Raw genomic sequence first — 143,536 nt, forward strand, 5'->3', positions numbered from 1 at the left:
CAACAAGAATATATAATACTGTAATGACAACCTATTGTAAGAAGACATTGTTGATATGTCTCCACCAGGTAAATGGATGGGATATGACCATGGTGACACACGACCAGGCACGCAAACGGCTGACGAAGAAGAATGAAGACATTGTGCGGCTACTGGTGACCAGGAAATCGCTGGAGCAGGCTGTCAGACATTCTATGATGTAATGACTCAAACGCTAGTCTTTTAGTGCAGACAGAGTTTGCTATCAGACGTGAGACAATGCCAGTGACCGAGAGCATAGTATTTCAAATCTTTTATCACATACTGTAAGTTTGGGGTGAATTCCACATCAATTCTGTCAATTCAGGAGATGTAATGAAATTGAAAAGTGCAATTTATTTCATGAAGGATTCCTGAGTTGAATTGCAAAGGAATTGATTATGGCTGTACTCACATATTCCCAAACAGGGTACACTCCATTTATACCATGTCTCTACAATTCATCAGTGTGATTCTAGTTATTGGGATCATTAACGCCTTTAACTAGCTGACTTGTGTATTACTTTTTCAGTTATTAGTACATTTCATGATCTCAGTCATAATTTGATTTAATCTACATTTTATATCTATGTTTTCGAGTCCATGTCTGTACAAGCCAAAAGAAAACATTTTAAAAAAAAACTATAGACTAATAAATGTAACTACGTCATGTGGTGTAACTTCCACATATTTTGCATGAGCAGTTTTGTAGTGGGGATAGAGGTTGTTATGCAAACATATGTGTACAAAGCACATATGGTAATTTCCAGCATTAATCTGCAACACTAATTTGTATGTCTTCCATAGAGTTGTCCTCTTTATATTGTGTTTTTGAGTTTAATATATGGCTTTAATAACAATTTAACACTTAAGTGATTAACAACGCCATGTCATCTGGAAAATGTATGAATATTCATCATCAGGCTTGGATTATATATTTTTTAATCTTTTTATTTTGGTATCATCCATGTTGTGCATCTACCAAAGTAACAAGCACAGCTGAACTGCATACTTTATATTTCATTTTACAATATTGTACTTTATGTCTACCAAATACTGTAATATTCATTTGAGGATTTTAGTTTTGTATGTCATGCAGGAAAACAGTTACTTCTCAACCATCTGGATATAGTTAATCTGGTGTTGCATCCTTGACTTGAAATCAAGACTAGGGTATAGTCAACCTTTTTATAAGTGCCTTCTTTCTCACGTTCATATAGAGAAAGTGGCATTTTGGATTGTTCATTAGGTCACTTGCTGGTTGATCTTAGACAGCTAGTTGCACACTGGAATAGTTTGGACCAAGGTTGATGGATCTAATGAATTGAGAGAGATGTTTGATACACAACAGCCTTAAATGAAACTAGTGATTGTACCACTAAATTGTGATGGTGCGAAATAGTGTTTTTTGTATTCAAGCCCTTTTCCATTCCTATTGTTCAATGATATGTAAGCTTTATCACTGCCTCAGCTGTACAATAAACAGCAAGGCCTCAGTGATTTAATCCAATCTTCTCAGTTCCTATTAAAATGGATCAAAGATAAAGGAATGTTGTAATGCATATTCCAATGGTACCTAATATACTGTACATACATCCTAGTATGTTCTACTAATTTAGTATTTGATATGGCTTTGTTTTTGTTAGAATTTTATTTATTTATTTGGAGATTATAATTATATATAAACTAGGTGGTTTGAGCCCTGAATGCTGATTGGCTGACCGCTGTGGTATATCAGACCATATTCCACAGGTATGACAAAACATGTATTTTCATACTCTATTTACGTTGGTAGCCAGTTTATAATAGCAGTAAGGCACCTTGGGGGTTTGGGGTATATCGGCAATATACCACGGCTAAGGGCTGTCTCCAGGCACTCCGCGTTGCGCATAAGAACAGCCCTTAGTCGTAGTTTATTGGCCATATACCACACCACCTCGGGCCTTATTGCTTAAATATCAATGGCAGAGTGACACATCTAACTCCACACCCAACTTTTAAAAGAATAAACACTTCAAAAGACTGACCAACCTTTTGGTAAATGTAGCCTTGTATGAACATTTTCTATGAGGTCGATTTCTATCTACATGTCAACTGTTAAACTATCTATTTCATTTGTTGTCCATAAGTACTCAGGGTATATGGGGAAAACCTTTGAATTTACCATTTTGGCATATGATTGTATACTTTATACTTCGAATGTTCTTTAACATAAATCAAAATCAACTGAAAGAATGCATCCTTTTTTGGTATTATGTGTTTGTCAGGCACTTTGCAAAATTGACTTGTCACCGAGCGGTGACACTCTCTGACAAAACAGGGAATATGTGGTTCTGTGACATGAGCAGGGATAATATTTTCTCTGTGTGCAGTGTATGTTGGAAGAAGTAGCCTATGCCAAGACAAGCAAATTTGATGAAAAAATTAATGATGAAAAGCAGCTGTTCTTCACAGATCCACAGCTGCTAATTAAATGGTGTTTGTTAGCTGTTAGCATTAGAAAGATGGGGGGAAGGTGTGAATTTTAGATTTGAGAAGCTGTTGGAGCATCCCGGTGTGTGCATAGATTCATGGTGTGTGTGGGCAGTTGCACAGCTTATCATCACCCTGTCATTAACCATTGTATGAAGCATATTAATCAATAGAAATACAGATGTGGGTATATATGCGATACAGTATTTCCATAGGTTGACTTGTATTATTGACATATTGATAGATTAGATATTGCATCATACTGTATTTGGTCCAATTGTCTTGATCTTTGGCCTTTATCACTACCATTGGCTTTAGATATCTTCATGTTACCAACTTGAAAGTAATCAGATGACATTTCAAAGCAGTGAATCTATTACCTGACCTTTCCCTGTGTACTCAGGCATTTTATATGAGCAGTTTCTCCACTTTCATCTCTTAATATTGCCACTCATCTAAAAACAAACAGTCCTCTTTTAACTGCAGGTGTGGAGACAACACCCGATGCACCACCCAGTTAGCAACCTGGCCCATCCTCATCCTCTCCCCAATCTCTTCCTTTTAACAATAGCAGCACATTCCTGAATCAATTTATCAGCTTTTATCCAATTCAGCATATTTTTATTCATGGCTGTCATTATCAAAGAAATACATGGCACAGTTTTTAACTTACTAATAATATTGCTAATGTCATACCCACATGGGTTATGCTGTTCCCAGAATCAGGGGAAGGGGGCCTGATCGATTCAGTGTGAGGCTTAGCTAAAATCCCCTTTGAGAAATAATTGATGAAGTGTGTATGTGTATCTGTGTGTGCTTTCTCAGTATGAGAGAGTGAGTCTGTTGACATGAAGACATCAGTAAGAGTATTGTTTGTCTCATAGGGACTTAGCTACATACATTATTTTGGTTCCATTCCACTTGCCTAAACACTACCCAGGGAGATATTACGTGGGGCTACAGTGAATGTGGTTGAGGACACATTTTCCACAAAGAAATCACACCAGTAATCCATTAGAACGGTCTGTGTTCTCACTAATACGATCCAATCGTGCCATATTGTCCACAATATTATCACATTGCTTGTTGCTAGGTAACTGAATTTATAATGAGAGAACCACCTCCATCTCAATAAATAACAATACTACAGTACTGTATACAGTACTACCCATCCTAATAATGGGTTGAGGTAATCAGTTCATTGAATTAGAAACTCAAACCAAAACGATGCCAAAACAATTACCTCCAAATATTACTATTACTATACATTTCAGTGTTGTGATCCCCAAATCCTAGCAAAATGTATAGTGCATAATATTGAAAAGGTATTGTTGGATATTATTAATCCAAATCAGACAGGTTTTGAACATGGACAATACATTGGAGATAATATAAGACAAGTACTGTAAACAATAGAACACTATGAAAATATGGTATTCATAGCTGACTTTTGATAAAGTACAACTGGAATTTATATATGCATGTCTGTATTATTACAATTTTGGAGAATCTCATACAATGGGATAAAGTTATGCATATTAACCCCAGGTGTAAAATAATAAATGAATCCTACAGACGAAGAACCATATATGTGACAATTTTTCCATTTTAAGATAATCAGTTATTTTTATATTATTAATTGTGTGTACCACGTTAGGTGTTTTATGGTTGACAAATAATTCACCATACCCATATCTTCCAACAACAATTTATATTTTTTTGTTATTTCAAAAAATACTTTTTTTATTGCCGTTTTAATTTTAAGAATGTGGAAGAACAGTATATCTCCAGTGATGATTTCAGTTTGTGGAAGAACAGTATATCTCCAGTGATGATTTCAGTTTGTGGAAGAACAGTATATGTGACATTTTGCATGACTCTTGTAAGATGTCCTTTTTTAACACTGATATGATGTTTTAAGTACTTTCAAGTACAGATGCCCTTCATGTAAATAACTTAAATGCAATATGTAGTTAATTCATTTGTATGGAGGTTCATTTAAAGGTGGTCTATCAACTTTAGCAATGATGACTTTTCTTAAAAGTTGAGTCATGAAATCTTAGTCTCATTTAAAATGAAGTCCTCAATGTGAACATACCATAGAACTATAAAACACTCCCAATCTATACACATAACGAGTTTGTATTGCACCATTGTGTAACACAGCACTTTTAGAGTTAACGTTAATGTACGTATCATTACTGTCAAAGTTAAACTATGCACGTGTTCAATATAGCTATTATAATAATAGGCGTTTTGTCTTATTTCTAACCTGTTCTAAGCCGGAGAGAATCAACGCTTGTTGTTTCTCGTATGGGACAGTGTAGAAACTGTTGAACAGATACAGCTTGCGCTCATCAGTCACTTTCCACACTCCTTTCTGCACGTCGTGGAACACGCTCTTCCCTGCAGGATACAGTGTAACTAGCTAGCTACTGTAGCCATGTCGAATCATCCGGTGGATGGAGAAAAAGTAGCCACCTATGTTTCTTCTATAATCTAGCAATAACATTTGTAACGATAATGTATGAGTTATTAGCCAACGAACTTTAGCTAATATGTTTTCTCTATAGTTACAAATTAGACAACCCACAACATACATGTTAGTTACTGTACTCTATAGCTAGCTAGCTTGATTGTTTGATATACGGTTCTTCCACATACCTCTTTTGGACAGCTTTTCCCAGTTTTTTCTTGACCCTTACGATTTGTATAGGGTTTTCCCGCATCCCGTAAGATCTTCCTTTGCCTGTCTTTCCATTCTTTTAGTTTTGTTTTACGTTTCTTTCCCACATTTCTGCGATTTTCATCAGCAACAGAAAGGTTGTGCGCTTGTCCGTCCATTCTGAGTGGTGCACATAAACGGTTATTCCACGAGAGCCTATCTTTAAATTTAAATTTATTGTTAATTAGCGCATAGAAAAATGGTGTCCAATAATGATTTTTCATGTATATCTCTTTTTTCTTTTAAATGTCACATATATGGTTCTTCGTCTGTAGGATTCAAATAATGGCTACTCCTCAGAAAGTATTAAATTGTCAAGAGTTGTTCGATAGGGTTCAAGTCCGGTCTCTGGCTGGGCCACTCAAGGACATTGAGACTTGTCCTGAAGCCACTCCTGTGTTGTATTGGCTGCATGCTTAGGGTCATTGTCCTTTTGAATGGTGAACCTTCGCCCCAGTCTGAGGTCCTGGGCTCTTTGGAGCAAGTTTTCATTAAGGATCTCTCTGTACTTTGCTCCGTTCATCTTTCCCTTGATCCTGACTAGTATCCCAGTTCCTGCCGCTGAAAACACCCTAACATCCAACTTTGATGTAATGTCCTTAAAACAAGTCAAAATGAGGCTCAGTAGTGTGTTTGGCCTCCACGTGCCTGTATGACCTCCCTACAACGCCTGGGCATGCTCCTGATGAGGTGGCGGATGGTCTCCTGAGGGATCTCCTCCCAGACCTGGACTAAAGCATCCGCCAACTCCTGGACAGTCTGTGGTGCAACAGGAGTCTGTTGGTGGATGGAGCGAGACATGATGTCCCAGATGTGCTCAATTGGATTCAGGTCTGGGGAACGGGCGGGCCAGTCCATAGCATCAATGCCTTCCTCTTGCAGGAACTGCTGACACACTCCAGCCACATGAGGTCTAGCATTGTCTTGCATTAGGAGGAACCCAGGGCCAACCGCACCAGCATATGGTCTCACAAGGGGTCTGAGGATCTCATCTCGGTACCTAATGGCAGTCAGGCTACCTCTGGCGAGCACATGGAGGGCTGTGCGGCCCCCCAAAGAAATGCCACCCCACACCATGACTGACCCACCGCCAAACCGGTCATGCTGGAGGATGTTGCAGGCAGCAGAACGTTCTCCACGGCGCCGCCAGACTGTCACGTCTGTCATGTGCTCAGTGTGAACCTGCTTCTGTGCATCTGTGAAGAGCACAGGGCACCAGTGGCGAATTTGCCAATCTTGGTGTTCTCTGGCAAATGAAAAACGTCCTGTAAGCACAACCCCCACCTGTGGATGTTGGGCCCTCATACCACCCTCATGGAGTCTGTTTCTGACCGTTTGAGCAGACACATGCACATTTGTGGCCTGCTGGAGGTCATTTTGCAGGGCTCTGGCAGTGCTCCTCCTTCTCCTCCTTGCACAAAGGCGGAGGAGCGGTCCTGCTGCTGGGTTGTTGCCCTCCTACGGCCTCCTCCACGTCTCCTGATGTACTGGCCTGTCTCCTGGTAGCGCCTCCATGCTCTGGACACTACGCTGACAGACACAGCAAACCTTCTTACCACAGCTCGCATTGATGTTCCCATCCTGGATGAGCTGCACTACCTGAGCCACTTGTGTGGGTTGTAGACTCCGTCTCATGCTACCACTAGAGTGAAAGCACCGCTAGCATTCAAAAGTGACCAAAACATCAGCCAGGAAGCATAGGAACTGAGAAGTGGTCTGTGGTCCCCACCTGCAGAACCACTCCTTTATTGGGGGTGTCTTGCTAATTGCATATAATTTCCACCTGTTGTCTATTCCAGTGGCACAACAGCATGTGAAATTTATTGTCAATCAGTGTTGCTTCCTAAGTGGACAGTTTGATTTCACAGAAGTGTGATTGACTTGGAGTTACATTGTGTTGTTTAAGTGTTCCCTTTATTTTTTTGAGCAGTGTATATGGGGGATTGGAAATGATGCAGACAATTACATTGATAGAAGCCTATCTATCTGCAATATTAAAGCTGATCTACCCCCTAAAAATATATATTACTATTGTGAAAGTATTCATACAGATATTCTACTAATAATGCTAACTAATCAACTGGCCTCTTGTCAATATCAATTTCCGTTGGCTTGGAGAAGGCAAAATATAGTATTGAAGACCTTAAAGGGAAATTTTACAATGTGAATTTAACCAATTAGTAGACAATGGCTACTCATAATTGGTTGAAATCACATGAAGCACACCAGATGGTGCGGTGGAAAAACATATCTTCCTCTATCTTTTTGACTACAAAACATAGAAATGTGCCATTTTCACATATGTTGATGTTGGGGTAGTGCTGGAGATGATGAATATGAATTAGAACATATTTGACATTTTCCTTTAATTACTTTTTTGTTATCTGCATTCATTTTAATCGGCTCAATCAACCATTTCACACTTGAGGAAAACACGTCGATTTAATTAAGAAATCAGATTTCATGCAAGACAATGAAGCCATAATCTATTACACATAGTATCCTGCAAATGATGTGTTACTTTCTTCAGGGAAGTGCATAATTATCTGGCTAAATGTGGATCATACACGGGCCACACCTCTCACGCTGAGGCAGGGTAATTGTGTTTCCATAGTGATGCAATCTGCTTCCATCACTTTGGAGACACCAGATTGGAATCATGTGATCATGGAACCATAGCTTCCAATCTCTGCTTCTTCTGAGGGAAAATGATTTTCAAGCCATTCCTTATGATGATGGTTTACCACTTAGTTAAGACAGTGAAATAATGCAGCGCACAATGTATTCATAGCTGTTGGTCAATTCCAGTCTTCACCATTTGAGTGGGGGAAAAAATGTAGATTAAGAGCATTGCTCATACTCACTCAGTACTAGGGATTAGGAAATACATTACATTGTGATTAAACAGAAGCACACAATTTGGAGGGTTTAAGTGGAAGATGTCCAAATATTGCCTTTAATAACTCTCTTGGCTTGAACTTTGTCTCTCATTAGGAAAAATATTGCATACTATTGGAGATCAGATGGTATTCACGTGTCTACGCCTGATTTATTTCTGAGGCCACCTGGGACAGTTTGGTTAACCTTTTGTTAAAAACAATGTCAAATTCACCTATTTTCTATTGTTTTCTACCTGGGGCGGCAAGTAGCCTAGTGGTTAGAGCATTGGACTAGTAACCGCAAGATCGAATCCCCGAGCTGACAAGGTAAAAATCTGCAGTTATGCCCCTGAACAAGGCAGTTAACCCACTGATCCTAGGCCGGCATTGAAAATAAGAATTTGTTCTTACAGTTTTTTCCAATCGCTAACACACTAAAATGACATGCACAGCACAATTATTTAAACTGACATACAGTGAGCAAAACCTCTTCTCAAGTCTCCAAAAGTCTGAACATATTTTCTGCTTTACACACATTTTGCAATTCAAAATGGCACTTTTAAATGCACTGCACACGGTTCTCTGCATAAGACACAACAATCTGACATAAAGTCACATGTTTGCAATTTCAAAACACTGCCATTCAAAATGACACTACATGAGCTAATTGGCCAATACATGTGCCAACTGGCCAAACACCTCAATGGTTAAATGTTACCACTTTAATCAGGAAGTAAGCACTATGAAAAGACCACAGGTGAGCACCTTTTGTTTTACAACAAAAACGGAAGCCGTTGCAGAGAGAGGAAGAGGGAGGGGGGGAATGAGAGGGGGAGGAAGAGTGAGAAGTAGGGGTAGAGCTGGTAGAGGAGTTCATGGCCAAAGAAGACAACAACCACCATTTCTCGTGCAATATCTCCCACCATGCTCACCATTTCTGAACCCCATAGAAGAGCTATTTTCGGCACGGCGGTGGAAGGTGTACGACCAGCAGCCCTTTGTGCGCAGGCCTCTTGTGCAGGCTATGAAAGAGGCATGTGATGAGATTGCTGTGGGTGCGATTCAGGGATGGATAAGGCACTCAAGGCGCTTCTTCCCTCAATGTCTGGCAAGGGAAGATATTGCCTGTGATGTGAACGAGGCGTTGTGGCCAGACCCAGCTGTGCGGCAAGATGCTGCCTAATTATTTTTCTTGCCTCTTGCCTTTTTTTCTATATATTTTTTTCTGCAAGTTTATTTTTCAGTTTACTTTTTTTTTGTGAGCATATTTTTGTTCAGTCCAATGTAAATATATCTGCTGTGCATATGTTGCACTGACTTGTTTGGTGAAAAATAAAAAATAAAATGTTTCAACAGCATGTGTGTGTATCTGCAAATATTTCTGTGCATCTGAATTTTTTTCTACAATATGAACTATTTTAGTATTATGTCAAAGCATACTAAAGATGAGAATGCTTTTCATTATGCCACACACTGTTGTGTAGTTGGTTAGACAAAAATCTGGTAATATGAATGAAGTGTGTGCCATTTGGTGCAAATGTTTGATTTTGATAGTGCTATATGTAGTTTTGGTTGCAGTGCTTCATTTTGCAGGATATATGAGGTATTTTGCAGTTTGGGTGTGTGATTTTGTGAATTGTGTTAAGTATTTTGATAAAACCAGTCTAGTTTGCAAAATTGTGTTTTAGCAATTGGGAAAAACTGTAACTGACTTGCTGTCACGTTCTGACCTCTATTTCTGTTGTTTTGTATTTATTTAGTATGGTCAGGGCGTGAGTTGGGTGGGCAGTCTATGTTTGTTTTTCTATGTTTTGGGGCATTTCTATGTTTTCGGCCTAGTATGGTTCTCAATCAGAGGCAGGTGTCATTAGTTGTCTCTGATTGAGAATCATACTTAGGTAGCCTGGGTTTCACTGTGTGTTTGTGGGTGATTGTTCCTGTCACTGTGTTTGTTGTCACAGGATAGGCTGTATAGGTTTTCACATTCCGTTTGTTGTTTTGTAGATTTGAGTTATTTCATGTATCGTTCAGTTTTCCATTAAAGAACATGAATAACCACCACGCTGCTTTTTGGTCCGCTTCTCCTCCTACAGACGAACGTCGTTACACTTGCCTAGTTAAATAAAGGTAAACAATTAAATAAACAGGACTGAGTATTGCATGACCTCACCCACATTACAGCTCCAATACTAAGCATTATTTTACTACTTTGGAGAATTTAATTGTGTTATATCAGTGAAAATACTTATGTCAATGGCATGATGATGAGGAGCCAATGCATTCTGAACATGGAGTTCTTTGTAGCCCCCTGTAAAGTTCTAGAATATCCACATTGAAGTAATGATTGTATACACAGAGGGCCTAAAACAATATGTGTGAGCAGGAGTGTGGGTAGGAGTTAAAGGTTATACATATACAACATGGTTCCCTTTAGCTGCTAAGGCCAGACCCTGAGCAGGTGCTGGAAGGCCGGTTGTCATGGAAATAAGAGCAGCATTTATGTATGTATCTTCACCTCTCTCTCAAAGTTCACAATATCCAAGGAGAAAACAAAACTATTAAAACATTTGGGAACAAACGTCTCAATACAAATCAAATTCTCAATCATGTCAACCTCACAATCATCCCTATAATGACGGCAAATTGATTAAGCTTTTAACTGGTAGAGCATTTAGGATATTTTTAGGCAGCAAATCTCTCATCATTACTGCCATAACCACTCTACCACCCACAAATATTGGGACTACGCGAGCTCCGCCGATTCGTATGAGCAGCAGGTAGCTTTCCTTCACGCCAGAAGAATCGTTAAAACCTCTTCCCTCCCACGCAGACCTCTGCTCGATATCGAGGCGTTTTTCTGTCGCGTAGGAGGGCTGGAGAAAAGCTCAAACTCATGTAATTTAGGGAAATTAACTGTAGATGTGAATGTGTGCTACTTTGGGCTACTTCAGTTATGTGAGCGGAAGGCAAGCAAAGGAATTAACCATTCCGTGCAAGGACCGTCTTGAGGGAAGGTATGAAAATACAACTTTTTTGTATTTTATTAATTTTAAATTGACGGTTAATTATAACATGCAAAACATGTAATTCACTCTCACTTAACAGCTAGATACATTATTTCATGTCTATCAAAGATACCAACTTTGATAACTTGTACACAAATTATAATATTGTAATTTTTAATAAGCATATTTTATGATTATGCCACCAGTTGAAGACGTTCCACCCAGACCAGAGGAGCTCTCCATGACTGTATCGTATTCCGTGAAGAGAAAAAACATCGTAAACAGGGTATCTTTTTCTTTGCAGATTTTTTTTTAGCAGTTATTAAAAAGGGTACACATTTAAAAGTGACAATGAATTTGACAGTAATAACTGAAATATTGTCCTGATTTGCTGTCAGTGTTTGGAGAAAAAAGGAACAACAGCTAATATCCTCCAGCATTGAAAAGGAAAAAGGGAGCTCCCAGAGCTGACACTGACAGCTCACTTGTTGATGCTCAGTTAGTATGTGTCTTAACCATTTATTGGGATTAGGGCTAGTAATGATTCTGCTCTGCTAGGTTTATCACAGCCCCATGGTAGAATAGTGGCAGTGGTGGTGATGTAATGTCCACCAACAAAAAGAGCATTGGTTTTATATGAATGGTACAAATAAAGGACCAATTAAAAAAAATTGAAGTTGCATTGTCATGTATTGCTATTTCTAGCCCTGGAACTGCTGGGGAGACTAATGTTGGCTAGGACAGTGGGGCATGGGTGGAACAGGTGGGGGGTTAGACTGTACCTGCTGTTGTCCCAGGGCTTTGTAGTTGTGTGTGTGCTGGTGGGTGGGTAGGGCAGAGCATGCATAAGAAGGTTAGGTCAGATGAGATGACAGACCTTTTCATGTCTGTCCGCGTATGAAATCAGCAAACCGTCACCTCCAGTCAATTTGCCCCTGACAGTACGGGTAGACTGCGTCTGTTGTATCTCTAGGCTTTGGACTGTTGGGAAAAGAAGCCCTGAACTAAACCATGAGTGGTGAGTATGCTATGCTTATAGAGTATCCCACTGGGCACAGATGGCAGTTCAACATCTAGTTTTGATTTACATTTGGTTGAGTTGTCAGCTAACGTGAATTCAACATGAAATCATAAACAAAAATCACCATGTTATTGGATTTAGGTGAAAAGTTGGATAAAAAAATACTAAATTCCCTTACATTGACAACTTTTTGCAAATCCAGTCAGTTTTCCACATCATTTTTTTGTGGAAATGATGTGGAAACAATCTTGCCCAGTGGGATATTACAGGTAAGGCAGATTGAGTCAGTTTGAAAAAAAAGTGGGAGTTTAAGAGACCAGTTGAAATTTTCAGCATATTTTCCCCTGTTGTTTGATTTTTGCTTCTTTGTTTACAAAACTTGTTCCATAGAAAAGCTGTGATTTGCTTCTGGCTTTTACGTGTTAGAATCATACTGTAGTGTTGGTACTCTGTGTTCCTGCATATTTTAGCAGGGTAGTTTGAAGACGCTCAAGGCTTTCTTGTAAGTTAGGTATGAAAAACCATCACCTTTTTAAGCCAACTTCTCCATACATACCGTGGCAAAGTCCCTGGATGTCCCCACCCAGGGCATAGGTTACTTGTCCAGTAAGAAATGCATGCAATTTTAATTTCAACCTGCAGCTTGCCAGCCTGCCAGGGTGTACACAGGGCATGTTCATTATGGTGAAACATTAGGGTGAAACAGATATAAATATAATGTTGCCTATAGAGCTGCCAATGTCTATCAACCCCTACAAAAATGTCCATTAATTATAACCCACATAATAATTTACATTTCCTGTTTTTGCAGGATTATTTTTCCTGCTGTAGCTAACTGGCTCAAATTAAGATCCTACATCTGTAGTATGTACTGTAGTTGAATCGTCATTCGTTTCAAAATAATGCCTGTATGCACCCCTTTGGGAGTAAAATCAACATCAAATCAAATTGTATTTGTCACATGTGCCGAATATAACAATACAAGACCTTACCATGAAATTCTTACTTGAAAAAGCCCTTAACCAACAATAGAGTTAATAAAATATTTACTAAATATAATAAAGTTTAAAAAAAATCTAAACGATCAAATAGTAACACAAATGTACATAACAATACAGAGTCAATGTATGGGGGTACAGGTTTGTCAAGGTAATTTGTAAAGTGACAATGCATAGATAATAAACAGCGAGTAGCTGTGGTGTAAAAAAAGGGGGGGGGGTGTAAATAGTCCAGGTGACCATTTGATTAGTTGTTCAGCAGTCTTATGGCTTGGGGGTAGAAACTGTTAAGGAGCCTTTAGGTCCTAGACTTGGCGCTCTGGTACCGCTTCCCGTGTGGTAGCAGAGAGGACAGTCTATGACTTGGGTGACTAGAGTCTTTGACAATTCTGTGGGCCTTCCTCTGACACCGCCTAGTATATAGGTCTTGGATGTCAGGAAGCTTGGCCCCAGTGATGTACTGGGCCGTACGCACTACCCTCTGTAGCACCTTATGGTCAGATGCCGAGCAGTTACCATACCAGGCGGTGACGCAACTTTTTGAGGATCTGGGGACCCATGCCAAATCTTTTCAGTCTCCTGAGGGGGAAAAGGTATTATCGTGTCCTTTTCACGACTGTCTTGGTGTGTTTGGACCATGATAGTTTGTTGGTGATGTGGACACCAAGGAACTTGAAACTCTCGACCCGGTCCACTTCAGTCCCGTCAATGTTAATGGGGGCCTGTTCGGCACTCCTTTTCCAACAATCCACGATCATGTCCTTTGTCTTGCTCACATTGAGAGAGAGGTTGTTGTCCTGGCACCACACTGCCAGGTCTCTGACCTCTTCCCTATAGGCTGTTGTCGATGATCAGGCCTACCACTGTTGTGTCATCGGCAAACTTAATGATGATTTTGGAGTCGTGCTTGGATGAACAGGGAGTACAGGAGGGGACTAAGCATGCACCCCCGAGGGGCTCCATTGTTGAGAATCAGTGTGGCAGAAGTGTTGCTGCCTACCCTTACCACCTGGGGCGGCCCGTCAGGATCCAGTTGCAGAGGGAGGTGTTTAGTCCCAGGGTCCTTAGCTTAGTGATGAGCTGTGTGGGAACTATTTTGTTTAACACTGAGCTGTAGTCAATGAACAGCATTCTCACATAGGTGTTCCTTTTGTCCAGGTGTGAAAGGGCAGTGTGGAGTGCGATTGAGATTGCATCTGTGAATCTGTTGGGGCGGTATGCGAACTGGAGTGGGTCTTGGGTTTCTGGCATGATGGTGTTGATGTGAGCCATGACCAACCTTTCAAAGCACTTTATGGCTCGCGTCACTGGGCAGCTCGCGGCTTGGTTTCCCTTTCTAGTCCATAATATGTTTCAAGCCCTGCCACATCCAATGAGCCTCGGAGCCGGTTTAGTACTATTATATCTTAGTCCTGTATTGGTGCTCCTTGAAAGCGGAAGCTCTAGCCTTTAGCTCGGTGTGGATGTTGCCTGTATTCCATGGCTTCTGGATGGGAAATGTACGTATGGTCACTGTGGGGACAGCGTCGTCAATGCACTTATTGATGAACCCGGTGACTGAGGTGGTACACTCCTCAATGCCATTGGATGAATCCCGGAACATATTCCAGTCTGTGCAAGCAAAACAGTCATGTTGCATAGTATCCGCGTCATCTGACCACTTCCATATTGAGCGAGTCACTGTACTTCCTGCTTTAGTTTTTGCTTGTAAGCAGGAATCAGGAGGATAGAATTATGGTCACATTTGCCAAATGGATGGCAAGGGAGAGATTTGTATGCATCTTTGTGTGGAGTAAAGGTGGTCTAGAGTATGTTTTTGTCCTCTGGTTGCACGTGACATGCTGGTAGAAATGATGTAAAACGGATTTAAGTTTACCTGTATTAAAGCCCCTGGCCCCTAGGAATGCAGCATCTGGATGAGCATTTCTTCTTTTCTTGTTACAAGGACATATTAGGTGAATTTCCTGGGATTAGTTATATGATATGGCTTAGAACAGGCCCTTACCATACTGGAAGGAGCATTGAGGGAATCAGATACACTGCTTCTTGTAGGATTGCCTTGGACCAGGTAGGATGATAGGATCATCATTCAGAAAATAACTCATATTTAAATGCAGAGCTGTGATACTGCACTGTGTGTGTTTGTTATGCATTTCATCAACGCTCATCCAGTACTGTTTGAGTATTAGCAACAACCATCAGGTTCTTGAGTGCTCTTTTGCAATCCATTTTAATAATTTTCTGACTTCAGTGTTGCTGAATTGATATTAATATGTCCAACCAACTCTTCTATCAAGCAGTCATGTACACTTCATATACATTTTTCCTTCACTGCATTATAACAGAATGCTTATGGTCTCCTCCATCTCCTCTCCTCCAGTTTCACAGGAAACCTGCCTCCTGGACCAGGTGCTGGAGCTGATTATGAATGAGAAGCCCGCCAACACCGCCAGCCTTTTCCTGAACGAGGACGTCGACAAGCCCTCCCTCCCTGAACGAGGCCTCTGGCGGTGGCTACATAGGGCCATGCAGAAGAGAGCGGCCAGTGCCAAGGACACGATGAGCTCCATAACTAAGGAGAGTGTCAAGGGCTTCCTGAGATGCAACCTCTTTGTCCTCCTCACCATCGCAGCAGTGGCTCTGGGCAAGTGGACAAAATACTTTGTTACTGTCTTATTGGGGTTAGGGTTAAGGTGATGTTAAGAGCTAAGGTTATGGTTAGTTTGTTGATTGTTTGTTTATAGTTAATACAATATTAATTTAAAAAAAAACTAAAGTAATTGCAGTGTTATTACACAGGCCTGTGAGCTGCAGCCCCCAGGTGTAGACTCCTGTGTCAAGAAGACTTGAAATAGATAGAGTATTCTTCATCAATGATATCATGTCTCCTGTGTGTGTATCCAGGTGTCATGCTGGGTTTCGCCCTGCGGCCCCACAACCTGACCCTCAGGAAGATCAAATACTTTGCCTTCCCTGGAGAGCTGCTGATGAGGATGCTGCAGATGCTGGTTCTGCCTCTCATCATCTCCAGCCTGGTCACAGGTAGCTGGTCACAGGAGTTCTGCTTCCTTAGCATCATTATAATTATTTGCAATTACAGTATCTATTGCTTTTGTCAAACTCAAAGTGATTTACATTTCATGTAGATTTCTCACCCCTTCTGCATGTTATTATTCTACATTTTTCATACTTCTTGCTATTTTGAGTTCAAAGTTAGTTGGTACAGTAATAGTCTTGTGTTAGTAACTAGAGTATTAATGAGAAAATTATGAACTTTGTCTTGTCTTGCAGGTATTTCCTCTCTGGACAGCAAAGCGTCTGGGAAGATGGGAATGCGGGCTGTGGTTTATTACATGGTGACCACCCTCATCGCGGTCTTCATTGGCATCGTCATTGTGCTTGTCATAAAACCAGGGAAAGGCCATAGGGACAGTCCAGTGGCCTCTAGCGGTACCATAGAGCCGGTACAAGCAGCTGACGCCTTCCTGGATCTCATCAGGTGAGGAACTATTGTAGGATCCCAGTGACAGTAAGTCAATAGAAGATATTAATAATTGGTTGTCCTTTATTCACTGTGATAATAGTTCTGCATTTTTCAGGAACATGTTCCCACCAAATTTGGTGGAAGCCTGTTTCAAGCAGGTAAGGAAATTCACTTGCCAATTGATCAAGCAGCTATTCTTCAATACACTGTGTTAAAATACTTACTCACCAAATAAATTGTTAAGGACTGATACTCTTTACTTATACAATACATACAGTGGGGAGAACAAGTATTTGATACACTGCTGATTTTGCAGGTATTCCTACTTACAAAGCATGTAGATGTCTGTAATTTTTTATTATATGTACACTTCAACTGTGAGAGGGAATCTAAAACAAAAATCCAGAAAATCACATTGTATGATTTTTATGTAATTAATTTGCATTTTATTGCATGACATAAGTATTTGATACATCAGAAAAGCAGAACTTAAAATTTGGTACGGAAACCTTTGTTTGCAATTACAGAGATCATACGTTTCCTTTAGTTCTTGACCAGGGTTGCACACACTGCAGCAGGGATTTTGGCCCACTCCTCCATATAGACCTTCTCCAGATCCTTCAGGTTTCGGGGCTGTCGCTGGGCAATACAGACTTTCAGCTCTCCAAAGATTTTCTATTGGGTTCAGGTCTGGAGACTGGCTAGGCCACTCCAGGACCTTGAGATGCTTTTTACGGAGCCACTCCCTTAGTTGCCCTGGCTGTGTGTTTTGGGTCGTGGTCATGCTGGAAGACTGGAAGACCCAGCCACGACCCATCTTCAATGCTCTTACTGAGGGAAGGAGGTTGTTGGCCAAGATCCTTCCCCATCCATCCTCCCCTCAATACGGTGCAGTCGTCCTGTCCCCTTTGCAGAAAAGCATCCCCAAAGAATGTTTCCACCTCCATGCTTCACGGTTGGGATGGTGTTCTTAGGGTTGTACTCATCCTTCTTCTTCCTCCAAACACGGCGAGTGGAGTTTAAACCAAAAAGCTCTATTTTTGTCTCATCAGACCACATGACCATCTCCCATTCCTCCTCTGGATCATTCAGATGGTCATTGGCAAACTTCAGACGGGCCTGGACATGCGCTGGCTTGAGCAGGGGGACCTTGCGTGCCCTGCAGGATTTTAATCCATGACGGCGTAGTGTGTTACTAATGGTTTTCTTTGAGACTGTGGTCCCAGCTCTATCAGGTCATTGACCAGGTCCTGCCGTGTAGTTCTGGGCTGATCCCTCACCTTCCTCATGATCATTGATGCCCCACGAGGTGAGATCTTGCATGGAGCCCCAGACCGAGGGTGATTGACCGTCATCTTGAACTTCTTCCATATTCTAATAATTGCGCCAACAGTTGTTGCCTTCTCACCAAGCTGCTTGCCTATTGTCCTGTAGCCCATCCCAGCCATACGCAGGTCTACAATTTTATCCCTGATGTCCTTACACAGCTCCCTGGTCTTGGCCAATGTGGAGAGGTTGGAGTCTGTTTGATTGAGTGTGTGGACAGGTGTCTTTTATACCGGTAACGAGTTCAAACAGTTGCAGTTAATACAGGTAATGAGTGGAGAACAGGAGGGCTTCTTAAAGAAAAACTAACAGGTCTGTGAGAGCCGTAATTCTTACTGGTTGGTAGGTGATCAAATATTTATGTCATGCAATAAAATGCTCATTAATTACTTAAAAATCATACAATGTGATTTTCTGGATTTTTGTTTTAGATTCTGTCTCTCACAGTTGAAGTGTACTTATGATTAAAAAAAATTACAGACCTCTACATGCTTTGTAAGTAGGAAAACCTGCAAAATCGGTAGTGTATCAAATACTTGTTCTCCCCACTGTACATGTATTCAATGCCTGCACTGTTTCCACCAGTACAAAACAGTCTACAAGAAGACCATCTACACCAATAACGTGACCATTACCCTCAACCTGACTGACTCCCTAAACGCTACAGAGGCTGCCTTGGCTGCTAACATGAGCAGAGTCCTGCAGACCATCCAGGTGGGTGACACATTGGTGGTGGAGTGACTTACCCCAATGTAAAGTCCTTTGGGGGAACAAGTGCTATAGTTACTTTGGATAAGTGTAAATGTGATGTGATGTGAAGGGGCTGTTCTGCTCCAGGAGACAGTGGTGGAGACGATCCCAGTGTCTGGTTCCTCTAACGGGGTGAACGCCCTGGGTCTGGTGGTGTTCTCCATGTGCTTCGGCCTGGTCATCGGGAGCATGAAGCAGCAGGGACAGGCTCTCAGGGACTTCTTCGACTGCCTCAACGAAGCCATCATGCGCCTAGTGGCCATCATCATCTGGTTAGTAGTCAGATTAGTGGTTGCAAAGTAACATGTTAATGTACTTGTAAATGCCTTTACCATTACTTCTCACATACAATATATATCTCAAAACAGTTGCTTTCGGGGGAATTGTTGTGTTAGGTAGAGTGTGGGCTATCCTACAAATATCTCTGTCTTTTATCTCCATTCCTTCCTCTCTCCCCATCAGGTACGCTCCAGTGGGCATCCTGTTCCTGATAGCAGGTAAGATCGTGGAGATGAAGAATCTGGCTGAGGTGGGAGGTCAGCTGGGGATGTACACGGTGTCTGTCATCGTGGGTCTGCTCATCCACGGCCTCTTCGTCCTGCCCCTGTTCTACTTCCTGGTCACCAGGAAGAACCCCTACACCTTCATTGCTGGCATGCTGCAGGCCCTCATTACTGCCCTGGGGACGTCCTCTAGGTGGGTGTAGGAACAGATTCAGGGTCAGATGTAGCTAATTCATTGCCCTGGGGATATCCTCTAGTTCAGTGGTTATCCGGTCCTCCAGTAACCCAAACAGCGCACACTTTTGTTGTAGTCCCAGACGAACTCACCTGATCAACTCATTGAGGGCTTGACGATTGGTTGACAAGTGGAATCAGGTGTGCTTGTCCGACGCTACAACAAAAATGTGTGCTGTTGGGGGTACTTGAGGATTGGAGTTGGGAAACACATCTAGTTGTTGTTTGGAGCATTATGATCTCACAACGTCTTCTATTCTCTGCCACCCTGCCATAGCTCTGCCACCCTGCCCATCACCTTCCGCTGTCTGGAGGAGAACAACCATGTGGACAAGAGAGTGACACGCTTCATCCTGCCCGTGGGTGCCACCATCAACATGGATGGCACTGCCCTCTACGAGGCTGTGGCCGCCATCTTTATTGCTCAGGTCAATGACATGGAACTCAACTTTGGCCAAATCCTCACCATCAGGTGAGTGTTAAGACACCATTCATCTGATAAGCCACAATGCTATCAATGAGCTAGACCATCAACTATGAAGTTATTTTTAAGTATTAAGTTATTTATAACAATACATATTTTAAATCTCAACTTGGAAAGGATATACAAAAGCATATTAGCTAATTTTGTAACTACATTAAAGAGGAGACTCATAACTCATAACGAGTTTGTGGTTTTGATGAGATGAATTTTGTGGTCTCTGCCGAACTTCTCCATGCTGTTGACTTTCTATTGACTTCACAACCCAAGATGGATTACCTCTACCACAGAGTGTTGATTTAGCTCAGGGATGGGCAACTCCAGTCCTCGGAGGCCGGAGTGGTGCTTCGAATTAAACAGGCATAGACTAACAGGGAAATGCTTACTTATAGGTCCTGTTCTAACAATGCAGTTAAAGATATACAAAAAGTATTTTTATAGTCACAAAAAGGAATAAATACACAGTGAATAACAATAACGAGTAAAAATAACATGCTATATACACAGAGTACCAGTACCGAATCGATGTGCAGGGGTACAAAGTAATTGAGGTAGCTATGTACATATACTGTAGTAGGGGTAAAGGGACTAGGCAACAGGATAGATAGTAGACAGTAGCAGCAGCATACAGTGCCTTGCGAAAGTATTCGGCCCCCTTGAACTTTGCGACCTTTTGCCACATTTCAGGCTTCAAACATAAAGATATAAAACTGTATTTTTTTGTGAAGAATCAACAACAAGTGGGACACAATCATGAAGGGGAACGACATTTACTGGATATTTCAAACTTTTTTAACAAATCAAAAACTGAAAAATTGGGCGTGCAAAATTATTCAGCCCCCTTTAAGTTAATACTTTGTGGCGCCACCTTTTGCTGCGATTACAGCTGTAAGTCGCTTGGGGTATGTCTCTATCAGTTTTGCACATCGAGAGACTGAATTTTTTTTCCCATTCCTCCTTGCAAAACAGCTCGAGCTCAGTGAGGTTGGATGGAGAGCATTTGTGAACAGCAGTTTTCAGTTCTTTCCACAGATTCTCGATTGGATTCAGGTCTGGACTTTGACTTGGCCATTCTAACACCTGGATATGTTTATTATTGAACCATTCCATTGTAGATTTTGCTTTATGTTTTGGATCATTGTCTTGTTGGAAGACAAATCTCCGTCCCAGTCTCAGGTCTTTTGCAGACTCCATCAGGTTTTCTACCAGAATGGTCCTGTATTTGGCTCCATCCATCTTCCCATCAATTTTAACCATCTTCCCTGTCCCTGCTGAAGAAAAGCAGGCCCAAATCATGATGCTGCCACCACCATGTTTGACAGTGGGGATGGTGTGTTCAGGGTGATGAGCTGTGTTGCTTTTACGCCAAACATAACGTTTTGCATTGTTGCCAAAAAGTTCAATTTTGGTTTCATCTGACCAGAGCACCTTCTTCCACATGTTTGGTGTGTCTCCCAGGTGGCTTGTGGCAAACTTTAAACGACACTTTTTATGGATATCTTTAAGAAATGGCTTTCTTCTTGACACTCTTCCATAAAGGCCAGATTTGTGCAATATATGACTGATTGTTGTCTTATGGACAGAGTCTCCCACCTCAGCTGTAGATCTCTGCAGTTCATCCAGAGTGATCATGGGCCTCTTGGCTGCATCTCTGATCAGTCTTCTCCTTGTATGAGCTGAAAGTTTAGAGGGACGGCCAGGTCTTGGTAGATTTGCAGTGGTCTGATACTCCTTCCATTTCAATATTATCGCTTGCACAGTGCTCCTTGGGATGTTTAAAGCTTGGGAAATCTTTTTGTATCCAAATCCGGCTTTAAACTTCTTCACAACAGTATCTCGGACCTGCCTGGTGTGTTCCTTGTTCTTCATGATGCTCTCTGCGCTTTTAACGGACCTCTGAGACTATCACAGTGCAGGTGCATTTATACGGAGACTTGATTACACACAGGTGGATTGTATTTATCATCATTAGTCATTTAGGTCAACATTGGATCATTCAGAGATCCTCACTGAACTTCTGGAGAGAGTTTGCTGCACTGAAAGTAAAGGGGCTGAATAATTTTGCACGCCCAATTTTTCAGTTTTTGATTTGTTAAAAAAGTTTGAAATATCCAATAAATGTCGTTCCACTTCATGATTGTGTCCCACTTGTTGTTGATTCTTCACAAAAAAATACAGTTTTATATCTTTATGTTTGAAGCCTGAAATGTGGCAAAAGGTCGCAAAGTTCAAGGGGGCCGAATACTTTCGCAAGGCACTGTATGTGCAAGAATATGCTAATTTAAGAGATGGCTAGTCATTATTAGCAGATACATTATGGGACACAGGTCAAGTTATTGTCGGCGTGCAGCGGTTAGTCTATAACCATGTCTTCCTGGATCAGTATTTTTCACACGTCACTCACCACCGATTCCCTAATGCAACGTGTGTTTCTCTTTCTCCTTAAATGGTGCCATCCCTCCACAGTATCACAGCAACAGCTGCCAGCATTGGAGCAGCAGGCATCCCGCAGGCTGGTCTGGTTACCATGGTGATTGTATTGACATCGGTGGGACTGCCCACAGAGGACATAACGCTGATCATTGCTGTGGACTGGTTCCTGTAAGTCTGCCTAAATGTCACTGTAAGGCCGCCACACCACTATAACAGAGAACAGATCCCCCTGAAAGGTTGGCCATGCATTATGCACATCAGATTATTGAAGAACTGTTAACAACTAGCCCTCTCTAATGTTCTGGTGTTGTATACGCTTTTCTGCATGCCTCATGGTTGGATTTACACACAATGGTTGGAATTCTTTTTTTAATAACTTGTGGATGGATTGCATTGTGTTTTTGTGTGGCTGTGCATAGGTTGACACCCTAAGGGGGGGGGTGTGTGTGTGTGTGTGTGTGTGTGTGTGTGTGTGTGTGTGTGTGTGTGTGTGTGTGTGTGTGTGTGTGTGTGTGTGTGTGTGTGTGTGTGTGTGTGTGTGTGTGTGTGCGCGCTATATAATGTCTATGCTTTATAATGTATGTACTTGTGCAGGGACCGACTGAGGACCACTACCAACGTGCTGGGGGACTCTCTGGGGGCGGGCATCGTGGAGCACCTGTCACGCCAGGAGTTGCAGAGCCAGGATGTTGAGGTGGGCAACTCGGTGATTGAAGAGAACGAAAAACCCTACCAGCTCATCTGCCAGGAGAACGACTCAGTGAAGCACCACAACAGTGAGACCCCCATGTAGGGGTCAGGACAGGGGAATTTATAGGCCCAGTCTGAAAACAACCACTAGCCTCTACTGTACTTCTTCTTTTAGTCAACATTGCTTGATCTAATATTTATATATTTCTTAATTCCATTATTTTACTTTTAGATTAGTGTGTATTGTTGTCAGATACTACTGCACTGTTGGAGCTAGGAACACAAGCACTTCGCCACACCCATAATAACATCTGCTATGTGCATGTGACCAAAACAATTTGATTTGATTTTCAGTGTTTGTAGATATGGAAGAACTGGATACAGTAGATGTAAACAATATGGGGAAAGATATTGGATGCCTAGGTTGAGCTATCACCAAATTGCTAACACCTATCTGGTTAACTTCAGATCTGCAAACACTCTAGGGATAGTGGTTTGGCATTGTTTTGACACTCTTAACCATATCACCAACTCTTTTGGTCATTTCAGTCCAAATCTGAGTCCATGGATGCATTGTCCACTCTAGAGGACACTGATGAAAGAACTGGACAGGTGAAATCACATTTTCCATAGATATCTAGCTCCCATATTGATTTCACTTATCCCATGTTTTCATATCAGTAGAGAACACTTTAGACTGCTGTTGTGTACTCAGTATCGGATTCATTTACATGAATAAGAAAATAATTGCCATTCAATGACCTTTTAAAATATGTGAATAAATGGAAAATCCATTCCTATACTCACCATCACGTAGCTGGTTTTGTTGCATGGCTTGAATTTATTTGTATTATATTTTGACACTTTTAGCATCATTGACGTAATCAATTTGAGTTTATAGCAGCCTCAGTTGCACTTCTGTAGTTGGTGGTTGTTTATTGCGAATCTACCTCTACTATAATTCAAGTGTACATTATGCCAAACATTACCCAGAGGAAATGTTGTAGGCCTATCATATTATCCATGCTACCAACTTTGATAACCAGTTTTTCAACAGTTTTGAAAACAAACACTGAAGCATTGTCATCAGTTTTGATATAATGTACTTTGCTTAATCTCTGTCAATAGCATCAATGTGAATATATAGTATATATTTGTATGGATATCTGTAATAATATTTGACACTTGGGTGATTTCTATGTTACTTTTTGAGGTAAATTGGGGTTGTTAGACTTTTAAATTTTTTGAAAACAATATTGGTAACAAATATTTATTTTCAGTGTTAACTCTAGTGTTTCTTAACTGAACATATGTTGGTACTAGTGCCTTGTTATTTTAACACAAGTCACTCAAGCCTGAATTATGTGAAATGTTGATATCATTGGGGGTGTTGTATGTTGCTGTACATTGTAAAGATGGAGAAATATTGACAAAAGGATGTCGTATAGGCTACTGTATTACTTGATATGTTTTTCCCTAATGTTCCTGGTTGTTTGAGTGTTTTCAGACCATGTGAGAATTGAATGTACATTTGGTCCATTTGTAGAATATGAGCAGGGAGATCAGTAGATTTCTAGACTAAAATAACTAAAATGCTCACTAGATATTCCCTTTCCTTGATGCTGTAATCTTACATGTTAATTTCAATACAACATCCAGTGCTTTATGGATGCACGCACTACTGTTAATTTATGATTTTTTAACATTTTATTTGACTGTGGGGAAAAAGTGGACAAATGTTATTCCTACAGCAGTTACATGTATATACATAATTTAAAGGCAATTAAGTTCAATATTAGAGGCATTCCAGAAGATTTGAAAACAATCTAGTTATTATAAACCCTCTGCAGTCCTAACACTTTTACGTGGCATCATTTAGTGCACGAGATACACGCTCATTTATGTCATGTAGCCTAATTTGTGCCTCTTGTTATACGTATTAAATAGTTGATTTGTTTTCATGAGATGGTTTAAATTTGGATGGCTTTAGTATTTTTGATGGAAGAATATGAAAGTTGCAACAAATAAATGTCTCAGGAATTGACAACAATTGTGTGAGTCTGTAGGCTGTGATAAGTGTGGTCGAGAGAGACAGAAGCCTTGTTTGTACCTGGTGCTTTTGTGCTCACATTTGTAGACAGGTGTATAAACTCAAAACACACATTCTGATCTGATTGGTTTCAGATCTTCCTGACCACCAACGATGTAGTCAGGCACGCACTGTGTCTGGATATCTCACAGGTGTCGACAGATCTGGACAGTAAAACCGTTTAAAGCCTTATCCTTCCTTCTAAAATCATTGACAGCTGGCATCATTGACTTATGACATCAATATGTGTCTTAAAATTAATAAATATTATTTTGGAAGAATATCTGTCAAATAATTTGCATACAGGGAGGGACCAGGAAATCAGGTCACAATCCAAACACAGTGGAGGGATAAGAGACACTTTACTACCATGTGTAGAGACATATCTGAAAACGTGGGCACAATCAGAATGTGGACAAGATCAGGACCAAGGATGCATGTTAGCGTCAGGTATTAACGAGTCTATTCAGACAGCGAGAGATTCTCCAGGAGATTCCTGTTCTTTTGGTTGATCTGAGGAGATTGTGTAAAAGCATGGCTGTATTCTTAACGCACAGAAAATGGCTACCCCTGGTGGAGAATCTCCTGTTTTTGTCCCTGATTCACCATGGATTCTTACTCCAACCAGTCTAAACTGCAGTACTGAACACCTGCGGTGCATTCCAGCTGGCTTCACACTTACAGTACTGCCTCTCATTCAGTAAAGCCTCCACATTTTTGCCAGTTATGTGGTCTAAACCTCTAGGTAGTGATATGGTGTCAAACTGTCTTTGTTGAAATTAATAAACTGTCAAATGGAGTGCCAGAGCAGCTTTGGGCATCTCACACAGTGTTGAGTCAGAAGCTCAATGCTATGGGAAGCATTAATCACCTTTTATCTGGGGGTGAAGATGATTGGCACCTCAACATCAAACTGAGTGCATCCACCCAGACATAGTAAACAGAAGCAGCGTGTGGTTTCAGCCAGAGGGGAACCAATACGGCCTCTCTGGGAAACTCGGTTTGGTTCCAAACTATTAATACAGCAGTTATTCTGATTGTTTTATACCAGTACCTTTGAGAACTGTACCTATAAGAGAAATCATAGGGTAACCTACTTTAACCAATGTATACAAAACAATATCAATATTTAGGTGTTCCTAATGTTTGGTATAGTCAGTGTATATAAGGACACGAATACTCTCAGAGTAACCCACTGTGGCCTGTGTAGTCCAGCAGTTAAAGCCTCTGACCCCGGCACACATGTATGTCAGCATAGGTTAGAATCCGGCCCACTGCCCTTTGACCCCCCCCCCCCCCAGTCTTTACTATCTCTTCAATAAAGCAAAACAATTACAAAAATGTACCTTAAAAAAAGTAAAGAACCCACTGGCCTATAATATAGATTTTTGAAGAAAGAGCCTATGCGGCAATAAGACACAACGAGGAGGAAAATCGAACTCTTTCAGGTTAATTTATTTATAAAAGATCCACTGAAGATGTGTTTAAACATACAGTGCATTTTCTAAATAACATTGTGTTTCAGGCGAGAACAAGCCGTCTATGAAGTTGAACAGCCATACATAGATGGTGAAGACCGGTTTCTCGGAATAAAGAGTAATCAGAAATACTTGGCAAATACTTTGGCATAGTTAGCGACAGTGTGTAAAAGACATTTAGCTATATATCAAAACCTCTCAGGGACTCCGCAATGTATGGCGATGACAGCTCAGCCACTACACACTCCCAGCCAGATAGATAGTGACACGAGACGACTGGAGAGTCAGCAAGCTTGGCCGAGTTAGGATGAGAAGCCGCTGGAAGTTTACTTGGCCTGCAATGACAAGAGAGATAGTTCAGTTCAATACATCTTTATTGTCCCCAAAGGGCAATTTAAGTGCAGCATAAATGTCAGACACTAAGTTTATGCGGAGAAAATACAGTACAATATTGCTGGAGTAAAATGATAAACAGCTGTCACCTATGACAATAAATTTCCTTCTGTGGTAGCAACCTCACACTCATTCCACATGGAGGGCATCCCACCCATCCTTCTTATCCTGAGAGAGAAAAGTGTGGAAAATCATTGTCTATGGTGACATAATCAGGGAGAACAACTACAGCACAATTTTCAAGAATGCTAACATTTCCCCTCTCTCTAATAAAGCCATTTGGATGTACAGGCTGGATTTAATCTCTCCCACAATAGGAATGTTTATGTAGTATTTTAAAGTAGTATACGTAACTGCAATGTGCGTTAGATTAAATTGAGCCCTATGTGTATAAACAAGGTGCATATTTCCCACCTCTGACATGACTGGCAGGTTGCCATGGGGGTGGAGCCACATGGTCCTATGTGCTTTGGTCCTCTGCCTCTGGAGCAGCTTCCTCAGTAACCTCTTGACCCTTCTATCTCTGGGGTCAGCACACTTCACCGCCTTCTTGGTGTACAGTCTGCAGCCACAACAGATAAAGAACATTCACCAAGCCAACTTTGCAAATGAAACATACAGAACACACTATAGATATGGAGCATGGTTTCAAGAAAGCCTTCTCTGAACCAAAGCTTCAACAAAGTTGGCTAGCGAGGCATCTTTTCTTTATATGTCTTGTTATTCTCACATATTTCCTTCCTCACATCCCTGGCAATTATAGTAGAATCTGAGCCATAACAACATGACCTGGATAGATGACAATGTCTATGTCTGCAGGTTGCTTGGAGATAGTTGGAATACTTGCATGATGGCTTGTATGCTGCAGTCTGGCCCCTCCGTCTGCACTTCAAACCTCAGCACGTCTTTGGTGCGCACATTCCCCTGGGAGTACTGCATACAGCACTGAACGTCTCTCTGCATCTGTACCCCATCACCTGAGAGAGGGAGGAAGTGAGGGGGAGAGACATACCCTTATGTCAGACTCGTCAAAGCACACTTACAGTATATGAAGGCTGATTGCTATTGGCTCATAAGGAGAGTTGTTATGATAGATATGAGCTCAAATAGCAAATATTTTTGTAGGAATACAAGACATTTCATTGCACTGTTCTATACAGTATAGTTGGACTATGCAAGGTTAATATGTAATGGTTGCTCGTTGACAGGATATGTAATATTGTCAGGAGTATTGCACACCCCCTATACACACAAGAATGCCAGAGGAATTAGCTAGATCATCCCATGTTCCCCAACAATGTACTGTTATGCCAGTGGCACTGTGACTACATGACAAGCCTTTTCATCCAATCAGAGTGAGTAAACACAGTAACATTAGCCGAGATAACAGTTACCATATGCATGTCATATAAAAGCTGCTCTGAACCTTGTCATATATTATCATTGACATCATCGATCACTTTTTCCCATGAAAGTCTTGAGTTATTCAGTTAGCTTGTTATTAGCATTCAAGGTTTTGATGTGAAATCATTGTCTTCCTGCATTCTAGCCCTCTGTTTACATCCATGGCTCTCCCTGCTGCTGCTCCAGTATTGGCTCTATTCCCCTCTCCTCCCTCTCTCCTCTAGCTTCATCTCCTTCGCCATCACTTCCCTGCTAAACTGGCTCCCAGCAGGGTGCATACTGCTGACGGTCTAGTGTAGGTGTTATTGTGTCTTACCTTCCACTGCGTCCAGGAGAACGACAGTCAGAGAAATAACAGTCACAGTCTGCAGCAGAAACATGGTGAGCCTGACAGGGAAGTTCTCCGCTGTATTACCTTCCCCTCTATTGCCGTGTCTCTTATATTCCTCCCTCCCTCCTTTTCCCTCTCCCTCCTGCTCACACTCTCCCCCTCCCTCTCTCTCCCCTCCCTCATCCTCCAGTGCCCCACTAAGAGTGTTCATTTCTGTCTTTCCCACTCTTCAAAAGGTGCTTTCCAAAGATCTTAAAATAATTCTGATTTATGGCATTCTCTAAGGCGGTCATGAAAAGTGATCTACCTTGTTGTAGGTGTGACCCACTGCTAGAGCACAATACATCAGTGGGGGCTGCTGAGGGGAGGACGGCTCATAATAATGTCTGGATCGGAGCTAATGGAATGGCATCAAACACCTGGAAACCATGTGTTTGATATATTTGATACCATTCCACCTATTCCGCTCCAGTCATTACCACGAGCCCGTCCTCCCCAATTAAGGTGCCACCAAACTCCTGTGCAATACAGGGAACACCACACAGCCTGTGATATAAATAGTGTAAGACAAATGTTACAGTGTACTGCACAGGAGGTTGGTGGCTCCTTAATTGGGGAGGAGGGCTCGTGGTAGTGGCTGGAACAGAATCATATCAAACACATGGTTTCCATGTGTTATCTGCCATTCCATTTGTGCCGTTCCAGCCATTATTATGAGCCGTCCTCCCCTCATCAGCCTCCACTGGTGTCCTGTAATACATTCATGTGGTTTTTATCCATGTAAATGACTAAGGCATCAGTAATACCGACATGGTTCAAAATACAAGACAGTTACACGCAGCCTGTTTCCAAAACCAACCACCACCGTCCGCTTGAAGGCTTTAGCTTATCTGTGGTTCAAGCATCAACAATTCACATTATTAAAGAGTGAGTTGAACCAACAGCAGCAGGGTGTGATTACCAGGAGAAAACACAAGTATTAGGTGTGTCTGCTCCTGTTATGGTTTTCATTGAAACTAAACATGTTAAAAACAGATGTCAATAGTCAGACGATGACATAAAACGGCAACCAGCTCTCTACCATTAGACAGATCACAAGATGAGAAATATGATCTGCCAGACGAATGTACATTATAGCTTCGATATTTCATAGTCTCAACTGTGACAGACTTTGTATAGAAGCGATTCTCACATTCTCAATACAACACCTAACAACCTTGTCAAGAGGTTAGGACCTCTCTTGGTTTAATGGTAAAGGTCTTGGACTGACAAATGCAAGTCTCAGAAGGCTACCCCATGAATTTAGAACATTTGGTGTCAGAAATGGGCATCTAAAGTGTAATAGCAAAAGTTGGCAAGTGCATTACTTAATTGCCTTTGGGACCAGTGTGGGACAAGCCCCCAAATTCACAAATATAACTAAATAATAAAATGTCAAATATAAAATGGCTTATGTTAGAGGAAATGGATACAAAGTTAACGCTGGTTGGCGTTTGAGGATTGAATGACCTGGAGACCCAGAGTGGTGGCTTTGGGAAGAGGCTGTTTGCTTTGGCAGGTTGGGTGTCATTAGAACCCAGCTGATGCTCCCTACGATGTCAGAAACCTCCCTTCTAACAAAGCAATGAAACTATTGCAGAATTACAGCACGTTCTCTAATGCCTTTGGTATTCAATTAAATAAACGAGGTTGAAAAAGGAAGTGGAAGGAATGCTATAAAAATATTTTATACATAAAATATACACAAAGTTAAAACTGAACAAATGAAATAAAACCCTTGTCTGAAAAACAAACAAAAAACTGGAGGAAAAAAACAAGTTTTGGACAAGAAAGCCCAAATAACCTTTTGGACTGGAAAACCCAAATAACATTAGTCTTTTCATTTTGAGACTGAATACCTACTGTTTAATGTACCTTAGAATAAATGCTTCCAGTGAATACAAGGAAGTGTTAAGCTATTAACTACTGTAACGTTAAGACACTTAATTTCTTGTTTTGTATTTTACAGCAGTAGCTACTGGAAATGTATTGTTCTATATAATTATGTAGTTGTACAAAGGAATAATACACACCTGGAGAGAATCCCAAATTCAATGAATAGTCAACATGGTAAAACACACCGCCAATGAATACAGGACAAATGATGCTTTAAATCTCTGCTGAATGATGGGATTTAGGTAGTGGCATTTATTAAGATGACAAGGCAACAGTGTAATCCCTACTGTGTGCATACCTGAGCCCTGGAAGTGAAACTATGCAGTCTGTTGAGGGGTGTGGAGGGGGCAAGAATTCAACCCTTAAGAAATCAGGTTTGGAATATTTCAGCTGCAAAAACATACCTTCCCCATTACTCCAGTCTGCTCCTGAGCCAAACACATTTTATGCATATCTTTGGGGCGATTAATAGATCATTGTAAAAGTATTCAGAAGACCACAAGTGACTGTAAATCCACCTATGAAGTCATGGACTAAACCAGTGTTCCTCTGAGGAGGTAGAGAGCCGGAGGAGGGATAAGTACATCCTGGGGATGTTGTAGGGCAAGGATAACTATACCTGTGGTCCAGGCCAGGGCTGTTTAACCCAAAAGAGTGTTATTAACTAGGCAAGTCAGTTAAGAACAAATTCTTATTTACAATGGCGGCCTAGGAACAGTGGATTAACTGCCTTGTTCAGGGGCAGAACGACAGATTTTTACCTTGTCAGCTCGGGGACTCGATCTAGTGTTAAGTTAGGTTTCAGGGGGCATATCTTTGTCCAATTTTGAGATGCATAATTTATCAAGCACATAACATACAACTACAACATACAACAAATATAACAACTAGATGTTCTATGCTGCCTGGCATTCTTCCGGTGGGAGTAGACTGGAACCCTTTGAGGCAGTCCTCAAACTAACATCTATGGTTCACACAGGATTGTATTTATATACTGTAACACTAAACCTGAACGTGTTTGGTTAAACATAGAAATCAATTATTTAAAATCATTGCAACACTCAATGGTCTTGACAGTGCTCATGTGGGGAAACAGAACACTTTTCCAAAACGGATGTGTCCAACAAAAACTGCAAAAATAAAAACATGTCAAATTGAGAAGGTAGGGGACCTTGTAATAAATAATCCGCCCAATTTTACTGGTGCTAGGAAATAAATTACAATGACATTAAATGAGTGAAAGTTGTCAGAAATACTGAAAAGTAACCAAGGGATGAGTTACACCCATCAGATTTGATATATGTTTAATGAAGTGTGTGTGTGAAGTGTTCATTAGAAATCATTTGGGAATGAAATAGATTGTTCTGCAGCAATATAATGCATGGCAGGTGGGCTAAACTGCACTCAACCCACTACTCTGTTGATACACTAAAGCAGAACCTATTCAGGAATGCACAAGGAGCACCTAAGATGTTGTGTATTTTTTTTGTCCAGCCTTGATTTCCTCCAGATACATTTCAATTTGCCATAGCTCCAGACCACCAGCACAGCCACTTTCGCCCACATGTGTGTCTGTCCTGGCGTGAGCCATCGTAATCTTCAGAAAAGCTCATATTATGCTTTTTTGATTATGGACCTGTCCTGCAGCTCAAGTCCCTCTCTCTGGCCCGATAGTTTATAGAAACAGCAAAACAAACAGGATATAATGGTATGATACGTAAATATAGTCTCTAAGCTTGGAACCTGCAGACAGAGTAATAGATATTAGGAAAGGAAATGCCCAACGTCTTACCCCTTAGTCCGCAAAATATAGACCTGGTCATTTGCTAGACCCCCTGTAAAGCATTGTGTCTGCTAGAGGTTTTAAATGATTTTGGCTGGATAGAATTTGATGTATCGTACTTTCCATTTTATTAAAATGTTAAGTCTATATTTTCCTCACATTGGAAACTGGCACAGTGTAGTTGTTGCCTAAACAGCTGGACACTACGGAACACTAAATGAAGATGGATGCATTTCTTTTGAAAATAAATTACACTTCCCAATAAAGCTTTCTTGATTAAAACGACAATTTTTAGATTTACAAACATTTGTATGATTTATTTCAACACACCTCACATTACTTACAACAAAAAAAAGTCATCATCAATGATGTCAGTATATACTGTACATGTTCAGGAAGGGAACTCCTTGCAACCAGTACCAAAACCTTCTCAAATATGTAATTACCAACTCAGTGATGTCACTTCAAAAGCAAGACAGGTCAGTCTGGTTTCCAAATGCCTCTGATCTTTGAACTGCCTTCTTTCTTCTGAGAGTGTCTAGGCATCGAGAGTACCTTTAAAGAGAACATAGAAAAACTAAATATTGTCAACCATACTATACAAATCTATTATTAATATATACTACCGTTCAAAAGTTTGGGGTCACTTAGAAATGTCCTTGTTTTTGAAAGAAAAGCTATTTTTTTTACCATTAAAATAACATCAAATTGATCAGAAATACAGTGTAGACATTGTTAATGTTGTAAATTACTATTGTAGATGGAAAGGGCTGATTTTTAATAGAATATCTACATAAGCGTACGGAGTTCCATTATCAGCAACCATCACTCCTGTGTTCCAATGGCAAGTTGTGTTAGCTAATCCAAGTTTATCGTTTTAAAATGCTAATTGATCATCAGAAAACCCTTTTGCAATTATGTTAGCACAGCTGAAAACTGTTGTCCTGATTAAAGATGCAATAAAACTGGCCTTCTTCAGACTAGTTGAGTATCTGGAGCATCAGCATTTGTGGGTTCGATTACAGGCTCAAAACGGCCAGAAACAAAGAACTTCCTTCTGAAACTCGTCAGTCTATTCTTGTTCTGAGAAATGAAGGCTATTCCATGCGAGAAATTACCAAGAAACTGAAGATCTCGTACAATGCTCTGTACTACTCCCTTCACAGAACAGCACAAACTGGCTGTAAACAGAATTTAAAAAAAAGAGAAGTGGGAGGCCCCGGTGAACAACTGAGCAAGAGGACAAGTACATTAGTGTGTCTAGTTTGAGAAACAGATGCCTCACAAGTCCTCAACTGGCAGCTTCATTAAATAGTACCCACACAACACCAGTCTCAACGTCAACAGTGAAGATGCGACTCCGGGATGTAGGCCTTCTAGGCAGAGTTGCAAAGAAAAAGCCATATCTCAGACTGGCCAATAAACAGAAAAGATTAAGTTGGGCAAAAGAACACAGACATTCATGAGATGCAGAAAAAATGAAAAGATGCCGGAGGAGTGCTTGACACAAGCATGGTGGAGGCAATGTGATGGTCTGGGGGTGCTTTGGTGGTGGTAAAGTGGGAGATTTGTACAGGGTAAATGGGATCCTGAAGAAGGAAGGCTATAACTACATTTTGCAACGCCATGCCACACCCTGTGGACGGCGCTTAATTGGAGCCAATTTCCTCCTACTTTATTATTATTTATTTTTTCTTTCACCTTTATTTAACCCGGTGGGCCAGTTGAGAACAAGTTCTCATTTACAACTGCGACCTGGCCAAGATAAAGCAAAGCGACAACAACAACACAGAGTTAAACAAACGCACAGTCAATAACACAATATAGAAATCTATGTACAGTGTGAACAAATGTAGAAGATTAGGGAGGTAAGGCAATAAATAGGCCATTGAGGAGATATAACTACAATTTAGCATTAACACCGGAGTGTTAGATGTGCAGATAATGATGTGCAAGTAGAGATCCTGGAGTGCAAAAGAGCAAAAAGATAAATAACAATACGGGGTATATGAGGAAGTTGGATGTGCTATTTACAGATTTACTGTAAATAGCACACCTGTAAGCTGCTCTGACAGCTGATGCTTAAAGTTAGTGAGGGAGATATGTCTCCAGCTTCAGTGATTTTTGCAATTCGTTCCAGTCATTGGCAGCAGAGAACTGAAAGGAAAGGCGGCCAAAGGGGGTGTTGGCTTTAGGGATGACCAGTGAAATATACAGCAATCGGTTAAAGAGCATGCATTTAGTTTTACTAGGATTTAAAAGCAGTTGGAGGCCACAGAAGGAGTGTTGTATGGCATTGAAGCTCGTTTGGAGGTTTGTTAACAGTGTCCAAAGAAGGGCCAGAGGTATACAGAATGGTGTCATCTGCGTAGAGGTGGATCAGAGAATCACCAGCAGCAAGAGCAACATCAGTGATATATACAGAGAAAAGAGTCGGCCCGAGAATTGAACCCTGTAGCACCCCCATAGAGACTGCCAGAGGTCCGGACAACAGGCCCTCCGATTTGACACACTGAACTCTGAGAAGTAGTTGGTGAACCAGGCGAGGCAGTCATTTGAGAAACAAAGGCTATTGAGTCTGCCGATAAGAATGCAGTGATTGACAGAGTCAAAAGCCTTGGCCAGGTCGATGAAAGCGTCTGCACAGTACTGCCTTTTATCGATGGCGGTTATGATATCGTTTAGGACCTTGACCATGACCAGCTCGGAAACCAGATTGCATAGTGGAGAAGGTATGGTGGGATTCTAAATGGTTGGTGATCTGTTTGTTAACTTGGCTTTCGAAAATTTTAGAAAGGCAGGGCAGGATGGATATAGGTCTATAACAGTGTGGGTCTAGAGTGTCTCCCCCTTTAAAGAGGGGGATGACTGCGGTAGCGTTCCAATTTTTGGGGATCTCGGATGATACGAAATAGGTTGAACAGGGGTTGCAACCATTTCGGCAGACCATTTTAGAAAGAGAGGGTCCAGATTGTCTAGCCCAGCTGATTTGTAGAGATCCAGATTTTGCAGCAGGACAATGACCCAAAGCACCGCTCCAAACTATGCAAGAACTATTTAATTTCATTGTTATTTTCTCAACCATCTACACACAATACCCCATAATGTAACACAATATCAGGAAGGCATTCCTAATGTTTTGTACACAGTGTGATAGATACTGTCTGTGTGTGTGTGTCTATCACACCGTGTACAAAACATTGGGAACACATGCTCTTTCCATGACAAAGACTGACCAGGTGAAACCTATGATCCCTTATTGTAGATGAAGATGATGATTTAGCCTTGAGACATGGATTTTGTATGTGTGCCATTCGGAGGGTGAATGGACAAGACAAAAGATTTAGGTGTCTTTGAACAGGGTACGGTATTAGGTGCCAGGCACACTGGTTTGAGTGCTTCAAGAACTGCAACGCTCCTGGGTTTTTCACGCTCAACAGCTTCCCGTGTGTATCAAGAATGATTCACCACCCAATGACATCCAGCCAACTTGACAACTGTGGGAAGCATTGGCGTCAACATGGGCCAGCATCCCTGTGGAATGCTTTCGACACCTTGTAGAGTCCATGCCTGACGAATTGAGTTTGTTCTGAGGGCAAAAGGGGGTGCAACTTAATATTAAGGTATTCCAAATGTTTTATACACTCAGTGTAATATATATAAACTATATATTCACTTTGGATTGTTATTTCTTGATTTTATTATATGTATTTGCAAGATATTCTACTGCACCTTTGGAGCTAGTAGCATAAGTATTTTGCTGCACCTGCTACAACACCTGCATATACGTGTACGCGACCCATACACTTTTATTTGATTCATTACTGATTCAGTACAGCCACTGAATCAGGCAAATGCATCACAGCAGAATCATCCGATTAAAAAAAAATATCAATTTTATGAGGAAAAAACATGGTAGAGGTTTAGTAAAGAAGCATCCTTGGAAGAAAATGGAAGAGAACTTACCTTCCAGAAAAGCAAACTCATCTATGGCCTCGATTGCATTGTCTGTTAGTGGAAAAAACAAAAACAATAGTTAGGAACAACTAGTCAAAGGCTAGCCCAGGGGTAGGCAACCCTGTTCCTGGAGTGCCGCTGGTACTTTGATCAGTTTGGCGACTGCCTAAATTCAACACACCTGGTCTTCTAGGTTGGTTAAATCAAAAACTAGGGTTGCCTTCCCCTGGTCTAGCCTAAGTGGCCACCATTCCTGGTCCTGTAGAGTTAGGCCTATACCTGATTTAACTTACCAAGGTCTTAGTGGTGAGGAAGAACAAAAGCCTGCACACCAACTCAAATACAGTTTTGCTGTACACACTTTTGCTGTAGCCCTAGATAAACACCTGATTCCTCTTGTTAATGAATCATCAAGCCCTCAATGAGATGAGGTGTGTGTCCTACAATAAAAGTGTTTATTGTTGGTGGGAGTTGGTGTGCAGGCTTTTGTTCTACCTCAACACTAGGACCTAAATCAGTTGAAGCAGGTATAGGCCTAATACGTGTTTAGTACTGGGATGGAACTAAAGTCTGCAAACCCTGTGGCTCTCCAGAACCAGGGGTTGGTGACCATTACACTAAGCATATGGTATATAGGATCAATGTTTGGTCTACAACATGTCCACTTGACATTACTAACCTAAGTCTTTCCTCTGCAAAGTTTTCCTCTTTCCTTGCTGGGCATACACCAGGGCATCTTTGGCAATCATCTCAACAAAGAGTTCCTGGAAGACATGAACTGAAGTTTAGTATACAGTGAGTAACATCCAGGGATGTAGTGCTGCCGGAGCGCAAAGGAGTGGCGCTCTCTCACTTTTCAATTTTAGAATACATGGAGCTGGTAAAACTACTTCTGGAAAATTCATTCTAATGATTTCTAAATCAAATTATATTTAATTACCACTAAAATTCCATGAAAAATGATAGGATGACAAACCAAATAAATACAGTGCCTTGCGAAAGTATTCGGCCCCCTTGAACTTTGCGACCTTTTGCCACATTTCAGGCTTCAAACAAAGATATAAAACTATTTTTTTGTGAAGAATCAACAACAAGTGGGACACAATCATGAAGTGGAACGACATTTATTGGATATTTCAAACTTTTTTAACAAATCAAAAACTGAAAAATTGGGCGTGCAAAATTAGTCAGCCCCCTTAAGTTAATACTTTGTAGCGCCACCTTTTGCTGGGATTACAGCTGTAAGTCGCTTGGGGTATGTCTCTATCAGTTTTGCACATCGAGAGACGGGAAAAAAATGCAATTCCTCCTTGCAAAACAGCTCGAGCTCAGTGAGGTTGGATGGAGAGCATTTGTGAACAGCAGTTTTCAGTTCTTTCCACAGATTCTCGATTGGATTCAGGTCTGGACTTTGACTTGGTCATTCTAACACCTGGATATGTTTATTTTTGAACCATTCCATTGTAGATTTTGCTTTATGTTTTGGATCATTGTCTTGTTGGAAGACAAATCTCCGTCCCAGTCTCAGGTCTTTTGCAGACTCCATCAGGTTTTCTTCCAGAATGGTCCTGTATTTGGCTCCATCCATCTTCCCATCCATTTTAACCATCTTCCCTGTCCCTGCTGAAGAAAAGCAGGCCCAAACCATGATGCTGCCACCACCATGTTTGACAGTGGGGATGGTGTGTTCAGGGTGATGAGCTGTGTTGCTTTTACGCCAAACATAACGTTTTGCATTGTTGCCAAAAAGTTCCATTTTGGTTTCATCTGACCAGAGCACCTTCTTCCACATGTTTGGTGTGTCTCCCAGGTGGCTTGTGGCAAACTTTAAACGACACTTTTTATGGATATCTTTAAGAAATGGCTTTCTTCTTGACACTCTTCCATGAAGGCCAGATTTGTGCAATATATGACTGATTGTTGTCTTATGGACAGAGTCTCCCACCTCAGCTGTAGATCTCTGCAGTTCATCCAGAGTGATCATGGGCCTCTTGGCTGCATCTCTGATCAGTCTTCTCCTTGTATGAGCTGAAAGTTTAGAGGGACGGCCAGGTCTTGGTAGATTTGCAGTGGTCTGACACTCCTTCCATTTCAATATTATCGCTTGCACAGTGCTCCTTGGGATGTTTAAAGCTTGGGAAATCTTTTTGTATCCAAATCCGGCTTTAAACTTCTTCACAACAGTATCTCGGACCTGCCTGGTGTGTTCCTTGTTCTTCATGATGCTCTCTGCGCTTTTAACGGACCTCTGAGACTATCACAGTGCAGGTGCATTTATACGGAGACTTGATTACACACAGGTGGATTGTATTTATCATCATTAGTCATTTAGGTCAACATTGGATCATTCAGAGATCCTCACTGAACTTCTGGAGAGAGTTTGCTGCACTGAAAGTAAAGGCGCTGAATAATTTTGCACGCCCAATTTTTCAGTTTTTGATTTGTTAAAAAAGTTTGAAATATCCAATAAATGTCATTCCACTTCATGATTGTGTCCCACTTGTTGTTGATTCTTCACAAAAAAATACAGTTTTATATCTTTATGTTTGAAGCCTGAAATGTGGCAAAAGGTCGCAAAGTTCAAGGGGGCCGAATACTTTCGCAAGGCACTGTATGTATGGCAGCCTAGAGGTAAATGGTGGTTTCTTCCCTGTCTTATCTCTGGCAGTGGCTAGAATGATTAACTATAGGCTGTGTGTGTGCACTGCGGAGACCTGTAGGAGGCTTGACCACTTTGGCCAATTAGAACTCTGAAAAAAGTCAAGTCACTGTGTGTCTGCCTTGATGTTCATAAAACTCCACGAACCCCCTCTTGTGCAGTGGAACCCAGAACAATGTGTGATCACTTGTTTACAGAGACAGCGTCCTGCCGAGGACACCCAAACCAGTAGCCACCGCAAAGCTCAAGGAGCCTGACCCTCTCTGGAAGTTGCTGAATAATTGCTTGGCTATTGGTTGAGACGTAGGGCCCGTTCTAGCTTGGTATGTCAGGATGGGCAATTGGAAATGTGAATTGGGCCAAGTTGGAGGAAATAATGCAGTTACAGAAATACAGGGGGTGGAGATTGGGGTGCCTTGTGAGAATTGGGGGGTGTGAACAACGTCTAGTATTAAGGAAGTCTCAAGGTATTGCTCGCCTGAGGTAGAGTATCTCATGATAAGCTGTAGACCACACTTCTACCGAGAGTTTTCATCTACATTATTCATAGCGGTCTATTTACCACCTCAAACCAAAGCTGGCACTAAGACTGCACTCAACAAGCTGTATAAGGCCATAAGCAAACAAGAAAATGCTCATCCAGAAGCGGCGCTCCTATTGGCCGGGGACTTTAATGCAGGGAAACTTAAATCCGTCATTTCCATCAGCATGTCACATGTGCAACCAGAGGGGAGAAGGGAAAAAAGATTCTAGACCACCTTTACTCCACACACACACAGAGATGCATACAAAGCTCTCCCTCGCCCTCCATTTGGCAAATCTGACCATAATTCTATCCTCCCGATTCCTGCTTAGGAGCAAAAAACTAAAGCAGGAAGTACCAGTGTCTCGCTCAATACGGAAGTGGTCAGATGACACGGATGCTACACTACAGGACTGTTTTGCTAGCACTGACTGAAATATGTATACTTATTTTCCACCATAATTTGCAAATAAATTCATAAAAAATCCTACAATGTGATTTTCTGGATTTTCCTCATTTTGTCTGTCATAGTTGAAGTGTACCTATGATGAAAATTACAGGCCTCTCTCATCTTTTTAAGTGGGAGAACTTGCACAATTGGTGGCTGACTAAATACTTTTTTGCCCCACTGTATATACTAGGCAGTGTCAGAGGAAGGCCCAAACATGCATTTCACACTAAGGTGAATATCTGTTATATGCAGCACGTGACAAATAAAATTTGATTTGAAGTAGACAAGGATGGGAAAAGGGTGAGGAATCCTGGGAGGATTCCAGGGAGTAGTTGATTTGTGCCAGCACATAGTGATAGGCCAACAAGTTATTTATGCATTAGTAAGGTTGGCTTCTTAGCGTTCATAGCAATAGTTATCAACTGTACCACAGTTATTGAATGTAAATCACAGAAAATAGATGTTGTGGTGGCAGCTGGAGACATGTATTTGGGTATAAGAGATTTGACATCAAAATAGTTACAAGGTTTGTTGAGAGGTGGTGTTCCATCCTCCCAGGACCTTAGCATGGTGCAGGAGCAGATGGGGTCAAAGTAGTGGAATTGGATAGTGTATATTTAATGAGTAAAGGTGGTGTTGTCTAGGGCTATATTTCACATTCTTAGAGGAACAGGACAAATGAAGAGAATTTAATGTAGGTAGGTCGTGACTGGCCTCACACTCCAGTACAATAGGTGGCGGTGTATGCACCTAAAAGTTGAATGCGATCCACCATCCAAATCCCAAAGAAGGACTGACTTCAGCACCCAAAGACTAGCCCGTAATTACTGTCGGCTAAAGAGCCCCACAGTGGAGGGGTTGGGTTAATGCAGAAGACACATTTCAGTTGAAAGCATTCAGTTGTACAACTGACTAGCTGTCCCCTTTTCATGATACCAATAAAACCATGCAGTCCACCATTTTTCCCATAGGGGATTTTAGAAACACTTCAAATAAGGGCTGTGTTTCATGACCAGCTGGCTAGAGCGTTTACAGACAGAGGTCGACCGATTGTGATTTTTCAACTCCGATACCGATTATTGGATGACCAAAAAAAGCCGATACCGATTAATCAGCCAATTTAATTTTTGAAAATTTGTAATAATGACAATTACAACAATACTGAATTAACACTTATTTTAACTTAATTTAATACATTAATAAAACCAATTTATCCTCAAATAAATAATGAAACATGTTCAATTTGGTTTTAATAATGCATCAACAAAGTGTTGGAGAAGAAAGTAAAAGTGCAATATGTGCCATGTAAGAAAGCTAACGTTTAAACTCCTTGCTCAGAAAATGAGAACATGAAAGCTGGTGGTTCCTTTTAACATGAGTCTTCAATATTCCCAGGTAAGAAGTTTTAGGTTGTAGTTATTATAGGAATTATAGGACTATTTCCCTCTATACCATTTGTATTTCATTAACCTTTCACTATTGGATGTTCTTATAGGCACTTTAGTATTGCCAGTGTAACAGTATAGCTTCCGTCCCTCTCCTCGCTCCTACCTGGGCTCTAACCAGGAACACAACGACAACAGCCACCCTCGAAGCAGCGTTACACATGCAGAGCATGGGGAACAACCACTTCAAGTCTCAGAGCGAGTGACGTATCAAACGCCATTAGCGAGCACACCGCTAACTAGCTAGCCATTTCACATCAGTTACACCAGCCTAATCTCAGGAGTTGATAGGCTTGAAGCCATAAACAGCTGCTGGCAAACGCACGAAAGTGCTGTTTGAATGAATGCTTACGAGCCTGCTGCTGCCTACCACCGCTCAGTCAGACTGCTCTATCAAATCATAGACTTAGTTATAACATGATAACACACAGAAATACGAGCCTTAGGTCATTAATATGGTCAAATCCGGAAACTATCATCTCGAAAACAAGACGTTTATTCTTTCAGTGAAATATCGAACCGTTCCATATTTTATCTAACAGGTGGCATCCATAAGTCTAAATATTCCTGTTACATTGCACAACCTTCAATGTTATGTCATAATTACGTAAAATTCTGGCAAATTAGGCGGCCCAAACTGTTGCATATACACTGCCTCTGAGTGCAATGAACGCAAGAGAAGTGACAATTTCACCTTGTTAATATTGCCCGCAAACCTGGATTTCTTTTAGCTAAATATGCAGGTTTAAAAATATTTACTTCTGTGTATTGATTTTAAGAAAAGGCATTGATGTTTATGGTTAGGGACACATTGGAGCAACGATATGCACCGCATCGATTATATGCAACGCAGGACACGCTAGATAAACTAGTAATATCATCAACCACTTGTAGTTAACTAGTGATTATGATTGATTGATTGTTTTTTATAAGATAAGTTTAATGCTAGCTAGCAACTTACCTTGGCTTACTGCATTCGCGTAACAGGCAGTCTCCTCATGGAGTGCAATGAGAGGCAGGTGGTTCGAGCGTTGGACTAGTTAACTGTAAGGTTGCAAGATTGAATCCCCCGAGCTGACAAGGTAAAAATCTGTCGTTCTGCCCCTGAACAAGGCAGTTAACCCACCGTTACTAGGCCGTCATTGAAAATAAGAATGTGTTCTTAACTAACTTGCCTAGTTAAATAAAGATTAAATAAAAGGTGTTAAAAAAACATTTAAAAAAATAAAAAAATAACTTGCCAAATCGGTGTCCAAAAATACAGCCATTCCGATTAATCGGTCGACCTCTAACAGACATATTCAATCTCTCCCTATCCCAGTCTGCTGTCCCCACTTGCTTCAAGATGTCCACTATTGTTCCTGTACCCGAGAAAGCAAAAGTAAATATAAGGGTGTTCTTGAGCGGCTAAATGTTCTTTACCATTCGGCCATCAGATTTGCCACCAATGCTCCTTATAGGACACATCACTGCACTCTATACTCCTCTGTAAACTGGTCATCTCTGTATACCCGTCACAAGACCCACTGGTTGATGCTTGTTTATAAAACCCTCTTAGGCCTCACCCCCCCTATCTGAGATATCTACTGCAGCCCTCATCCTCCACATACTTGACCCGTTCTGCCAGTCACATTCTGTTAAAGGTCCCCAAAGCACACACATCCCTGGGTCGCTCCCCTTTTCAGTTCGCTGCAGCTAGTGACTGGAACAACCTGCAACAAATACTCAAACTGGACAGTATTCTCAATCTCTTCATTCAAAGACACTCTTACTGACAGTTGTGGCGGCTTTGCGTGATGTATTGTTGTCTTTCTACCTTCTTGCCCTTTGTGCTGTTGTCTGTGCCCAATAATGTTTGTACCATGTTTTGTGCTGCTACCATGTTGTGTTGCTACCATGCTGTGTTGTCATGTGTTGCTGCCTTGCTATGTTGTCGTCTTAGGTCTCTCTTTATGTAGTGTTGTCATGATGTGTGTTTTGTCCTATATTTATATTTTATTTTTAATCCCAGCCCCTGTAGGAGGCCTTTTGGTAGACCGTCATTGTAAATAAGAATTTGTTCTTAACTGACTTGCCTAGTTAAATAAAAAAATTAACTATATTACTATCGCCACATAGCACTCACTTCTGTAATCATGAAGTGCTTTGAGAGGCTAGTTAAGTATAATATCACCTCCACCCACTTGAATTTACATACCGTCCCAATAGATCCAGACTACGCAATAGACATCACACTGAACACTGCCCTAAGAGGAATGTCTATGTAAGAATAATGTCATTGACTACAGCTCAGCCTTCAACACCATAGTACCTTCAAAGCTCATCATTAAGCTCGGAAGCCTGGGTCTGAACACCGCCCTGTGCAACTGGGTCCTGGACTTCCTGACGAGCCGCCCCCAGGTGGTGAAGGTAGGAAACAACACCTCTACTACGCTGATCCTCAACACAGGGGCCCCACAAGGGTGCATGCTCAACCCCCTCCTGTACTCCCTGTTCACCCATGACTATGTGGCCATGCACGCCTCCAATTCAATCATTAAGTTTGCAGATGACAACAGTAGTAGGCCTGATTACCAACAACGATGAGACAGCCTACAGGGAGAGGTATAGGCCCTGGGGGAGTGGTGCCAGAAAAATTACCTCTCCCTCAATAAAACCAAGGAGCTGATGGTGGATTCAGGAGACCGCAGAGGGAGCACGCTCCCATCCACGAGACCACAGTAAAGAAGGTGAAAAGCTTCAAGTTCCTCAACGTCAATGACAATCTGAAATGGTCCACCCACACAGAAATTTGGCTTGGTCCCTAAGACCCTCACAAACTTTCACAGATGCACCATTGAGCACAGCCTGCACACTGGGCTCTCCAGATGGTGGTGCGGTCTGCCCAACATATCACCAGGGGCACACTGCCTGCCGTCCAGGACACCCGCAGCACCTGATGTCACAGTAAGGCCAAAAAGATCAAGGACATCAACCACCTGCCTGTTCACCCTGATATCATCCAGAAATAGAGGTTAGTAAAGGTGCATCAAAGCTGCGACTGAGAGACTGAAAAACAGCTTCTATCTCAAGGCCATCAGACTGTTAAATAGCCATCACTAGCAGGCCTCCACCCAGTATCCTGCACTGAACTTAATCACTGTCACTAGCCGGCTACCACCCAGTTACTCAACCCTGCACCTTAGAGGCTGCTGCACTAAGTACATAGACATGGAATCACTGGTCACTTGAATAAATGTTTACATACCGTTTTACTAATTTAATATGTATATACTGTTTTCTAGTCAATGCCAATTTGACATTGCTCACCCTAATATTGATATATTTCTTAATTCCATTATTTTCTTTAATGTGTGTGTATTGTTGTGAATTGTTAGATACTACTACACTGTTGGAGCCATGTACAAAGAATAATTTCGCTACACCCGCAATAACAACTGCTAAATACAGTGGGGCAAAAAAGTATTTAGTCAGCCACCAATTGTGCAAGTTCTCCCACTTAAAAAGATGAGAGGCCTGTAATTTTCATCATAGGTACACTTCAACTATGACAGACAAAATGAGAAAAAAAATCCAGAAAATCACATTGTAGGATTTTTAATGAATTTATTTGCAAATTGTGGAAAATAAGTATTTGGTCAATAACAACAGTTTATCGCAATACTTTGTTATATACCCTTTGTTGGCAATGACAGAGGTCAAACGTTTTCTGTAAGTCTTCACAAGGTTTTCACACACTGTTGCTGGTATTTTGGCCCATTCCTACATGCAGATCTCCTCTAGAGCAATGATGTTTTGGGGCTGTTGCTGGGCAACACGGACTTTCAACTCCTTCCAAAGATTTTCTATGGGGTTGAGATCTGGAGACTGGCTAGGCCACTCCAGGACCTTGAAATGCTTCTTACGAAGCCACTCCTTCGTTGCCCGGGCGGTGTGTTTGGGATCATTGTCATGCTGAAAGACCCAGTCACGTTTCATCTTCAATGCCCTTGCTGATGGAAGGAGGTGTTCACTCAAAATCTCACAATACATGGCCACATTCATTCTTTCCTTTATACGGATCAGTCGCCCTGGTCCCTTTGCAGAAAAACAGCCCCAAAGCATGATGTTTCCACCCCCATTCTTCACAGTAGGTATGGTGTTCTTTGGATGCAACTCAGCATTCTTTGTCCTCCAAACACGACGAGCTGAGTTTTTACCAAAAAGTTATATTTTGGTTTCATCTGACCATATGACATTCTCCCAATCTTCTTTTGGATCATCCAAATGCTCTCTAGCAAACTTCAGACGGGCCTGGACATGTACTGGCTTAAGCAGGGGGACACGTCGGGCACTGCAGGATTTGAGTCCCTGGCGGCGTAGTGTGTTACTGATGGTAGGCTTTGTTACTTTGGTCCCAGCTCTCTGCAGGTCATTCACTAGGTCCCCCCGTGTGGTTCTGGGATTTTTGCTCACCGTTCTTGTGATCATTTTGACCCCACGGGGTGAGATCTTGCGTGGAGCCCCAGATTGAGGGAGATTATTAGTTGTCTTGTATGTCTTTCCTTTCCTAATAATTGCTCCCACAGTTGATTTCTTCAAACCAAGCTGCTTACCTATTGCAGATTCAGTCTTCCCAGCCTGTTGCAGGTCTTCAATTTTGTTTCTGGTGTCCTTTGACAGCTCTTTGGTCTTGGCCATAGTGGAGTTTGGAGTGTGACTGTTTGAGGTTGTGGACAGGTGTCTTTTATACTGATAACAAGTTCAAACAGGTGCCATTAATACAGGTAACGAGTGGAGGACAGAGGAGCATCTTAAAGAAGAAGTTACAGGTCTGTGAGAGCCAGAAATCTTGCTTGTTTGTAGGTGACCAAATACTTATTTTTCACCATAATTTGCAAATAAATTCATTAAAAATCCTACAATGTGATTTTCTTTCTCATTTTGTCTGTCATAGTTGAAGTGTACCTATGATGAAAATTACAGGGCTCTCATCTTTTTAAGTAGGAGAACTTGCACAATTGGTGGCTGACTAAATACTTTTTTGCCCCACTGTATATGTATGTATGTATGTGACCAATAAAATTTGATTTGATGTAGGCTTACCCTGGCGTGACATTTTGATAACTATGTAAATCTCTCTCGGATAAGGTGACGTATCAATATATTCGGCTCTATTTACGCTCAGATTCAAAACTGCTAATTAGCATCAAAATAGACATCATGCAAAAATACAAATCCATGCAAGCTCCACCACGTCATCGCTAACTGATCCCTTTGCTAACAGGTATTGTGTCAATTAAAAAAAAAATGTGCAGAAGACAGTTCACAGAATTGTCCATTTAAAGAAATGTTGCATATCTATTCCTACATCTAGCTAAGATCATAGTTAATCCAGAGAATCTTAGTTTTACCTCAATTTGGCAGTCTTGTCCAAATTAACATTGCAGTTGTAGTTCCTTATGATAGCCACATTAGCAGCCAATTAGCATTTAATTTTTGGGAGGGTAAATACATGCAAATATATTTGTTAGGAGAGATTTACACAGCTATGAAAACGTCGCGCCAGGGTAAGCCTACACGAAACACAGCCCATATTTTAAGTGTTTCCAAAATCCCCTATGGGAAAAATGAAAGGTGGAAAAACGATAGGAACCATTTCCCCGTTTGACCTCTAGGTTTTATGGGTATTATGACATCCTGTGGTACTCAATTAACTAACTACAACAAGGACCATAAATCAGCTGGCTAGCCAGTAGACGTTACATGCATTAGTTCATGTTGACTGTAGGCTACCAAATATGAAAACAAACTATCATACGGGTAGTTACTCCACGTAATAGTTTTAACTTACTGTGGCTTTAGCTATGATAAACACAGACTCTTGACTGGCGAGGGACACGTCTGGGTCGGCTTTCATCAATGCCTTGATGCGGGATAGCGGTAACTTCGCGAGACGGTTCTGGGGAGCTCCTGCAACAGGCCCAGTTTGTTGGTTGTTCTCTCCAGCCTCGTTCCCCCGTGCCTCTTCCTCGCCTTCACATCGCTCTGGTTCCGACTCTGTGGGTCCCAAGGGGGCGACAGAGACTGCAACACTTTCCGCCATTCTCTTGTAGCCACATACAGTTCGTAGCTAGCATGTGCTACTTTCCTAACGTAGAAAATGTGTTCGAATTCGAGAATCACACATTCGAATGTCCCTCCCCTTTCACTCCCGCCAACTATTCCTTGTGTGTGATTGGAGAAATGGCCGACTTCATGAGGCGACGATTGTCTCGAACGGAAGCCAAACAAAGTGTTCACAACTCCTCGGCGCCCCTAAACGTTGTGAAACATTGACTACAGAACACCCACGATGCTGAATAGAAAACATGACAGATCAAGACACTAATTAAGAACTCTATCATATCTGTTACATTCAATTGCCATCTCCATTTCTCTATTGCTGTAGAAATGTGGGCAAGTATTAATTGTTTGTAGCTAGACCTGTCATAAATATTGAATTTGATTGGCCTACCTTTCAATAAAATGTTCCATGTTTATCATTACATTAGATTCACGTGATATAGAAAAGTGCTCCAGCTGCGTGTCCAGAGATTTAGTGCTGCCTTGTCTATATCAGTCTCTAATGGATATTAATACACGGTGATAATAGGATTGGCAGGGTGATGCCCTGAGGTTTAGTGATGGTGAGCCACTCCATTCACACACACTGTATCATTTCTACTGCTGGACTTGAAGGATGAGGGATCCGCAACTACCAGGTAACACTTAAAACTATTATTTTGTGGGTAGTTAGTTATATGCGAAAGAGCATATAAAGTGCATATAAATAACTTTTTGGCTATTTTGTTTATTTTAGATGCAGATGTGTTCATTACGAAAATATGGGTTAACATCTAGTCTAATTGCATGTAGTCTACTTAATTAGGCCTTTAATTTGGTCCCAACAAATTTAGATAAAATACATAACATTTTCTATCAGATCAATAAGACAAAAACAGTCATTTATTATGCCCCAAAACAATATGTCTTGCCATTTCTATAGGCGTTTTGAAATGGTATATGTTACTGCAATAGTAGAATAGAATCAAACAAATTCATCCAAATGGTGGTTTTAAATTGGAATTCTGTGCAAACCTCATTGCTTTTTAGCTGGGAACTCCTGTTATTACATTAATTTCTGAATCAATGTACTGTATAAGGCAACTGCAAGCACAAAACAGACAGCTTGGCAAAAATAATGGCATGCATTTGATATTAGTGTATGTTTAAAAACATTACAGGTTACAGAGAAACTATAAGGAATTGCCTTGCATCAGAATATATTATCACATAAAGTTCAGGGGCACCGATCCAGTTGTAACTGATCATTATGTTGTGTAACAGTTCAACCAGATAGCTTCAGGTAGCACAGGGAGAGAGTACAGTACTGTACCAGTGAGCAAAATTGGTTGAAAGACGTCTTTTCAACGTCTTTTAAACCAAAAATACATATTTTCCACGTCTTGTGCTCTCCCTATACTGAGTGTTATCTATTGCGTTTTCAGTTGTATTTTCAGAACAGAACTAACATCCTAAACTGAGCTCTGTCTAATCCTGACCTGCATTGGGAGTGTTTCCAAAGGGGAGGGCAACATCTTTGATGTGTCAGCATCCATTAAATATAAACCAGATTGAGATGACAAATATATAGAGATGAGCTAAAGCTAAATGTATAAGTATATACCCTTATCACTTTTAAAATGGTTCTGTGCTCATAAAGGGATAGTTCACCCAAATTACAAAATGACACATTGGTTTCCTTACCCTGTAAGCAGTCTATAGACAAGGTATGACAGCAATCCATGTTTTGGTTTTGTTTCCTTTTCATGTTGGCCTACCAATATCAGCATTTTTCGCGCATCATGTCCAAATAATCCGAAAGTATATGAAATTGATTGTGAATGGGATTTGTGACAGGGAAATTAAACCAAAACATGGATTGGTGTCATACCTTGTCCATAGACTCAAATCAAATCAAATTTTATTTGTCACATACACATGGTTAGCAGATGTTAATGCGAGTGTAGAGTGCGAGTGTAGCGAAATGCTTGACTGATTACAGGGTAAGGAAACCAATATGTAATTCAGTCATTTGGGTGAACATTTCCTTTAAGCCTGACTTGCCTAGTTAAATAAAGATGAAATAAAATAAAAAAAAGCCTGATGCACCTGTTGTCTTGGGGCGTCATGACTTTAATAGTATTTTCCAGTCTATTATTTGAAGGCTACATTGGTTCATACTGTAGGCTACATTACAGAACCATGGGATTCAGTCCCATCCTATTTTTACATTTAATTCACATATTCATACTCTTTACAAGAGCAATGTCTAGGGATATCATGGATTTAACATTGTTTAAAAAAATGTGCTTCAATGCCCAATTATTACTTTTGATTCAGTTTATTTCTCAAAGCAGTGTAGGAATGCACAATACAGTTATACTGTACATAAGATTTTGTATAACGCTATAATGGCCTGCCCAGGCCCAAAATTAGATTCTCTGCTCTGACCTCATTAGACCAAGGCCTCATTGGCCAATCCTACCAACTATTATAGATGTTGGTTCTGACCTCACTGTCATATATCTCCATGACCCAACCTGACCTTATCTGTGCCCACAAAATAAATAATGTAGTGATGCTGTGTGTAAGGTCAATCCCCAACACTTTTTATGCTTGGAGCTGATGATCTTCAGTTCAAGTACAAGGCCACATATAATTTAGGGGATAGTGCTTGATGTGCCATATATTGTAATCAGCACTATGCACACATGCCAATCACTGCCTTTTCTCCTCTTACTAGACAGTTTAGTTTATTAATAACAACCATTTAAGAAAATAAGCACACATAAAACTTGAAAAGCCATACATGCACATGAGTAAAATCCTTGAGGATAACACAATAAAGTCTGGGACTTATTTCCATTGTTAAATGCATTGCTCTTTATGTAGTTTTCCTTTCGATTTGTAAATGGTTCGTTATTGATTGATTTACTGTATCTGAGGGACTGAATGATTTGTTTCGCTGGGATAAAAAAAACTAAACAGATCCATATATTTGACCATGGGGAGTTCTTAGAGTCAATACTGCTGTGCTATTTGCTGTGCTAAGTGTCGCTGTCTCCAATATGCACTAGTAAGAATAGTCAATGTCACTTAAAGCTGTTAAGATGATTATTTAGCTGGCCGGACATTCCGTTCAAGTCAACAGGAGTCTCCTGCATGGAGATTAGTGTGAGCCAATCTCATTATGACTGTCCTGCAGACTGCACATTTACCCAGAGGTAATGGTGGAGCTCCACGTCTGCAATTAAATCACCTTTTGTAACGATGACCTAAAATAAATATTGATGGCTATTATGAATCCTTAAGGCCAGTCAGAGCATCAGCAGAGCTGTGCCCCAAGCCTCTAACAAAGAATGCCAGATAGAGAGAGTTATAATATGTGACAGTTTGAATTGATGCTCCTTTGTATCAATGCTCAATTATCAATTTTATCCAATAGGAGCTAACAGGGATAAGAAAGACAGGTAAGTAATTTATATCAATGCATGATAGAAGGGAGAAGTAGGATATTTAAGAAGTTGTGTGATGTTATTTTATGTGAATAGAGCTAACTGGCGAGGCCATAGAACATCTACACACAATAGTCCCAAATCGGAATCCCTGCCATTGAACACAGGGAACCTCACCCAAATTAAAATCTCACCTGTAATTCATTTTTTTCCTTTGGGCCTTTTAGGACTCAAATCCAGACTAGCATGGCCGAAACGCAAGGACAAGGAGGATAAGAAAGCCAAGACAAGTGAGACAAGTGTAACGCCATTGGACAAAACACCGAAAGTCCTTTCAACCCGTCCTATTATACCAGAACTGACCCCAGAACAGAGGATGAGGCAGACACCATTTGAGAGGGTGCTTTATGACATGAACCATGACCAGAGAGTAGTCAACGACCTCATACTGGGCCGGAGGATCTCCTTCTACGAGCTCAGGGGGGAAATAGGGTGTGGGAACTTCTCCCACGTTAGATTGGGTATCCATGCCCTGACTAAAGGTAAGGAGGGATTTATTTGTTTGTCATCTTTTCAGTAGTTGGTTAAATTATTAATTGGTTAATTCATTAATCTAGTAAAGCCTGACTGGTACAGTAACCAGAGTGAGAGTTGAGCAATACAATGTACCTCGTCTCCAATGATATAATCATGTGTTCCATTCAGTACACCAACTGATGCCACTTTGGAAAATGTAACAAAATGGACATTACAGTTCCTATTCAATGGTTGGGACCTGGCAGTATGAAGATATAGCTCTCTAACACATTCCTACTGACTGGTTCCATCTGAGCTGACCCTGTCTCTATCCTCCCCTGCCTGCCACACAGACTCTGTCTCCAGGGGGGTATTATAACAGGGTGGATACTGATGCCAGAGGACAAGGGGTGGTCACCTGAACTAAGCACCTCCTGATCGCCTCAGATCCCCCCTCACCCCCTGTGGTGAATTCATGCTTTATACAGCTCTGTTTCATTTCTGTAGCGGGCAGTTAGAGATCCCTGCAGGGAAATAACACAGGAGAGATGGCGAGATGGGGGGTGGGGAAAAGGAGAGGTCTTCATTTACCCTCACATTCTCCTCTCAGGCACATGTTTCACTGGACGTTATATAATTTGTTGAAGCTTCAAATTAAATTACACCAGTTGCCCTGTCTCATCACCCTTCCTTCTCTCCTATCATTTCTGTATTGGTTTCTCCCTCTCCCCCCCCCTTCTCTCTCTGGGTCTTTCTCTCTCTCACTCCCTCCCTCAGAGAGGGTCGCAATCAAGATTTTGGATAAGCTTCGGCTGGACAAGAAGTCTCAGTCCCTGTTTGCCACAGAGATCAGCTGTATGGAGAAGCTGTCCCACCCTAACATTGTTCGTCTCTATGAGGTGATTGAGACCACCAAGCGCCTGTACCTGGTGATGGAGTATGGTAGTGGAGGAGACCTCTACTCACGTATCACCAACCGGGGGCGTCTGTCTGACCTGGAGACCAAGCTCATCTTTGCCCAGATCATCTCTGCCATCAAACACATGGTAAGCTATAGTCAGTCAAAGCATTGAACAGTAGACGGGCACAGATGTCAATTCCACTCTGTGATTAAGGCAGCTTCCTAACTTGAGGATTAGATGCATAACTTTTGCATAAATCATGCATTGTCTATGGCTAGGATTTGCCAGAATGTATCCAATTATTGTAGGCTATTATTCTTGCTTGATTGATTCAGGGAGCACATCGTAATTTGTAGCAACATCCAACTAACGTACCCCCAACCTACCCCTTTTTGTTATAATTTCAGCATGACAACAACATCGTCCACCGAGACCTGAAAGCGGAGAACATCTTTTACACCACCAGCTACTGCATCAAGGTGGGAGACCTTGGCTTCAGTATCGTGAGTGCTCCATCTGAAGTCCTCACCACGTTCTGTGGCTCCCCACCCTACGCCGCTCCAGAGCTCTTCAAAGACAAAGGCTACGTGGGTCGTTACGTGGACATCTGGGCCTTGGGAATCCTGCTCTACTTCATGGTCACCGCCACCATGCCTTTCCACGCCGACAACCTTGGTCGTTTGAAGCGCTGTATCATGCAGGGAGCCTACGCCTTCCCTGACTATGTACCCAACCCCTGCCAACTGGTCATAAAGGGCATGCTGAGGTCCGTGCCCGCTGACCGTGACCCCATCTCCCTGATAATGACCAGCACGTGGCTGAAGAGCATTGAGTACCCTCGGGCGTACGCCCCGCTGCCCCAGACACCCTTTCACCTGGCTGAAACCTCCCAGGTCCTGTGTGTGGAGGAGCAGGAGGTGAAGTCGGCCCTGTCTGATCTGGGCATCAAGGGAGTCCACCTGCAGAACAACACCTATACAGACAATCGCAGCCCCCTGACGGGGACGTACCGTATCCTCCTCCACCGTGTCCAGAAGAGGAGGTCTGTGGAGGCAGTGGGATACGCAGCCCTTTACCCTGAGGACTTTGGCAGTAAGAACGGCAGGACGACCACTGCTGTTATGGACAAGCACAACCCTACCAGTGTCTGTGTTATCCTATAGACCAGGGATTTTGCAATAGTTTTTGAACCAGGGACTGGAAAATTATGGATATTCTCTTTGGATTAAAACAAACAATTTTGGTGGGCCACTTATAATGAAATTGAACACTTCAGAAGTGAAGTTCTCCCATAACTATGAACTATCTGAGGGACCTGTCAGCAACATCTCAGGAACCAGTGCTGCTCCATGGACCTCCATGGAGGTTGAGAAATAATGCTACAGAGTCTGGCCTCCTGTATAGCCAGGCTCCACCAGAAGAGAATCACAAGACAAACACACACCACAAACGCACACACACATACACACACTACACTCACGGATTTGTTGTCGCATATTCATCGCAGTACAGATGATAGATAGATAAATAGCACCATCTTGTGCTCACATTAATCATTACATTTCAGTACTCCTAAGAAATCTGTGACAGAAAGATACAATGGTGAAAAGGTTAAGATGTCAGGGTTGTAATGTAAAGTACATGAATTATATTGCAGCTTTATGTACTAACAAGGCTACAGTAATTGACTTCAGCTTCAGCTTGTTGCGATGTTACATCACTCAATAGGTCTATGTTTTGTACAATTGGCTTACAGCGAGAGACGAAGGATTAATAATACTATCAGCATCTTCCAAGCCTACTTTGTCCTGTACTTCGTGAAAATATAACTGGGGTCGTGCTCGTGGAAGGACGTGGCTAATTTGTCTTAGCTGTGATACAGGAAAAGTGCTTTGTTCAGATAGCAATTGTAAGGGAGTCAGGCACGAAGCACTGGCCAATGCTCTGATATTTGGATTACAGTACTTAGGTTTATCCTCAAAGACTTGTATGCCTTCAACATTAATGTAAATATAACAAATATAATCTTTAGGTAAATTCACAAGCTCTATTCACAAGTACATTGAAAAATGTGTAAAACATAGATGTTTTGTGCACAGTTCTTTATTTAGGCTATTCAGTGGCTTGGAAGTGCAATGTTTTGTCTGAAGATTAATATCTTTATTATGATATAATGTAATTAAAATACAGTAACACATTGCTTATGTAGATATTTTTGTACGGTCATTTTATAAATGCTTTACTGATATACTTTATGTGGATTAAGTATATCAGTAAAGTATTTATAAAATGTTAATAAATATCATTTGCCATTGGATGTACCCATTAATGCTCAAGAGAAATGTCATTTAAATATATGCCTGAGATGAGTAAAAAAAAAAATATTGCATTGTGTATTGCTATACCATTTAAATAATTAAAAATAAATAAAACATACATATCAAGACAAATTCATTAAAAAAATTATAATAATCAATCACCTCTTGTGAGTTCAGGGGGCATCCCTGGTGCTAGTAACAGTGGAAAGGTCTTTAGGGAAGACTGACAAGTTTATATTGTGAGTATCCCCTAAGTGGAAATCTGAGCAGCATTTGAATATCATCTGTGTACTTGAAGCACATATTTGTTCATTTTTTTACATCATGGACATCACAGAACCTCAACATCTTACAGAAAATAGATACTAGAGAGTATGTTGTTCTATTATCAGTCAAAGTCAATAAAAGTATAAAACTTCCAAAGCCTTTTTAGAGGTTTTGCAGGTTCTTATGAGGTCACTCATAACGCAACCTACGCTCTCATAAAAATCAGGACGGTTGGATTGTATAAACATTAGCAGTTTCTCTAACTGCCCTCCCATCTTACTCAACATACATTTCCCCTGAAGCTATTACCACCTCTATGATCCAAGCAGTGATAAAACCTGTCAGCACTTTACCTTTTCTCTCATTATTGTGTGCCAGGTTCTTACAGTTTGTACATGTACCTGTTCTGTTCCTCTCCATTGATTGGCAGTCTGGCAGGGCAATATATTTTGCAATAATGAGATGAACCCCAGTCATGCCTTTGTCAATAAGGATCCGCACCTTAAAAAAAAAAAATGTGTTGAAATTTTTGCTTAAAATCACATACCCAAATCTAACTGCCTGTAGCTCAGGACCTGAAGCAAGGATATACATATGCTTGATACCATTTGAAAGGAAATACTTTGAAGTTTGTGGAAATGTTAAATTAATGTAGGAGAATATAACACATTAGATCTGGTAAAAGATCATTCTAAGAAAAAAACGTGTTTTTTTGTAAAAAAATTTAACCATCATCTTTGTAATGCAAGATAAAGGCCATAATGTATTATTCCAGCCCAGGCAGAATTGAAATTTTGGCCACTAGATGACAGCAGTGTATTTGCAAAGTTTTAGACTGACGCAATGAACCATTGCATTTCTTTTAAAAATGTTGTATCAAGACTGCCCAAATGTACCTAATTGGTTTATTAATACATTTTCAAGTTCATAACTGTGCACTCTCCTCAAACAATAGCATGCTATTATTTCACTGTAATAGCTACTGTAAATTGGACAGTGCAGTTAGATTAACAAGAATTTAAGCTTTCTGCCAATATCAGATATGTCTATGTCCTGGGAAGTGTTCTTGTTACTTACAACCTCATGCTAATCACATTAGCCTATGTTAGCTCAACCCGTCACGCGGGGGACACACCGATCCTATAGAGGTTTTAAGACAAGCATGTGAGTACAAAATGATGGAGAGACAAACTATCAAATTATCTCCAAGCTAGTGCCTAAGTGGAGTCCTGACTTAATCACTTTGAATGTATAGTTGTTTTAGGCTATTGCTAAATATGTCTGAAACATTGCTTTGACTCTTTTCCTTTTGCTAATTCTTTAAAATGATAGGACAATAATAAATCATGTTTCTGACTGGAGCATTTTGGTGATAAGGGGTAACTAATCACATCCATTATCCAGTGTGATGTTTGGAATGGTCTGTTTGTTCTGGGTAGCTTTATGTCTTAGCTGAGTCAATAACCTGAAGTGATGCCAAAGGTTGTTGTGTGTGTGGTTGTTACTTTAATGTATTGTCTTTCAATGAATGACACATTATTATTTCTACAGTTGAACAGTTCACTCCACTGAATATCATAATGAAGTGTTGAAAGCCTGTGCTGAAGGTTTGTGGAACTTGTGTGTACTGTGTCTACTTGTGTCTACTGTGCACACTTAATTTCACAATTACCCAATTCATTTCAGCTTTACCTCAAAAGTTCTGATTGGAATGAGAGTTCAGTGTCTGCAAAAGCATGTTGAGTGGATAATAATTTGAGCAAGAATGTAATAAGAAGCTAATTCTCTCTGCTTACACATAGATCATTTTCTCAGTATTTCATTCCCCCGTGCACCTTTGAAAAAAAAAACGAACTTCTATGTACTGAGTCACTAGTGAATATCTGCTCAAATTCAAATGTTGACCTGTTTCCTTTTGGAATTGCAACAGCATACTTTCAGATAAATCACTTGTTATTCTCTTCCTCTCAAGTGAGACTGTTGAGAAATATGAGGTATGGGCCAAAAACAAGTTTACAGAAAGTTTATAGTCTCACAGTGCTCCTGGCAAATACAAAGGAGTCAGTGTTCTGGAACATTGATCACAGTCCATGTTCATATTGCATTGTATTGACAGTTGTATGCCTTGTTCACTGGAAGTTGGGTATGTGGTTTATAGTTCAGAAGCAGCCATTCAGATGTCTGAGATTGATTGAATACATTACTCTTGAACCCTGATAGAACATCTTTGAGTGTAATTTCATTGTAGTAGTTCAATGGCTGTATAGCAATAGTGTTAAATCAACATTAATAAGAGGAATAGTAGTAGTGATGAAAGAGATACTGTGTGTGTCCTTGGAAAGAAAGAGGCAAACCAATTAGACAAGGTTGGATGTATGTCTCATTGTGTAGTCTCAGAGATCTTGTCATGGGAACCTTGTCCTCTGCAGCATATTGGAGCCTCCCTGTCACACTCCACTGAGGGCAGGGACAGATAGGACAGGGACAGATAGGGCAGGGACAGATGACACATAGAGATTTCTCCTGGGGCATCACACTTGCCTTAAAATGGTGACTGTAGCAAGAATGAACATGTATAACCTGTGATTGATTCTCTGCCCATCATACTGTATCACATTTCAGGTAGATATGTGGCATTACAAGTGATAAGCTTCAGAGAGCTGAAGTTCTGTGTCGGTAAATGATGAAGGCAATGAGAGGAGTGAAAGCTTTTTTTCAAATGAAACGTGTGCAGTATAAAGAGTTAATGTATAGATAGAGTGTAATGAGCTGGCCTTGGAATCATACATTTAAAAAGGATGAATATGAAGACAACTGTGGGGAAGATGGTTATTATGGACATCATGAAAATATGTATTTCTATTAATATATATTCTTAATTAGTTTGATGTATTCCCTATTGACATATCCATTGATATTTCTGAGATGTATCAACATTTTGTACTTTATACATTTTTTATTACAAATGGGAACTTATACAAATAATGTTTTGACATAGTAGTGATTGAAATCAAAATAGAAATTGTAGCTTTATATAAAAGTTTAGTGGTCGGGGGCCCTACAGTCAGCATGTAGTCTGCGTATAGGCAGAGGCAGCACAGCACACACACAATAATGCTAAGCTGCCAAGTGGCTCATTACTAGCAGGCACCATTCATGGTTAGTCATCTAATGCTAACAGTGAATACAGTAATACAGTATAGTTGTCTTGCTATGCTACTGGATTGCCACCTTAACAATGGAACCTCAGGTATTCTCCCAAAAGCATGTGATATAAACTCATTAAGCCAAACTATAATATAATGAGTAATATAATGATGAAGCTCACATTCTACTTACAGGATGATGTGTCATATATTTGCCCACACATTTCACTTGACATATGGAAATTGGCATACACTGGTTAAAAGACTCCAACGAAGCAGCAGCTCAACTACATCCCCTCATTCTCTTTTCTCAGGAAGCTATCGATACAAAAAGGCCATAATTAGATACTGTAAACTTGTCAAACGCAGAAGCATTTCTAAAAGGATTAGTTAAGAGTGAGAGTTGTACCTAGTTGCTTTGCTGCTTATCAACAACAGTCATCAGATTCTGTACCCACTTCTGGCTGGGATTGGCACAAACAGTCTTCCGTTTCTTCAGCATGAACCTACAGATATGAGACACGTGGTGGGATAAAAAGTGTTTGCTTTCCGTTAGACACTCAGACTCAGTATTGCTTTTTAGATTCACATTCTACGAGGAGAAAAAAAGGAAATCAAAATATGTAGAAAAATACCACATTTCTCTGTCAAAAGCCTTCTTGGCATCCATTGCTGGCAACTGGAGGATTTGTTCTACCTTACCAGTGTCCTGATGATAGACTGACTGTGTAGCTTTGTTGTTGTTTGGGGAGTGAGGACTTAGGGACAGAAGGTGAGGAGGTGTTCTAACACACTCACACAACAGCCTTGATGTTGCAGTCGCCATCTGTTTCCTGTATCCTGTAGCTCATCACGTTCCTCTTGGTGTTCTTTTTCAGGCCAGCAACGTGCTTCAGACAGCAGTTCCCATAAGAGCCTGACAACAATCAGGGGGAAAGGAAATGGTTGCTATTATACTCCTTTTGTGCTTACATTTCAATGTAATAAATTATAATGTACTAACATCACAGGAGGTTGGTGGCACTTTAATTGGGGAGGACAGGCTCGTGGTAGTGGCTGGTGCGGAATGAGTGGAATGGTATCAAATACATCAAACACATGGTTTGATGGCATTACATTTACTCCATTCCAGCTATTACAATGAGTTGTCCTCGCCTCAGGCGCCTCCACTGACTGACATTTCAGTTACACATAGTTTGAAACGTGCAGTTGAAGTTGCGAAATATTACAGTGTGATAATTTTCTACAAATATTTTTTTGAGTAAATGTATTGCAGATGTGTGCAAGAGAAGACATCACCAGGACTATTCATATTCACAATTTCTAATAATGCAAACATGAGAACTGCCTGTAAGTGCAGCATAAGCCATGTATATAACTATTGAAACGGTTGTGAAATCTAGTGCCAGGTGATTTGAAACAATGTTTTGAAAGGAGTGGATCACAGAGACAAACATCAGTCTGTGTAAAATGTTCTGCTAAAAAAAATATTTGGAGCCGACAGATCTTTCTCTTCTTGACATAGTATGGACCAGTTGAAGCTTGTAAAAAAACAACAACATTATATTGAAATAACTGACTTTGTGCAGAATAATGCTCTCCATTACGAGAGGTTACTCCTCAATCTGCAACAAGTTCTTAGTGTACAGAATGTGGAGTGGCTATAAGTACAGTTGATTTTTCAACAATACCTTCATTACAAGAACAAATCAGGACAAACAATAGGCTTTAGACTGTTACATCAATTACAGGGGACATAAGCTTCATAATAATTAGTCTATAGAATGTACAATACAGTAGATTTAATGGTGCCTACCTTGAGCCATGCTGAGGTACATGCATGCCAGGAGCAGGAGAAAGAACAGAGCCTGGAACTTCATGGTGTCACTGCTTCTATGGTCCACTGTAAGAACAGGACAGGATGTAAAGCCTGAGAAACGTTCTCTTTTTAATACCACCACACTGTCAGCGGGATGTTTTCCTGACAGGGCCACCCCATTTACAATACTGGTATGTTTGTTTTCCAGACTCCAAATCCGGACCTCTTGATTTCAAACACTTGGATGCGTGGAGCTGTTTTGTGCAGCTATGTTGGGTTTGGCAGAAGCTCTGACTATGTTCTTATAAAAGTTAGCATGCATTCATCAGATGAACCATAACCTCTGTCTCTTAAAACAGCTGCATCAACTTGTTTATTTTACCACTTAGAAATGCAAAAGTACAGAACGCTTACAGCATAGGCTAAAAGTTAGTTAAATATGAATTAAGAATCAGACAAGCATATAAACAAGCAATAGGTCAGCATATAAACACACAAGCCTACCAACAAAGCAGAACATGTCACAAATAACCTTCTCAAAACACAAAATCTCCTTGCAGAAATGACCTGTCTTCTCTGTCTTGTTGAGTTCCCTACTGCTTTATACAGTAGCTGCCATTTGATACCTTCTTCACCCCTCCACCAACCCTCTTATCTTAATCAGCCACACCTCCTCTCGCATGACAACTAGTAAGTACAGTATGTTTTACAATTGCTGGGAAGAGGTAGAATTTGAACAATTTGAGCATCACAATCAAATGCCACTGCAATGCTTTCCTTGGCTTAAGTCCAGTGAAAAGATGAGTGACAAACTGTTGAAGACCCTCACAAACTTCTAAAGATGCACCATTGAGAGCATGCTGTCGGGCTGTATCACCGCCTGGTACGGTAATTGAACCGTCCGCAACTGTAGGGCTCTCCAGAGGGTGGTGCGGTCAGCGCAATGATTCACCAGGGGCACACTGCCTGCCCTCCCAGGACATCTACAGCACCCAGTTTCACAGGAAGGCCAAGAAGATCATCAAGGACTTCAGCCACCCGAGCCACAGCCTGTTCACCCCACTACCATCTAGATGGTGACGACAGTACAGATGCATCAAAGTTGGGACCAAAAGACTGATACACAGCTTCTATCTCCAGGCCAACAGAATGTTTAATAGTCACCACTAGCCGGCCTCTGTCTAGTAACCTGCCCTGAACCTTAGTCAGTATTACTAGCCAGCATCCTTGTGGAATGCTTTCGACACCTTGTAGAGTCCATGCCCCGACAAATTGAGGCTGTTTTGAGGGCAAAAGACCAGTAAATATTAGGAAGGCGTTCCTAATGTTTGTACACTCAGTGTATATATTTACATTCCGGATTCTGACATTGCCCGTTCTGATATTTCTTGATGTCTGTCTTTTTATTTTGGGGATTTGTGTTTATTGTTTTGTATTGTTAGGTATTACTGCACTGTTGGAGCTAGAAGCATAAGCATATAGCTGCATCTGTGATAACATCTACAAAATATCTGTACTCAACCATCATTTTTATTTTTTATGTTATTATGTTTTTCAGGAGGGCTTCCATTTCCCTGAGGCCCCTCATTGCTATTGGAGAAGGATCTAAGGTCCAAGGAGCCAGGCCAGCAATCAGTGCACAGGAACATAGTTTATTTTAGTCATTTATTAACTGTAAAATCTACTACATCCTTAGAATTTAGAAAATGTGGACCACACGCAGAGTCCTTAATATCTTTTGTATAACAACAATGAAAACACCGTCTGGAAACCCCCTGTCTGCAAACCCACTGTCTGGAAACCCACTGTCTGCAAACCCACTGTATGGAAACCCACTGTCTGGAAACCCACTGTCTGCAAACATACTGTCTGCAAACCCAATGTCTGGAAACCCACTGTCTGGAAACCCACTGTCTGGAAACCTACTGTCTGGAAACCTACTGTCTGCAAACATACTGTCTGGAAACCCACTGTCTGGAATCCCACTGTCTGCAAACCCACTGTCTGGAAACCGACTGTCTGCAATTGATTGAATATCAGCCTGTGAGTTTATGTAAGATTCAATACCTGGTTTTGACACAAGCAATTATGTTAAAAGTAGCATCCATTATTGTTGAAGCTATAAGAGGACGGGCTAATTTTAATTGCTGGAATAGAATAAATGGAATGGAATCAAACATGTGGTTTCCATATGTGTTATGTGTTTGATACCATTCCATTAATTATATTCCAGCCATTACAATGAGCCCACCTCCTCTGATTTAACAATACATAAGGACTGAGACAAGAAAATAATATTTAGGATGTCTTGGGTGGCAGTTTTTTTGTTGTGTTGGTCATTGCTTAGGAAGATTAATGTGCTAGGTACTTGCACAGACTTGCATAATGTTCTGAAATGTAATTGTCCCATCAGTCTGAATTTAAATGATTGCACCCTTTTAGTTTTGAGACCATTTTCCTTGTAAAAAGAAAACTCTTGCTATACTAGCCACTATGTGACACATCAGATTTGTATAGCATCCCCAAAGTCAATTAGGCAGTTGGGAAAATACTTGTACCTCCCATTTGGCAAAGTGTTATTGAGACCAGATGGTATCAGTCAACATAATACAAGTGTAAATATCTTCAAATCAATTTGAAAATGTGACTTACTTCCATATTTGTAAGATCTAATTCTCCCAGGCTTTATATCTACTTATCCTCAACTATTTGATTCTATGATCCATTTGCATCCATTGAAAAGTTAACACTTTACATATTTTGAAAGTAGTGACAGATATCAAACAAACAATCATCACACTGGGAAGGAAATATGTCGTCATCCAATAATGTTGTTGGCATCCTTTGGCCAAAACATTATGCCCTAATGGCCCTTGGAACTTTAAAAGTTATGCAATATACAATTATGTAAAATGAGAGAAAAGAGATGCCCATAAATAATTAACTTAAATTTGACATATTACTCAACAGTGTCTTATGAAGAACGTTTGCAAAAGCATGGAACACGGTGTATTATTCTTTTACCCAATCTCAAACTGGCAGTAACTGGAGGCGTATGAGTTTCTGTTTATTGTGAAACCAAATGTTATGTAAAAAACTGCCAAAGAAATTATGTTGAAAATGTTGAGATAAAACGTAACGTGATCTTGTTACGCTTTTACAAAAAAAATATTAAATCGTCTTGACAAAACTAAAGGGGTCACAATCAAGAAAAAAAAAAAAGCCTTACAGTCACGATTGATAGAATTCCCTGTAAGATGTACTGTACTTTAGAAGCATAAATTCTGTTTCTTCTTTCACTGCAGGATAAGATATATTTAGAAAATTAAGCCGGTATAGGCTACTTTTCACTTACGTGGTTGTGACCATAGAAATAAGAATGACCTTGTGTTTATTCTAAACATTTTAAACATGCCAGTTGTACACAAAAATACATGTATTTGTTATATGTCCATTGCTTGGATAAAAAACACATAATCATCCTGTGAAGGCTGATGAGGACTAGCCTGACAGACACGACTCGTAGCAGGATGACTTCGAGTTAGGTCGAGGAGGACAGGCCTAGGTTAGAATAATATCCTTATAGCATAGCCTAGTATTAGCCCAACCAGCCGAAAGATGGCGCTAATGCTCCTTTTACGTCGTTTCTCGTTTTACGTCAGACTTTATTAACGTATTCAGCTGGTAATTTACTAGTGTCCCTAGTGGACCGTCTCGTAAATAAAACATCATCCATTCAAGCTGCAAAGGCGTCAGTTTCCTCCCTAACTCGATCTAATGGCTCGTCGGTGGGAAAAAAACGGGGGAAATATGTTTACTACTGTCTTAATGAAACAAAAAAATGCACTATTATCAAGCACACTTGGCTCTTGTAATGATGTTTAGGCTACTGATGTTTTCGTCATTTGACCATGCATTTTGCTGACCGTGCGTCTTGGTTGGGTATTTATTTAAATGTTGTCGTTATAAAAATAATATTATACCGGGTTTCATGACCAATGCTTTCTGTTTTATAGTTATAACAAATGCACTCCACGAATACAATTCATTCAACACTTATATGTTTTATTTTACACATATAACCAAATAAGAGGTCCCGTGACCAAAACGTGCCCCACCCTATGGAAATCAAATGCCCGTGCAAACGGGTTCATTCTGGGTGCCTGCTCTGAAGCAAATCAGCAATCTGTTCGCAAGCTAACCTGACCTGTGTTGATTTACAGTTTGCTGGTCCAATCAAAGGCCCTGGTCTGCATTTGAACGCGGCACGTGTATAACTACAATCAGTTAGCAAGTCGGACGTTTCCTAGTTTCGACTAGTACATCAACTGTGCCACAAAATGAGTGACAAAACCTGGCCAGATATTTTCAAGTCATAAGTCAAAGTAGAGTCACGAGGCTCCAAGTCAATGTGCTAGTTGGAACTAGGAATCTCTTAAATGTCCGATTTACTAACTGGTTGTAGTTATAGGCTACAAACGCCGTGTTCAACAATTCAGAGAGTTGCACATTTTCCAATGGCCTAGTTCCAACTATAATGTGAACTCGGCACAAGTCAAAAAGTCTCTATATCACAACCGGCCGTGATTGGGAATCCCAAAAGGCGGAGCACAATTGGCTCAGCGTCGTCCAGATTTGGCCGGTGTAGGCCATCATTGCAAAGAAGAATGTGTTCTTATTAACTGACTTGCCTAGTTAAATAAAGATTCCATTTTTTATATTTTTTTTTTAAAGAAACATCCCACAACATTGAAAGTCTTGAACGAGCCCAAGACAGCGCGTCATACAAGTCAGATGAGCCAAGTCATATGACCTATGCCAGCTAACGGAAGCAGAGGAAAACAAAGCACCACTCAGCTGCGGTAGCGTATAACGTTAATATGTTGATTTCATGATTAGTTAGTTGAACTAACTATTGTTAAGACGCAGCAATGTAGCAAGCTGATTTACCGCAAATGAATATGGCACATTGCTGTTGTAAGTCTGACTTTATATGGCAGCATATGTTACCTAGCTAATGCAGATAATTTGGTCAGCAGTGCTCCTCATCTGTTCCTCTTTTGTACGTTTAGAGTTCAGCAAGGCCCGTGCCCTGAAGATGGCAGATAATAACTTTCTTTCAGTCTTGGTCATAACACTCTGTACGGTCATTACATGTGGTGAGTTTGCCCTTGTTCAACCAACAAGCTCTGATTTTAATATGTGGTAATCTTGCCGCGTTCAAAATAACTGGGAAATCGGGAAAAATCGGTCATCCAACTCGGGAACTCATGCTGCGTTCGCATGTTGATCAGAACTAGGAAACTCGGAAATGTAGTTGAACGCTGCAGGTGTATAACTACAACCAGTTAGCAAGTTGGACATTTCCGAGTTTCCTAGTTCCGACAAGACGTAAGCGCTGTAAAACAACTTAACTCAAGGTCAAATCATGACGTCAGTAATCTTCAAGTCGGAAAGTCGATTTGTAATTCTGATTTGTATAACCGTTCAAATAGATTTTTCCCAGTCGGAGCTAGTTTTTTTTTCCAGAGTTCCTAGTTGTTTTGAACACGGCATGAGGCTTCTTTCTACAGCTCCAACCTGGAGATCAATGACGTAATGATTTGACCTTGTATTTTTTCAAAGTTCCCAGATTTCTTGAAGGCACCATCTGAACCAGTATCTTGGCTTGAGAAGAAGAAAAATAGGACAAAATCTCCTCTGGTGCCCAGGATCTTGCAATTCAAAATCACATTAACCAGCTCTGCAAACGTTATAGTCAAATTGTAATTCTCATGATTGCCGAATAGCTTACAACAGTTGTTAACTTTACTGTGAAATTCTTACTTGCGAGCCCTTCAACAACAATGCAGGGTTAAAAAGTAAGAAAAGATGAGCAAATAACAAAAGGGAAACGGTAATAAAATAACCATAACAAGGCTATAAAAAGAGTACCGGTACTGAGTCAATATGCAGGGGTACGAGGTAATATGTACATGTATGTAGGTGTAAAAGTCACTAGGCAATCAGGAAAAGGTCTAAATAAAATCAACAATCTTTCGGGATACTGTGCTGCTGGATCAGCCAGCCTGTGAGTGGCAGTAATGAGTGAATTTATTGGAGGTGCTGAAGGTGTATTTAGCGCATGTGCACTTGGTCGAAAACAATTTTTATTTATACCTTTTTTGGATGTGCATACTGTGTGTACCGTGTGTAACGGCAGTAATGGCTATAGTTCAGCGAAACTCAATATTTTGGTGAGTACCATTATGACGTTTGCAAAACTTGTTAATGGGACTTTTTTTTTTTTTTAACGAATTCCCAGTTGTCTTGAAAGCACCATCAGTATTGAAGGACCCTGGTCGTCAGAGGAGATCTAGTCATATTCATTGTCTCCTCAAGCCCAAGTACTGTTTTAGGGCTGTTTAGCAAAATTGATTATTCCTATCTGAAAACTGCAATATCATATTCCTTCAACAGATGGGAGTGTATCCCTGTCTGCTCCAGCCACTGTAAATCTGGAGGTCAAAGGTTCAGCCAATATCACCATAACACCTAGGTAATCTTTCTTATATCTGGGCATCTATTGCCAGTTTGTATCAGTATTCTATGTATGTCTATTTGTTGTGATGTGTTATAATGTTATAATGCAGTGTTTTTATTTATTTTTGCAGCTCTCCTCTTAATGTGTCCGCACTTATTTCTTTTAACTTCACTGACTCCTCTGCAAATGTCACCTCGATACTTCAACTGCCTCAGCAGGTATGCTTTTTATACCACTCAAACTCACTGAAAAGTATGACCAAAACACCATGTAATTGATCATTAATGCAATCTGAGATCTGAATCTATCATATTTCAATCAACTACAGTAGCCACAGTGTGTAAAACATCAATACTCTGTTGTAGGCATAACTGTTTTATATATTATTTATATGTGCTGTATTTCTGATTTCCAGGTACAATTGCCTGCAAACGCCATATTAGGCACATTTGAGGTTCGTGCAGAGCATGTGGGTCAAGTGACTGCCTATTTATACAGTAACAACAATGACATTGCAAGGTGAGTTGTTCTCAGTTTCTGTCTTTTAGTGAATTTCAACTCTATGAGAATTTCCCACGTCACATTTCAGACAGATTTTAAACCAACACAATATACTAAGTCTCTTTATGTTTTCCAGCTTTAAGACCAGAATCCGTTTCTTGGTCATTAGAAGCAACATCATCGATATCATTAACCAATTAATTGGTTGGATTTACTTCCTTGCATGGTCTATCTCATTCTACCCTCAAGTATATGAGAACTGGAGAAGAAAAAGGTAGTGCCTCAAACTGTCATATTTTTTTTAAACAATTTAATCTCAGCCTTAAATGATTTAGAGTTAAAGGGCATCTGGATTTGATTTCTGACTTTGTCTATTTGACAGTGTGGTGGGGTTGAACTTTGATTTCCTGGCACTCAACTTGACAGGCTTCATTGCGTACAGTGTCTTCAATGTAGGCCTCTTCTGGGTTCCGTACATGAAGGTAAGAGCTCTGCATGCCCTCACTAACAGTGTAACAAATTAGAACGAATCCTAATTTGAGATCTACACGCACAACTCTGATTTCTGTGTCATTCATGCATTGACACCAATAGGGATTTGTTCAAATATTTTGGTCTTCTATGGACCTATTGACTTGGTTTTTACTCCATATAGTTGTTATATTTAAAATATTTTTTTTAGGAAGAGTTTGTGAAGAAAAATCCAAACGGTGTGAACCCAGTGGATGCCAATGATGTGTTTTTTAGTCTTCATGCAGTTGTGCTGACAGTTGTGTATATCTGTCAGTGTGCCATCTACGAGGTGAGTAACAGAAGACTAGTGAAATGACTTCCTAGATGTCCCTCTTTGGTTATAGGCCGGAGACAGATGTTGGCTGGACAAATAATGATCAGCTTATGTTTTGATTGTTGTCAGAAAGATACTGTATGTCTGATCCTTTGAAAGGAAAGCATTGTTGTCAAGGCCTCAAATGAACATTGACAGGTAAACACTTGTTGAAAGTAATGACTGTGTTCCTGTGTGTCTGTGGTAAAGAGAGGAGGGCAGAAGTTGTCCAAGATCGCTATTGGCCTTCTGGTGATTGGATGGACATTTGCCCTTGTCACCCTCTTTGTTGCTGTGGCCAATAAGATCACCTGGCTGGAATATCTCTATTATTTCTCCTACATTAAGTTAGGAGTCACCCTCGTCAAATACATCCCACAGGTATGGATTTCACAATATTTGACTGCATATTGAATGGTTTTACCTTATACACAATTATCATTTGTTACAGTAGATATTGTTGCTTTTCATGATCACCACTACATTGTCTATCATCAATACACTGTCTGTGTGTGTCCTCAGGCCTACATGAACTACCAAAGACAAAGCACGGAAGGGTGGAGCATTGGCAATGTGTTGCTGGACTTCACAGGAGGCAGCTTCAGTCTCATTCAGATGATCCTTCAGTCGTATAACAACAGTAAGGCTGCTCACGCCTACCATAGATCACCAATGTGCAGACACTTCAGTAAAACATAATTAGTCAAAGTGAAAACCACAGTCAAAGGACAGTCCCAACAATTGAAAATGTCTTCAATTGCAGTCATTCATTGTTTATATAGCTTCCATGGGTTTTTCTTAACTTAATTTTAAAAAATTATTATTATATATATTTTTTACAATTATTCCTTTACATTAACATAAGAGACAGTGTCACAATTATGTAGAAGAATTTCCTGTTCATGCCCACCCACGCACAAGCCCGCCCACCAATTCACCATCTCTTTCCCTGTGGCTGGGAGAAGAGCAGACAAATCATAAGATAAAAAGTCATCAACATAAAGAATAACAACAAAACCATAAAGAAAGGGAAAAATAAAATGGTTTAAATAATGGTATTAAACATGTTATAATAGTACATTGAAATAGTGATACATTTTGATGTTGTTTTTCAGATTAGTTCCATCAGTCACACATTCTGCCTTACTACATCACATGCTGAATTATTTAATGGTTCATGTCAGGGTTTCATAGAATGTTTCTATTGTTTCCTAGATGAATGGAAGCTCATCTTTGGCGACCCCACAAAGGCTGGACTTGGTTTGTTATCCATATTCTTCGATGTGGTGTTCATCTTTCAGCACTACTGTCTATACCGGCATAAAACACATTACGAGCCTATGGGTGACCAGAAATAGGCTAATAACCTCTCACTCTCTACCTCTGCCAGTGAAACTGGGGCCAAATGACTTCCTATAGGGATTTATTCTATGCAGTGTTCACAGCCACTGAATGAAAAGCTATTTCAACATAGGGCCTTTGCTTAAAAAGTACTTTTTTTTCTCCAAATGATTGTTTAGGATAATAGGGATTTATTTTTGTTCCATAATTTGTGAAGAAATGATTAGTTATGGTTTGATACCACTAAGGGAGGGACTCTGTAATCTTTTTAAAAACTGACTGTATAGGCCTATCACTTTTACATCTGTCAAATCAATAGTTCATTTTATACAATACAATTGTTTATTTTGAAATGTGTTCTTTAATTGAAAGGTAATTTCTATTTTGAAATGTAACTAGAACATCATGCTTTATTGTCAAATTAGTAAAATGTTTTCCACGAATTAAGATTAGTGTGATGTTTCATTATGCTTAAACTTATTTTATGATGGACTACAGAGCACAGCAGAAAATTGGCGGTGGGGACTATTTCTGTTTTGTTGCACAAACGAGTAAAAATAACTCCCCCTAGAGGTAGTAACATTTATTTGTCCAGCCATAACGCGCATGTCTACCGCTGAGTGTTGTGGGTGTCAGTAAGGAAGTAAAATGGCGGACCTGGCAAACGAAGGTAAGGAATCGCTCAGGGAGAAAGATAAACAAATCTAATGAATGAACCACAATAGCGAGTGAATGTTGCCCAGACAGCTTCGGGACTGTCAGCAGATGTGCAGGGAATGCTCCGTTGTGTTAGCAGCTCGATGTGGAGGCAGCAGTTTGACTAAACATTAGCTTACGTTAGATCCCCGGCCTTTGCTGGCTATATTTTACAGGGATGTGGAGTGGGGGGCGGCGGTCCGAACCGTGTGGCACAACCGGGGGAGGGGAGGGGCAGTTAACTTTTTGAAAATATCACATTTTTAAAGAACTAGCTAACATAAGCTACCTACCAATATGTCAGCGTGTTTTTGTAGTTAGTTAACTAGACAAGAAAAGCAAACTAATTAAATACTCACGAACAATAGAAATCACATCTGGGTCACATGTGGGAAACACCGGGTGGAATTTGTCTCCTCGGAATAGCCTTTTAAAACCTCCCACCATCTCCATGTTGCTTGATCTACTATGTTCAGAAACTAGCTAATGGCAAAACGCAGGTAACAATGGCTTTGTCCGACCGTAGCTAGTGTTTTGCATGGCGGTGCTGCTTACAGACAGAAGTTCAGAACTAGGTCCTTCTTGTTCTTGCTCATTGCCGGAGGTTACAAGTCACAGGTGTCTGACCCATTGTAACGTTAGGCCCTACAGACTACATGTTCGAAATTCAAAGCGTAATAAATGTACTGTACTAGCCTAGTGACATAACAGGATTAGCAACGTGCTACACTAGCTATATGGATTTGAATGACTTTTATATATATAGGATCAAGTCAATCCATTTTATGTAGCTAACAATGCAACCCTGTCTCAGAGCATTTTGTATTATTCTGTACATATCTCAGAGCTTTAGTATATGTTAGGTTTTGCTTGGTATGTATTAATTTGTGGATGTGCATCACCCATTCGTATGATATGAATTACAAATCTTATATGTTAAGAATTTGCAAAATGTATGATATGTTATGAATTACATTTACATTTTTACATTTGAATCGTTTAGCAGACACTTATCCAGAGCGGCTTACAGTAGTGGGTGCAATAATTTTCATATTTGTTCGTACTAGGTGGCTAACGTTAGCTGGGTTCGGTCATCTAAAAGTGTTACGGTTAGGGGAAGGGTTAGCTAAATGCTAAGTAGATGCTAAAAGTAGTTCATAAAATGCTAATGTTGTCTGTGGTGAGATTCGAACTCGCAACCTAGACATTCGCGTCATACGCCCACTCCGCACCCAACTTTCGTTCTTGCCTTAAGTAACCGTCTGTCTTATGTAACTGTACCAAACGTAACATATCATACTAATTTGAGCCTCTTTGATTTACGTTTACTATGTTACGTCTAGTCTGAGACCAGGCTGAGCGATGATGCCAAATTTGAACAATTATCCCAATGTGAATAGATATCTTGTTGATCAGGGCCAGTATTGAAAAGTATCTATCGCTTGAATGTGCAATCTACTCAGCTGCACATAATGCCTCGATCAGACGAACAGTGTCATTGCGTTTTGGTACACCAGCAAGCAGTACATTCATTTCCAATGGAACGCTGCATTTGCCTTGCAGCATTCTGTTGCAAAAGCAGTGCATTTTGTGTGTCGTTTGCATCAAACTGTAAGTGTAGACTTGACAGAAATGGTAGCAAAAGGCGATTGTTGAATTTTGTTGCACACAAATCCAGTAATACTTTTGGACTACATGGATGAGCTAGACACTGCAAAATGTATTACTCGGCATTGATGCCATGACACTGTCGGTCTTTATTATACATTTTATCTTAATTGTTTTGCACTGACTGCCTTGCACTGGCTCTATGCACACTCACACATACTACACTGACACTCCAACACACTCCTTACACTCACACACACAAAACACACGTGCGTGTTGACCCCACACACACTCAAACAGGGTGTTTCTCAAAATGCATACTACCATGCTCCGAGCATGAGAGGGTGGGAGTATGAGTCCAAATCAAAGTATGCGAAATGGAGCATGTTTGTACATATTTTGAAGATTGAATTGATGCAACCTTCAATGGAAATTATGCAAAGAAATATGACACAACCATGTAAAAATTACCAACATTTTCTTGAAATCAATGGCAGCCATTATTTCAGCTGAAGCGAGAGAAAATACACACTGACTTCGGAATGGAATTCTGCCTATTCACATCTTATATGTTGCCTGACTACAATATTGTATCTTAATATGTTAATAAATACATGCTGTGTTAATTTTGGCATGGTTACCTGCCTACAATACCCACTGTAGTGTGCGTAGGTCGTAAACCAACATTAAGTCAATAGAGCTAACTGGTCTAGCTACTAGTGTTAGCTAGCCAGATAGCCACGTATAATTGTTAGCTAGCTAACCAAAAATGGACATCTACCTTTGATAACATTGGTTTTTAGGTCATTATTGACTAGCTAGCTAGATTACAACTTCCATACAGTAACAGTCAAAACAAATCAAAATATATGCTATAGATTCTTCAAAGTAGCCACCCTTTGCCTTGATGACAGCTTTGTACACTCTTGGCATTCTCTCAACCAGCTTCACCTGGAATGCCTTTCCAACAGTCTTGAAGGAGTTCCCACATATGCTGAGCACTTGTTGGCTGCTTTTCCTTTACTCTGCAATCGAACTCATCCCAAACCATCTCATTTGGGTTGAGGTCAGGTGATTGTGGAGGCCAGGTCATCTGATGCAGCACTCCATCACTCTCCTTGATCAAATAGCCCTTACCCAGCCTGGGGGTGTGTATTGTGTCATTTTCCTGTTGAAAAACGGTCCAACTTAGCGCAAACCAGATGGGATGGCATATCGCTGCAGAATGCTGTGGTAGCCATGCTGGTTAAGTGTGCCTTGAATTCTAAATAAATCACTGACAGTGTCACCAGCAAAGCACCATCACACCACCTCTTCCATGCTTCATGGTGGGAACCACATATGCGGAGATCATCCGTTCACCTACACAAAGACACAATGATTGGAACCAAAAATATAAAGTTTCGACTCATCAGACCAAAGGACAGATTTCCACCGGTCTAATGCCCATTGCTCGTGTTTCCTGGCCCAAGCAAGTCTCTTCTTTATTATTGGTGTCCTTTAGTAGTGGTTACTTTGCAGCAATTCGACCGTGAAGGCCTGATTCACGCTTTCCCCTCTGAACAGTTGATGTTGAGATATGTCTGTTATTTGAACTCTGAAGCATTTATTTGGGCTGCAAGCTCAGGCTGGTAACTCTAATGAACTTATCCTCTGCAGCAGAGGTAACTCTGGGTCTTCCTTTCCTGTGGTGGTCCTCATGAGAGCCAGTTTCATCATTGCACTTGATGGTTTTTGCGACTGCACTTGAAGAAACTTTCAAAGTTCCTGAAATTGTCCGCATTGACTGACCTTCATGTGTTTCTCTTTGCTTATTTGAGCTGTTCTTGCCATAATATGGACTTAGCGCTATTTGGTAAAATACCATCTTCTGTATATTACCCCTAACTTGTCACAACACAACTGATTGTCGCAACGGCTCAAATGCATTAAGAAGGAAAGAAATTCCACAAATTAACATTCCAGGTGACTACCTCATGAAGCTGGTTGAGAGTAGAGGTCGACCGATTAATCGGAATAGCCGACTAATTAGGGCCAATTTCAAGTTTTCATAACAATCGGAAATCGGTATGTTTGGGCACCGATTTGACCTTTTATTTAACTAGGCAAGTCAGTTTAAGAAACATTTTCTACATATTTTCAATGACGGCCTAGGAACAGTGGGTTAACTGCCTTGTTCAGGGGTAGAACGACACATTTTCACCTTGTCCGCTCGGGGGTCCAATCTTGCAACCTTACAGCTAACTAGTCCAACGCTCTAACCACCTGCCTCTTATTGCACTCCACAAGGAGCCTGCCTGTTACGCGAATGCCGTAGAAGCCAATGTAAGTTGCTAGCTATCATTAAACTTATCTTATAAAAAGCAATCAATCAATCATAATTACTGGTTATAACTACACATGGTTGATGATATTACTAGTTTATCCAGCGTGTCCTGTATTGCATTTAATCAATGCAACGCTGGGGGATGATTTAACAAAAGCGTATTTGCGAAAAAAGCACAATCGTTGGACGACTGTACCTAACCATAAACACCAATGCCAATCAATACACTAACTCAAACGTTAGCTTTTTTACATGGCACATATTGCACGTATACTTCTCCAACACTTAGTTTTTGCATTATTTAAACCAAATTGAACATGTTTCATTATTTATTTGAGGCTAAATTGATTTTATTGATGTATTAAAATAAGTGTTGATTTAGTATTGTTGTAATTGTCATTATTACAAATATATGTATTTTTTAAATCGGACGATTAATCGGTATAGGCCTTTTTTGGTCCTCCAATAATCGGCATCGGCGTTGAAAAATCATAATCGGTCGACCTCTAGTTGAGAGAATGCCAAGAGTGTGCAAAGCTGTCATCAAGGCAAAGGTTGGCTACTTTGAAGAATCTCACATTTTAAATATATTTAGATTTAACACTTTTTTTGTGTTATTTCATAGTTTTGATGTCTTCACTATTATTCTACAATGTAGTAAATAGTAAAAATAAAGAAAAACCCTTGAATGAGTACGTGCGGGTACTGTATATCTAGCTGATTTTATGAGGTAAAACATTTCCTTTGTGTATATTTTGTTTTGTCTCTATTGTGTCATTGTCCTGGCTGGAAGAAGGTTCAGTGAATGTGGAGATACAGCGTGAGGTAATACATTTGAGAAGCACTCCCACTACTGTAATGTTTTATGCGTTCTTCACACTCTCGTCCTCACAAAAACGTACCCGAGAATGTCCTCGGAGTATGCACTTGGAGCATGAGTGTGGAGTACGGTAGTATCATATTGAGAAACACCCATCGACACACGTTCACACTTCACATACGCTGCTGCTACTCTGTTTATTATATGTCCTGATTGCCTAGTGACTTGTACCCCTACCCACATGTACATACTGTACTACCTCTACTACCTCTACTACCTCGTACCCCTGCACCTTGACTTGGTACTCCTTTTCTCTTGCCTCGATATTGTTTTTGTGTCACAATTACATTTTTTCTTTAGAAATATTTGTCTGATTTTTTTTAACCTTGCATTGTTGAGAAAAGGCTCGTAAGTAAGCATTGCACTGTAAAGTCTACACCTGTTATATTCAGCACATGTGACCAATAAAAATCTATTTTTATTTGATCTAGGCATAAGAGCACAGCCACCGGAAGTCCGAACTTTCAACTGGCTCTCTACTCTGTATTTCTTTCTGATTTCACCATCAAAAAAATACTACGACTTGTTTTAACACTTCTCTTCAGTGCATGCTCGTTCATTCAAATGTGTGAGATTTAAGATGTGAAATTGAAGGTCGTATGGCTAGCTTCAAAATAAGAGGCTTAAACAGTAGGCCCTATGTGAATAGCTAGAAGACTAATGAGATTAATACCTATAGCCACTATTTGCTCCAGAATGTCACAGTGTTTCTCTGGAGTTAGTCTATTTGACAGCTGCTCCATTGACAGACACTGGAACTCCCATTCCATTTTGTGAAACCCTCTCACTTTTCTTCTGTGGCCTGGATTCCTTTCTCATTTCGTCAGATGCACGAGGTCATAGGAGACGTGTTTGCTATTTGAATCTGCGACAGTCATTGGACGAAGCCTATCACACACATCATTCATTTCTATCAGTTTCTAATTTCAATCAAATGAGAAGAATAGTCAGGTGTTTGGTCTCGACAACTTGTTCCCCTTGCTGAAACTCATCTTATTTTCCTTCTGTTCTTAGCAGGAAGAATGTGTGATGTTCAGTTTGTGATGGTTAGAGCCAGAGGTAGGGATCAAAATTGACAGCATGGACAAGGACAAGGGTGAGTGGAGATGGGTGAGGCCTTTATGCTCAGTGGGTAGGGGACCCAGAAGCAAAACCAGGTTGCACTCGATCTTACTTTAATGAGATTTAATGAGAATGTTTTGGTCCGAGGTGGATCTTTGTACGTTTTTTCCAAATAATTTTGCCTTGTTAAACATAGTTTAGGTGCAATATTGTGCAGGCCTTTTATCTTGTCCAACACCCGAGTTCCGGTGATGTGAGCAAGTGTCACCTCACTGATTTCTAGATAAGTTATTCTCTCATGGTAAAGAGCTGAGGCTATATGCTGCATGAAGTAGATTAGGTTATACTGAACAAAAATATAAACGCAACAATTAAATGTATTTTACTGTGTTAGAGTTCATATGAGGAATTCAGTCAATTGAAATAAATTCATTAGGCCACAATGTATGGATTTCACATGACTGAGAATACAGATATGCATCTGTTGGTCACAGATACCTTTAATAAAAATGAGCCTCAGGATCTCGTCACAGTATTTTTGTGGTTTGAAATTTCCATCAATAAAATGCAATTGTGTTTGTTGTCCTTAGCTTATGCCTGCTCATACCATAACCCCACTGCCACCATGGGGCAGGTTGGCATCAGCAAACCCACACAACGCATACATGTGGTCTGCGGTTGTGATGCCGTTTGGGCATACTGCCAAATTCTCTAAAACTATGTTGGAGGTGGCTTATGTTATTGAAATTAACATTCAATTCTCTGGCAACAGATCTGGTGGACATTCCTGCTTGAGACATCTGTGGCATTGTGTTGTGTGACAAAGCTGCACATTTTAGAGTGGCCTTTTAGTGTCCCCAGCACACAGTGCACCTGTGTAGTGATCATGCAGTTTAATAAGCTTCTTTATATGCCACACCTGTCAGATGGATGGATTATCTTGGAAAAGGAGAAATGCTCACTAACAGGGATGTGTGCAACATGTGAGAGAAATAAGCTTTTTGTGCATATGGAACATTTCTGGGATCTTTTTTTTCTGCTCATGAAACATGGGACCAACACTTTACACGTTGTGTTTCTATTTTTGTTCAGTGTACAGTACGTTGTATTTTAACAACAGACATTCATATGAACACACTGAAATAACTAGCCTAGTCAGAAAGGCTGTAGAGTACATTTCAACAGGCTAAATATAGACTAGAGTGTGAAGGATATATCAAGTTTAACCCAGCATTGTGACACATTTTTATTAAATCAAGGATGTGCAGTTTGTTTTATCCACTTCATTAATATGATCAAGTAAAAATGCCATCAAGTTTATTTTGTGACGAAGCAAATCCATTGTGTCCTTTTGGTTTTCATAAAAAGGGGAATGTTTCATTGCCATATCACAGATAATAGCACTAGTGTGGTTGCCCTCAATGTAATTATGCAAAAGTTCTCGTCAAAGGCCTTGCAGTGTGCATCCACCATGCATGTTTCAGACCTGGAGGGCAAATGAGCCATCACAAAGCCTTTTGCCTCAGCCGGGGACGAATAACCACACAAACCGGCAAGCTAAAACACACACACACACACACACACACACATGCATATTGATGCCACACACAGACACTTTCACATTCTTCATACACACAGTTGCTATTCTGTTTATTATCTATCCTAATTGCCTAGTCACTTTTACCCCTAACTACATGTACATATGACCTCAACTACCTCATACCCCTGCACATTGACTCGGTCGCAGTACTCCTCGTTTTTTAAATTTAATTGTTGCTAATTTTCTTAATTTTGAACTCTGCATTGTTGCTCATAAGTAAGCATTTCACAGTAAAGTTTACACCTGTTGTATTTGGCCCATATGACAAATATAATTAGATTTGATTTACTAGGCCTACATATTGAAAAGCTATCTTTTTTTTGGTTGGAACCAAAAATCTCAAATTTGGACTCATCAGACCAAAGGACAGATTTCCACTGGTCTAATGTCCATTGCTCGTGTTTCATGGCATAAGCAAGTCTCATCTTCTTATTGGTTTCCTTTAGTAGTGGTTTCTTTGCAGAAAATTGACCATGAAGGCCTGATTCACACAGTCTCCTCTGAACAGTTGATGTTGAGATCTGTCTGTTACTTGAACTCTGTGAAGCATTTATTTGGGCTGCAATTTCTGAGGCTGGTAACACTAATGAACTTATCCTCTGCAGCAGAGGTAACTCTGGGTCTTTCCTGTGGCGGTCCTCATGAGAGCCAGTTTCATCATAGCACTTGATGGGTTTTGCGACTGCACTTGAAGAAACTTTCAAAGTTCTTGAAATTTGCTGGATTGACTGACCTTCATGTCTTAAAGTAATGATGGAATGTTGTTTCTTTTTGCTTATTTGAGCTGTTCTTTCCATAATATGGACTTGTTTGGTAAAATATGACCATCTTCTGACTGGTACTGTATCTGCTTAATATCAGCTTTTACTGTTCAGTGTCAGTAGCTAGGCACATCTGCCTTCTCAGCCTTCTAAATCAGGCTTTGATGCCCTTTCTGTTCTGCATTTTCACGTACCGTGACCATCTCACCTTCACCATAGTTCAACAGCTTTCTTTCTGTAATTTTATTGTCTTTAAATGGGTGCTTTCCTCCTTTATACACATTACTGATTTATCATTTCAACAAAATTACATTGAACCGCTATGGAATAGACATTGAATTGTCGTCTGCCCAGTGGGTAGAGCCTCCTCAATTAAGTTATGACTTGAGTTCTAATTATAGCTTGGGGAAAAGATTTACTAGGTCCTGGCTGAGGTTCTATCAAAAGCTTTGTGGGCACTGACCTTGACAGGGGAGTCCACTTACACTGACCTGGATGCCTGAACCCTGAGGTGTATTGTGTTATGGGGAAGGTGAAGTAAGTGCACAGTTGAACAAAACTTGTCATGGTTTCACTTTGGCCTAACCTGCGTGTCTTTGTCAGCTCTGTAGAATTCTACTGGTAATATTTGTAGTCTAGAAATGCAGACAAGGCTCATAGTAGGAGAGGTGTTTTTATAGACAAAGTGAAGAGACATCCATCATAAAGCTTTTGCCCAAAGATGTGCAAAATGAGATCTCCAACAGTGACACATCTGATTTCTCTTACAGAGAAGCATGCCATAGCCCCACCAGTGTTTGTGTTCCAGAAAGATACAGCTCAGAAGGTGAGAAACACTCTTTTCATACCTCTTCTGAAAATGTAAACAGTGTGACGGCATGCTATGGAGCGGACTTGTCTTCACACTAACTGGATAATTTCTTCTGTTTCCTCTGTCTGAATGTCTGTTATGTTCTTCCTATCTTTCTTCCTCTATCTCCATCTTTCTCTGTCAAACCCTTAACAGAGATCAGTAGAAGGGTCTAGTGCGGAGGATGGAGAAGGTAAGGATGAGGAGGGTAACCAAGCAAGTTCTGGTAATTTGGAAAATTGAAAATGTCTGTCTTATATTTTGCACTGAACAAAAATATAAACGCATCAATTTCAAACATTTTACTGCGTTACAGTTCATATAATGAAATCAGTCAATTTAAATTAATTCATTAAGATCTAATCTATGGATTTCACATGACTGGGAATCTAGATATGCATCTGTTGGTCACAGATACCTTTTAAAAAAGGTAGGGGTGTGGATCAGAAAACCAGTCAGTATCTGGTGTGACCACCATCTGCCTTATGCAGCGTTACACATCTCCTTCGCATAGAGTTGATAAGGCTGTTGATTGTGGCCTGTGGAATGTTGTCCCACTCCTCTTCAATGGCTGTGCGAAGTTGCTGGACATTGGCGGGAATTGGAACACGCTGTCATACACATTGATCCAGAGCATCTCTAACATGCTCAATGGGTGACCGTCTGGTGAGTATGTAGGCAATGGAAGAACTGGGAAATATTCATCTTCCAGGAATGGCGTACAGATCCTTGCGACATGGGGCCGTGCATTATCATGCGGTGATGGCGGCGGATGAATGGCGCCGAAATAGGTCTCAGGATCTCATCACGGTGCATTTAAATTGCCATCGATTAAATGCAATTGTGTTCGTTGTCTGTTGCTCTTGCCTGCCCATACCATAATCCCACCGCCACCACGGGGCACTCTGTTCACAACGTTGACATCAGCAAACAGCTCGCCTACACGACGCCATACACGTTGCCTGCCATCTGCCCGGTATAGTTGATACCGGGATTCATCTGTGTGAGGAGTGTACTTCTCCAGCGTGCCAGTAGCCATCAAAGGTGAGCATTTGCCCACAGAAGTCGGTTACAATGCCGAAAGGCAGTCAGGTCTAGACCTTGGCGAGGATGACGAGCACGCAGATTAGTTTCCCTGAGATGGTTTCTGACAGTTTGTGCAGAAATTCTTCAGTTATGTAAAACAATAGTTTCATCAGCTGTTAGGGTAGCTGGTCTCAGATGATCCCTCAGTTGAAGAAGTCGGATGTGGAGGTCCTGGGCTGGTGGGGTTACACGGGGTCTGGGGTTCTGAGGCCGGTTGGACGTACTGCCAAATTCTCTAAAACAACATTGTGGTAGAGAATTGAACATGATATTTTCTGGCAACCGCTCTGGTGGACATTCATGCAGTCAGCATGCCAATTGCACGCTCCCTCAACTTCAGACATCTGTGGCAGTGTGGTGTGATGACTGCACATTTTGAGTGGCCTTTTTTCCCCAGTACAAGGTGCACCTGTGTAATGATCATGCTGTTTTATCAGCTTCTTGTTATACCGCACCTGTCAGGTGGATGGAATATATTGGCAAAGTAGAAATGCTCACTAATAGGAATGTAAACAGTTGGTGACTAAAATGGGTATATATATTTGTGCACAAAATTTGAGATCAATATTTGCGTGCGTATGGAACATTTCTGGGATCTTTTATTTCAGCTCACAAAACAAGGGACCAACACTTTACAGTTTAAGTCGGAAGTTTACATACACTTAGGTTGGAGCCATTAAAACTTGTTTTTCAACCACTCCACAAATTTTTTGTTAATTAACAAACTGTAGTTTTGGCAAGTCGGTTAGGACCTCTACTTTGTGCATGACACAAGTAATTTGTCCAACAATTGTTTGCAGATAATTCACTGTATCACAATTCCAGTTGGTCAGAAGTTTACATACACTTAAGTTGACTGTGCCACGAAACAGCTTGGAAAATTCCATAAAATAATGTCATGGCTTTAGAAGCTTCTGAAAGGCTAATTTACATAATTTTAGTCAATTGGAGGTGTACCTGTGGATTAGAGGTCGACCGATTATGATTTTTCAACGCTGATACCGATATAGATCATTGGAGGACCAAAAAAGCCGATACCGATTAATCGGACGATTTAAAAAAATAAAGGTTTTAATTTGTACAACAATTACAACAATACTGAATGAACACTTATTTTAACTTAATATAATACATCAATAAATTCAATTTATTTTCAAATAAATAATGAAACATGTTCAATTTGGTTTTAATAATGCAAAAACAAAGTGTTGGAGAAGAAAGTAAAAGTGCAATATGTGCCATGTAAGAAAGCTAACGTTTAAATTCCTTGCTCAGAAAATGAGAACATATGAAAGCTGGTGGTTCCTTTTAACAACATGAGTCTTCAATATTCCCAGGTAAGAAGTTTTAGGGTGTAGTTATTATAGGAATTATAGGACTATTTCCCTCTATACCATTTGTATTTCATTAACCTTTCACTATTGGATGTTCTTATAGGCACTTTAGTATTGCCAGTGTAACAGTATAGCTTCCGTCCCTCTCCTCGCTCCTCTCTGGGCTCGAACCAGGAACACAACGACAACAGCCACCCTCGAAAGCAGCGTTACCCATGCAGAGCAAGGGGAACAACCACTCCAAGTCTCAGAGCGAGTGACGTTTGAAACGCTATTAGCGTGCACCCCACTAACTAGCTAGCCATTTCACATCAGTTACACCAGCCTCATCTCGGGAGTTGATAGGCTTGAAGTCATAAACAGCGCAATGCTTGCCGCACAGCAAAGAGCTGCTGGCAAAACACACGGAAGTGTTGTTTGAATGAATGCTCACGAACCTGCTGCTGCCTACCACCACCCAGTCAGATTCTTGTATGCTTGTATGCTCAGTCAGATTATATGCAGGACACGCTAGATAAACTAGTAATATCATCAACCATGTGTAGTTAACTAGTGATTATGATCGATTGATTGTTTTTTATAAGATAAGTTTAATGCTAGCTAGCAACTTACCTTGGCTTACTGCATTCGCGTAACAGGCAGTCTCCTTGTGGAGTGCAAGGAGAGGCAGGTGGTTATAGCGTTGAACTACTTAACTGTAAGGTTGCAAGATTGTATCCCCCGAGCTTACAAGGTGAAAATCTGTCGTTCTGCCCCTGAACGAGGCAGTTAACCCACCGTTCCTAGTCCGTCATTGAAAATAAGAATGTGTTCTTAACTGACTTGCCTAGTTAAATAAAGATTAAATAAAAAAATTGGCCAAATCCGTGTCCAAAAATACCAATTTCCGATTGTTATGAAAACTTGAAATCGGCCCTAATTAATCGGCCATTCCGATTATTCGGTCGACCTCTCCTGTGGATGTATTTCAAGGCCTACCTTCAAACTCAGTGCCTCTTTGCTTGACATCATGGGAAAATCAAAAGAAATCAGCCAATACCTCAGAAACAAAAATCGTAGACCTCCACAAGTCAGGTTCATCCTTGGGAGCAATTTCCAAATGCCTGACGGTACCACGTTCATCTGTACAAACAATAGTACGCAAGTATAAACACCATGGGAACCCACAGCCGTCATACCGCTCAGAGACGCGTTCTGTCTCCTAGAGATGAACGTACTTTGGTGTGAAAAGTGCAAATCAATACCAGAACAACAGCAAAGGATCTTATGAAGATGCTGGAGGAAACCGGTATCTATATCCACAGTAAAGTCCTATATCGACATAACCAGAAAGGCCGTTCAGCAAGGAAGAAGCCACTGCTCCAAAACCGCCATAAAAAAGCCAGACTATTGTTTGCAACTGCAGATGGGGACAAAGATCATACTTTTTGGAGAAATGTCCTCTGGTCTGTTGAAACAAAAATAGAACTGTTTGGCCATAATGACCATCGTTATGTTTGGAGGAAAAGGGGGGAGGCTTGCAAGCCAAAGACCACCATCCCAACCGTGAAGCACGGGGGTGGCAGCATCATGTTGTGGGGGTGCTTTGCTGCAGGAGGAACTGGTGCACTTCACAAAATAGATGGTTCATGAGGAGGGAAATTATGTGGATATATTGAAGCAACATCTCAAGACATCAGTCAAGTTAAAGCTTGGTCGCAAATGGGTCTTCGAAATGGACAACGACCCCAAGCATACTTCCAAAGTTGTGGGAAAATGGTTTAAAAGGACAACAATGTCAAGGTATTGGAGTGGCCATCACAAAGCCCTGACCTCAACCCCATAGAAAATTTGTGGGCAGAACTGAAAAAGCATGTGCGAGCAAGAAGGCTACCCGTAACGTTTGACCCAAGTTAAATAATTGAAAGGGAATGCTACCAAATACTAATTGAGTGTATGTAAACTTCTTACCCACTGGGAATGTAATGAAAGAAATAAAAGCTGAAAGAAATAATTCTCTCTGCTATTATTCTGACATTTCACATTCTTAAAATAAAGTGGTGACCCTAACTGATCTAAGACAGGGAAGTTTTACTAGGATTAAATGTCAGGAATTGTGAAAAAGTGAGTTTAAATGTATTTGGCTGTGGTGTATGTAAACTTCCTACGTCAACTGTACATGTTGAGTATATTTTTGTTCAGTATAGTTACTTTGCTAATCTTTGCTCGTTCTGTCTCCTCCAGACTCTGATAAAGATGAGAGTAGTTACTGTCCCCCGGCCAAGAGGGAAAGGACATCGTCACTAACACAGTTCCCACCCGCACATTCAGGTAATGGTACATTTTGTTTAATTAAACGACTTTCCATAGTTTGTGGAGAAAGGGTGTGTACTCATGTTATTTATCTTTGTCTTATGCAGTTTCTAAGAACAATGTGTTCATGCCATCCAGTTTCTGTCAGTCCCCGACAGGAAATAATAATTCAGATTCAGAACCTGGTGAGTTATCTTAAGATCTCCTTTTCAACCTAGTTGATATTTGCATGATAAGGAAAACTACCCTTGAAGAATCAAATTTTTTAGAAACAAATTTCTGGCTTAGCTTCCAGTTATCCCATGTTCCCTCTCTCTTTCTCCTTCTTTCTCTGTTCTCATGTCAACAGAGGAGAAAACAGTTGGGTTTCGCCTGAAGCCTCCCACCCTGATCCATGGACAGGCTCCTAGTGCAGGTGGGTGCCCTCTCTCGAGTCAATGTCATGTTAGTTCCTAAGGCTTTATTGTCCATTTAAGGGACAAAGGAAATGGGTTTTGGGGGTCTAGTATACAGGCTCCGTAACAGGCATAAACACAATGTACAAAACATCACAATAAGAGTGCAAAAAGATGGCCCTTCTTTGTCTGGCTTTGGTCTGTCCAGAGCCTTATATTTAGTCCAAGTATAATGTGTTGCAGGTGTCCCGAGCCAGAAACCCAAGGAACTGCAGCGCAGTGTACTACGACCAGCAGTACTGCAGGCCCCTCTGGCCACCAAATCACTAACCCAAACCGGTAAGCACACTTTCAGGATGGATTAACCTTAGTCTTCAGATCCTCTCAAACAAACAGCTGTACTACTTTGTTCTGTTCTGCGATGGCCATTCTCCTTCAGCTTCCTTTCATCTCAATGTGCTTCGACAAAACATTCGTTGAAGGTGAAAGAAATCCAACCAGTCTCTTCTTGTGGTCCTGATAGGGTTGAACAGTGGTACAAATGGAGTGGACAGGTCATCAGAGGGTCTACCAGTTACCCAGAACAACACAGAGAAGTGTGATGACACGACCACGTCACAGGTAGGCTGAGAGGTGAAAGGGCGTCAAAAGTTTGGACACACCTACTCATTCAAGGGTTTTTGTTTATTTTTACTATTTTCTACATTGTAGAATAATAGTGAAGACATAAACTATGAAATAACACATATGGAATCATGTAGTAACCAAAAAAGTGTTAAACAAATTTTAGATTCTTCAAAGTAGCCAGCCTTTGCCTCGATGACAGCTTTGCACACTCTTGGCATCTCTCTCACCTGGAATGCTTTTCCAACAGTCTTGAAGGGGTTCCCACATATGCTGAGCACTTGTTGGCTGCTTTTCCTTCACTCTGCGGTCCAAATCATCCCAAACCATCTCATTTGGGTTGAGGTCGGATGATTGTGGAGGCCAGGTAATCTGATGCAGCACTCCATCACTCACCTTCTTGGTGAAATAGCCCTTACACAGCCATGAAAAATAAATGATAGTCCCACCAAGCACAAACCAGATTGCATGGCATATCGCTGCAGTATGCTGTGGTAGCCATGCTGGTTAAGTGTGTCTTGAAAGCTAAATAAATCACTGATAGTGTCACCATTGCTCGTGTTTCTTGGCCCAAGCAAGTCTCTTCTTATTATTGGTGTCCTTTAGTAGCAGCAAATCGACCACGAAGGACTGATTCAAGCAGTCTCATCTGAACAGTTAATGTTGAGATGTGTCTGTTACTTGCGACTGCACCTGAATAAACTTTCAAAGTTCTTGAAATTTGCTGGATTGACTGACCTTCATATCTTAAAGTAATGATGGACTGTCATTTCTCTTTGCTTATTTGAGCTGTTCTTGCCATAACATGGAATTGGTCTTTTACCAAATAGGGCTATCTTCTGTATACCACCCCTACCTTGTCACAACACAACTGATTGTCTCAAATGCATTACGATCCCACAAATTCACTTTTAACAAGAATCTATAGCATATATTTTGATTTGTTTAATACTTTTTTTGGTTACTACATAATTCCATATGTGTTATTTCATAGTTTTGATGTCTTCACTATTACTCTACAATGTAGAAAATAGTAAAAATAAAGATAAATCTTTGAGTAGGTCTGTCCAAACTTTTGACAAGTACTGTATATAGTTATCAAGCGAGTTCATAACAACAAAAAACACAACAGGACAAGACACAAAGGCAGGTTTTATGCTTGAACATTCATTTTGGAATTTCCATGACTGTCTCTAGCTGCTTTAATCTTCTTTCAAGGAGAAGAAAAGCGAGAGGGATGAGAGCAGGACAGGAGGAGGGAAAACTGATCCTCCTGTGGAATACACATTTGTATTTGGCCAGAATGTCAGAGCCAAGCTGACCTTGAATAGTTAACTAAAGTGCATGTCATATGGAATACTTTTCAAAGATGTTGTGAAGTGCTCTGGGCTTTGCCTCATACCTGACAACAGCTCATTGGGTGTGTGGGTAAATCACAATATAGCAGCCTCTTGTGGCCTTGCAAGCTTTGTTACATTCTTTTGATCTGTTCCTTTGTTGTTATGTGTCTGATCCTTACCCTTTTCTCCATTGGTCTAGGTTGAGCAGAGCAGTGAACAGAAAGGCTCTACATCAGCAGAATCAGGGGAAACCAATTATTTCCTACAATACAGAAGCACTCCCAGGTTAGCCGTTTATGGATTCTGTCGACAATGGATATGATCAGTCATCTGTTTTATTAGGCTACTCTTTCATCTCCCCTATCTAAAATCCTTTCTCCTGTATGTTTCCCACCCAGCTTACAGAAGGCTGAGAACAAGGCTGATGACGGGGATAAGTTTGTGTTTGGACAGAACATGTCGGATCGTGTCCTGGTAAGACTTGCTCTTTGTGAGGCTAATCTAGTCATCTTTTATCACAGTTTTTTTTTCTACCATTTGTCCCTCTTCCAACTAATGATGGCATCCACAAAGTTGTGTTAAAGCATGTTGTATAACATCCTTGTTTTGCAGAGTCCGTTGAAATGTGAACAAGCAGCCGAGGGCAGCGGAGATCCCCCCACCGCCCCGCCCTGTGAGCTCCCGTCAAAAGACAGCAGCCCTGATAAAGGTGAGTAAATAAAGACCATACTGGATATGAAATTAATGTTAAGAGGCTTATGTAATGGCAATGCAATGAAGGAAACACCTGGCTTTTTTCAGGCCCCTACTATGTGACAGTGTTTGAATGCGGTTTTGGTTCTCTTGTTTACAGATAACAATGTGACAGGGTCTTTGGAGGAGTCGGCGGCGGCCTACACCAAAGCCACAGCCAAGAGGTGTTTGTTAGAGAAAGTAGAGGTCAGAACTGGAGAGGAGTCGGAGAGTAACGTTCTTCAGGTATGCAAGAGGTTTCCTACGTGTTAGGTGTTTAATTGCTTGATTTCAATGTCAGAGAATGTTTGTAGTTCACCATGAAAGTTAGCAATTGTTGATTGATAGTTTTGTGTTTACATGTCTCCTCAGACAGTTGGAAATAGGCTGAAATGGTCCATGGTCATTCTCTGACAGTGGCATGTTTTTTTTGTCACCTTAGGTCCAGTGCAAGTTATTTGTGTTTGACAAAGCCTCCCAGTCTTGGGTTGAGAGAGGCAGAGGACTGCTAAGGCTCAATGATATGGCTTCCACAGAGGAGGGATCGTTACAGTCCAGGCTGGGTACAGTCATTAGTCATGAATCAAATCATATCAACAATTTAGTTCATTTAAAAATCTCAATACACTTTACTGTCATGCCACACTGCCCTGGATTGTATCGTATGATTCTATGGAGTTGTTTTTGTACATCTGTCAAAATGCAACTCCCATTTGAAGGTATTACATTGGTTATTCTATACATTGTTTTCTGTGCTGTAGTGATGAGGACCCAGGGCAGTTTGCGTCTGATCCTCAACACCAAACTGTGGCCTCAAATGCAGACGGACAAGGCCAGCGAGAAGAGTGTCCGCATCACAGCCATGGACACTGAGGACCAGGGGGTCAAGGTCTTCCTCATATCGGTATGAGAAAGACCACATTAGTTATTACTAGAGATATATATTTAAGAGTGTTTGACCAACTTTTAGAATGTTTAATATTGTTATAATGATTTCAGTTACAAAGAATAGTTTAAATATTCCCCATGTAATGTTAATAGGGAACTAACATGGCTGCCATAGAATGTTGAAGTGTCATGTAAATGCATCAAAACGCAGAAACCGCATTGGCCCAACTCTCTAAATACATGGCTCTGGTTATTACATAGTAATGACACTGACAGTGGTAATAGATGTTGAGTATATCTAACACTTCCAGAACATCCAGTTTAGTGCTGATGTGTCATTTCTGTTCCAGGCAAGCTCTAAGGACACAGGGCAGCTGTATGCAGCGCTGCACCATCGTATTCTGGCCCTGCGGAGCCGCTCAGACCAAGAGCCAGAGCCCAGGGTCCCCATCCCAGATGGCCACATCCCTCATCCTCAGTCTAACGGGGAGGATAGTGATGAGGACGAACCGCTCACACCCACTGCCAACACTACAGGTAAACTATATAACCCCTTAGCCTAGCTGTTAACCCAACTTTTCCAATCACCACAAACTGATCTGAAGACCTCTTACTGTGATTGTTCAAAAAAGTGATCTAATGATATCCTGGACACAAACTAATGGTCCAAAACTGTTATCTGGAAGTGATCTGTGAAAAGTTGTCTGGTGGTCCAAGAATGTTATCTGGACATTCGCCCTAACGGTCCAACAAACATTTGAAGGTCCAAGTAAGTGACCTTCAACACCCTCGCTGATGGTTCAAGGAAGTGATCTGGGGGGTTCAAGGAAGTGATCTGGGGGGTTCAAGGAAGTGATCTGGGTGTCTTTGAATAGGACCCTTGCACTGTTTCCTTGGATGTTGTGAAGTGTCTTGGATTTCCCTTATTTCATGCAAGCAAAACTTATCTGTCCCATTCAAAAAGCCCAAGAATGTAATTTAAAACACTATTTGATTGGACTGCTCTGCTCAACCGATTGGACTATCACTCACCAGGCCTGTCTCTCCTCTCCCCAGAGGGTCCAGAGGCCCAGTCCTGCGGGACTGGCAGTGGGAGTGGGTCTTCATAGCACCTGCCCCCCTTCATCGGCTCACGCACTGCAGTCAGGACCACCTTACAGACCCCTCCATGGACACCTCAGGCCAGCATCTCCCCAGTGGTCTGAGGTCACAGTGGAGTGCCAGGAAGGATCCTATGCTGGTGTTACTAAGTTAACTCTGCAGTTCACACTCTGGATTCACAGTTTATCTGGGATGGATGGTCTTTTTTGTTTAGTATTTGTCTTCTTTTTTTTTTTTTACCTCTAGAACTGGATTTTGGGGGGAGTGGGGGGGGGGGGGGGGGGGGGGTGTTGTGAATTGGATGCTCATCATATTGATGAGTCTGAGGGAACGAGAAAGCAGTTTTCTTCTCTAGCTGATATAAGTACATTCTAAATAGTTTGCTGTTAAAAGTGGGACTTTAGCCACCTTGCAAAAGAACAGACCTCAGGCACTTCAGTGGGGCTTGTATTTTGTTCAGCGAGGTAAAGATTGAGTTGCCTAGCAAATATTTGTTTATAAAGTCTTTTTTTTATTTCACGGAGTTTTGTCATTGAAGAGTGTCTGAACTCTTACTTCAAGTTGTATTTTTCTAAGGCAAAATGCTTGCACACACTCTAGCTAGGATTAGTCCGTCAATACCACCTCTGGCCACTGTTAGTTTTTAGTCTGTCGTCCACATTGTCATTTATTTTTTTACCACAAATTGGTTGAATTTAAAATCCCTTGTGCAAACACCTGCTTTGATGTTCGTAGCCATAAAATATTTAATTAAATAGTGGGATTTACCTGTGTTCATGATTATTATTATTACTGGTACATTACGTTTTTATTGATAGTTAATATTATCGACTTTGCTTTTGAAATTCATGCGAAAATTAACTAATTCTGTAAATAAGAAAGCTTGTTGGATTTGATCATTTTACAACAGGTTTGCACCATGACCCCAAAGTTTACCCTGAATATAGCCGTTAGATTTGTTTGTTTCAAATATATAAACATTTTTTAGATAGGTCAGATAAATATATATGTTCTCAAATATATATATATATATATATATATATATGGAAGAAACCCTTTCTATGTTTGAGTGGTTTACAATTATGTAATTAGTTTTAAATAAGTTCCAATCACAAGGCTTTGTGTATAACATCCACGATCTCAGAATCATATAAGACCATTGCAACAACAACAAAATCCCTATTTTTTTCATGCGATCAGAAAGGCCCATATAATCACTTTTAGGTTAGGGTGTTGGCATTTGGTGTATCTAGCATGTCATTATTTGCATCTGTCCTAAACTTGTTTGACATCAAAACCCTACAAAATGCACATATACTCTCAGAACAGCGAATGCTGCCATTTTATTCAAAGAGCTATAGACATTGGAACAGGTGGTACTACGCACACAGGGTACAGTATTTTTCACCAATAGTCTGGTGCTGAGCCCTCTATTTATTCCTTTGTTAAATGGATGGCTCTGGTCTGGTGTATTTAAAACAAACAGCCCTTAAAGAGACGTAGATGAATAATGTCATATTTTCTTCAGTGAAGTGTAGTTCCTCTTGTTTTAAGCCTTTTTCTTCCTCATCGTTGGAATGAGTAATATTTCTAAGTTGTATTATAGCGTTCTACTTTTTCATTTACTACAAGCCTTTGATGTGAAAAAAATGTATTTTAACTAACAAAAAGTATACTAAGAAAAGTTTGAAACAAAAAAAAACAGGCAAGTAGACATATTATTGGTTAAAATGTATATATCCTGTAATGTATATTATTGAATAAGCAGCCTTTAAAGGAATAATCCACTCAAACTTTATTTAGGTAATTGTCATTTCACTGTTGATAATGAAACAAATTCCAAAATATAGTTTTTGAGTAGATTACTCCTTTTAAGTGTAAAAAAAAAGGACAACTTCTTATTTAGTACTCTTCTTCACTGCAGTCTATAGAAACCTCACCATGTAATGTGCTCTGTAAAATGGTGTTCTCTCCATTTTTCACATTCTGCTTGTGTAGCTACAAACAGGACTATTCCTAATGGCCCAGTTTTTAAAAAGTTATCTGGGTTTCGCCTATCAGATAAGAATAGAATGAATAGAACGGAAGTCCCCATTCAAGTCAATGTTTTGTCCATTCTATTCATTCTATTTCTATGCATTTAATACTATCCGATAGGTAAAATCTAGATAACTTAAAAAGAAACTGGGCCCTGGACATGAATGTATGGCAACTTGTCTCTATATAAAGGGCCAGGGGCCGACGTTCTTCAGCACTTTTCCTTCTCTGTGATATTTCTCCCATCAATATGAATTGTTTTAATGTTCGTAAATGCACATGAACTGGGGCTGTCCATTGAATAATTGGCAAAGGTGGTTGATAATGAAGTTTTGAATGTTGTTTACATTGGGGTCGTTGATGGTTATTTGTTGGGGAGTGACTGTAAGACCGATATACACTTTTGTTCATGTTATATTTTTGTTGCTGAAATTTCTGTCATGTCTGCTATAGTTCCCTTAAAACATCTACCTGTTTTTTTGTTGTTTTTTTGTTATGCCTAGCTGTTGTTGTTCCATAACCTGGTGCTATTTTGTTGCATTTCCTATCACTATACAAGTCAATGTTGATATTCTGTTAGATCGAGATCAAAACAGTCCATCTTTGAATGGAAGTTGAGTGAAGAGGATGTTATGATACCTAGTTGACATGGATGCGCCCTTGCTGCTATTGTACAAGAGCATCTGTCTCATACTGTATCTGTGACTGGAATATGTTTTCATAGGTACATGTCATCTGCATTGGCCTCTTAACATGCCATTAATTTCAATATATTAGGTGATAGTTTACAGTAGTGGTGATTGATCCAATACAACGCAGGTGTGTTCATAGAGTAGGAAATTGGGGAGAAAAAGGGGTAAAAAAAATATATATAAAATTAAAAGGAGGGCATTGTTGAAAGGAGACATGTAGCTATTCTAGTGCTCCTCAATGACAAGCATTTGTATCCTGATAGGTGTGGTTCCTCTCTAGATGTCTCCATTGGAAAGACACTCCCGACACTCCCGATCCCTTGAGTATCTCTGGGATCGGGAGTGTTCCATTAATAGTTGTTGGAATTGTCCGAAAAAAGCAGATTAATTTCAAACAGGCCCACTTACGAGGGAAAGGCTTACCACCTATCCTCTCTTTCCAATGGAGACATCTAGAGAGGAACCACACCTATCAGGATAAAGATGCTTGTCATTGAGGAGCACTAGAATAGCTACATGTCTCCTTTCAACAATGCCCTCCTTTTTATTTTATTTTATATATATATTTTTTTAGCCCTTTTTCTCCCTAATTTCGTGGTATCCAATTGTTGTAGTAGCTACTATCTTATCGCTACAACTCCCGTACGGGCTCAGGAGAGACGAAGGTTGAAAGTCATGTGTCCTCCGATACACAACCCAACCAGCCGCACCAATGTGTCGGAGGAAACACCATGCACCTGGCAAACCTTGGTTAGCGCGCACTGCGCCCGGCCCGCCACAGGAGTCGCTGGTGCGCGATGAGACAAGGACATCCCTACCGGCCAGACCCTCCCTAACCCGGGCGACGCTAGGCCAATTGTGCGTCACCCCACGGACCTCCCGGTCGCGGCCGGTTACAAAAGAGCCTGGGCGCGAACCCAGGGACTCTGATGGCACAGCTGGCGCTGTAGTACAGCGCCCTTAACCACTGTGCCACCCGGGAGGCCAACAACAATGTCCTCCTTAACCAGTAATTTTGATATCAGTCGCCCAATATGTGTGAAATAAGGGCAAAGAGGCTACAAAGTCATAGCAAATGTCCATTCAGGCAACACACAGGAGGAGATACTGTACCATTCACCCCTGTTGATGTGGGTATCACAGAAAGACTACTTGTATGGCTGTCAGAGCATCTACTAGCTGTAGTATATTATAAACCAATCTCTAATGCGTTCACTCAATGGAACGCCTCCTCTTTCTAATAACCCTAGTAGAGTGCCGTCAAATGTCGTTGACAGATTTGAGTCTTTTGGTCTAGGTTTTTCTTTGTTTTTTTCCCTTAAAAGGTTTTGAGGATATTAAAGAAGAAGGCAGTAAATCTCCCCCTCCCCTCCACCACCCTATAGATGTATAAGAGATGAGGGACCATGATTTGACTATGCTTAGATTGCTGATGGATTGAGCTGTAAACATTGGGCTGGAGTACCACAGCATTGCAGTGAGTCATTCTAGCGGTCTGGGCCTACTCAAGGGAGGCAAGGGAGCGTGTGGCATGGATTTCTGTTTATAACGCTGCTGTCTGTCAGCAAACCATAGAGGTCTGTCCATCCGTCCAAACAAACCACAGGGATACTTGGAGATCTGGGTCAGGACTCTCTTCCCCCAGTCCTAGGGATGGGCATCTTGGGACCTGGAGCACTGCAGGGAGTGCAGGCTTTAGTGCCGTTTAGTTAATTCACGCATAATGATTTACAATAAAATAGAAGAAAGATTTGAATAAGCCCTGAAGGCTGGTGAAACAAAGGCCTGCACAGCTCTCCATGAACAGAGTTGCCCACCCCTGTCTCAGTCCCTTCATCTGAAATTCATTGTTGAGTCTACTGTTTTGACAGGTGAAACAATCATGTTATTTTTTGCATTGAGCTTTAGTATAAAATGACTAGAAAAAAAGGCAAAAACATAAACAAAAAAACTAATATAAAAAAAATTACTTGTGTTATAAAAAATGTTTATGTAAAATTGTCATATCAAATGTATTTCAAAATTACATTAAAACTTTTAACAGAAAGCAAAGCTTGTTTTGTTGTTTTCAGGGTTTAATCAAATAGCTTTGATCGTATGGTTTCATTTGCATTTTAGGTGAACTAGAGTAAGTCGTTTCGAAGTACAATAGCTAATCCTGCAAGCTCAAACTGTCTCAGCATAGTGAGTGTTGCTCTCTCGCCACAGGAGGGTGCTCTTGGCCTGAAGATGGGTCACTATCAACAGGAGGGTGATCTTGGCCTGAAGATGGTTCACTATCAACAGGAGGGTGCTCTTGGTCTGAAGATGGTTAGCTATCAACAGGAGGGTGCTCTTGGTCTGAAGATGGTTAGCTATCAACAGGAGGGTGCTCTTGGTCTGAAGATGGGTCACTATCAACAGGAGGGTGCTCTTGGTCTGAAGATGGGTCACTATCAACAGGAGGGTGCTCTTGGTCTGAAGATGGGTCACTATCAACAGGAGGGTGATCTTGGCCTGAAGATGGGTCACTATCAACAGGAGGGTGATCTTGGCCTGAAGATGGTTCACTATCAACAGGAGGGTGCTCTTGGTCTGAAGATGGTTAGCTATCAACAGGAGGGTGCTCTTGGTCTGAAGATGGGTCACTATCAACAGGAGGGTGATCTTGGTCTGAAGATGGGTCACTATCAACAGGAGGGTGCTCTTGGTCTGAAGATGGTTAGCTATCAACAGGAGGGTGCTCTTGGTCTGAAGATGGGTCACTATCAACAGGAGGGTGCTCTTGGTCTGAAGATGGGTCACTATCAACAGGAGGGTGCTCTTGGTCTGAAGATGGTTAGCTATCAACAGGAGGGTGCTCTTGGTCTGAAGATGGGTCACTATCAACAGGAGGGTGATCTTGGTCTGAAGATGGGTCACTATCAACAGGAGGGTGCTCTTGGTCTGAAGATGGTTAGCTATCAACAGGAGGGTGCTCTTGGTCTGAAGATGGGTCACTATCAACAGGAGGGTGCTCTTGGTCTGAAGATGGGTCACTATCAACAGGAGGGTGCTCTTGGTCTGAAGATAATGAACTGTCTCTGTTGATAGTGAACTATTTATCTTGTTAGCTGTACCAAATCCTCAAATTGGAGTAAAAAATGTGAAATGTACGCTAACCAAATCTTTCCGACATTATTATAATTTTAAGATGATACCTCTGAAACCACCAGCGGTGCCCTTTTAATGGGTGTAAACTGCTTATTACAGTGGGCTCCAAAAGTATTGGCAATGTACAAACAATACTTTAAAAAATATAAACAGTATAATTCATTATCTCAAAATACCAACATGTGAGAAATACTGTACTTTATTAATGTTTCAATGGAACCCACCAAAATCATTTATTAATTTAATTAAAAATCAATGTCCTCCAAATCAAGGTTTCACAAGTAATGGCACCCTTAAAGATTATTGTAAATAACATCTACCAAAATTAAACCCGGAATTAAATTGCACTTATTTAAGTTTATCTAAGTCTTAAGGAACTATATTGAGCCTTTAGATCACTTCCTTTTTCACTGGGGTATAAAAAAGAGGTAACACAAATGCAATATCCCTTTGTCATCCAACACCATGAAGAAAACAAAAGAACTGGCAGTTCAAAAGAGACATATGGTCGTAGACCTTTATAAATCTGGTAATGGCTACAATAAGATCCACAAACGATTGAATATACCACTGAGCACTGTCAGGGCAATTGTAAAAAATAAAAAAAGGAGGAGGATGGTGAGAGAAGCAACAAAATCCCAAGAATCCCCGTGAAATAATTGCAGGCCTTGGGGACGTCTTGGGGTCACCAGGTTTCAAAAAGCAACACGAGACCCCACCTCCACAACCACAGGCTATTTGGAAGGGCTGCCAGAAGAAAGTCCTTTCTGACCCCAAGACACAGACGCAAACACATTAAGTTTGCAAATGTCATTTAAATTATGACTGGAAGAAGGTGCTCTGGTCAGATGAGACCAAAATTGAATGTTTTTGTCAGATACAGCATCGGCATGTTTGGCGGCGAAACGGAGATGCATACAAGGAGAGGCACCTCATACCCACAGTGAAATATGGTGGTGGGTCTGTGATGTTTTGGGGCTGTTTTAATTCCAGAGGTCCAGGGGCACTGGTTAAGATTGATGGCATAATGAACTCCACCAACTATCAGGCAATTTTGTCTGACAATCTGGTTGCCTCTGCCAGAAGGCTGGGGCTTAGCCGTAGGTGGACTTTCCAACAAGAAAATGACCCAAAACATGCCTCAAGATCCACACAGAAATGGTTCTGTGACAACAAAACCAATGTTCTACCATGGCCATGTCAGTCGCCGGACCTCAATCCAATCCAAAACCTGTGGGCTGAGTTGAAGAGGGCAGTTGATAAGTGCAAACCCAAGAATGTGAAGGACCTTGAAAGGATCTGCATAGAGGAATGGTCCAAAATCCCTCCAAATGTGTTCCTTAACCTTGTCAAACACCACAGGAAAAGACTCCATGCTGTTATCCTTGCCAGAGTTGGCTGCACTAAGTACTAAATGAGGAGTGCCAATACTTTTGCAACCTTGATTTTGGCTAAATTTATTTTGTATTAAATAATTGTATGATTTTGATTGGTTCCATTGAAACATTAATAAGCTACAATATTTCTCACATGTTGTTATTTTGAGTTTCTCTATAATTATGTTGTTTATATTTTTTTTAAGTACTGTTTGTGCATTGTCAGTCAGGGGTGCCAGTAATATTGGAGCCCACTGTATATATATTTATCTAATTAGACTATTTCTGCAATATAAATAGCTTGCAGTATACACTCAGTAGACAGTTTATTAGGTGCAACTGTGTAGTACTGGGTCGGACATCCCTTTGCCTCCAGAACAGCCTGATTTTTTTGGGGAATGGAAACGTAGCTAAATTGGTATCAATGTGCGCCAGGAAAACATTCCCCACACCAGTACACCACAACCACCAGCCTGTACTGTTGACACCAGGCAGGATGGGGCAATGGACTCATGCTGCTTACGCCAAATACTGACTCTGCCATCAGCATGAAGCAACAGGAACCGGGATTCGTCGGACGAGGCAACATTTTTCCACTCTTCAATTGTCCAGTATTGGTGATCGTGTGCCAACTGGAGCGGCTGCTTCTTGTTTTTAGCTGATTGGAGTGGAACCTGGTGTGGTCGTCTGCTGCAATAGCCCATCTGTGACAAGGACCGACAAGTTGTGTGTTCTGAGATGCCATTCTGCACACCACTGTTGTACTGCGCCATTGTTTGCCTGTTTGTGGCCTTCCTTTTCGATTGCACGATTCTTGCCATTCTTCTTTGACCGCTCATCAAGGAGCTATTTTCACCAACAGGACTTACGATGACTGGATGTTTTTTGTTTGTCACGCCATTCTCTGTAAACCCTAGACACGTGAAAAGCCAAGGAGGCTGGCTGGGTGTTTCTGAGATACTTGAACCTGCGCGCCTGGTACCAACGATCATACCTAGGACTGTTGTGGTGACCGTATTACCGCGATACCAGTGGTCACGAGTCATGAAGGCAGTCAAATTCAGGAAACAACAAATTCACCTCCTCCCTGTAGGCCGTCTCGTCGTTGTTGGTAATCAAGCCTACCACTGTAGTCTCGTCTGCAAACTTGATGATTGAGTTGGAGGCGTGCATGGCCACACAGTCGTGGGTGAACAGGGAGTACAGGAGAGGGCTCAGAACGCACCCTTGTGGGGCCCCAGTGTTGAGGCTCAGCGGGGTGGAGATGTTGTTACCTACCCTCACCACCTGGGGGCGGCCCGTCAGGAAGTCCAGTACCCAGTTGCACAGGGTGGGGTCGAGACCCAGGGTCTCAAGCTTAATGACGAGTTTGGAGGGTACTATGGTGTTGAATGCTGAGCTGTAGTCGATGAACAGCATTCTCACATAGGTATTCCTCTTGTCCAGATGGGTTAGGGCAGTGTGCAGTGTGGTTGCGATTGCATCGTCTGTGGACCTATTGGGGCAGTAAGCAAATTGGAGTGGGTCTAGGGTGGAGGTGATATGGTCCTTGACTAGTCTCTCAAAGCACTTCATGATGACGGAAGTGAGTGCTACGGGGTGGTAGTCGTTTAGCTCAGTTACCTTAGCTTTCTTGGGAACAGGAACAATGGTGGCCCTCTTGGAGCATGTGGGAACAGCAGATTGGGATAAGGCTTGATTGAATATGTCCGTAAACACCCCAGCCAGCTGGTCTGCGCATGCTCTGAGGACGCGGCTGGGGATGCCGTCTGGGCCTGCAGCCTTGCGAGGGTTAACGCGCTTAAATGTTTTACTCACCTCGGCTGCAGTGAAGGAGAGTCCGCAGGTTTTGGTTGCGGGCCGTGTCAGTGGCCTCAAAGCGAGCAAAGATGTTGTTTAGTCTGTCTGGGAGCAAGACATCCTGGTCCGCGACGGGGCTGGTTTTCTTTTTGTAATCCGTGATTGACTGTAGACCCTGCCACATACCTCTTGTGTCTGAGCCGTTGAATTGCGACTCTACTTTGTCGCTATACTGACACTTAGCTTGTTTGATTGCCTTGCGGAGGGAATAGCTATACTGTTTGTATTGGTCATGTTTCCGGTCACCTTGCCCTGGTTAAAAGCAGTGGTTCGCGCTTTCAGTTTTGCGCGAATGCTGCCATCAATCCATAGTTTCTGGTTGGGGAATGTTTTAATAGTTGCTGTGGGTACGATGTCGCCAATGCACTTGCTAATGAACTCGCTCACCGAATCAGTGTATTCGTCAATGTTGTTGTTTGACGCAATGCGGAACATATCCCAATCCACGCGATCGAAGCAATCTTGAAGCGTGGATTCAGATTGGTCGGACCAGCGTTGAACAGACCTGAGAGCGGGAGCTTCCTGTTTTGGTTTCTGTCTATATGCTGCAAGCAACAAAAGGGAGTCGTGGTCAGCTTTTCCGAAAGGGCGGGGGAGGTCCTTATATGCGTCGCAGAAGTTGGAATAACAATGATCCAGGGATTTACCAACTCTGGTAGCACAACCGATATGCTGATAGAATTTAGGGAGTCTTGTTTTCAGATTAGCCTTGTTAAAATCCCCAGCTACAATACATGCAGCCTCAGGTTTCCAGTTTACATAGAGTCAAATAAAGTTCATTCAGGGTCATCGATGTGTCTGCTTGGGGGGGAATATATGTGGCTGTGATTATAATCGAAGAGAATTGTCTTGGTAGATAATACGATCAACATTTGATTGTGAGGAATTCTAAGTCAGGTGAACAGAAGGACTTCCAGTATGTTGTTATGATCACACCACGTCTCGTTAATCATAAGGCCCACCCCCCCCCCCCCCCGCCCCTCTTCTTACCAGAAAGATGTTTGCCCCCCATCATTTCAAATCATATTTAGAGTCACATCATGCAGCCGTATTAACAATCAAAACATGGATTTATAAACTTTTTCAAATGTAGATATTCCAAAGGTCTGCATCAGTGGATTGAACCAGCTTCTTTGTTGCTTTAAGATCATTTATTGAATTGTGTCTTCTATGCAGAATGATGATAATATAGGCTTAAACTCTTTTTCTCTCTCATAATAACAGTACCACTGAGTGCTGATATTTGGCCAGTGATCCGGGTGTATCTGTAATAAAGGCTTGTAATTGGTTACACCTGCAGAGTGTTGGATGGCAGTGAGGCTTCAGGGTTCATCAGAGACATCTTAATCCCTGTAATAAGTCAGAGGGATTCAGATACTTCTCTACCACAGCCATGGTTCACCTAACACTCCTCTGTAGCCTGCCCAATTTATATACAGTATCCAGCTGCAGCACGGAATAAGCACGCTCAAGTCTCACAAATACAGACTACGTCTCAGACACTGGTGTCCTGTTTGGGTAGAGTTAGTGTTGATGTAGTAGTTAAGGCTAGTTATTAGGGATTGGGTTAGGGTTAAGGACTGGACCATGTTATGTTGAAATCCCAGTGCCTGGGAGTGAGAGTGACTGGGTTAGCTGAATCCTGTACCTTTGTAAACTAGCTGTTCCTGTTGGGGTTTTGTCAGAAGTTTAATATTTAGATGGATTGTTTCCTGAGCTTGAAATTATCACACATGAGTTACAGGCCTATCTTTCGTGTCAGAAAACACAGCTAAAGAAGTCACTGAAACCCTTAATAAGGAGTTTAGTTTTGGAATGGGTGGCTAGTAATAAACTTGTCCTGGACATCTCTAAAACTAAGAGCATTGTATTTTCTACAAATCATTCCCTAAGCTCTAGACCTCAGCCGAATCTGGTAATGAATGATGTGGCTATTGAACAAGTTGAGGAGACTAAATTACTTGGTGTTACCTTAGATTGTAAACTGTCATGGTCAAAACATACAGATTCAATGGTTGTAAGGATGGGGAGAGGTCTGTCCATAATAAAGAGATGCTCTGCTTTTTTGACACTACACTCCAAAAAGCAAGTCATGCAAGCTCTAGTTTTTTCTTATCTTGATTATTGTCCAGTCGTGGTCAAGTGCTGCAAATAAAGACCTAGTTAAGCTGCAGCTGGCCCAAAACAGAGTGGCACATGTTGCTTTTCATTGTAATCAGAGGGCTAATATAAATACAATGCATGCCAGTCTCTCTTAGCTAAAAGTTGAAGAGAGACTGACTGCCTCATTTCTTATTTTTAAAAGAAAGATTGTGTCTGCTTGGGGGGGAATATATGCGGCTGTGATTATAATCGAAGAGAATTGTCTTGGTAGATAATGCGATCAACATTTGATTGTGAGGAATTCTAAGTCAGGTGAACAGAAGGACTTCCAGTATGTTGTTATGATCACACGTCTCGTTAATCATAAGGCATAAACATAAACATTGATATGTAGGCTATGTGTGCCGTTTTTAAATGTATGTAGTTCTGTCCTTGAGCTGTTCTTGTCTATTAATTTTTCATATATTAAAAAATATATATATTTAATCTTTATTTAACCAGCTAGGCCATTTACAACTTCGACCTGGCCAAGATTAAGCAAAGCAGTGCGACAAAAACAACAACACAGAGTTACACATGGGATTAACAAACGTACAGTCAATAACACAATAGAAAATCTGTATACAGTGTGTGCAAATGAAGTAAGGAGGTAAGACAAAAAATAGGCCATAGAGGCGAAGTAATTAAAATTGAGCAATTAACACTGGAGTGATAGATGTGCAGATGAGGATGTGCAAGTAGAAATACTGATGTGCAAAAGAGCAGAAAAAAAATATGGGGATGATGTAGGTAATTGGTTGGATGGGCTATTTACAGCCGATGCCTGAAGTTAGTGAGAGAGATATAAGTCTCCAACTTCAGTGATTTTTGCAATTAGTTCCAGTCATTGGCAGCAGAGAACTGGAAGATAAGGCGGCCAAAGTAGATGTTGGTTTTGGGGATGACCAGTGAGACGTGCTACGGGTGGGTGGGTGTTGCTATGGTGACCAGTGAGCTGAGATAAGGCGGAGCTTTACCTAGCAAAGACTTGTAGATGACCTGGAGCCAGTGGGTTTGGCGATGAATATGTAGCGAGGACCAGCCAACGAGAGCGTACAGGACGCAATGGTGGGTAGTACAGTATATGGGGCTTTGGTAATGGTAATGTTCTATATTTTGTCATGTTTCATGTTTTGTGTGGACCCCAGGAAGAGTAGCTGTTGCTTTCGCAACAACTAATGGGGATCAATCAAATACCAAATAACAAACCATGTGATACATCAATTATGTTCACATCATATTGGTACTGTGCATTATCTACTATATTCAATGATCCAAAAATACCCCCTGGGAAGTATAATAAAGCATTTCTTTATGCACAATAAAATTGTATGTTAAGATAATCACCAACTTTCTAAAACATTTTCCGCTGTAACGTTGTGTAACAGCTGTCATAAGGATGTTGAAATATGAACGCAGTCTCCCTACTGTTTGTTTAGTAAACCACAACCACACTGATCAGAATCTGACATGCCTCTAACCACTTTAATTTCACTTGTGACTAAATCTAAACAAATATTGTGTGTGAATGGAGAGCATTTGTTCCTTGTTTGCCATATTAAATAAATCTCATGATGAAATGGTTACTGTTCAAATGTTTACAAAACATTTTTATATATTTTATATAATGAAAATTGGCAAAGAATAGCAAAAAAGAAAGATGGTTTTCACGGTTTAATATATATTTTTTTTAAACACATAAACATGTCCAATTAGTCTATGTGAAAAGCTTTAAGAAACGCCAGTCACGTCTTATGCCAATAGGGAAATGAAATTCTAACTCCAACTGTGTCAATGCAACTCACAATTATTAAGACCATATTTCTTTGGGGAAAATATGTTAAGTGTTACAAGATATTAATCAGAAAACTTCTGAAAGTTGTCATGATATACATTTTCACAGTTTAGCTTATTGTGTCTTTGCATCATAAAAGCAAGTATTAGCTTCCATATTTTTCTGCAAGATTTCTTTTTATTTCTTGGGCAAATTCTTAAATGCTTCACTTATTATCAGAAGCATTAGACTATTTATACCCTACTGTCTTACCCTGCCAGCCAGGTAGTCATTTCATCAGTGCTCCCCTGGGAGAGGTTTGTCAGTCAATTTATTGTAATTCTTTGTACTGTGTATTTAATCCTGACATTAAGGTCAGACAAATCATTCATTAAAACAAGGATCATGATGTTTTAAGGTCCAATGCAGCCATTTTTATCTCGATATCAAATAATATCTGGGTAACAATTGAGTACCTTACTGTGAATGTTTTCAATTAATGTGATCAAAAATAAACAAAAATAGCCTATTTGCAAAGATCAATTTCTCAAGCAAGAATATTGCTAGGAATGTCTGGGAGTGGACTGAGTGGGGAGGGGAAAACTGTTATTGGGAGAGAGGTTTGGAACTCTCTTATTGGTCTATTAACTCATTCACGGCCTGGTGATGTCACCAGAAAGGCCAAAACTCCATCCCACCAAAACAGGCTGAAATTTGAGGCGGTCTTGTCAAACAACTCTTACACTAAAAGGGCACTTTCATAATTTTCACAATTTCACAGTATTATTCCAATCTCATAGTGTGAAAGTATATATAAAACACAGGAATATCACGTTTTTGACAGTACTGGGCTCTTTACAGAAAAGAGAGCAATGAAAGTTGGCTACAACATAGAAAATGTTCATGTTTCTCTGCCATTTGTTTTTCTACCGTTACTCAGTTTCCACCTGCTTTCATTTGTTCTTTCTGTCTACTCTTTTTTACTGACTCTTTTTGTGACAGCGTAAACATTTTACATGGTACAACCTTGTTTGTTTAAACAAGAAATCCAAGTAATGTGCCTTTCAGTTGCCAGGCTTAGAGACAATTAACTCAGGCAGGCCATGTGCTCAGTCTGGCATTTTGACTGGTATTAATGCTTACTGGAGTGTGTGTTTGTGGCAGGGCCAGATGTGTTATTTTCAGGAAGAGATCAGGGAGGAGTTTGAAGCGAGCGAAAGGTTTAAGCTCCCTTGATCTTGAAGGCTGCATGATCTCTGTAAAGTCCTAGATTCCAAGCTTGATGAGGAGGTGGTGTACCTCCAGGAACTCCACAGAGCTTCTCTCCCAGACTCTGTTTACACCAAGGGAGTGTCTAGTACCAGATTTTACATGAGATGGGAGGCCTCAATACCAAAACATTCTCCACCACACCATGTATTCCATTTCCCTACCTACGGGGTGTGTAGGCTTTTCTAAAGTGTCATTTGTGACATGTCATTTGAATACTTGGTTGTTTGTGGCACTCTATTTGTTGTTTTGTATTGGTGACATTGACACAGTAAGAGACTGGTAAGACCATTTAAATCTGTGTTATTAACCATTTCTCAGTTGCTCCCATATTCATGTCCAAAATTGTAACATTTATTGGGACATTTGTTTTTAGAAAATCAACATATGGGTTTGTGTGAGAGTTGTCCAATTAGCTGTTTGAAAGTAATTCTGATAAATGTAATTGAACTGCATAATATAGTACAAATTATTGTTGTCATGGCATGGGTCCTCAAATCCTCAAAAGGTTCTACAGCTGCACCATCAAGAGCATCCTGACTGGATGCATTACTGCCTGGTATGGCAACTGCTCGGCCTCCGACCGCAAGGCACTACAGAGGGTAGTGGGTACGGCGCAGTACATCACTGGGGCCAAGCTTCCTGCCATCCAGGACCTCTATACCAGGCGGTGTCAGAGGAGGTCCCTAAAAATGGTCAAAGTCTCCAGCTACCCTAGTCATAGACTGTTCTCTCTGCTATCACACAGCAAGCGGTACTGGAGTGCCATTTCTAGGTCCAAAAGCCTTCTAAAGACTCCTGAACATTTAATCAAATGGCTACCCAGACTATTTGCATTGCCCCCCTTTTACGCCGCTGCTACTCTCTGTTATTATCTATGCATAGTCACTTTAATAACTCTACCTACATGTACACATTACCTCAATCACCTCGACTAACTGGTGCCCCCACACATTGACTCTGTACTGGTACCCCCTGTATATAGTCTCGCTATTGTTATTTTACAGCTGCTCTATAATTACTTGTTCCTTTTATTTCTATTTCTTGTTATTTTTTCAACTGCATTGTTGGTTAGGGGCTTGTAAGTAATAATTTCACTGTAAGGTCTACTGGTGTATTCTGTGCATGTGACTAATAACATTTGATTTGATTTGATATCAAAAAAAATTATCCCATTGTGACCTGCCGTGCCCTACGATCAATGGAGACCAGGTGTAGAAGAGCCTGGCTTGGGTTAGAACAGGATAGAGGGATCATCATAAGCACCCACTATAATCCCTATTACTTCAATCATACCTAACCCAATGGGTCTGTGAGAGGAACAACCATGGGGGCTGCAGAGCATTCCTAATCCAGTCTTGAAAGATAGTATGCACCTTCAGTTAAAAAAAGATGTAGGTTGATTCACTAGAACTATATACAGACCTTGATTTTTACTACGAGTCATAATTGTGGGGGGAATGTTCCAGGACACCAAAGCAGCGCTTTCATAAACGGAAAGTCCATCATGTGTTGAAACCCAACTTGTCCAATCAATTGATGTCATTTCTCAGAACAGTGCTAATAACATGTCTAAAAATGAATTCTTTGGCCAAGAGAGGTACAAAATCCCAAATCCTGTAAAGATCTTTTCCATGTGTCTCCATTCCTCTAGCTCTCTGATTGGCCTAAGTCGTAAACACAGGGGTGTTATAGGAGTGTGCATGGAAAGCTCTGAACTCTTATGGGCACCTTCGCCCGAAAAGGCAGGAATCTAGAAAGTTCCACTTAGTTGTTGATCATCATCCCACATAAGTCCACACTCATGGGCGAGTGAATTGCAAGAAGCAAAGCCGAAATCTCTTTTTAGTAAAGGAATAATTTTTCTTTGTCTAGGCCTCAAAAGTCTGCCATTATAGCTGTAGCTCAAGCAGTTTCAAGTGGCCATGGCTGTGTTTAGAAAACACATCTTTTCCCAGAGAAACTGACACAGTGCAGAGTTGATCTCAGTGTAAATACTCTCCATCTTTTTTCCGTTGCAGATGTAAATATAGAGCATATTTTCGGAACGGTGTTCAGTGCGTAGGTCACATTTTTCCCCTTTAGTAAACTCAGCATTGTGTAGCGTTATGAGTGTGAAATCCTAGTACAGGGAGTCTCACCCTAGGGCTCTCTAATTTAACCCATGTCTGAATACCAGTGGCTGAACACTCCACCAGGACAGTGGCAATACTAGGTCCTCAATCAGTGGAACTGATTCTGACAGGAAGGTACCAAACCCACACTTAAAGCAGCCTCAATGTCAGCTAATGAGGTTGAGCACATTAAATTAGTCTGGATTATTCTAATCAAATGTTATTTGTCTTATGCTTCGTAAACAAAATGTGTAGACTAACAGTGAAATTCTTACGGGCCCTTCCTAACAATGCAACAAAAAAAACAACACAAGAACAAAATAGTATGAGTAACGATAACTTGGCTATACATGGGTACCAATACGGGGTACCAGTACAAGGTATTTGAGGTAGATATGTAAATATAAAGTGTAGGGATAAAGTGACTAAATCAAATCAAATTTTATTTGGCTGAGCAGTTGCCATACCAGGCAGTAATGCAACCAGTCAGGATGCTCTCGATGGTGCAGCTGTAGAACCTTTTGAGGATTTGAGGACCCATGCCATGACAACAATAATTTGTACTATATTATGCAGTTCAATTACATTTATCAGAATTACTTTCAAACAGCTAATTGGACAACTCTCACACAAACCCATATGTTGATTTTCTAAAAACAAATGTCACAATAAATGTCACAATTTTGGACATGAATATGGGAGCAACTGAGAAATGGGTTAATAACACAGATTTAAATGGTCTTACCAGAATGTGGGGTAATATCTTACTGTGTCAATGTCACCAATACAAAACAACAAATAGAGTGCACAATAATATAACAACATTGAGGCTATATACAAGGGGTACCGGTACCGAGTCAATGTGCGGGGGTACAGGTTAGTCAAGGTCATTTGTACATGTAGTTAGCGGTAAAGTGACTATGAATAGATAATAGACAGCGAGTAGCAGCAGTGTAAAAACAAAGGGGGGGTGGGTGTCAATGCAAATGGTCCCGGTGGCCATTTGATTAACTGTTCAGCATTATTTTGGCTTGGGGGTAGAAGCTGTTAAGAAGCCTATTGGACCTAGACCTGGCACTTTGGTACCGCTTGCCATGCGGTAGCAGAGAGAACTGTCTATGACTTGGGTGACTGGAGTGTTTTTACAATTTTTTTAAGCCTTCCTCTGACACCGCCTAGTATATATGTCCTGGGTGGCAGGAAGCTTGGCCCCAGTTATGTACTGGGCCGTACGCACTACCCTCTGTAGCTCCTTACGGTCGGATGCCAAGCAGTTGCCATACCAGGGTGGTGATGCAACCGGTCAGGATGCTCTCAATGGTGCAGCTGTAGAACTTTTTGAGGATCTGGGGACACGTGACAAATCTTTTCAATCTCCTGAGGGGGAAAAGTGTTGTCGTGCCCTCTTCACAAATTTCTTGGTGTGTTTGGACCATGGTTGTATTTTGGTGATGTGGACACCAAGGAACTTAAAACTCTCGACCGCTCCACTACAGCCTCGTCGATGTGAATGGGGGCATGTTCGGCCCTCCTTTTCCTGTAGTCCACGTTCATCTCCTTTATCTTGCTCATGTTGAAGGAGAAGTTGTTGTCCTGGCACCTGTCGGTGATCAGGCCTACCACCATTGTGTCGTCAGCAAACTTAATGATGGTGTTGGAGTCGTGCTTGGCCACACAGTCGTGGGTGAACAGAGAGTACAGGAGGGGACTAAGCACGGACCCCTGAGGGGCCCCTGTTTTGAAGAGCAGTGTGGCAGATGTGTTGTTGCCTACCCTTACCACCTGGGGGCGACCTGTCAGGAAGTCCAGAATTCAGTTGCAGAGGGAGGTGTTTAGTCCCAGGGTCCTTAGCTTAGTGATGAGCTTTGTGGGAACTATGGTGTTGAACGCTGAGCTGTAAACAATGAACAGCATTCTCACATAGGTGTTCCTTTTGTCCAGGTGGGAAAGGGCAGTGTGGAGTGCAATTGAGATTGCATCATCTGTGGATCTGTTGGGGCGGTATGCAAATTGAAATCGGTATAGGGTTTCCGGGATGATACTTTTGATGTGAGCCATGACCAGCCTTTCAAAGTCCTTCCTGACTACCGACGTGAGTGCTACGGGGCAGTAGTCATTTAGGCAAGTTACCTTCACTTTCTTGGGCACAGGCACTACGATGGTCTGCTTGAAACATGTAGGTATTAGGGACTCGGTCAGGGAGAGGTTGAAAATGTCAGCGAAGACACTTGCCAGTTGGTCCACTCATGCTCTGAGTACACATCCTGGTACTCCATCTGGCCCCGCAGCCTTGTGAATGTTGACCTGTTTAAAGAGAGTGTAGCAACAGCATAGATAATAAACAGTATCAGCAGCGTATGTGATGTTGTGACTTTAACATTAATCTGAAGACTGTTACTTATCTAATACCTAATTATGTTTAATTGTTAACCGATTAAATTAATCATGTAACAATTAACTCATTAGGATCTGGGGCACCACGAGAGCGGTTCTTTAAAGAGTTACCATCTCTCCTATCACAACCTTAAACAGTCAACTTATTAATCATAACCTTGCATCATATAATCATTCTGGACAGTCGAAACCTTACATCTGCAAAAACCTGAGCCTTTCTTATGATTCAGTACTACACAAATTGGTTTAATTATTTATTTACTAGCTAATTAAATGGGAACACAAGATAAACATACACACTTTGCATTGGTTATTGACTGGAGACTTAATACGCTAAAACAGGTCCCTAGCGGAATGACAACATGGCTGCTTGTTAAAGAAAAGATGGAGTGGGAGAGAGAGAGGGACAGAGCCACTTAACATTGGTAAATTCAGAAACTATTCTCACTTACAGTAACCATATACTTTGCACATGCCCTCTTTCAATAAGAAATAATTCATGTATTTACGTGAAATGCCTGGGTTAGCCAGGGTCTCTCGGTGAACAGGGCAACCTTGGAAAGGGATTTGGGCTTTTTCGCGGCACGCTTGTAAGGCCTTGATTGTCCAAAATGGTTCCGACGAGTCTTCTATTGTTGTCCTTCTCTGTAGTTGTCTGGTATCACTTGACTTGTCGTGGTCCTGAACAGAACCACAGAGCTGACTTTCCTTCAATTCACTCTTGAAGTGTTTTCTCTAAAGATAGGTTAGCCAGCTGTGTCGATGGTTTGCCAGTGGGGTGATGAGAGTAGCGTAATACGATGGTTTGAGCAGAGTAAAAGAATGGTCCTAATTAAATTTGCTTTCGAAGATACTTTACTTAGGACAGCTGAGTGGTTGTCCGGGAGGTGAGTTTATCGTCTCTACCTCAGGTTGAGATTCAAAGTTCAAACCACAGCTGTAGCGTCACGTATTTCTGGTCTGGTATGTTATTTTCTTAACCCATCATTTATACTGTTTGCAGAAAAGGGGCTTTTCCAGCAGGCTGACATGTTCTCTGACCTCACTCAGGGGCGGTGAGTACTTACTGTGCAGTTATAAAAAAAACTATAATCTCTTATAGCTTCTCAAATTACATCCCTCTCTTAACAAAAACATAATTGTTCATATTACATGAACAATAAATAGCATGGAAAGTGGGTATACTTTTCAAGTTACAGTATTTCCTATAAATGTTTTAATGACATCACTGTCATGTACTGTCATGTTGTGTCTTGTCTCTGTCCTTTCCCTTCACCCTGTCTCCCTCTGCTGGTCGTTGTTAGGTTACCTTTTCTCCCCCGCTTTCCCCCAGCTGTTCCTTGTCTCCTCTGACTACCCATTCACCCCGTTTCCCACCTGTTCCCTTTTTCCCTCTGATTAGGTCCCTATATCTCTCTCTGTTTCTGTTCCTGTCCTTGTCGGATTCTTGTTTGTTGTGTTTCATGCCTGAGCCAGACTATCGTCATGTTTGCTGTAACCTTGTCCTGTCCTGTCGGAATCTGCCGGTCTATCTGAGCCTACCTATGTTTGGTTATTAAAGAAGCTCTGTTTAAGTTAGTTCGCTTTTGGGTCCTCATTCACTCACCGTAACAGAAGAATCCGACCAAGAATGGACCCAGCGACTTCGGATCCTCTCCACTCAGCCGTCGGGATCCAGGGAGCGATGCTAGGCAGACACGAGCAGGAAGTGTCTGCTGCTCGACATGCCGTTGAGACCCTGGCCACCCAAGTCTCCAACCTCACAGAACAGGTTCACCATCTCCGCCTCGATCCACCGGCCACTTCCAGGGCTTTCGAACCTCCGGAGCCCAGAATCAATAACCCGCCGTGTTACTCTGGGGAGCCCACTGAATGCCGCTCGTTCCTCACCCAGTGTGATATTGTGTTTTCTCTCCAGCCCAACACTTACTCCAGGAGCACTGCTCGTGTCGCCTACGTCATATCTCTCCTTATTGGACGGGCTCGTGAGTGGGGCACGGCAATCTGGGAGGCAAGGGCTGAGTGTACTAACCAGTATCAGGACTTTAAGGAGGAGATGATACGGGTTTTTGATCGATCTGTTTTTGGGGAGGAGGCTTCCAGGGCCCTGTCTTCCCTATGTCAAGGCAATCGATCCATAACAGACTACTCTATTGAGTTTCGCACTCTTGCTGTCTCCAGTGGCTGGAACGAGCCGGCCTTGCTCGCTCGTCTTCTGGAGGGTTTCCGCGCAGAGGTAAAGGATGAGATTCTCTCCCGGGAGGTTCCTTCCAGCGTGGATTCCTTGATTGAACTCGCTATTCGCATTGAGCGACGGGTTGATCTTCGTCACCGAGCTCGTGGAAAGGAGCTTGCGCTCTCCGTCGCCTCCCTCTCCGCATCACTACCATCTTCCTCTGCCGGCTCGGGTGCTGAGCCCATGCAGCTGGGAGGTATCCGCATCTCGACTAAGGAGAGGGAACGGAGAATCACCAACCGCCTCTGTCTCTATTGCGGTTCCGCTGGTCATTTTGTCACTTCATGTCCAGTAAAAGGCCAGAGCTCGTCAGTAAGCGGAGGGCTACTGGTGAGCGCTACTACTCCTGTCTCTCCTTCAAGATCCTGCACTACCTTGTCGGTTGGTTCGTCAGCTTCCTGCAGTGCCTTAATAGACTCTGGGGCGGAGGGCTGTTTTATGGACGAGACTTGGGCTCGGGAACATGACATTCCTCTCAGACAGTTAAAGGAGCCCACGGCCTTGTTCGCCCTGGATGGTAGTCCTCTCCCCAGGATTCAGCGTGAGACGCTACCTTTAACCCTCACTGTTTCTGGTAATCATAGTGAAACCATTTCTTTTTTAATTTTTCGTTCACCTTTTACACCTGTTGTTTTGGGCCATCCCTGGCTAGTTTGTCATAATCCTTCCATTAATTGGTCTAGTAATTCTATCCTCTCCTGGAACGTCTCTTGTCATGTGAAATGTTTAATGTCTGCTATCCCTCCTGTTTCCTCTGTCTCTTCTTCACAGGAGGAGCCTGGTGATTTGACAGGGGTGCCGGAGGAATATCACGATCTGCGCACGGTGTTCAGTCGGTCCAGGGCCACCTCTCTTCCTCCACACCGGTCGTATGATTGTAGTATTGATCTCCTTCCGGGAACCACCCCCCCCCGGGGTAGACTATACTCTCTGTCGGCTCCCGAACGTAAGGCTCTCGAAGATTATTTGTCTGTAGCTCTTGACGCCGGTACCATAGTCCCCTCCTCCTCTCCCGCCGGAGCGGGGGTTTTTTTTGTCAAGAAGAAGGACGGGTCTCTGCGCCCCTGCATAGATTATCGAGGGCTGAATGACATAACAGTGAAGAATCGTTATCCGCTTCCTCTTATGTCTTCAGCCTTCGAGATCCTGCAGGGAGCCAGGTTTTTCACTAAGTTGGACCTTCGTAACGCTTACCATCTCGTGCGCATCAGGGAGGGGGACGAGTGGAAGACGGCGTTTAACACTCCGTTAGGGCACTTTGAATACCGGGTTCTTCCTTTCGGCCTCGCTAACGCTCCAGCTGTCTTTCAGGCATTAGTCAATGATGTCCTGAGAGACATGCTGAACATCTTTGTTTTCGTTTACCTTGACGATATCCTGATTTTTTCACCGTCACTCCAGATTCATGTTCAGCACGTTCGACGTGTCCTCCAGCGCCTTTTAGAGAATTGTCTTTTTGTGAAGGCTGAGAAGTGCACTTTTCATGCCTCCTCCGTCACATTTCTCGGTTCTGTTATTTCCGCTGAAGGCATTAAGATGGATCCCGCTAAGGTCCAAGCTGTCATTGATTGGCCCGTCCCTAAGTCACGCGTCGAGCTGCAGCGCTTTCTCGGCTTCGCGAACTTCTATCGTCGTTTCATCCGTAATTTCGGTCAGGTGGCAGCTCCTCTCACAGCCCTTACTTCTGTCAAGACGTGCTTTAAGTGGTCCGTTTCCGCCCAGGGAGCTTTTGATCTCCTCAAGAATCGTTTTACATCCGCTCCTATCCTTGTTACACCTGACGTCTCTAGACAGTTCGTTGTCGAGGTTGACGCGTCAGAGGTGGGCGTGGGAGCCATCCTTTCTCAGCGCTCCCTCTCTGACGACAAGGTCCACCCATGCGCGTATTTTTCTCATCGCCTGTCGCCGTCGGAACGTAACTATGATGTGGGTAACCGCGAACTGCTCGCCATCCGGTTAGCCCTAGGCGAATGGCGACAGTGGTTGGAGGGGGCGACCGTTCCTTTTGTCGTTTGGACTGACCATAGGAACCTTGAGTACATCCGTTCTGCCAAACGACTTAATGCGCGTCAGGCGCGTTGGGCGCTGTTTTTCGCTCGTTTCGAGTTCGTGATTTCTTATCGTCCGGGCTCTAAGAACACCAAGCCTGATGCTTTGTCTCGTCTCTTCAGTTCTTCAGTAGCCTCCACTGACCCCGAGGGGATTCTCCCTGAGGGGCGTGTTGTCGGGTTGACTGTCTGGGGAATTGAGAGGCAGGTAAAACAAGCGCTCACTCACACTCCGTCGCCGCGCGCTTGTCCTAGGAACCTTCTTTTCGTTCCCGTTCCTACTCGTCTGGCCGTTCTTCAGTGGGCTCACTCTGCCAAGTTAGCCGGCCACCCTGGCGTTCGGGGTACGCTTGCTTCCATTCGCCAGCGTTTTTGGTGGCCCACCCGGGAGCATGACACGCGTCGTTTCGTGGCTGCTTGTTCGGTCTGCGCGCAGACTAAGTCCGGTAACTCTCCTCCTGCCGGCCGTCTCAGGCCGCTTCCTATTCCCTCTCGACCGTGGTCTCACATCGCCTTAGATTTTGTCACCGGACTGCCTTCGTCAGCGGGGAAGACTGTTATTCTTACGGTTGTCGATAGATTCTCTAAGGCGGCTCATTTCATTCCCCTTGCTAAGCTTCCTTCTGCTAAAGAGACGGCACAAATCATCATCGAGAATGTTTTCAGAATTCATGGCCTTCCGTCAGACGTCGTTTCGGACAGAGGTCCGCAATTCACGTCTCAATTTTGGAGGGAGTTTTGCCGTTTGATTGGGGCTTCCGTCAGTCTCTCTTCCGGCTTTCACCCCCAGTCTAACGGTCAAGCAGAACGGGCCAATCAGACTATTGGTCGCATCTTACGCAGTCTTTCTTTTCGTAACCCTGCGTCTTGGTCAGAACAGCTCCCCTGGGCAGAATACGCCCACAACTCGCTTCCTTCGTCTGCGACCGGGCTATCTCCTTTTCAGAGTAGCCTCGGGTACCAGCCTCCGCTGTTCTCATCTCAGTTCGCCGAGTCCAGCGTCCCCTCCGCTCAGGCTTTTGTCCAACGTTGCGAGCGCACCTGGAGGAGGGTCAGGTCTGCACTTTGCCGTTATAGGACGCAGACTGTGAGGGCTGCTAATAAGCGTAGAACTAAGAGTCCTAGATATTGTCGCGGTCAGAGAGTTTGGCTCTCCACTCAGAACCTTCCCCTTAAGACGGCTTCTCGCAAGTTGACCCCGCGGTTCATTGGTCCGTTCCGTATTTCTCGGGTCATTAATCCTGTCGCAGTTCGACTTCTTCTTCCGCGATACCTTCGTCGCGTCCACCTGGTCTTCCATGTCTCCTGCATCAAGCCCGTCCTTCGCGCCCCCGCTCGTCTTCCCCCCCCCCCCCCCATCCTTGTCGAGGGCGCACCCATCTACAGGGTCCGTAGAATTTTGGACATGCGTCCTCGGGGCCGTGGTCACCAGTACCTCGTGGATTGGGAGGGGTACGGTCCTGAGGAGAGGAGTTGGGTTCCCTCTCGGGACGTGCTGGACCGTGCGCTGATCGAGGATTTCCTCCGTTGCCGCCAGGTTTCCTCCTCGAGTGCGCCAGGAGGCGCTCGGTGAGTGGGGGGGTACTGTCATGTACTGTCATGTTGTGTCTTGTCTCTGTCCTTTCCCTTCACCCTGTCTCCCTCTGCTGGTCGTTGTTAGGTTACCTTTTCTCCCCCGCTTTCCCCCAGCTGTTCCTTGTCTCCTCTGACTACCCATTCACCCCGTTTCCCACCTGTTCCCTTTTTTCCCTCTGATTAGGTCCCTATATCTCTCTCTGTTTCTGTTCCTGTCCTTGTCGGATTCTTGTTTGTTGTGTTTCATGCCTGAGCCAGACTATCGTCATGTTTGCTGTAACCTTGTCCTGTCCTGTCGGAATCTGCCGGTCTATCTGAGCCTACCTATGTTTGGTTATTAAAGAAGCTCTGTTTAAGTTAGTTCGCTTTTGGGTCCTCATTCACTCACCATAACAATCACAAAATAACAAACAAAATGACATTAGTGTTCCATAGATTGCCTCGAACCATACCCCACGTGCTATGTTAGAAACATTGTTCCAGTATTCACATTTGAACGTGTTAGAGTTTCAGCGGGAAAAGTTTGTTGAAACAAAGAACATGCCTTTGGTGAATGTTGGAGAGGGGGACCTGAAGTTATTCTTTGTAAACCTGATCTGACCTATTTGGATTCTCGTGGACAGTCATGACAGTGATGAGTCAAAATAGTTTGTGCAAAAAGGGTCAATGCAGATTTTCCCGGGTAGCTATTGGTTAACTATTTCACTAACTATTTATCTGTCTTATGGATTGGGGTAGAAGCTGTTCAGGGTCCTGTTGGTTTCAGACTTGGTGCATCAGTACTGCTTGCTGTGCGGTAGTAGAGAGAACAGTCTATGGCTGGAGTCTGACCATTTTTAAGGCCTTCCTCTGATACTGCCTGGTCCTGGATGGCAGGAAGCTCACTCCCAGTGATGTACTTCGCTGTACACACTACCCTCTGTAGCGCTTTGCCGTCAGATGACCAAGCAGTTGCAATACCAGGCGGTGAGGCAGCCAGTCAAAATGCTCTCAATGGTGCAGCTGTAGAACTTTTTGAGGATCTGAGCACCAATGACTAATCTTTTCAGCCTCCTGAGGTGGAAGATGTAGACAATGAGGAACTTGAAGCTCTAGACCCGCTCCACTACAGCCCTGTCGATGTGGATGGGGGCGTGCTCTACCCTCTGTTTTTTGTAGTCCACAATCAGCTGCTTTGTCTTGCTGACGTTGCGGTTGTTATCACACTGCCAGGTCTCTGACCCCCCTCTCATCGTCGCATTGGTGTGGCCCCAATTAGTCATGTGGTATGGCCCCACTCAATGAGCATCTGAAAATCTTTATAAAAATCACATAGCTTTTGCCAGACAGATACAACATTGTTAGCTGCTGCCCATCTGACTGGGAAGCAGTGAGGGAAATGGTGGCAGCCAGGGTTTGGTGGACATACAGTGGAGCAGCGTTCCAACCAGACATGATTTTGAAATGGCTGGTTGTCAAAATAGGAGGAGTGTGTTGTAACTCTCCAAGCCATTGGACAGTAGCCTACGGGCCTTAATAGCCAGTCATTGTGGTTTTCATTTAAATTGACGGACACTGTTGGTTTCAGGGATTTATGTGGTTGTTTCCATTTGCTATGCAATTTCCCATTAGGAATTGCATTTTTTTAATTTCTCAATGCACCTTGTTAACTGTAAATTATTTAAAAGTGGCCCAGTCTGGACTGATTTGGTAGGTTGGATTTTTTCAAATCATTTAAATGTTTTGCTAAGGCATTTACTAAGGAATTTCAACGACTTCTCACCAAATGGTTTATGGCAAAAAAGGAAAACAAATGCATTGGCTGGCTGTGGTTACCAAAATGAAAACAAATCAGAGAAGTGTCAGTATTGGAGTAGAAGAGATGGGTCATTCCACCAATTCAGTGCCTTTTCAGAAAAGTCAACTTTTGATGTCACCTAATTGTAACATTCTGCCATTAAGAGCACATGTTCAACTTTTGTTGTGTATAGGAAGTGTATAGGAGATGTTGTACCCACTGTGACTATTAAAACCTACCCTAACCAGAAACCATGGATAGATGGCAGCATTCGTGCAAAACTGAAAATGCAAACCATTGCATTTAACCATGTCAGGGTGACTGGGAATATGGACGAATACAATGTAGTTATTCCCTCTGTAGGTATGTAAGGCAATCAAGCAGGCAAAACGTCAGTACAGAGACAAAGTAGCGTAGAGTCTCAATTTAACGTCTCAGACATGAGACGTATGTGGCAGGGTCTACAGACAATCATGAACTACAAAGGGAAAACCAGCCACGTTGCGGACACCGATGTCTTGCTTCCAAACAAGCTAAACACTTTCTTTGCCCGCTTTGAGGATAACACAGTGCCACCAACGTGGCCCACTACCAAGGACTGTAGACTCTCCTTCTCCATGGCTGACGTGAGTAAGACAATTAAGCGTGTTGACACTCGCAAGGCTGCCGGCCCAGTCAGCATCCCTAGCCGCGTCCTCAGAGCACGCGCAGACAAAAGGAACACCTATGTAAGAAAGCTGTTCATTGACTATAGCTCAGCATTCAACACCATAGTACCCTCCAAGCTCATCATTAAGCTCGAGGCCCTGGGTCTGAACCCCGCCCTGTGCAATTGGGTCCTAGACTTCCTGACGAGCCGCACCCAGATGGTGAAGGTAGGAAACAACACCTCCACTTCACTGATCCTCAGCACTGCGCCCACAAGGATGTGTGCACAGCCCCCTCCTGTACTCCCTGTTCACCTATGACTGCGTGGCCACGCACGCCTCCAACTCAAACTATATCAAGTTTGCAGACGACACAACAGTAGTAGACCTGATTACCAACAATGACGAGTCAGCCTACAGGGAGGAGGTGAGGGCCCTGGGAGTGTGGTGCCAGGAAAATAACCTCTCACCCAACGTCAACAAAACAAAGGAGCTGATCGTGGACTTCAGGAAACAGCAGAGGGAGCACCCCCCTATCTACATCAACGGGACCGCAGTGGAGAAGATGGAAAGCTTCAAGTCCCTCGGTGTACACATCACTGACAAACTGAAATGGTACACCCACACAGACACTGTGGTGAAGAGGGCGCAACAGCGTCTCTTCATCCTCAGGAGGCTGAAGAAATATAGCTTAGCACCTAAAACCCTCACTAACTTTTACAGGTGCACAATTGAGAGCATCCTGTCCGTCTGTATCACCGCCTGGTACGGCAACTGCACAGCCAGCAACCGCATGGCTCTCCAGAGGGTGGTGCGGTTTGCCCAACGCATCACCGTGAGCAAACTACCTGCCCTCCAGGACACCATCAGCACTCGATGTCACAGGAAGGCCAAAAAGATCATCAAGGACAACAACCACCCAAGACACTGCCTGTTCACCCCGCTCTCATCCAGAAGATGAGGTTTGTACAGGTGCATCAAAGCTGGGACCGAGAGACTGAAAAACAGCTTCTATCTCAAGCCATCAGACTGTTAAATCACTAGCACATTAGAGACTGCTGCCCTATATACATAGACTTGAAATAACTGGCCACTTTAATGGAACACTAGTCACTTTAATGTTTACATATTTTGCAATAATCATCTCATATGTATATACTGTATTCTATCCTAATCTACTGTATCTTAATCTATGCAGCTCTGAAATTGCTCACCCAAATATTTATATATTCTTAATTCCATTCCTTTACTTTAGATGTGTGTGTATTGTTGTGAATTGTTAGATACTACTGCACTGTTGGAGCTAGAAACACAAGCATTTCCCTACACCTGCAATAACATCTGCTAAACATGTGTATGTGACAAATTAAATTTGATTTGAACAGGGTTGACAACTTCATCTTAAATCAGCCATAAATCAGGGAGTGGCAATTGAATGCAAGCTTCACCCAAAACATTTTTTTGCTAAAACATTTCTAACCTGTCTATCTATATTATCTATGCTCGACCCGTTCAGATTTCACAAAACAACAGAAAATGGCCAAAAAGTGTAGAACCATCTCACTTGTTTTAACATTATGATTTGACTATAAGATGTTCAGTGTTTCTTTGAATATATATATATTTTAAGGAATAGTTTCACCATATTAAAATGAGAGTTCAGTTCACTTAACAGGGTTGACCTTAAAATGAGGGACAGATGTAAATGAATCACTAATCACATGAAATAAATATGAATCTTCAGAAATCACATCGTCAATGTTACGGTGCGTGAATGAGGACCCAAAAGCGAATTAACTTAAACAGAGCTTCTTTAATTACCAAACATAGGTAGGCTCAGACGGACCGGCAGATTCCGACAGGACAAGACAAGGTTACAGCAAACATGACGACAGTCTGGTTCAGGCATGAAACACAACAAACAAGAATCCGACAAGGACAGGAACAAAAACAGAGAGAGATATAGGGGACTAATCAGAGGGAAAAAGGGAACAGGTGGGAAAAGGGGTGACGAGGTGGTTAGGAGGAGACAAGGCACAGCTGGGGGAAAGAGGGGGTGGAAAGGTAACCTAACAACGACCAGCAGAGGGAGACAGGGTGAAGGGAAAGGACAGAGACAAGACACAACATGACAGTACATGACAGTCAAAGCAACAAAATAACTACAGTAAAGATTTACAATGATGGTGAAACTTGGAAAGATGTTGGATGAAGTGGGTTGACATCTTCCTAGTAGTGACACAAGATTGACGGAGGGACATGTCAAAATAAAGAATTCTGGCACTTTAGCAAGCCTTTTTTCATTTTATAATGTAAGATTTGTTGAATTATCCATGTGCTCTATATTAAAGGGAGCTTTGTTTAATATAACAGGCTTTTAAAATTCAATATTGGTGCATAATTTCTACTTAAAATATCAAAGGGACGCAAAAGGCACTCTTTTCGTGGAACAACCCAGATACAGTATGAGTCACAGCAACATCCACAGACTCCATGATCAGGCTTTTATTTATTTATCCCACCCTCTCTAATTATGCTTTTAGGACTTACAAATGAACCTCTCTCTCTGTCTCTCTACCTCCCTCCTCTTCTCTCTCTTTCTCCATCCCTTAACGTTTCACTATATTATAAAATAACATATGACTTAGTAGGAGGTTGTTTAAAAAGTCTTATTATCAATGCAGTCAATTACCAATGCAGTCAATTACCAATGCAGTCAATTACCAATGCAGTCAATTACCAATGCAGTCAATTACCAATGCACTAATGAAGTTTGAATGCATTATTTCATATTGGACTCATGAAGTGGTGCAGCTGTGTGCCTGTCTGTAAATGTCTTAACAGCACACATGATCAAATCAAAATCAAAGCAAATTTTATTGGTCACATACACATGGTTAGATGTTAATGCGAGTGTTGCGAAATGCTTGTGCTTCTAGTTCCAACAGTGCAGTAATATCTAACAAGTAATCTAACAATTCTTTAAGATGAAATGAATAGACCTATTATAAGGGTGTGTGCAAATGCAGATGTTGGGTCCATGTAGCCATAATGCAAGGTGATGACACCTATCTTCTAGAACTTAATGAGAACAACTCACTTTCACATGACACAAAGTGGGAATCTACAGATTCAAACTAGTACATACTTACAGTTCCTTGCTCTCCTATTATGAGAAACCGATGAGTCATTCATTGTGTAAATTAGTGACAGTACTTTCCTTGCTAACCAAACCATCAGTCCAAGCTTGCTATTATGAAAATTGAATTCAACAATGCCAATACGGTTTTCAATTCAACTTTTGTTTTCAAAAGCAGTTAGTAGAAGAAATAGAAGAAGGAAGAATAAACTATAGCCAATGAATACTACTGTGTAAATATACCGTGCGTTATGGGGAAATAATGCCCTTCAAGCCAATCAGAAATGAGTATCCAACAACGTCATGGTATAAACTGTACTAAATACAGTTGCAAGAATATTGTTCTGATATTACATCCAAACCCTTTCAATCATCAATTGTCCATCAACAGTTATACAGTGCTTTAAGACAACAACATTGGCCTTCTGGAAACAAAGGTGCAAACTTTGGAAGAGGAACTGGATCAGCTAGAAAATAGATAGAAAAAATGATATGAGAATATTGTCCCTAATGGAAGACAAGGAAACACGGGGCCTTTCCAGCTATGTGATCAAGCTAACATCGGAGGAGCTTGGAGTATCATCGGAGGAACTGGAGTGATGCCATCAGATCAGCGTGAATCAGAACAATGCTAAATACCCTCGCATTATCATATTTAAACTGGAACTCTCAGTCCAAAGTCAACATTATGAGGGCCGGGGGGAAAGGAGATCAGGGTCAGTCCATTCGATTCGTCCAGGACTTGTCTGCTAGGCTAAGGAAAAAACGCAAGCAATTCATTCCGATCAGACAGTCACTGGAGGTTTCTATTCCGATTCCCGGCAGTACTGTGGGTATGGAAGGGATCACTGAGAATGGAGTTCAGATACACCGTTGAAGCCCTGAACGGGCTGCAGGAAACCTTTCCAGTTGATAGAGAGCCCAGTGCCCTGAGGAGAGGAAGAAGCAGAACAAAACAGATATGCACAGTAGGCTACATACAGTGATGCCCAAGAACAGATTATTGTAAATTGAGACAATATTTCTTCGCCCTCCCTCCAATACAAACTAGACTCTATTGTCCCCAAGTAACTGTTCTTCTTTAGTAAGTAACGATATAATTATCTCATGCCAATGAGATACATAGACACTGAAAAGACAATATAAAAGAGGAAATGTAGGATGTTTGTCAATAATTGTTATATGGATGTATGTGTGCGGGCGAGAGGGTGTGAGTGGGTGTATGGGAGGGCATATGTGGCTGTGCATATGAATGGGAGTGGGAGAGTGAAGCAGGGTGAATATGAATATGTGTAGGAGGGCAGGAGAGAATGCGTGTGTGGAGGCATAGGGTATATGTTGTGTGTGAAGAAGAATGGATGAGTAGTTAGATGTATAGAGGGGTGTAAATGTATTTGACAAGAAGGGAGGGGGGAAAGACGGAGGGTGGGATAAACTTGGCCTGGGTGGGTAAGGGAGGGCAAGGAAGGGAGGTGGTGTTAAGATTGGCTTGGAAGGGCAAGGGTGGGTACGGATGGGAGGGTGGCACAAGCTTGGCTTGGGGTGGCAGGTGGTAAAGATGGGAGGTGGGGATAAGCTTGGCTTGGGTGGGGTAAAGGTGGAGAACAGGGAGGGGTGGTGGAGAGGGATGGATTTGGTTTGGGAGAGAGAGAAGGGAGGAAGGACTTGTGAACTTGTTGAATAAGAGTTCTGGACAGATTAGGACAGGATGTTGAATTATTATTATTATTCCTAGTTTTTCATTACAACTAACATTTAATGGTGCTTATTGGTGAGAATGGAGAGGGGCTATACAGTGGGGCAAAAAAGTATTTAGTCAGCCACCAATTGTGCAAGTTCTCCAACTTAAAAAGATGAGAGAGGCCTGTAATTTTCATCATAGGTACACTTCAACTATGACAGACAAAATGAGAAAAAAAATCCAGAAAATCACATTGTAGGATTTTTTATGAATCTATTTGCAAATTATGGTGGAACATAAGTATTTGGTCAATAACAAAAGTTTATCTCAAAACTTTGTTATATACCCTTTGTTGGCAATGACAGAGGTCAAACGTTTTCACAAGATTTTCACACACTGTTGCTGGTATTTTGGCCCATTCCTCCATGCAGATCTCCTCTAGAGCAGTGATGTTTTGGGGCTGTTGCTGGGCAACACAGACTTTCAACTCCCTCCAAAGATTTTCTATGGGGTTGAGATCTGGAGACTGGCTAGGCCACTCCAGGACCTTGAAATGCTTCTTACGAAACCACTCCTTCGTTGCCCGGGCGGTGTGTTTGGGATCATTGTCATGCTGAAAGACCCAGCCACGTTTCATCTTCAATGCCCTTGCTGATGGAAGGAGGTTTTCACTCAAAATCTCACGATACATGGCCCCATTCATTCTTTCCTTTACACAGATCAGTCGTCCTGGTCCCTTTGCAGAAAAACAGCCCCAAAGCATGATGTTTCCACCCCCATGCTTCACAGTAGGTATGGTGTTCTTTGGATGCAACTCAGCATTCTTTGTCCTCCAAACACGACGAGTTTAGTTTTTACCAAAAAGTTATATTTTGGTTTCATCTGACCATATGACATTCTCCCAATCTTCTTCTGGATCATCCAAATGCTCTCTAGCAAACTTCAGACGGGCCTGGACATGTACTGGCTTAAGCAGGGGGACACGTCTGGCACTGCAGCATTTGAGTCCTTGGCGGCGTAGTGTTACTGATGGTAGGCTTTGTTACTTTGGTCCCAGCTCTCTGCAGGTCATTCACTAGGTCCCCCGTGTGGTTCTGGGATTTTTGCTCACCGTTCTTGTGATCATTTTGACCCCACGGGGTGAGATCTTGCGTGGAGCCCCAGATCGAGGGAGATAATCAGTGGTCTTGTATGTCTTCCATTTCCTAATAATTGCTCCCACAGTTGATTTCTTCAAACCAAGCTTCTTACCTATTGCAGATTCAGGCTTCCCAGCCTGGTGCAGGTCTACAATTTTGTTTCTGGTGTCTTTTGACAGCTCTTTGGTCTTGGCCATAGTGGAGTTTGGAGTGTGACTGTTTGAGGTTGTGGACATGTGTCTTTTATACTGATAACAAGTTCAAACAGGTGGCATTAATACAGGTAACGAGTGGAGGACAGAGGAGCCTCAAAGAAGCAGTTACAGGTCTGTAAGAGACAGAAATCGTGCTTGTTTGTAGGTGACCAAATACTTATTTTTCACCATAATTTGCAAATAAATTTGTTAAAAATCCTACAATGTGATTTTCTGGATTTTTTTTCTCATTTTCTCATAGTTGAAGTGTACCTATGATGAAAATTACAGGCCTCTCTCATCTTTTTAAGTGGGGGAACTTGCACAATTGGTGGCTGACTAAATACTTTTTTGCCCCACTGTATCTGAGGGATTGGGATGGAGTGACTGTGAGGGTATCAAACACTTCTCTGAGGTGTGTGTGGGCCCTCCACTCATCCCATTTCAGTCTGTCGGAGGACCCACTCACCCCAAGTAGATACCCACCAGACACCATACTTTAATTGAATTTATAAAATAATACAAACATTGATTTGTTTTATGTTTGTGCTTTTCTAATAACCAATTTGAATGAGTTCATGCAAGTGACTGTATGATCGTGCCTGGAAGGAATCCTCACGATCAGTATAAGCAATTTGGCAGTACACCGCCCAGAACATTGTTTTAAGAACGGAAAGGGATATCTCAGTTTCTAATCTCAGCTTGGAGAGAAGAAGCCTTGTGAGGTATTGGTCGTTCACATGCATGAACCAAAAGTGAATGATCAATTGATGAATTGATGATGAATAATGAATAAGGTAAATCATGCAATTAGAACTTGTCTGTGTAAGCAGTATATAATAAAACTGTTGCGGTAATTCTAACCAAAAGGAGAGAGACTGTTCTTCAAAACAACTTTATTATAAGATTTGCAAAAATTAAGCACTCAGTAACAACCACTCATCAGTGCATCGTTAGGAAAGCTGTCACGCCCTGACCTTAGAGAGCCATTTTATTTCTCTATTTGGTTAGGTCAGGGTGTGATGTGGGGTGGGCATTCTATGTTTTGTTTTCTATGTTTCTTTATTCCTATGTTTTGGCCGGGTATGGTTCCCAATCAGGGACAGCTGTCTATCGTTGTCTCTGATTGGGAATCATACTTAGGTAGCCCTTTTTCCCTCCTTTCAGTGTGGGTAGTTGACTTTGTTAGAGGCATTATAGCCGAAGTTAAGGTTCACGGTCGTTTTGTATTGTTTGTTGTTTTATTGGCTACATTTTCTATAAATAAAAGGAATATGTACGCTCACTACGCTGCACTTTGGTTCACTTCTTACGACGCCCATGACAGAACTACCCACCACCAAAGGACCAAGAAGAGTGGTCAGGAGGAGAGGACACGATGGAAACCTGAGAGGCAGCCCCAAAATATATATTTTTTTGGGGTGGTGGTGGTGGGGGGGCAGATAACATGGGCGTCGGTGCTGAGGAGTGAGTCCGAGACCGAGGAGGAATTCTTGGACCGTTTGAGCGAGGGGTGGTTGGCAGTGGAGAGGGATGAAAGAGTTTGAAGGGGTTGGAGTCTGGAGCAAGACAGTCGCTTTGAGGAGCATGTGACCCTTCAGGCACCATACTTTGCGGTTATACGTACTGTGTCGCCGGTACGCATCCACAGCCCAGGGCGTACTGTGCCAGCGCCCCGCAGTTGCCGGGCTAGGGTGAGCATCCAGCCAGGATGGGTTGTGCCAGCTCTGCGCTCCAGACCTCCGGTGCGTCTCCACGGCCCAGGAAATCCTGTGCCGGCTCCACGCACCCGGTCTCCTGTACGTCTGCCCTGCCCGGTAAGCCCTGTGCCAGCTCTACGCACTAGGCCTCTAGTGCGTCTCCCCAGCCGGGTAAGCCCTGTGCCAGCTCTACGCACCCAGCCTCCAGTGATGATCCATGGCACGAAGCCTCCAGTGATGATCCATGGCACGAAGCCTCTAGTGATGATCCATGGCAAGAAGCCTCCAGTGATGATCCATGGCACGAAGCCTCCATTAATGATCCATGGCACGAAGCCTCCATTGAGGAGTCATGGCAGGAAGCCTCCAACAACGGTCTCCAGTCCGGAGCCTCCAGCAAGGGTTCCCAGTCCGGGGCCCGCAACGAGGGTTCCCAGTCCGGGGCCCGCAACGAGGGTTCCCAGTCTGGGGCCCGCAACAAGGGTGCCCAGTCCGGGGCCCGCAACAAGGGTGCCCAGTCCGGGGCCCGCAACAAGGGTGCCCAGTCCGGGGCCCGCAGCGAGGGTGCTCAGTCCGCTCAACACGCTGCACTTCGGTCCACTTCTTACGACGTCTGTGACAAAAGCCCAACGAACAGAGTTGTCTCTCTCCTCTTTGAGATAAAGTACAACCTATTTTGTCTATGTGGCAGTTTAGCAGATGGGTGGAAACAGGGATGGAACATAGTGTGTAAAAGCTGATTTAGCTTGTCTGTGCAGACTAAGATAACTGATATTTCCACAATTGTCTGTTCCTTCCTGCATCTTTCCACACATCTAAATTCCTGTAGAATTTAAAAACAGGATGTTACATACTGCAGTCCACCCACACAAGACAAGCCTGTATCAGCAAAATACTAACATATAATAATGGACAATTCCATAGTATGTCTAATTAAACAACATAGAACAGAACTAACGGGACTTCCCCGAGAGCGCTCACTTCAGACCAATACTTTATGAATCTAAGTTTGACTGTGATCTCTTGTCAAATATATTTAAAATAAAAAAAACAGTATTCAGACCTTATCTGTCGGAAAAATATCAGTTTGTCTGTGGATAGATTGTCCTCTGATGAATCAACTGTAAGTGTTGGTGTTCCTCAAGATTCCGTTTTAGAACCACTATTGTTTTCACTATATATTTAACCTCTTGGTGTTGTCATTCGGAAACATAATGTTAACTTTCACTGCTATGCGGACGATACACAGCTGTACATTTCAATGAAACATGGTGAAGCCCCAATTTTTTAAACTTTTAAACTCGGACAAAACAGAGATGCTAGTTCTAGGTCCCAAGAAACAAAAAGATCTTCTGTTGGATCTGACAATTAATCTTGATGGTTGTACAGTCGTCGCAAATAAAACTGTGAAGGACCTCGGCGTTACTCTGGACCCTGATCTCTCTTTAGACAAACATATCAAGACTGTTTCAAGGACAGCTTTTTCCATTTTCGTAACATTGCAAAAATCAGAAACTTTCTGTCCAAAAATGATGCAGAAAAGTTAATCCATGCTTTTGTCACTTCTAGATTAGAATACTGCAATGCTCTACTTTCCGGCTACCTGGATAAAGCACTAAATAAACTTCAGTTTGTGCTAAACACGGCTGCTAGAATCTTGACTAGAACCAAAAAATGTGATCATATTACTCCAGTGCTAGCCTCTCTACACTGGCTTCCTGTAAAGGTGAGGGCTGATTTCATGGTTTTACTGCTAACCTACAAAGCATTACATGGGCTTGCTCCTACCTATCTCTCCGATTTGGTCCTGCCGTACATACCTACACGTAAGCTACGGTCACAAGACGCAGGCCTCCTTATTGTCCCTAGAATTTCTAAGCAAACAGCTGGAGGCAGGGCTTCAAGCTCCATTTTTATGGAATGGTCTGCCTATCCATGTGAGAGCCGCAGACTCCGTATCAACCTTTAAGTGTATATTGATGATTCATCTCTTCAGAAGTTTCTATGATTGAGTGTAGTCTTCCCCAGGGGTGTGAAGGTGAACGGAAAGGCACTGGAGCAATGAACTGCCCTTGCTGTCTCTGCCTGGCCGGTTTCCCTCTCTCCACTGGGATTCTCTGCCTCTAACCCTATTACGGGGGCTGAGTCACTGGCTTATTAGTGCTCTTCCATCCCGTCCCTAGGAGGGGTGCGTCACTTGAGTGGGTTGAGTCACTAATGTGATCTTCCTGTCCGGGTTTGGTGCACCCCTCGGGTTCGTGCTGTGGGGGAGATCTTTGTGGGCTATACTCAGCCTTGTCTCAGGGTAGTAAGCTGGTGGTTTGAAGCTCACTGGTCACCATAGTAACACCCACCCATAGCACGGGCTCCAGCAGGTATATTTCACTGGTCATCCCCAAAGCCAACACTTCCTTTGGCTGCCTTTTCTTCCAATTCGCTACTGCCAATGACTGGAACTAATTTTAAAAATCACTGAAGCTGGAGACTCATATCTCCCTCGCTATTTTTAAGCATCAGCTGTCAGAGCATCTAACCGATCATTGCACCTGTACATAGCCCATCTGTAAATAACCCACCCAACTACCTCATTCCCATATTATTTCTTACCATCTTGCTCTTTTCCACTCCAGTATCTCTACTTGCACATCATCTTATGCACATCTACCACTCCAGTGTCAATTGCTAAATTGTAATTATTTCCCACTATGGCCTATTTATTGCCTTACCTCCCTAATCTTACTACATTTGCACACACTGTATATAGACTTTTCTATTGTGTTATTGACTGCACGTTTGTTTATCCTATGTGTAACTCTGTGTTGTTTGTGTCGCACTGCTTTGCTTTATCTTGACCAGTTTGCAGTTGTAAATGAGAACTTGTTCTCAACTGGCCTACCTGGTTAAATAAAGGTGAAATAATAATTTTTAAAAAATCCTAGTCTTTCTCAAACTCAAAGCAGTAACCTCTCAACGTGGACTTTAAAGTCTGATAAAATCTCTCGAAAGCACCTTAATTTGTGACTAGGGGGCAGTATTTTAATTTTTTGGAAAAATAACGTTCCTGTAGTAAACAGTATATTTTGTCAGGACAAGATGCTAGAATATGCATATAATTGACAGTTTAGGATAGAAAACACTCTAAAGTTTCCAAAACTGTAAAAATATTGTCTGTGAGTATAACATAACTGATATTGCAGGTGAAAGCCTGAGAAAAATCCAATCCGGAAGTGCCTCAAGTTTTGAAAGCGCTGCGTTCCAATGCGTCCCTATTGAGCAGTGAATGGGCTATCAACCAGATTACTTTTTCTCCGTATTCCCCAAGGTGTCTACAGCATTGTGACATAGTTTTACGCATTTATGTGGAAGAATAGCCGTAAGCGGCTACATTGCGCAAGTGGTCACCTGATCCTCTCAGAGTGATTCTCGCATAAAATACAGAGGTAGCCATTATTCCAATCGGTCCTACTGAAAAAACAATTGTCCCGGTGGATATATTATCGAATAGATATTTGAAAAACACCTTGAGGATTCATTATAAACAACGTTTGCCATTTTTCTGTCGATATTATGGAGCTAATTTTGAATATTTTTCGGCGTTTTCGTGACTTCAATTTCCGGGATTTCTCAGCCAAACGTGAAGAACAAACGGAGCTATTTCGCCTACAAAAATAATATTTTTGGAAAAAAGGAACATTGGCTATCTAACTGGGAGTCTCGTGAGTGAAAACATCCGAAGCTCATCAAAGGTAAACGATTTAATTTGATTGCTTTTCTGATTTCCGTGACCAAGTTACCTGCTGCTAGCTGGACAAAATGCTATGCTAGGCTATCGATAAACTTACACAAATGCTTGTCTAGCTTTGGCTGTAAAGCATATTTTGAAAATCTGAGATGACAGGGTGATTAACAAAAGAATAAGCTGTGTATCAATGTATTTCACTTGTGATTTTCATGAATAGGAATATTTTCTAGGAATATTTATGTCCGTTGCGTTCTGCTAATTAGTGTCAGTCGATGATTACGCTCCCTCGTGCGGGATGGGGAGTCACTAGAGGATAACCTCTACTTTGTGCAATTTCCACCTGAAGACATACCCAAATCTAACAGCCTGTAGCTCAGGCACAGAACCAAGTATATGCATATTCTTGGTACCATTTGAAAGAAAACACTCTGAAGTTTGTGTAGATGTGAATTGAATGTAGGAGAATATAACACAATAGATCTGGTTTAGATAATACAATGAAAAAAAACATGCTTTTTCTTTTTCTTTTTGTATCATCATCTTTAGAATGAACAAGATAAAACAAACATTCAGATAGGATGATGGGGACAATTTCAGTGAAAAATATAAGAGGGCAACAGTACTTGTGCAAAGTTTCAGAATGATAACTTCCAAAATGAGTGTGCTACCTGACATTTATCATGAAGTCACCCAGGTGTCCCACACAAGTAGCCCAAATGTACCCAAGTGGCCAAATTGGTGAAGGTATACATTTTGAAACAAATAACTATATACAAAATACCAAAATGGTATTCTAACACACCCCTCCCCCCAAAATTGAGAAAAATAAATGGAAAAAAAGGGGGGAAAATAATTATTGAAAAAAAAAATATGTATACATTTACAGAATAACATGGGTAACTATTTACACACTTTCAATATTTGGAAGACACTCAGTCCTCTATCAAATCAAATCAATTTATGTAGCCCCAGCCTAAAACCCCAAACAGCAAGCAATGCAGGTGCAGAAGCACGGTGGCTAGGAAAAACTCCCTAGAAAGGCAAAAACCTAGGAAGAAACCTAGAGAGGAACCAGGCTATGAGGGGTGGCCAGTCCTCTTCTGGCTGTGCCGAGTGGTGATCACAGTGGTTGTAGAGGGTGCAACAGGACATAACCTAAAGAGTAAAAATTAACAGTTTAGGGTTCCATAGCCGCAGGCACTACAGTTGAAACTGGAACAGCAGCAAGGCCGGGTGGACTGGGGACAGCAAGGAGTCATCATGGCAGGTAGTCCTGAAGCATGGTCCAAGGGTTCAGGTCCTCCGAGAGAAAGAAGGAGAGAAAGAGAGAGCAGACTTAAATTCATACAAGACACCGGATAAGCCTTGAAAAGTACTCCAGATATAACATACTGACCCTAGCCCCCACCCACTTTGCCATATAACCCCACCCACTTTGCCAAAGCTCTACACAATATTCTGCTGCTGACGCCAGATGCCATAGCAGTCTCTTTCTGATGTAAAGCAGAGGGTCACCGAGCATGTGGTGCATGTGATAGGGGACTTCATCTTGCAAACACAGCACCGCCTCCATGCTGTGCCCTTTTGGCCCTTAGGCACATCCATGTCTGCACAAATATATTTTGGCAGATGAACACTTGTGGAAGGAGCAGAAGGGACAGGGCGTGGTGCAGTGGTGCTGTAGCCAGCAAGCTCCTTGATGAGCTGCTCTCTGAAGGCTTTCTGTGAAAGGAAGGGCTTTCCACAGCTCTTAGCCATTTCCTTGTGTAGGATGAATGCATTCACCACAGCAATGTCGATGAAATGATAGAAGAAGGTCTTGTACCATTTCATTGTCTTATGTAGAACATTGTAATAGCCTTTCAGCGCATCTGACAGGTCCACACCTCCCATGCTCTTGTTGTAGTCCTTTACTGCAGTTGGAACGGAGACATTTTTGGTGGTCCATACCCCGGCACCGTCCTTCACACGCCTGACAACATGATCCTCATTGAAGGACTTGTGGATTGTTGTGCACATCACCACCTCTCTGGTATCCATCCACTTTACAAAAAGCAGGCCATCTTCACGGATCCATCGCATGATCCCCCGCTCAGCCCGCTTAGACATGTCGTTCACCTTCGTCTTCGGAAAGCCCACCCTGTTGGTACGAATGGTGCCACAAACCCACACATCCAGCTTCCTTAGGTCTGTAAACAGGGTAGGGCTTGTGTAGAAGTTATTCACAAACAGTTTGTAGCCCTTCCCTAGCAGTTGAAAATCCAATAACTCCATTACAGAGTCATAGCTAAGTCCCTTACCGGTAGCAAAACTGTTCTTCCCCTCATAGACAAAGAAATTGCATGTGTAGGCACACACAGAATCAGCCAACACAAACAACTTGTAACCCCACTTGGTTGGTTTGTTTCTCATGTATTGTTTGAGGCCAATTCTGGCCTTTGAGGCTACCATCCTCTCATCGATTGACACGTTCTGGGCTGGCTGAAAGTACGTCTTGCAGGCCTCAACAATGCTGTGGTAGAGAGTTTTGATTTTGCACAGTCTATCAAATGTTGCTGTGCCTCTTCTCATTCTCTTCATCAACCTTTCGGTCACTGATATGAAGCGCCTGTGAGAGAACCAGAAATGTTTTGCAGGACATAACAGTCATGGGGAAAGACAGTTGGTAGAGAGATGACGTTTTCCAGTAGTCCCTCAGGCTTTTCAGCCTCACCAGCCCCATGTAGATCAAATCAAATCAAATCAAATCAAATTTTATTTGTCACATACACATGGTTAGCAGATGTTAATGCGAGTGTAGCGAAATGCTTGTGCTTCTAGTTCCGACAATGCAGTAATAACAAGTAATCTAACTAACAATTCCAAAACTACTGTCTTGTACACAGTGTAAGGGGATAAAGAATATGTACATAAGGGTATATGAATGAGTGATGGTACAGAGCAGCATAGGCAAGATACAGTAGATGGTATCGGGTACAGTATGTACAAATGAGATGAGTATGTAAACAAAGTGGCATAGTATAGTACAAAGTGGCTAGTGATACATGTATTACATAAGGATACCGTCGATGATATAGAGTACAGTATATACGTATGCATATGAGATGAATAATGTAGGGTAAGTAACATTTATATAAGGTAGCATTGTTTAAAGTGGCTAGTGATATATTTACATCATTTCCCATCAATTCCCATTATTAAAGTGGCTGGAGTTGAGTCAGTGTCAGTGTGTTGGCAGCAGCCACTCAGTGTTAGTGGTGGCTGTTTAACAGTCTGATGGCCTTGAGATAGAAGCTGTTTTTCAGTCTCTCGGTCCCAGCTTTGATGCACCTGTACTGACCTCGCCTTCTGGATGATAGCGGGGTGAACAGGCAGTGGCTCGGGTGGTTGATGTCCTTGATGATCTTTATGGCCTTCCTGTGACATCGGGTGGTGTAGGTGTCCTGGAGGGCAGGTAGTTTGCCCCCGGTGATGCGTTGTGCAGACCTCACTACCCTCTGGAGAGCCTTACGGTTGAGGGCGGTGCAGTTGCCATACCAGGCGGTGATACAGCCCGCCAGGATGCTCTCGATTGTGCATCTGTAGAAGTTTGTGAGTGCTTTTGGTGACAAGCCGAATTTCTTCAGCCTCCTGAGGTTGAAGAGGCGCTGCTGCGCCTTCTTCACGATGCTGTCTGTGTGAGTGGACCAATTCAGTTTGTCTGTGATGTGTATGCCGAGGAACGTAAAACTTGCTACCCTCTCCACTACTGTTCCATCGATGTGGATAGGGGGGTGTTCCCTCTGCTGTTTCCTGAAGTCCACAATCATCTCCTTAGTTTTGTTGACGTTGAGTGTGAGGTTATTTTCCTGACACCACACTCCGAGGGCCCTCACCTCCTCCCTGTAGGCCGTCTCATCAGATGACCAGTGAAAGGTAGCAGAAAAAGTCTGACATGGATATGGGCTTCCTTGCTACCTTTTTGCCTGCTTGCTTCCTCTCCCCATACTTATTCGTGTTAGACACGAGCGAATCTACAACAGATTGTGTGAAAAACAGCTGAAAAAGCTGAAGGGGGGTGTAAGTTGTGGTCGGGTTCACCCGAGGTCCTGGCTTCCTTTTCGGCCTAAAAGTTGGTTGGGGTGGCTCCACATCATCTTCTAGGACGGTGTGCCAACGCCCTTCTGTCCCTCTGTTAGCGGGTGGCACACTCCCCCCCCTCCGCTTCTTTGTCAGTGCCTTCACACCTCTATATGGCCCGGGAGGTGTGGAGCCAGAGACAGCAGGGGTACAGCTGGATGAACCAGCTTCAGAGGGGGATGGACCAGTTGGCAATGGGGGCTCCCAGTCGGAGTCAGTGCCACTGTGAAAGAACATTTTCAGTTAGAATAGTTTCACATATGAGCCCTGTATCAACAGGTATAATAAACATATATATATATATATATATATATATATATATATAGAGAGTACAGTGAACATAAAGTGCTGTTTCATTTCACTTTGGCCATTGTTGTGGGCCTGCCTCAAATAGCAGCAGCTGGTAGACCATGCTCCCTCTAATGTAAACTGATTGGAGGAAGCATGCTGGCTGTGTTGAGATGTATGGGTTTGCTTACATTCTATATATATATATACATACACACACACACACACACACACAAACATAGGCTATGGGTCGTTCACATACAAACAAACATACCCTCACTTTACCCATTTAATTACATCTTTATATATTGCAAATAAAATGTAAAAACAATCACAAATAATATTTTATATTAATTTCAAACAACGGCATTAGCATGAGAGCAACTTACCAGTCCAAAACAATGTCCTCTCCGTTCAAAAAATATGCCTCAGTTTCAGAATCATAGCTATGGGAGCTAATGGAGTCCTCAAAAAGCAGATCTGTCTCACTTTCACGTTCAATTTCCTCTAAAATTGTTTCTACATTCGTATATCTAGTATTAGAATTCGCTTTCCTTGACTTATTCGCCATGATGTTGGATAAATAAACAGCTGAAGATGCAAGTCACCGAAATACTGCTGTGCGTAATAAGCGTCGCTCCTTCACGGTAGAATTGGCAATAGCGAAAGAAAGCTCCTTACGCTAGCGTTCAATATATAGGTTTGTCTTACAACAAAGAACCATGGGATATTGCCGTTTACCTCTGCTCATTGGCTATCTACCCAGCCAGATTTCAAGACGATCAGTGGTCATTGGGTTAAAATACAGTCAATCAACGAGACAGTGGTCATATAATTGGTGCACAATGGGCTCGTCACTTGTTGTCTTCCAATTGTTTTTTTCGGGTCAATACGTCCCGCAAAATGACCCATCAAGTTTGATTGTGTTACAAACAAACAGTTGATTGCAAGGAAACATAACATGACGGGATAAAGTCAGGTATAGTCTGTGTATTTACGTTGGATGTTACGTTGAAAATGTAATGACACGAAATTCAACGAGATAAGCGTTCACAAAATGTTTCGTGTTGGGCTATAAAAAATGGATTTAACCGAACAAAAGACCATTCATTGTGTAACAATGAGCCTTGGGATTGCAACCAGAGCAAGATCTTCAAAGGTAAATGATTAATTTCAATGCAATCTGTGATTTTGTTACGCAAGTGCTGGTTAAATAAGTAGTTTGATATTGGGGTCTGTGCTCAGATAATCGTAGCGTATTCTTTCGCAATAAATTATTTTTAAATATGACAACGCAGTTGGATTAGCAAGATTCCAGGCTTTTGAAGCATGTGAGACACTTGCATTTTCAGGAATGTTTAATATGACAATTTGTGGCGAACACCGTATGTTGTCGATTTCAAACCCGTATCCGGAATGGGTAGACGTTGCTACATAAGAACGAATCAAGGCAGTCAGTCACATAGTATAGTTAGTATAGTTTTATCTAAAAAGGATAACTTTTCAAATATTTCACTATTTCTATTTTTCTGAAATTCACTGAGAAAGACGGTCCACCCCTTCCTCCTCTGAGGAGGCTCCACTGCTATACATCCACATAGGGAATGCAAGCAGACATGTTTACCTGTTAACGTAGATATGCTTTTACAAATATCTCAAGAAAAATAAAAAAAATGAAAGTGTAATAGGTTTCACATTCTCCACGCATTCAACCTGTCCAGCTTTGCATCAGAATTGATCTCTATTTGAGTTGTTTTGTCTTTTCTGTCCTGCCCCTTATCAATGTGTGTGTGGTTTTCACTGGAAGAGGCTGATAGAGAGATGGTATCTACAACTAATGCCAAAGCCTTTACTTGGCAGTCAATTCTCTGGAAACCGCAGCAGTAGTGTGGGTAAAATCACTTGGGAAGCCAAGCCAGAAAAACAAGCCATATTACAACCTATGTGTTGTGATAATTGAGTTGTTTGCTCTATAACTTGTTAGTTCATATGCCTTGCAACCGTGATATATAGGCCTAAGGACAAGACAAAAAAAGGCACAGTGGCAGAATAATTTCAACCGCACCTTTGTTTTATCACAAAACCAGAGAGCAACCTCTGTCCGGTGAAGTCCACAAAGCATATTGCATGTAACAAACAGTTACAGTTGAAGTCAGAAGTTTACATACAGTAAGGTTGGAGTCATTAAAACTAGTTTTTCAACAACTCCAAAATGTTCTTGTTAGCAAACTATAGTTTTGGCAAGTCGGTTAGGACTTCTACTACTTTGTGCATAGTACAAGTAAATTTTCCAACAATTGTTTACAGACAGATTATTACACTTATAATTCACTGTATCACAATTCCAGTGGGTTAGAAGTTTACATACACTATGCTGACTGTGCGTTGAAGCAGCTTGGAAAATTCCAGAAAATGATGTCATGAAAATGAGTCATGGCTTTAGAAGCTTCTGATAAGCTAATTGACATAATTTGAGACAATTGGAGGTGTACCTGTGGATGTATTTCAAGGCCATACCTTCAAACTCAATGCCTCTTTGCTTGACATCATGGAAAAATCAAAATAAATCAGCCAAGACCTCGGAAACAAAAATGGCAGACTTCCACAAGTCTGGTTCATCCTTGGGAGCAATTTACAAATGCCTGAAGGTACCACGTTCATCTGCACAATCAATAGTACGCAAGCATAAACACCATAGGACCACGCAGCCGTCATACCGCTCAGGAAGGAGACACGTTCTGTCTCCTAGAGATGAACGTACTTTGGTGCGAAATGTGCAAATCAATCCCAGAACAACAGCAAAGGACCTTGTGAAGATGCTGGGGGAAACAGGTACAAAAGTATCTATATCCACAGTGAAACGAGTCCTATATCAACGTAACCTGAAAGGCCGGTCAGCAAGGATGAAGCCACTGCTCCAAAACCGCCATAAAAAAGCCAGACTACGGTTTGCAACTGCACATGGGGACAACGATTGTGCTTTTTGGATAATGTCTTCTGGTCTGATTAAACACAAATAGAATGTTTTGGCCATAATGACCATCGTTATGTTTGGAGGGAAAAGGGGGAGGCTTGCAAGTCGAAGAACACCATCCCAACCGTGAAGCACGGGGTGGCAGCATCACGTTGTGGGGGTACTTTGCTGCAGGAGGGACTGGTGCACTTCACAAAATAGATGGCATCACGAGGCAGGAAAATTATGTGGATATATTGAAGCAACATCTCAAGACATCAGTCAACATCTCAAGACATCGCAGTTGGTCGCAAATGGGACTTCGAAATGGACAATGACCACAAGCATACTTACAAAGTTGTGGCAAAATGGCTTAAGCAGAACAAAGTCAAGGTATTGGAGTGGCCATCACAAAGCCCTGACCTCAATCCTATGGAACATTTGTGGGCAGAACTGAAAAAAATGTGTGCGAGCAAGGAGGCCTACAAACTGACTCAGTTACACCAGCTCTGTCAGGAGGAATGGGACAAAATTCACACAACTTATTGTGGGAAGCTTGTGGAAGGCTATCCGAAAAGTTTAATCCAAGTTAAACAATTTAAAGGCAATGCTACCAAATACTAATTGAGTGTATGTAAACTTCTGACCCACTGGGAATGTGATGAAAGAAATAAAAGCTGAAATAAATCACTCTTTACTATTATTCTGACATTTCACATTCTTCAAATAAAGTGGTGATCCTAAATGACCTAAGACAGGGATTTTTTTACTAGGATTAAACGTCAAGAATTGTGAAAACTAAGTTAAAATGTATTTGGCTAAGGTGTATGTAAGCTTCCGACTTTGACTGTACATAACTTACAGCATGTTCAAGCAAGTGTGTGTGTGTGTTTGTGTGTGCGCGCTCGTGCAAGTAGCAGAAACATGTTGACTCACCCTACTTGTAGAGAAACGCCAATGCCATCATCCTGTCTTTCATGTTGACAAAACAGTTTATGACTCTGTTATAAAGTACACAACTTATATAATTTTGTTCCTAGCTAAAATGCTTGCTCATGGGCAATGAGATGGAACCACACAACGAGATGCAACAATTCAAGTTGTTTCTGTCAATGCCGTATTGCTCTCTATGTGATGTGATTGGAGTGAAGCCAAATCCAAACTGTCTCCCCTTGCCACTTTTTTTGGGGTGAGCCAGGACCATTCACAGTTGAGCTCACTAAGATTAGCACAATGCTGATTGGCTAATATTTTATAAAAAAAATGATCAAGGGAGGCAAAATGCTCACTGGCTATCCCTTGCATTCAATGCTACGGTGGCAACAATAGCATACTCTTTTTTTACCAGACAGATGGGCTATTTTTATTTATTTAATTAGGCAAGTCAGTTAAGAAGAAGAAACGTGCGTTTTCGCTCTCTCGGATGCTTTTTCCTTTGAGAAACATTCAGCCTCTTGCGAATTGAAGGAAAATTAGGAAGCACAGAGATACAAAAGATACATTATTTTGTATGTTTTTCTTTTCTTATTTCTTGGTCAATTTCTTGGGGAAGCCCGGGTTTTCTTGGCATCCATGAATACATGCCACTGAACTGCACATGAATCTCTGATAATACTTTCAGGGAAGGATGTTATTATTACTCATGTACCATTAAAACCTGTAAGAAATACAGTGCACTCGAAACTATTCAGATATTCTATTCAGATATTCTATTCAGATATTCTATTCAGATATTCAAAAAATTGATTAAATAGTTTTTCCCCCTCATCAATCTACACACAATACCCCATAATAACAAAGCAAAAACTGTATTTTAGAAATGTTTGCAAAATATCACATTTGCACAAGTATTCAGACCCTTTACTCAGTACTTTGTTGAAGCACCTTTGGCAGGGATTACAGCCTTGAGTCGTCTTGGGTGTGATGCTACAAGCTTGACACACCTGTATTTGCAAAAAAATCTCTAAACCTTTTTTCACTTTGTCGTTATGGGTATTGCGTGTAGATTAATGAGGCTGTAACGTAACAAAATGTGGAAAAAGTGAAGGGTCTGAATACGTTTCGAATGCACTGTAGCTCTGCATCTCTTATTTGGATAAGATATCTGAACGTGATGACAGACTATCGTTGACAAGCTGTCATCTGCTAACATGCTGTTATTTCAAGGGTGTTCTACAGTAACCAAATTGGTCTACCTGTTTCACAAAGTATTGTGAGGAGTGATGTTTTTTTTGTTGCCCAAAGACATTTGTGAAAGGTTGAAGGTGAATGACATAGGCTTTGTTGTACCCTTATTCTATGCACTTGTTCTAGGCCAACTGATAAGGCTTGAACTTTCAACCTACAGGTGTTGCATTAAACATTTTGAGTAGTGCGTACATGTGAATTTTACGTTTCTGTATTTCTGTGTTCCTACATATACAGTACCAGTGTAGTCTAGTAGTTAGAGCGTTGGACTAGTAACCGGAAGGTTGCAAGTTCAAACCCCCAAGCTGACAAGGTACGAATCTGTTGTTCTGCCCCTGAACAGGCAGTTAACCCACTGTTCCTAGGCCGTCAATGAAAATAAGAATTTGTTCTTAACTGACTTGCCTAGTTAAATAAAGGTTAAAAAAAATTCAATGTTTTTTATTTATTTTTTACTATTTTCTACATTGTAGAATAATAGTAAAGACATCAAAACTATGATATAACACATATGGAATAGATTCAGGCGCAGCTGGGAACTTTATTGTCAGATCATTTGCCCATAGTTTAGGGATCCCTATTGTTCCAGTGGATATGCCCTTCCCAGTTCATGCCCTAGACAGTCGACCATTGGGGTCGGGGCTAATTAGGGAGGCCACCGCTCCACTGGGCATGGTGACACGGGAGGATCACAAGAAAATCAGTTTTTCCCCTTATTGTTTCTCCTGCTTTTCCCGTGGTGCTGGGTATACCGTGGTTGGCCTGTAATGACCCCACTATTTCGTGGCAACAGAGGGCTCTCAAAGGGTGGTCGCGAGAGTACTCAGGGAGGTGTTTAGGGGTTTCCGTCGGTGCGACTACGGTGGAAAGTCCAGACCAGGTCTCCATCCTCCTTGTGCTCATCAATTACCACCCCATCGACTGGGGGATTGTGCGATAAATCTCCTGGTAGACGCAGCACTTCCCAGGAGTCACGTGTATTCCCTGTCACAAGAGGAGACGGCGGCTATGGAAACATATGTCTCCAAATTCCTGGAGCAGGGGTACATTCGGCCCTCCCCTTCACCTGACTCCTCAAGTTTATTTTTTGTGAAGAAGAAGGATGGAGGTCTGCGCACGTGTATTGACTATTGAGGCATCCAGATCACAGTGAGGTACAGTTACCCCCTACCTCTCATAGCCAAGCCGATTGAGTCAGTGCACAGGGTGTGCTTCTTCACACAATTGGATCTCAGGAGCGCTTACAACCTGCTGCGTATACGGGAGGGGGACGAGTGGAAGATGGCATTTAGTACCACCTCAGGGCACTATGAGTACCTCGTCATGCCGTACGGGTTGATGAATGCTCCATCAGTCTTCCAGGCTTTTGTAGACGAGATTTTCCAGGACCTGCACGGGCAGGGTGTAGTGGTGCATATCGATGACATTCTGATGTACTCCGCTACACGCACCGAGCATGTGTCCCTGGTGCGCAGGGTGCTTGGTCAACTGTTGGAGCATGACCTGTACGTCAAGGCTGAGAAATTAGAGTAACGGGCAGGTGGAGAGAGTGAACCAGAATGTGGGGAGGTTTCTGCGGTCCTATTGCCAGGACAGGCCGGGGGAGTGGGCGGCGTACATGCCCTGGGCAGAGATGACCTACAACTCGCTCCGCGACTCTTCCACTATCCTTTCCCCCTTCCAGTGCGTACTGGGGTACCAGCTGGTCCTGGCGCCTTGGCATCAGAGCCAGATCGAGGCTCCTGCAGTGGATGACTGGTTTAGTCACTGAGGAAACATGGAACGCCGTTCATGTGCACCTTCAGCGGGCCATGAGGCGCCAGAAAACCTGCGCAGATCGCCACCGCAGTGAGGCCCCGGTGTTTGCACCGGGTGACCGGGTTTGGCTCTCGACCTGAAACCTGCCCCTCCGCCTGCCCTACCGGAAGCTGTGCCCGTGGTTTGTGGGGCCATTCAAAATCCTGAGGAGACTGAACGAGGTATGTTACAGGTTACAGCTTCCCCCCGATTATCGAATTAACCTCTCGTTCCATGTGTCTCTCCTGAGGCCGGTGGTGGCTGGTCCACTCCAGGATTCTGAGGTGCGAGAGGTTCCTCCGCCCCCTCTGGACATCGAGGGAGCCCCGGTGTATGCAGTTCGATCCATACTGGATTGGAGGTGTTGCGCAGGGGCCTTCAGTACCTCGTGGAGTGGAATTGCGTGGAATTGCGTGGTACGGTCCAGAGGATAGATACTGGGTGCCGGTGGAGGGTGTGTTAGACCCATCGATACTGCGGGAGTTCCACCGTCTCCATCCGGATCGCCCTGCGCCTCGCCCTCCGGGTCGCCCCCGATGCCGGTGTCGGCACGCTGCTGGAGCCACGCGTCAAGTGGATGTACAGTCACGACTTCCGCTGAGGTCGGTCTCCTTGTACGGGCGGCGTTCAGCGGTCGAAGTCACCAGTCTTCTAGCCATCGCTGATCCATCTTTCATTTTCCATTGGTTTTGTCTTTATTTTCTATACACCTGGTTTTTATTATCCACTTGCATGTTCATGTATTTAACCTTCTGTTTCCCCCATGTTTGTTGTGCGTGATTATTTCATTGTTCAGTTCGGTTCATTATGGCTGGTTTTTCGACGGGTGCTGTGTGTGCATAATATTTACCATTGTTTTTTTGGTCAAGTGTATTTGTTTACCTTGAGCCTTTATTTTTTGAGTCAAGTACGTTGCTCACTCATTTTGCTCTCCTGCGCCTGACTTCATGCACCAGCTACACTCACCTTCTGACAATATTTGAGATTCTTCAAAGTAGCCACCTTTTGCCTTGATGACAGGTTTGCACACTCTTGACATTCTCTCAACCAGCTTCATGAGGTAGTCACCTGGAATACATTTCAATTAACAGGTGTGCCTTGTTAAAAGTTAATTTGTGGAATTTCTTTCCTTCTTAACACGTTTGAGCCAATCAGCTGTGTTGTGACCGCTGAACACAGCTGTGTTTTGCTCCCGGTGGTTTTGCGGGTACTATTTAATGAAGCTGCCAGTTGAGGACTTGTGAGGGGTCTGTTTCTCAAACACTCTAACTCTAATGTACTTGTCCTCTTGCTCAGTTGTGCACCGGGGCCTTCCCCTCCTCTTTCTATTCTGTTTAGAGCAGGTTTGCGCTGTTCTGTGAAGGGAGTAGTACACAGTGTTGTACCAGATCTTCAGTTTCTTGGCAATTTCTCGCATGGAATAGCCTTCATTTCTCAGAACAAGAATAGACTGCCGAGTTTCAGAAGAAAGTTATTTGTTTCTGGCCATTGTGAGCCTGTAATCGAACCCACAAATGCTGATGCTCCAGATACTCAACTAGTCTAAAGAAGGACAGTTTTATTGCTTCTTTAATCAGGACAACAGTTTTCAGCTGTGCTAACATAATTGCAAAATGGTTTTCTAATGATCAATCAGCCTTTTAAAATGATAAACTTGGATTAGCTAACACAACATGCCATTGGAACACAGAAGTGATGGTTGCTGATAATGGGCCTCTGTACGCCTATGTAGATATTCCGTAAAAAAATCGGATGTTTCCAGCTACAATAGTAATTTACAAAATTAACCATGTCTACACTTTAATTCTGATCAATTTGATGTTACTTTATTGGACAAAAAATGTGCTTTTCTTTCAAAAACAAGAACATTTCTAAGTGACCCCAAACCTTTGAACGGTAGTGGATATATATTTGTTTAACACTTTTTGGGTTACTACATGATTCCATAGGTGTTTTTTCATAGTTTTGATGTCTTCACTATTATTCTACGCTGGCTAGTATAAATAGCTAGCTAACTTTTTGTTTGTGAGACACTAATAGGCCTAGTCTCTTTTGTTCACTACAATAACAATATGAACAAAAGCCTTTCATCAGGCAAAAATAAAAACCCAGTTCAGGTAAGCAAACATAACTCAACAACATTAGCTTGCAAGCTCTGGCAGATGATAGCAATAGCAACCAACTTACCAAGTTAAGGACTTTGCTGGTGGAATCTCTATCTTCTGCATATTTGACTAGGAAAGGGTATCTCCATACAACCACTAGATTGTAGGCCTACACCAGAAAAGTCATGTTAAGTAATGCTATGGACACATAGCTTTACTGTAGGCTATTAGGCTACCACAGGCCATTGCCTTTGCCTATGTCATTGGAGCAGCACATAATCACAGAGGGGCAACGCTCTGTTTCCCCTGTTTTCCCCTAATCACCTAGCGCACACTTGGCCGAGTGTGAACTGAACACAGCACCCAGAGACCCAACTGCCCATTTCACCCCAATTTGAGGAAAAAACAACATGCAGTTCACCTCCCACTCCATTCAAGAGCATTGTGTGAAGTGTGTCCCTCACTTCATTGTGAGAGTAGGCATATTTTTCCCCATTCATACTGCTTGGTGTTGAAAAGGATATATTGATGAATATGACCTATGTACTGTACTACTTAAATTCAGATAGCTGTTTGTTCATGTGTGCATCATGGATTACAATGTAATTTACAAGTTAAATAGACACATTCGGTAAAACCTTTCAGGATATCATACAGCCTTAATAATTGACCATGCATAGGGTCCTGTATTTTGGACAATCATGTCACACATAGCCATGGGAAGTAGGGGTGCTGCAGAACCCCCTGAAAACTCAGAATTAACAATATATATACAGTGCCTTGCGAAAGTATTCGGCCCCCTTGAACTTTGCGACCTTTTGCCACATTTCAGGCTTCAAACATAAAGATATAAAACTGTATTTTTTTGTGAAGAATCAACAACAAGTGGGATACAATCATGAAGTGGAACGACATTTATTGGATATTTCAAACTGTTTTAACAAATCAAAAACTGAAAAATTGGGCGTGCAAAATTATTCAGCCCCCTTAAGTTAATACTTTGTAGCGCCACATTTTGCTGCGATTACAGCTGTAAGTCGCTTGGGGTATGTCTCTATCAGTTTTGCACATCGAGAGACTGACATTTTTCCCATTCCTCCTTGCAAAACAGCTTCGAGCTCAGTGAGGTTGGATGGAGAGCATTTGTGAACAGCAGTTTTCAGTTCTTTCCACAGATTCTCGATTGGATTCAGGTCTGGTCTTTGACTTGGCCATTCTAACACCTGGATATGTTTATTTTTGAACCATTCCATTGTAGATTTTGCTTTATGTTTTGGATCATTGTCTTGTTGGAAGACAAATCTCCGTCCCAGTCTCAGGTCTTTTGCAGACTCCATCAGGTTTTCTTTCAGAATGGTCCTGTATTTGGCTCCATCCATCTTCCCATCAATTTTAACCATCTTCCCTGTCCCTGCTGAAGAAAAGCAGGCCCAAACCATGATGCTGCCACCACCATGTTTGACAGTGGGGATGGTGTGTTCAGCTGTGTTGCTTTTACGCCAAACATAACGTTTTGCATTGTTGCCAAAAAGTTCAATTTTGGTTTCATCTGACCAGAGCACCTTCTTCCACATGTTTGGTGTGTCTCCAAGGTGGCTTGTGGCAAACTTTAAACGACACTTTTTATGGATATCTTTAAGAAATTGCTTTCTTCTTGCCACTTCCATAAAGGCCAGATTTGTGCAATATACGACTGATTGTTGTCCTATGGACAGAGTCTCCCACCTCAGCTGTAGATCTCTGCAGTTCATTCAGAGTGATCATGGGCCTCTTGGCTGCATCTCTGATCAGTCTTCTCCTTGTATGAGCTGAAAGTTTAGAGGGACGGCCAGGTCTTGGTAGATTTGCAGTGGTCTGATACTCCTTCCATTTCAATATTATCGCTTGCACAGTGCTCCTTGGGATGTTTAAAGCTTGGTAAATCTTTTTGTATCCAAATCCGGCTTTAAACTTCTTCACAACAGTATCTCGGACCTGCCTGGTGTGTTCCTTGTTCTTCATGATGCTCTCTGCGCTTTTGACGGACCTCTGAGACTATCACAGTGCAGGTGCATTTATACGGAGACTTGATTACACACAGGTGGATTGTACTTATCATCATTAGTCATTTAGGTCAACATTGGATCATTCAGAGATCCTCACTGAACTTCTGGAGAGAGTTTGCTGCACTGAAAGTAAAGGGGCTGAATAATTTTGCACGCCCAATTTTTCAGTTTTTGATTTGTTAAAAAAGTTTGAAATATCCAATAAATGTCGTTCCACTTCATGATTGTGTCCCACTTGTTGTTGATTCTTCACAAAAAAACTACAGTTTTATATCTTTATGTTTGAAGCCTGAAATGTGGCAAAAGGTCGCAAAGTTCAAGGGGGCCAAATACTTTCGCAAGGCACTGTATATACATATGTATACTTTTTTTCACAAAAGTAGTGCACTGGGCCTTTACTAGTCCTGTATTAGCGGACCGATATAGACATGTGTAGCGTGGGCAAAATATTTTTTTCAGCATCTCCGTTTTGGCAAAAAATGTAGTTGGATATTTAAGAACAGTATCTTGCAGGTGAAAAAATCACAGCAACTCCACCCCCACTTCCCGAGCTATGATATAACATGATCTGGATTTTAACCGTTACCTTAAGCTTTTTCATCAAACGGTCTAATTTTCGTTTCATGTCAGATGG

General features: G+C 41.8%; 8 protein-coding genes across 14 annotated transcripts in view; 5 read left to right on the forward strand and 3 right to left on the reverse strand.

Moving 5' to 3' along the window:
• LOC110502506 (tax1-binding protein 3) overlaps positions 1-2,250 on the forward strand; it is a 6,517-nt gene extending 4,267 nt beyond the window's left edge. Inside the window, exon 4 of the mRNA XM_021580605.3 lies at positions 69-2,250. Coding sequence (XP_021436280.1) covers positions 69-203 — 135 coding nt within the window. The 3' untranslated portion in view covers positions 204-2,250. The remainder of the gene's footprint in view (positions 1-68) is intronic.
• A 9,059-nt stretch (positions 2,251-11,309) lies between these two features.
• Positions 11,310-25,063, forward strand: LOC110502566 (excitatory amino acid transporter 1-like). Its single transcript, XM_021580824.3, has 11 exons — positions 11,310-11,385; positions 15,499-15,762; positions 16,023-16,160; positions 16,410-16,617; positions 16,718-16,760; positions 18,514-18,642; positions 18,766-18,950; positions 19,141-19,374; positions 19,693-19,887; positions 22,363-22,497; positions 22,924-25,063. Exons 2-11 carry the CDS (start codon positions 15,543-15,545, stop codon positions 23,120-23,122), a joined length of 1,686 nt encoding a protein of 561 aa, XP_021436499.3. The 5' UTR covers positions 11,310-11,385; positions 15,499-15,542; the 3' UTR covers positions 23,123-25,063.
• Positions 25,064-26,545: 1,482 nt separating this feature from the next.
• LOC149985434 (C-C motif chemokine 20-like) lies at positions 26,546-32,987 on the reverse strand. 3 transcript variants are annotated; one of them, XM_090202184.1, is made up of 5 exons: positions 32,879-32,987; positions 27,827-27,956; positions 27,394-27,541; positions 27,069-27,147; positions 26,546-26,921 (listed from the first exon to the last, which is right to left on the reverse strand). In XM_090202184.1, exons 2-4 carry the CDS (start codon positions 27,940-27,942, stop codon positions 27,109-27,111), a joined length of 303 nt encoding a protein of 100 aa, XP_090058310.1. In that variant the 5' UTR covers positions 27,943-27,956; positions 32,879-32,987; the 3' UTR covers positions 26,546-26,921; positions 27,069-27,108. The 3 variants fall into 3 exon arrangements, with proteins under 3 accessions (XP_090058310.1, XP_090058338.1, XP_090058265.1); XM_090202212.1 differs by lacking the exon at positions 32,879-32,987 and adding an exon at positions 30,787-30,915; XM_090202139.1 differs by lacking the exon at positions 32,879-32,987 and adding an exon at positions 28,700-29,064.
• On the reverse strand, positions 32,721-47,613 carry LOC110502819 (DNA polymerase epsilon subunit 4). Its single transcript, XM_021581178.3, has 4 exons — positions 47,301-47,613; positions 37,069-37,153; positions 36,399-36,440; positions 32,721-32,987 (listed from the first exon to the last, which is right to left on the reverse strand). Exons 1-4 carry the CDS (start codon positions 47,550-47,552, stop codon positions 32,971-32,973), a joined length of 396 nt encoding a protein of 131 aa, XP_021436853.1. The 5' UTR covers positions 47,553-47,613; the 3' UTR covers positions 32,721-32,970.
• Positions 47,614-47,794: 181 nt separating this feature from the next.
• Positions 47,795-56,605, forward strand: LOC110502681 (serine/threonine-protein kinase NIM1). 2 transcript variants are annotated; one of them, XM_021580947.3, is made up of 4 exons: positions 47,795-48,210; positions 51,234-51,548; positions 52,300-52,568; positions 52,832-56,605. In XM_021580947.3, the coding sequence occupies exons 1-4, from the start codon at positions 48,189-48,191 to the stop codon at positions 53,585-53,587; spliced, it is 1,362 nt and encodes a 453-aa protein (XP_021436622.2). In that variant the 5' UTR covers positions 47,795-48,188; the 3' UTR covers positions 53,588-56,605. The 2 variants fall into 2 exon arrangements, with proteins under 2 accessions (XP_021436622.2, XP_036819605.1); XM_036963710.2 differs by lacking the exon at positions 47,795-48,210 and having other exon boundaries at positions 49,519-51,548.
• A 1,340-nt stretch (positions 56,606-57,945) lies between these two features.
• LOC110502937 (C-C motif chemokine 25) lies at positions 57,946-60,672 on the reverse strand. Of its 3 annotated transcripts, none has more exons than XM_021581316.3 (5): positions 60,479-60,672; positions 59,972-60,058; positions 58,954-59,071; positions 58,565-58,661; positions 57,946-58,473 (listed from the first exon to the last, which is right to left on the reverse strand). In XM_021581316.3, exons 1-4 carry the CDS (start codon positions 60,492-60,494, stop codon positions 58,565-58,567), a joined length of 318 nt encoding a protein of 105 aa, XP_021436991.1. In that variant the 5' UTR covers positions 60,495-60,672; the 3' UTR covers positions 57,946-58,473. The 3 variants fall into 3 exon arrangements, with proteins under 3 accessions (XP_021436991.1, XP_021437058.1, XP_021437103.1); XM_021581383.3 differs by having other exon boundaries at positions 60,507-60,640; XM_021581428.3 differs by having other exon boundaries at positions 60,542-60,627.
• A 3,454-nt stretch (positions 60,673-64,126) lies between these two features.
• Positions 64,127-69,612, forward strand: LOC110503198 (cystinosin). 2 transcript variants are annotated; one of them, XM_021581661.3, is made up of 11 exons: positions 64,127-64,836; positions 65,047-65,133; positions 66,434-66,512; positions 66,628-66,715; positions 66,913-67,016; positions 67,135-67,272; positions 67,381-67,480; positions 67,681-67,800; positions 68,035-68,205; positions 68,347-68,464; positions 69,040-69,612. In XM_021581661.3, the coding sequence occupies exons 2-11, from the start codon at positions 65,073-65,075 to the stop codon at positions 69,180-69,182; spliced, it is 1,122 nt and encodes a 373-aa protein (XP_021437336.1). In that variant the 5' UTR covers positions 64,127-64,836; positions 65,047-65,072; the 3' UTR covers positions 69,183-69,612. The 2 variants fall into 2 exon arrangements, with proteins under 2 accessions (XP_021437336.1, XP_021437269.1); XM_021581594.3 differs by having other exon boundaries at positions 64,753-64,951.
• Positions 69,613-69,775: 163 nt separating this feature from the next.
• On the forward strand, positions 69,776-91,253 carry LOC110503136 (ran-binding protein 3). The gene is made up of 16 exons (XM_021581489.3): positions 69,776-69,835; positions 78,869-78,924; positions 79,105-79,141; positions 83,592-83,678; positions 83,768-83,845; positions 84,010-84,075; positions 84,299-84,394; positions 84,579-84,676; positions 86,219-86,304; positions 86,418-86,493; positions 86,632-86,728; positions 86,873-86,997; positions 87,194-87,314; positions 87,513-87,655; positions 87,990-88,176; positions 88,696-91,253. The coding sequence occupies exons 1-16, from the start codon at positions 69,814-69,816 to the stop codon at positions 88,746-88,748; spliced, it is 1,428 nt and encodes a 475-aa protein (XP_021437164.2). The 5' UTR covers positions 69,776-69,813; the 3' UTR covers positions 88,749-91,253.
• The last annotated feature ends 52,283 nt before the right edge of the window (positions 91,254-143,536 follow it).

Source organism: Oncorhynchus mykiss, chromosome 1, assembly GCF_057628025.1.
Source record: "Oncorhynchus mykiss isolate SJ-2025 chromosome 1, ASM5762802v1, whole genome shotgun sequence".
Lineage (NCBI taxonomy): Eukaryota > Metazoa > Chordata > Actinopteri > Salmoniformes > Salmonidae > Oncorhynchus > Oncorhynchus mykiss.

Coding starts and splice junctions, on each gene's coding strand:
- LOC149985434 (XM_090202139.1), bottom strand. CDS start 28,925: ATGAACACTCTTAGTGGGGCACTGGAGGATGAGGGAGGGGAGAGAGAG. Junction 27,957..28,699: donor TCTCCTGGACGCAGTGGAAG/GTAAGACACAAT, acceptor TCCCTCTCTCAG/GTGATGGGGTACAGATGCAG. Junction 27,148..27,393: donor ACCTGCCAGTCATGTCAGAG/GTGGGAAATATG, acceptor TTTCTCTCTCAG/GATAAGAAGGATGGGTGGGA.
- LOC110502681 (XM_036963710.2), top strand. CDS start 51,083: ATGTTATTTTATGTGAATAGAGCTAACTGGCGAGGCCATAGAACATCT. Junction 51,549..52,299: donor TATCCATGCCCTGACTAAAG/GTAAGGAGGGAT, acceptor TCCCTCCCTCAG/AGAGGGTCGCAATCAAGATT. Junction 52,569..52,831: donor TCTCTGCCATCAAACACATG/GTAAGCTATAGT, acceptor TTATAATTTCAG/CATGACAACAACATCGTCCA.
- LOC110502566 (XM_021580824.3), top strand. CDS start 15,543: ATGAATGAGAAGCCCGCCAACACCGCCAGCCTTTTCCTGAACGAGGAC. Junction 16,618..16,717: donor GCCTTCCTGGATCTCATCAG/GTGAGGAACTAT, acceptor TGCATTTTTCAG/GAACATGTTCCCACCAAATT. Junction 22,498..22,923: donor ATTGCTGTGGACTGGTTCCT/GTAAGTCTGCCT, acceptor GTACTTGTGCAG/GGACCGACTGAGGACCACTA.
- LOC110502819 (XM_021581178.3), bottom strand. CDS start 47,552: ATGGCGGAAAGTGTTGCAGTCTCTGTCGCCCCCTTGGGACCCACAGAG. Junction 37,154..47,300: donor TTATCATAGCTAAAGCCACA/GTAAGTTAAAAC, acceptor CATGTCTTCCAG/GAACTCTTTGTTGAGATGAT. Junction 36,441..37,068: donor TTTGCAGAGGAAAGACTTAG/GTTAGTAATGTC, acceptor TTCCACTAACAG/ACAATGCAATCGAGGCCATA.
- LOC110503136 (XM_021581489.3), top strand. CDS start 69,814: ATGGCGGACCTGGCAAACGAAG. Junction 84,076..84,298: donor TGGACAGGCTCCTAGTGCAG/GTGGGTGCCCTC, acceptor AATGTGTTGCAG/GTGTCCCGAGCCAGAAACCC. Junction 87,315..87,512: donor ATCGTTACAGTCCAGGCTGG/GTACAGTCATTA, acceptor TCTGTGCTGTAG/TGATGAGGACCCAGGGCAGT.
- LOC110503198 (XM_021581661.3), top strand. CDS start 65,073: ATGGCAGATAATAACTTTCTTTCAGTCTTGGTCATAACACTCTGTACG. Junction 67,481..67,680: donor TCTGGGTTCCGTACATGAAG/GTAAGAGCTCTG, acceptor TATTTTTTTTAG/GAAGAGTTTGTGAAGAAAAA. Junction 68,465..69,039: donor CCTTCAGTCGTATAACAACA/GTAAGGCTGCTC, acceptor ATTGTTTCCTAG/ATGAATGGAAGCTCATCTTT.
- LOC110502937 (XM_021581316.3), bottom strand. Junction 59,072..59,971: donor GTACCTCAGCATGGCTCAAG/GTAGGCACCATT, acceptor GATTGTTGTCAG/GCTCTTATGGGAACTGCTGT. Junction 58,662..58,953: donor TGCAACATCAAGGCTGTTGT/GTGAGTGTGTTA, acceptor TCATATCTGTAG/GTTCATGCTGAAGAAACGGA.